This window comes from Pinus tabuliformis, chromosome X (assembly GCF_031772625.1).
Source record: "Pinus tabuliformis cultivar Carrire ecotype Pingquan chromosome X, CPIR1, whole genome shotgun sequence".
In the NCBI taxonomy this organism is placed as follows: domain Eukaryota; kingdom Viridiplantae; phylum Streptophyta; class Pinopsida; order Pinales; family Pinaceae; genus Pinus; species Pinus tabuliformis.
The window spans coordinates 997,817,398-997,961,576 of record NC_142308.1 but is presented as its reverse complement, the minus strand read 5'-3'; positions in this window follow the sequence as shown (position 1 = coordinate 997,961,576).

The window sequence follows — 144,179 nt, the reverse complement described above, 5'->3', positions numbered from 1 at the left end:
TATTAACTTTTATTACATGGAATTTTCACCAGGGTTGTTACATAGAAGCAAGATTGAATATTGAAAATAGAATACATCACAAGTGCATAGGAAATGACATGAAAATATCTCAATTCTTTTATTAAATGATAAAATGTAATAAGATTGTGAGAGACTTCAATCACTTCGACAAAGGTGAAGGTCCATTATTTATATTACTTAGGGTGGCTCCTTATTTTGACACGTCCTTTCATTTATTTATTTTTATTAAATAACATGTGTAAATAACTGTTTGCATTATGATACAAGTGTTTTCCTTGATTGCAACTCACACAGATGATAGATCATAGTGTCGCAGGTCGGTAGCAAAGAATTGACGATCATACTACAAAGAATGAAGAAAGAAAAGTATATACGGAGGTTCACTATATACCAAGTCACATACACACGCAGGTTCACTATATACCAAGTCGCGTATATACGCAGGTTCACTATATACCAAGTAATGTATACATGTAGGATCACTATATACAAAGGCGTGTATATCATTCACATGCACTTTCACGCAAGGAAAGGCACATACATGTCACAAAACTAAGTTTTGGGTTCGTGGTATTTAGTCTTTGGTATTTGGACCTATGGTTTTGGACCATGGTATCTCGTCCGAAGTGTTGAACCCAGGAATTGGGTCCATGGTATTGATTCTCTATGGTTTTGGACCATGGTATTGAGTATGGTCTAAGACTATAAAAGAAGAAGAAGATCATTAGGCAAAAGCGTTCAGAAAGTCTTGAATATCTCATGAAGTATGAGATCTAGTATGCAGGTTATGGATTCATAATGCTTTGCTAAGGAGGAATCTCAGAAGTTGATGGAGAACAGGATCTAAGGATAGATCGGGATCTAATGGCTTGGAATGAATCATCTCTATACGGTTTGATCATGTTTATTCTAGATCCATATACTGATGCATGTAATGTTCTGTAAATATTATGATCTGGGTATAACTCAAGTTTGGAATAGCTGCAAACCATGAATGAATATTTACAGATGTATATGCTGGTTGACTATGATAAAAGCACGTACATATGAAGGTTAGATACATCTAATTAGCGTATACAATATGAGCTATGATGTTTGAAGTTACAGGTGGTTCTGGTTGTTGATGAGTTCTGATGACTGTTTACTGGTGTCAATATTCTGCATATTTAGTTTGGTTGATTGTGTTTAGCTTCAATGTTGATGGATGAGATCTATAATGGATCAGGATCATAATGACTTATCTTTATGTGATCTGATGGACTAGATCTAGTTGCTAACATGCGTATTATCCTTGTATATGTAATGATCTGGGTTTGTCTGGAGTCAAGAAGTGCAGCGAAGTTATAAGTAAGTAATTAATGACATATGCACTGGTTAGCTTTGGTGAAGTTGCGTATACACACTGGTTTGACTCTTCCAAGTAGCGTATGTACTCTGATACATGATTTTTGATGATATAGTTAGATCTGAACATTGTTGTAGAGTTCTGTTTTCTTCTCTATGTTCTGGTGATTACAGTATGTTGACTGGGTTTCAGTGATTCAGTATTCGGTGATTCAGAGATTGATGATGCTAGTTTTGATTGATTGTGTACTTCAATGATATTGATGGGTCTAGTATGAAAATTGGATGAAACGTGGCCTTCAAATTTTGATGATGTGTTCCATGAGTATCCAGTCTGAAAATTTATGAAACGTGGTACCTAGAGGAGGAAAGAGAAGGTTGTAGCCTTCTACAGGTAGAAGCCTGTGTACTGGTATAAGACTGCACCAATACAGAAATATTGTAAAAATAAGTTTCTTATTAAAAGAATATAGAGACGACTTGTAGCAGGTGGTTTTCACCCACATTGGGTTTCCACCTTACATCATGGTGTTCATGTTTGCTTTTTTTTTTGTGATGATCTATTTTGTTTTACTGAACCTATTTACTATTCATATGGTTAATAAAATTCTGATGCACTAACTAAAGATCAACATTTAATGGATTAACTGAATCATAAGTTTACTGGATATACGCTGGTTGCATTAGACACAGTTGCGTGTACACGCAGGTTCCGTTAACTGAAGTATCGTATATGAATCTGAGTATGGAAATGAAAAAAGTGTTTGATTTGATCATACTGATTCACCCCCCCCCCCCCCCCCCACCCCTTCTCAGTATTATTTCCAACAATTGGTAGCAGAGCAGGTCCTTTGGTAGAAGATTCATCGCTCGAAGGAGATCCGTAGAACAATGGGAAGGAAGCTTAAGAAGAAAGCACCTAAGAAAAAGAAGACATCCCAGAAGAACTATGACAGTGGGAGAATCGATTGGGGAATATGTGGAAGAATCACTTCAGAATGAAGATGAGCAAGCAAAAGAACTATCAGGTATGAATCTTTTATCCTTTGGTGATACATTTCTCCATCCATTTGAAGATGATGAAAGTGATAGTGAAACAACTGAATTTTCTCTTATGAGTGAGAAAGAAAGATATCAAATAGAGGCAGAATTTAAAATGCTTACAGACAAAATTAGAGATCAACAAGATCTATTGCACAAAAGGGAATGTATATCCAAAGAAGAAGTTACCAAACTAAAAGCTCAACTAGAGGAAGGAAACAAGCTAAGGAAGCTATTCAAGGAAAAGGAAGATCAATGTCAAAAGTTGCAAGATGAAGTGACATCATTAAGAAGTGAAGTAAATGAAAGAAGCACAACAATCAAGAAACTCAAAGAAAGATCCAGTTACTATGAAAGTCTTGAAGCTACGAACCTCTTGCTAAAAGAAGATCTTGAAGAATCAAATAAGTAGAATAAAGAACTACTCCAAGGTCTTGAAAAACAAGAAAACGAAGTTCTTGAATTAAGACACCAGTTGGAAGAAGGAAGAAAAGCTAAAGAAAACATGAAGAAGCAGTATCGTGAAAAGGAAGAGCAACTTCAGGTTGATGTAAATATTCTAAAAGATAACTTAGAAGAAAAGTATAAGCTCTTACAATTTCAAGATAGCACTAAGATCTTGGATGATATCCTTAGTAGTCAAAGGTCTCCTGCTATCAAAATTGGTCTCGGTTTTCATGAATCTATTGAAGGTGAATCTAGTTCAAAAAATAAGACAAGGAACTCTAATGCACAATCTAAAGTACTCAACAAGGAGATGAGAGGTCAATCCCATCAACAACCAAGGAAAGAAATTCTTCAAATAAAATCTTTTACTCCTTCGATGAATAATGTTGAATGTTATGAATGTCATAATCTTTGACATGTTGCAGCCAAATGCAGAAGTAGAATGGTTCAAGACCATCACACAAAAAGATCATCACTTTCCATGTACTTTAAGGGATATTGTTTTTCTTGCAATATGTTTGGTCACAAAGTTGTTGATTGCTACAAAAAGAATATGAAACATGTAAGATGTTATGCATGTAACAAGCTTGGACATATAGCAAAGGAATGTAGGAGCAAAGTACAGGCACCATACCAAAAGCAGAAAACATCATCACACTTGAAGATATGGAAGAAGAAGGAAGTACTGTCAGAAAGATGTGGCACAGCACAATGTACAAACATAACAGACTCAGAGGAAGCTGAAAGTGTAAAACTTCAGTGTTCTCAATCTCATACGCAAGTTTCATAAAGAGAAGTTGCGTATATACGTGAGTTAGACAGTGCACAGTCGTGTATATGTCAGTTTGAGAAAAGCAGTGGGACAGGCTTAGGAAAAGGGTCTGATATGATTCAGTCCATTACTTGCTCTGTTTGATAATGGTTACAATCTGCTGATGATGTGTGGAAATGTCTTGATACTTGTAAGATGTTTAGAAGTGTTTTGATCCTAACTTGTTGATGATGATGCCTTGATACTTCTTGCTGATATATGCATGATCAGATCTGACAGTAAACAAGATGGCACAGGTTCAGGGGGAGCATATACTTTTAATAATACATTGTTGGCATTATGGTTAGTAGTCCTTGGTGATGATGCTTATATGGCTAAATGATACATCTTGCTATGATATGGTTATGAGTTTTCCATGATAAAATCTCATATGATTCTTGGGGTTACATAGTTGGTGTTCAGATCAGATTTGTGGTTGATTCTCTGATGATGCATATATGGTGCTTACATGGTGATCTTCATAAGGATAAGGAGAAGTACAAAGCTTGAATACACAATTTCATTAGTTGATGATGAGTCACTCATATGCTGTTGTCGCCATATAATATAGTTATGATGTAGGATTCATATAGTTCTTGGCATTCACGTGGGTGAGGATTGTTGTTGTTGATGATATCAAGAAGTCTTGACAAAAGATCTTGAGCTCAAGATACATAGTGCTATATACAATATGCTAGGTACATGGATGATTACTCAAAGTTACATTGTTGAAAACATGATGATGATGAGTTCTTACCCATATGATGACAGGTTGATACTTACATATGTTGATTGATACAGATGAGGGATGTCCCCGAGTGATGATACATGGATGATATATAAGATCATGTAGATCTTGATGTTGATGAGATGGCTATGGTGTCTTTCGAATATGATATAATGTGAATGATTTTATAATGCTCAATATCAAGAGGATGAATTGATATCTATATATCTTGTCACAGGTTGATGCTATCTACACTAATGGACATATACAGGTTGTTGGTCTAGATGCTATTGACAGATGCTTATGGAGCAGATCATACACTATGTATGATAGTTGTTGATGACTATCATGGTCTTATTTATGTGTTTGGTCTCTCTTATAAATGTCATGTATATCATTCAATGTAAAGGTCATATCAAGGCTCATGATGTAATAGTTTGTCCCTGTCTATTGTAGTCATTTGATGAATCCCTTTTGGTCATATGATGTAAATTGTACCCCCACTATGCATGGGAAGAATGATGTAATATTTCAGTCATGTATAAACAATTGGTATCTGGTATATCCCCACTTGGTTGGGTGGATGAGTCAATATTGGTATATCCCCACTTGGTTGGGAGATGGATGTATGTATAAGTCTTTGGTAATAGGAAGGTCATTTATGATGTATAGAGTCATGTTTTGTTTGTAGAACATCTTTTTGTAGACCTTGATTATAGTCAGGGGAAGCATGAACAACACACTTCAGCAGAGCAAATATTTCAGCATGTACTCAGAGGGAGCATGGACAGATTGGTACACCTTGGCATATACAAAGGGGGAGCTCAATCAGAGATTTCAACAGGTACTCAGGGGGACTATGGATAGTGGAATGTATATCAAGGAAGAGAATATCTTGGTTTGCCCTTTGCCCTTGATGTCAAAGGGGAAGAGTGACTTGGTATGGTTGTTGCCATCAAGTCCAAAGGGGAATATTGTTGGCATTATGATGAATGTGTTGTCCTTGATGGAAACCCCTTGTAGAAGAAAAACTCACTTATATATAACTAGATGAATCTACAGAAGAGATATAAGATGTGAAAGAATACATGGGATGCAGGACAACTCAAAGGAATCAGTTCAGATGTAATAAACAATGACAACTCATTAAGATAAAAATTCTCAGTATGGCAAGTTAGCTTTACCATCAAGTCCAAAGGGGGAGATTGTTGGCATTATGATACAAGTGTTGTCCTTGATGGCAACTCACACAGATGATAGATCATAGTACAATAGGTTAGTAGCAAATAATTGATGATCAGACTACAAAGAATGAAGAAAGAAAAGTATATACGCAGGTTCACTATATACCAAGTCGGATACACATGCAGGTTCACTATACACCAAGTCACGTATATACGCAGGTTCGCTATATACCAAGTAGTGTATACACGCAAGATCACTATATACAGAGGCACGTATATCGTACACACACACTTTCATGCAAGGAAAGGTGCTTACATGTCGAAAAACTAAGTTTTGGGTCTGTGGTATTTAGTCCTTGGTATTTGGAGCTATGGTTTTGGACCATGGTATCTCGTCTAAAGTGTTGAACCCAGGAATTGGGTCCATGGTATTGATTCTCTATGGTTTTGGATCATGGTATTGAGTAAGGCCTAAGACTATAAAAGGAGAAGAAGATCATTAGGCAAAGGGATTCAGAAAGTCTCGAATATATGATGAAGTATTCGATCTAGTATGCAGGTTATGGGTTCATAATGCTTTGCTAAGGAGGAATCTTAGCAGTTGATGGAGAACAATATCTAAGGATAGATTGGGATCTAATGGCTTGGAATGAATCACCTCTATACGGTTTGATCATGTTTATTCTAGATCGGTATACTGACGCATGTAATGTTCTATAAATATTATGATCTGGGTATAACTCAAGTTTGGAATAGTTGCAAATCATGAATGAATATTTACAGATGTATACGCTGGTTGACTATGATAAAAGCACGTACATATGCATGTTAGATACATCTAAGTAGCGTATAGCATAAGAGCTATGATGTTTGAAGTTACAGATGGTTCTAGTTGTTGATGACTTCTGATGACTGTTTACTAGTGTCAGCATTCTGCATATTCAGTTTGGTTGATTGTGTTTAGCTTCAGTTTTGATGGATGAGATCTATAATGGATTAGGATCATAATGACTTATCTTTATGTGATCTGATGGACTAGATCTAGTTGCTAAGATACATATTATCCTTGTATATGTAATGATCTGGGTTTGTCTGGAGTCAGGAAGTGCAACAAAGTTATAAGTAAGTAATTAATGACATATACACTAGTTCGCTTTGGTGAAGTTGCATATACACGTTGGTTCGGCTCTTCCAAGTAGCGTATGCACTCTGATGCATGATTTTTGATGATACAGTTAAATCTGAACATTATTGTAGAGTTGTGTTTTGCTCTGTGTTCTGGTCATTGCAGTTTTTTGACTGGGTTTCAGTGAATCAGTATTGGGTGATTCATAGATTGATGATGCTAGTGTTGATTGATTGTGTGCTTCAATGATATTTATGGGTCTAGTATGAAAATTGGATGAAATGTGGGCTTCAGATTTTGATGATGTGTTCCATGAGTATCCAGTCTAAAAATTTATGAAACGTGGTACTTGGAGGAAGAAAGCGAAGGTTGTAGCCTTCTGTAGGTCGGCACCTATGTACTAGTACATCAAATAGTACAAGAGGTAAGGGGGTGGTAGCTCCCTTCCAATAGTAGCTGTAAAATGAGTGAAGGTTGGAGCATTCAGTAGACCGGCACCTACATACTAGTAAAAGGATCGACTAGTACAAGAGCTAAGGGGGTTGCATCTCCCTTCTAGGAGAAGCTGGAGAATAAGAGAATGTTGTAGCCTTCTGTAGGTAGAAGCTTGTGTACTAGTATAAGACTACACCAGTACAGAAATATTGTAAAAATAAGTTTCTTATTAAAAGAAGATAGAGACGACTTGCAGCAAGTGGTTTTCGCCCACATTGGGTTTCCACCTTACATCATGGTGTTCATGTGTGCTTCTTGTGTGTGATGATCTGTTCTCCTTTACTGCACCTGTTTACTGTTCATATGGTTAATAAAATTCTAATGCACTAGCTAAAGATCAACATTTAATGGATTCATTGAATCATAAATTTACTGGATATATGCTAGTTGCATTAGACACATTGCGTGTACACACAAGTTCCCTTAACTGAAGTAGCGTATATGAATGTAAGTATGGAAATGAAAAATTGTTTGATTTGATAATATTGATTAACCCCCCCCCCCCCCCCCCCCCCCCTCTCTTAATATTATTTCCAACAATAACATGGTGAATGCCATAGGTGAATACTATGGGTAATTACAACGGTGAATATAATTGCTTGTTAAAATCATGGACTTGTAACCCATGACTAATAAAAATCAAAGATTAATCTTGTTGATTTGATGCAAAAGTTGGATAGCCCCAAATTTTCACTTGGATTAGTCCTTCCCGCATGGGAAACAATGGTCCCCATTGTCTCAAGTCCTTAATTTGATCAAGTGGGAAAACTTCTATTGAATTTGTCTCCTAGTGAGAGACTTGCCTTGATGAAGAAGTTTCATTGCTTTAACAACCGAATAGAGTTGTATGTTCTATTGGTGTGTATTTTTCGACAAGGTGTTCATGAATCTAGGCTTCTGTGATCCATAAATATAAATGTAAGTAGATCTTTCGGTATTAATCACATAAGATTTTTTTTGTTGACATGTTTCGAATCATCTAGTGTGGTTCATCCTCAAGACAAGATGCAAAGTCAGATCATGGCACCAGAATAAATAGCAATGAGGAGAGCTAATTTTTCGACCATTATAGTATAATGACTAGTTTGACTAGATAATAAAATAAATTAACTATGAATGTTAAAAAATATTAGATTATAAAATAATCCCTATAAAAATTAGAATGGACTACCTAATTACCTATCGACTTAAAAAAATGTAATTAAATACTAGCATAAACAATAAATGTTGGGACTAACTAAATATAAATCTTAGAATAATTAAATTCCTAGAAAAGACTAAGTAAATGAATAATTTAGCAAATTAATATGAAAGTTAAATTATTTAGATTGACTAAATTAATACCTAATAAATATTTAAAACAAACTTCTATTCACTAATAAAGAATGTCTAAAAATTTTACCTAAACAACAAAAAAGTTAATACCAACTAAAAATATTTAATTATGAGAAAAATTTTATATTTTTATTTAAATTTATGAATAACATCACAAACGCCCTCTTAGAAAAGGGTAAATAGATTAAAATTAAAATCTACTCTAATATTCACCTTAATATTGGAGAAAAAAAATCTACCCCTTAAAGTGAAAAAATATAATAATATTAACAATACAAATAAATAAAAATAAGAAAGGAGTTAAAGAAAGCCTAGGAAAATAAAAAGAAACTAAAACTAGGAGGAAAATGCCAGGACCCAACACCTACTAACCTTCCAACCATCATCATGATTCAAATTCCCACGCATCTTTTCAATTTCTATAGCTTCCCTGAACTTACGGTGATGAAAGTGATCAATTTTAGCATGGACTCGGGCATCCTCAATGCATATATGATGTTTAGTCGTGTCCTCCCATGTTTTGTGTTCTTTGGCTTTGGATGAACATGCAAAAAAGAATAAACATCATATATGCATTGAGGATGCCCAAATCCTTGATAAAATTGATCATTTCCATCACTGTAAGTTCATGGAAGCTATAGAAATTGAAAAGATGTCTAGGAATCTAAACTGTGCTGATGGTTGGAAAGTTAGTAGGTGTTGGTTCACAACGTTTTTTGCCTAGTTTTAGTTTCTTTTTATTTCTCTAGATTTTCTTTATCTTCTTTCTTATTTTTATTCCTATTTTTAGTTATTAGTATTGTTAATATTATTATATTTTTTCACTTTAATGGGTAGACCTTATTTCACCAATCTTAAGGTGAATATTAGAGTAGATTTTTATTTTTTAATCTATTTGCCTTTTTCTAGCAATGTGTTGTTATTCATAGATTGAAATAAATGTAGAAATTCCCACTGTGGATCAACAGACTATGCAATAGACTAAAGCAAAATATAAGATCTACTTCTACAACACTTTGTGGAAGCTTAATCGAATTAAGCAAGATTAAGAGAACACATATAACTGAGAATGAGAAATCAATCACACATAACACAAAAGAAAAAACTCAGGGAAAGCCTCAGCCTAAAACCCCAATATTTATATTATCATACAAGTGGAAATCTTATTCAAGTTACAAAAAGAATCAGCTCTCAAGCTATCCTGCTCTCTCTACCATCAAAGAATATAGCTCACAAACTAAATAGACAGTATATGTCCTCCTCAAGCACTCCAAGCCTCCTATTTCCTTGCGCAGTTTTTCTTGGGGTCTAGTGAAGCCACATGTGTGAATTGGCCTCATCACACTCACAAAATCTGAAGAAGTAACTGCGCAATCCTCAAGGAAAGAATTCCTTCTCCATGCAAGGGATATTCCCAATAGAATATTCTAGCAACTGATAGTACACTATCCCTCCATCTGATCTCAACTGGGTTTCTAACTGAACTGACATGCATGAGTTATTTATGAGAGAATATTCAGTTATCTGAAGTGCAATAGTTACATGCATGCATGCATTAAATAACTGAACTTACATTAATTCAACAAATTGTTTGAATTAATCTAACTGAACTTGACTCAGTTGACTGAACCAAATAATTTCAACTCAATATTACAACTCATCCTTATCTCTTTAACTGATGGATAAATTTCTCAAATAATGGAGAAACTGTTGCATGTCCCCACATAGACCTCATGTTTGATTTTCCTTAACTCATTAACTCATGGTGAATTAATTAATTATTTTACAAACAACTTCTAAGATCAAATTCAAATTTTACTTCTCTATTTTAGTTCAGGGACTAACTACAATAGGAAGGTATCCCGAAATTCTATTTATAGTAATGCTATTTTTTGGCATTTCTTGTTGCTATTTTCAACACTCCCTCTCAACAAGAAAGGGATTATCAATAACCCCAATCCTGTCTCTGTGGAACCCAAACTTGCATTTTGACAATGCCTTCGTCAAAATATCTGCATCTTGTTCCTCGGTCGAAACATACATCAACAACATGATCCTCTTGACCACACAGTCTCGAAGATGGTGCTACCGGATATCAATGTGCTTGGACCTGTCATGAAAAATTGGATTCTAGAAGAGTTTGATACAACTCTGATTATCGCAGTAGATCACTGTAGGTTCCATCCTCTAACCAACCAAACCCACTAGAATCTTCTACATCAAAATGGCCTCACATGCAACCTAACTAGTAGCCATGTATTCAGCCTCTGCTAAGCTAAGTGCAACTAATCTCTGTTTCTTGTTGTACCAGGAAACTGCAACTGAACCAAGTTTGAAGATTCCTCTAGAAGTGCTCTTCCAGTCTGATGGACTCCCTACCCATTCCGCATCTATGAAGCCTTGAAGCTTCACTCCGTCTATTCATCTATACCACATTCCGAACTGAGATGTGCCTCTTAGGTATCTCAGCACATGCTTGACTGCCTTCCAAAATAGCTTGGTAGGTTGAACCATAGCTTGACTCAGCTGGTTCACCGCAAAGCATAAATCAGGTTGTGTGTTCACGAGATACATAAGTGTAACCACCATCTGTTGATAAATAGTAGCAGCTACTACCTCACCTAAAGTAGCATCCTCCTTCCTCCAATTCCCAGCTAGAGGAGTCTGCATGGGCTTGCACTTCTCCATGTGAAAGCAGCTAAGTATCTCATTGGCATACTTGCCTTGAGGCACAAATACTTCACCATTTTTCTGCCACACCTCCATGCCTAAAAGTATTGCATAACGCACATGTCCTTCATCTCGAACTCTCTTGCAAGGTCCTCCTTACAAGACTATATCAGCCGATCATCACCTGTCAAAATCAGATCATCGACAGAAAGAACAATGATCAATGGTTTACCTTCTACCATGATGTGGTAAAGGTTTGCATCTGCTTCACTCTTGGTGAAGCCAAAACTGGTGAAATAGTTGTCAATCCTTGTGTACTAAGCACGGGGTGCTTGCTTCAGCCCATACAAAGCCCTCTTGAGTCTGCACACATGTGACTCACGATAAAAGGTCTCAAAACCTTCTGGCTGCTTAATGTACACCTCCTCCTCGATCTCCCCATTGAGGAATGTTGTATTCACGTCCATCTAGTGTATCTTCCACCCAATCTGAGCTGATAGTGCCAACATTGATCTAATCGATGAGTACCTTGCTACGGGAGAAAAAGTCTCATCATAGTCAATTCCCTCGACTTGTGAGAAACCTCGAGCAACAAACCATGCCTTATGTTTCTCAACACTTCCATTAGCTACCTGATTTACCTTGTAAAGCCATCTGGAACTCACCATTGACTTACCCCGAGGTCGTGGGACAACATCCCACACACTGTTTTGAATGATAGAGTTGTACTCCTCTACCATTACATCAACCCAGACTGGTTGCTGCACTTCCTCCTCGAATGAAGAAGGTTCGGTATCTACACACTCCCCAACCAGGTCCATGTACCCAGTGTACCACTCGAGTGACCTCCTCTATCTATGCTAAGAATATGGCTATCCCAAATTCTCCCAAGCATCCAACATAAGCCTGTCAGCTTCCCTTGAGTGTTTCTGCCCATCTCTGGAAGTCTTAGCATGAGTGGATGTATCCACTCCCAGATTCTCTACATGCAACTGCTCTGCTTCAATCTCAGGCTCCTTCTCATTAGGAACTGAAAGTTCCTCCTCTGCATGCAACTTGAGCTCTGTCTCAAGTGATAAGTGCATGGCATTCTTCTTGTCGCACTTTAGATCCCTGCATACCACTGTCCTCTGAGTGGAAGGCAGGTACACCCAATAGTTGTGGGGTGTATCCGTGTACCCCACAAGTATTCCCACCTTAGTTGTTGGGTCTAGCTTCTTCCTGGCATCTTTGGTCACATGACAGTAAACTGATGATCCAATGATTCAGAAGTGACTTACATTAATTCGTTGCCCGAAAAGGGCCTCCATAGGTGTCTTCATCCCTAGTATACGGTGCGAGCTTCTTTTCTACAAGTATATTGTTGTATTTCATGCCTCAACCCACAAATGCAGTGGTAGGCTTTGGTCATGCAGCTTCACTCAAGATGTTCCCATAATCGATCTGTTCTTCCTTTCGGCCAACCCATTCTGCTGTGGGTTATGGGGTACCTTCAAGTCCCGTTTAATTCCTTCTGAAGTGCAGAAGTATTTAAATTTTTGGGAGACATACTCTCAACCATTATCACTATGCAAAGCTTTTATTTTCTTTCCAGATTCTTTCTCTGCCAAGGCTTTAAACTCACAGAACCTCAAGAAGGTCTGATCCTTATTTTGTATAAAGTAGATCTAGCATCTACTAGAAAAATCATCAATAAAAATAACATAGTACCTTTGTTTAGCGATGGAGGCTATAGAGAATGGTCCATAAGCATCTGAGTGAACTCACTCCAAGATTGCTCCAGCTCTACTATCTCGATCCGGAAAGGAAGATTTTGCATACTTACCCAAGGTACAAAGTTTGCATGTATTCGTTTGCTCAAGTTTACCCTTGGGTAATCCAGTAGAAATCTGTTTCATGATCTTCAGGGCTCCATGGTGCAAGTGGCTTAGTCTTCTAGGCCATAGCTCACCAACATCTTGGTTCTGCACCATCTGAGCTTTGGAACTAAATGTAGCACAATCATCTACCTCCAACATATAAAGATTCTTTACTCGAATCCCAATTTGCTTTGTCTGTCCAGTACTGATATGCCTCAAGAATACCTTTCCTTTACTAAATACTACATCATAGCCTTTATCTTCTAGCATATCGACAAACACAAGATTCTTCTTCAGACCTGGTACATACTTTACATTAGTCAGGGTGAGGGGAGCTCCATGCTCCCTCTGAAACACAACTGTACCTTCACCTGAAACATGGTACTTTTCATCATCGCCCATCTCCATCCACATCTAGAGATCCTTCTCCTCCAAGGTACTGAAAAGATTCTTGTCACCTGACATGTGGAATGAAGCTCCACTGTCCAGGTACCACACACATCCCACCATGTATGCAATAAGTGAGAAATCCAGCTCAAACTGTGAGGTCAGTGCCTCACCATCAGATCCCTTCGAGGAACCCTTCTTGGGTTTCTTCTCTAGACAATTCGTAGCATAATGGCCCACTTCATGATAATGAAAGACCATACTTTCGATTTTTCAATCTTCTTCACACCATGGGAAGAACCAGATTTGGGATGGGATGCATTCCTTTTCCCTTTCCTCACCTTACTCGCTAAGGCTAGATTTTCCTCATCATCTTGCTTCGATGAGGATCCATCTCTGGTGCTTCTTCTTATTTCCTCCTACATCAGATTCGACCAAATTCATTCCCAATCTAGCAGATTTTCTCTTCCATTAACCGAGTCTTGGTAGCTATGCTAGCTCTTAAGAAGACCGAGGAGTGCAAGACTCACCATGTCATCATCAGCGGTCATAATCCCTACACTTCCAAGCTCAAACAATGTAAACTTTGAAACGAGAACTGATATTATTACCCGTTTCGTAGAGATAACAAAAGTGACCCGATTTTGAAAAGGGGTGATGCAGAATACACATGTTTTGTTTAGAGCATAGTTTTTGGCACTTTAATTTTTTTTATGTACATTACGTTTTAGAATGGTAGTGAATGGTAGTGATTTTCATGCTGATTTTAAAAAGTGGTTATTCTGCATCACACCCTTTTTTTAAAAGACCTATTTTTTGACTTTAAATTTTCTAATGTATGAAATGTAAATAATTATTTTGTAAATTTAATAATTTTGGAAGTGATCTTCTTCTTCATATTTTCTTGTTTTTATTTTTTTTTATTTTTTTTTTGTAGTGAGGTTTTTATTGATTTGCATATTTAAAGAAGAAGGTCGATATTTTTTATTTTTGATATTCTACATATTTATACATCGTTAATTAAATTTTCAATCCACATGAAATAATTTTCTCTAAAAAACAAAAATAAAAATATATATAAAAAAGACAAAAATAAAAGATAAAAAATGTTAAAAAAAATTATCTCATAAACCATAAAAGAATTTGGAAAAAAAAATAAATTAAAAAATATATATAAAAAATTAAGTAAGTAAAAATTGAGAAATTAAAAAAAAAACATTAGCAAAAACTAGGAAAAAAAAGAAAAAAAAAAATTAAAAACAAACTAGTTAAAAAAAAAATAACCAAAAAAATTAAAAAAACTAGTAAAATTAATATTAAAAAAAAAACAAAAAATGTTAAAAAAAATTTATCTCACAAACCACAAAAGAAATTGGAAAAAAAAAAAACAAAATTAAAAAATATATAGTTATATATAAAATTAAGTAAAAATAGAGAAATTAAAAAAAAAAAAACGTTAGAAAAAACTGGGAAAAAAAATAAAAACAAACTAATTTAAAAAAAAAAAAATAGAAAATTAAGGAAAAAAATTAAAAATAGGTAAAATTAATATTTAAAAAAAAACGAAAATAAATTTAAATTATAAAAAAAAAAACCAAAAAAATATGTATTTTATATTTAAAAAAAAAAAAGTGTAATTATTTTTTATTAAACATACATATTTTATTTACAAATAAAAAATTAAAAATTAAAATCTAATTTTTTTTTTCAACAAGCTTTTTTTTATTAAAAAAAATTATGATTTTTTTTAAACAATTTATTATTATTATTATTCTTTTTATTTAAAAATACAAATGATTAAACTTACATTTTATACTTTTAAAAAAAAATAAAAAAATTAAACCTACATTTTATACTTTTAAAAAAAAAAAAATTAAAATTAAAATTTACATTTACATTTTTTTTAACAAATTTTTATTATTAAAAAAAATTATTATAAAACCACAAACCAATTTAAAACAAACTTATTTTTTTTAATTTAAAATTAAAAAAATTATTATAAAAAAAAATTTAAAAGTTAATATTTGTTTGTTTGTTTATTTTTTTTAATTTAAAAAAAATAAAAAAATCAATGGCCATCTGCCGCCCGTGGTGGCGCGGCGGTGGGTGGAGTGCCCTGCATGCAGGCCACTCCGCCCACCGCCGCTCCACCACGGGCGGCCGGGGGGGCGGATGGTCGATTCTGAGAATTGACCGTCGATTCTGAGAATTGACCATCCGCCCCCCGGCCGCCCGTGGTGGCGCGACGGTGGGCGAAGGGCCTGTGGGCGAAGGGCCTGCATGTAGGCCACTCCGCCCACCGTCGTGCCACCACAGGCGGTCGGGGGGCGGAAGGTCAATTCCATCAACCACGGGCGGCCGGGGGGCGAAGTGGCCTGCAGCCCCCCGGCCGCCCGTGGTCGATGGAATCGACCATCCGCCCCCCGACCGCCCGTGGTGGCGCAGCGGTGGGTGGAGGGCCTGCCTGCAGGCCACTCCGCCCACCGCCGCGCCACCACGGGTGGCCGGGGGGCAGATGGCCACCGATTTTTTTTTTTTTTTAATTAAAAAAAAACAAACAAAAAAATATTAACTTTAAATTTTTTTTTATAATAATTTTTTTAATTTTAAATTAAAAAAAAAAAAAGTTAGTTTTAAATTGGTTTGTGATTTTATAATAATTTTTTTTAGAATAATTTTTTTTTAATAAAAAAAAAGTTGTTAAAAAAAAATGTAAATTTTAATTTTAATTTTTTATTTTTTTTAAAAGTATAAAATGTAGGTTTATTTTTTTTTATTTTTTTTTAAAGTACAAAATGTAAGTTTAATCATTTGTATTTTTAAATAAAAATAATAATAATAATAATAATTGTTTTAAAAAAAATCATAATTTTTTTTAATTAAAAAAAAGCTTGTTGAAAAAAAAATTAGATTTTAATTTTTTTTTTTTTATTTGTAAATAAAATATGTATGTTTAACAAAAAATAATTACACTTTTTTTTAATATAAAATACACATTTTTTTGGTTTTTTTTTTATAATTTAAATTTATTTTTGTTTTTTTTTTTAATATTAATTTTGCCTGTTTTTTAATTTTTTCGTTAATTTTCTATTTATTTTTTTTTAAACTAGTTTGTTTTTATTTTGGTTTTTTTTTTCCCAGTTTTTTTCTAGTGTTTTTTTTTAATTTATCTATTTTTACTTAATTTTATATATAAATATATATTTTTTAATTTTGTTTTTTTTTTTTTTCCAATTTCTTTTATGGTTTGTGAGATAATTTTTTTTTAACCTTTTTTGTTTTTTTATTTTTGTCTTTTGTATATATTTTTATATTTGTTTTTTAAATAATCAACATTTTAATCTTAATTTTAGTAGTTTTTAAATTTTTTTTGTTGATTTTTCTTTTTTTTTTTATCTAGTTTGTTTTTAATTTTTATTTTTAATATTTTTTTTCTTAATTTTTCTATTTTTACTTAATTTTTATTTTTTTTAATGTTTGTTCTTTTTTTATTTTCCATTTTTTTTTTCTTTTGCCAAATTTTTTTTTTATGGTTTAGAAGATAACCTTTTTTGTTCCCATTTTTTTTAAATATTTTTTTTACTATTTATTTGTTTAATGTTGTTGTTGTTTTTTTTTTTTTTTTTTTTTTTCTTATCATTAATTTTGTTTTCTATTTTTACATTTTTATGATTGATTTTCTTTTTTTTATATATTTGAATTTTTTTCATTTTTCATTTTTATTTAATGTTTTGTTTTTAGTATATATTTTAATTTATGTTTTGTATATTTTTGTAACTTTTTTTTAAGTGTTTTTTCATTGTTTTAATTTTAATTTTAATTTTTTTTAATGTTTTCATTATTTTTTTAAATTTAATGTTTTTCGGGGTCATGATAAAAAAAGTGTTCTCCCAACATTAACACTTTTCGTTTTGAGAGTGTTTTTTAGATAATTTTTGCGCAAAAATTGATTTTGACCACCATTTTTAAAACATGTTGAAAATTTACCCCAAAAAAAATGTGTTATTCCAGCATCAACACTTTTCGTTTTTAGCACTGTTTTTGATGTTTTTTCGGGGTTTTTTGGCCAGAGTTCCCGTTTTGAGTTTATAGTTCTCGTTTCAAAGTTTACATTGTTCTCAATCCTGCAGGTGGTGAGCTTGTTCAGATATGTAGAGATCATGTTGCCCTTTTCGCACTTGATCTTACGAATCTTGTCTTTCAGCACCAGCTTCCTCTGATCATTATTGTTCTGACATAGATCTTTCAATGCTTTCCACATTGAAAATGGTGTCTCCTTCCCATGGAGGCTCGAGACAATGTGGTCTCGAACTCCCTCCAGGAGGATTCTCCTTGCTCTAGCCTCACATTTCTTCCATTCCGCCAGTTGAGTAGCATTAGTCGGCTTGGGGACTTCTTGATAAATGAACTCCTTTAGACCATTATCCTCTAATACTGCCTCCAGGTGATCCTTCCAGGCTATATAATTCGAGTTGTCATCAAAGGCATACTCGAGTCTTAAACCATTGAACGCCATAAGTGAAATTGAGATGTGATAAGAACTCGATTTCTATATTCAAGAACCAAAAACTTCGAACTTCTCCTTCTTGTATATTGTTCTTCACCTTGATCACCTTTGCTCTGATACCATGTAGAAATTCCCACTGTAGATCAATAGATCATGCAATAGACTAAAGAAAAATACAAGATCTACTTCTAAACACTTTGTGGAAGCTTAATCGAATTAAGCAAGATCAAGAGAACACATATAATTGAAAATAAGAAATCAATCACACATAACACAGAAGAAATAACCCAGGGAAAACCTCAGCCTAAAACCCCAATCTCCGTATTATCATACAAGTGGAAATCTTGTTCAAGTTACAAAAAGAATCATCTCTCAAGCTATCCTGCTCTCTCTGCCATCAAACAATACAGCTCATAGACTGAATATATATAGTATATGTCCTCCTTAAGCCCTCCAAGCCTCCTATTTCCTTGTGCAGCCTTTCTTGGGGCCCAGTGAAGCCACATGTGTGAATTGGCCTCATCACAGTCACAAAACCTGAAGAAGTAACTGTGCAATCCTCAAGGAAAGAATTCCTTCTACATGCAAGGGATATTCACAATGGAATATTCTAGCAAATGATAGTACACTATCCCTCCATCTGATCTCAACTAGATCTCTGACTGAACTGACATGCATGAGTTATTTGTGAGAGAATAATCAGTTATCTGAAGTGCAACAGTTACATGCATGCATGCATTAAGTAACTGAACTTACATTAATTCAATAAACTGTTTAAATTAATATAACTGGACTTGACTCAGTTAACTGAGCAACTAATTTCAACTCAATATTACAACTCATCCTTATCTCTTTAACTAATAGATAAATTCCTCAATTAATGGAGAAATTGTTGCATGTCCCCACATAGACTTCATGTTTGATTTTCCTTAACTAATTAACTCATAGTGAATTAATTAATTATTTTACAAATAGCCACGAAGATCAAATTCAAATTTTACTTCTCTATTTTAGTTCAGGGACTAACTAAAATAGGAAGGTATCCTGAAATGCTATTTATAGTAATGCTAATTTTTGTATTTCTATTTTTAGCATTTCTTGTTGCTATTTTCAACAATAAAAATATAAAATTGTTCTCATAATTAAATATTTTTAGTTGGTCCTAACTTTTTTATTGTTTAGGTAACATTTTTAGACATTCTTTATTAGTCAATAGAAGTTTGTTTTAAATATTTATTAGGTATTAATTTAGTCAATCTAAATAATTTAACTTTCATATTTATTTGCTAAATTATTTATTTACTTAGTCTTTACTAGGGATTTAGTTATTCTAAGATTGAATTTTAGTTAGTCCCAATATTTATTGTTTATGTTAGTATTTAATTATATTTTAATAAGTAGTTAGTTAATTAGGTAGTCTATTTTATTTTTTTTAGGGATTATTTTATAATATAATATATTTTAACATTCATAGTTAAAAGAAATATTATATGGTCAAACTAGTCATTATACTATAATGGCTGGAAAATTTTCTCTCCTCATCGCTATTTATTCTAGTTCCATGATTTGACTTTGCATCTTGTCCTGATGATGAACCACACTAGATAGTTCGAAATTCCTCAACAAAAAGCTCTTATGTGATTAATATCGGTAGATGCTCTTACATTTATAAGGTGTTCATGATTTGATTCATTGTAACTTATTCAATGCAATCATGAATGATTTATGTCAGGGCTAATTTCTTGGCCACCTCTGAGGTATCCAACAAAGGTAGATAGTATGGTTGAAGAAACTCTACATTAAATATTAGGTGCAATCCAAGAAAAGAGAGAATACTCAATTCAAAGTAATTTTCACCTACAACCTTTTGGATTATGTGAGGCCCACATCAAGGTAACTTGAGCTTCTTGAGGATTCCTATGAGGTTATTTTTCTATAAATGAAACCATGTCTTATCACCAACCTCAAACTTGTGTGGAACCTAATATTGGACATGTCATTGCTTCTACTTGGTATTGGCTTTTTGTAGGATACCATGAACCTATTGTTGGAGGTGTTGAATATATTAAACAAATTTAGCTACTTGACATACTTTGATATGAGTGTGGGAGGACTCAGTCAATGAAGATGCAACAGAAAGAATGATATCAATGGGGGTTGTAGGTTGGAACTCAAGCACACCTGAAAATGGTTTTGGTGAATATAGTTATTGAGATATTTTTTATAGCCATATTAAACAAATGTCAAGGCTTTCATCCCATATATGTCAATGTTTGAACTACAGGTATAGAGGCACCCTTATAGGTGAGATGAATATGTCTATGTACCATTCTACAAGGTTATTTTCTTGCATATTTTATATAGAGAGAGATTATGTTGAAGCTATAGTGGTAACAATGACCTTTTATTGACCTTCTAACTGAATAATGAAGATGACAAACTTGATAGTGTGAAAGAATACTTTTTGCCATTTTTTTGCTCAGATTAATGAATATCCAATAGTTGGAACTACCTCTAATATTGTACATACTTGATCCTCAAACTAACAACGACACTACAGGGAAGAGACTCAAAAAAATCATAATGTTTCCATATATAAGATTGTCCTAAATGAACATCACAAACTCCAAATGGGGCAACATCACATAGTACCTCGTCTTTGAAGGGCTTGATGTCATAGGACAGGTGGCATTATTAGCTAACATGTGTTGGGCCGTGAATATGACCACTTCTTAAATACTTATTTTATCCATTTTTACTCTTCTTTATCATGTCATTTATTATAATTTATTATATAAATCCATTTTATATTGATTTATGCTCTTATGGATGAATATTATTTATTCTCCTTTATCTCTAATAAATCGATGATTATGCATGATTTTATCAATGATAGTTTTAAATTGGTTGTAACATTATTCACCATTTTTAGCCTCCAATATAATTTCCAGATTGAAGATTTGATTAACTCAGAAATTCACTGGAATAAGAAGTGATAGTTTTGTGGTTAAGATTCTGGGCAAATGAAGAAGAATCTGGAAAATCTGGAACATGTGTTTTGTCCAGAACGGACCAAATTAACTTTAGGAAAGAACGGTTTGCCCAAATTCATCTCGTATTGAGAGAAACGCAGGGTTCTTTGAGCATGATTTTCTTAGATTTGATGTGTGGCCATTTTCCAAATCTCCGCTACAAAGCCAAATTCACCTTGCTCTTGTTGAAAGATGATGGAAATATATTTCTTGTTGATCAATTGGTTAGACACAATCCAATTTTTTAATATAAATGATATTGTAATTATCTTTGTTGTAACTGCTCTCTGATCTCTCTCTATTTAAATGAAAACAGAGATCAGAGATGGGGATGGAGAATTGAGGATTCAAAATTGGAGATTCAAGAATGATGATGGATTATTCATGATTGGATAGGATAGAATAGGAGGAAAATGAGATTGTTGCATTACCATTGTAATTCTCAAAGCTTTTGCTGTTGTAATGATTTCACAATTTGATGATTAATATATGACTTGGGAGTTGTTGTTCATTCACCTTATATGAAGTAGCCCAGCAGCATCCAGTAGCGGCTAAGGGCCCAGCCTCTGGTGGATTAAGCTGCTGTTGTATTATATCTTTACAATTGCTACTGTGTGATGGTTTGATTTATTTCCTATTCCCTTGAATTGCATTACTTTACAATTTTATGTTTTTACAGCGTGTTGTTATAGTATTTTATGAAATTGTTTTATTGTACAAGTTGAGATTGAATCGCGTAGCTGTTCTTTTCCATCATAACAGAGATTATTATCCTTTTCAACTAATATTGTTATGCTGTTCATTTCAAATATAAAGCTTCGTTGTTCATTGTAGACTTTGATATTCATTACAGCTTGTTGGTTATTTGATTCCATTAATTAGAGTTTGTTGTTCAGATTTATTAAATATGATTTGTTGTATAATTCCTTTAATTACAGTTCGTTGCCTATTTACTTTGTTGTTCATTTCTGTTGATTAATTGCAAAGATTCTTCTTTTAAAGAGTTTTCATAATTTACTTTTAATAGCAGCTTTAGTTCAATTTCTATTTCCTTTTAATTGCTTTAAAGCAGGAATCTCAACTGTAGAGAACATTGGTTATTTCTTCCTTGTTCCCAAATTGAATGTCTTGTTCTAGTTTGATTTCAATTGCATCAATCTCTAGAGGAATGAGTTATTGCTACTGTATCCTCAATTGATGGTTGTTTGAGTGAATGATTTAGTTGTCGAGCATTTGAGTTTCTTGTTTTTCCGTTTATATTGTGTTTCCAGCTTTCATTTACTGCAAAACATTACTCTTGAGTAAATAGCCGCCTCAGACTAAGTACACTCTTGAAATAAAAAGTCATCCCTGGGTTGACAATTAATGTGAAGATAATTAGGAGTTAAAAGACACATTTTTATCGCTCAACATTTTGGCGCCGTTGCCGAGGAGAGTGTAGCCATTTTTAAAGAGTAGTGTGCATCTGATGAGTGCCTGTTAGGAAATAATTTGGTATTAAAAATGGAAGGTAAGAACCTGCGTATGGAGCATGTAGAAGCCCTACTCCCCTGCGCGCTTTCCAACAGAATTGTTAACGAACTTAGGGTAATTGTTTGAATTTTTGTGTGAATGACTAAAAAAATAGAAATTTTGAAGAACAAATCTCATGGTTTTTCTCAAGTGGTGATGTAAGCACCACCCATTCCACTAACCAATTAATAGAAACATTTGAAGAAGGAGCCTCAAAGAAACACATGAAGAACATCTTATATTATGGTAAGAAATGACCCACATTTCTACTTTTGAATTTCCTATCAAAGATCTAGGAGGAGTGACACAAATGCACATAATTCCCCCATCTTCTCTACCAAATTTTCATGGTTTAGAAAATGAAGATCCAGATACATTCTTATTTGAGTTTGAAACACTTTGTAGAGGATATGATTATTGTACTAATTATCACTGATTGAAAGTGTTTCCTCTTACTCTAAAAGGAGTAGCTCTCCGATGGTTCATGAGCCTAGGTGAGAACTACATCCAAACATGGGAGGACATGAAGAACATATTCTTGAAGAAGTACCAAGACTATTGCAAGTCCAATGAAGATATTTTCAATATGATACAAGGGGAAGATGAAAGCTTGGAGGACTATGTAGATTGATTTCAATACAACCTTCAAAAATCAAAGCATAAGCATTTGGAAAAAGAAATCTTAAAAACATTTCTTCTTAAAGGAATCAAAGATGAATTTTTAGAACTCTTAAATATGATAGGAAAAGGTGATGTTTTTCAGTTATCATATGATGATGTTTGTGAGTTGTGCATAAGGTATTCAAGGGGAATCTCCAAGGCTGGTAAGAATCCCAAAGATGTTTGTTCTTTGTTTTCCAAATCTGCTACAAGAATAGGAGACATAAGAGCTGAAATCAATGCTTTATTTGAAAATTTTAAAGTTGATTTTATTAGCTCTCTAAATGCAAAATTGGATGTTTTGTAGGTTCATAAAAATCAAGAATTTGATGAAGTGTTTTGCCCTCATGACCGAAAGGAGCATCCCATAGATAGTTGTTCTTCCTTATCTAGGATGGAAGTATCATATCAAAGAGATGAGGAAGCTGCAACAAAGTCAAAACCATGGAAATCATGGCCTACAGGTATGGTTCAAAACACTTCTTCTCCATTCTCTTACTTGCATAATCCATTATGGAATACTAATGTGTTAGGGCAGCCATGTCAATCTCAATATAACCACCATCAATCTTATCTACAAATTTGGCATGGTTCACCTTATGATTGCATGACTACTCTCCCTCATCTTGTAACACAAACATATTCTCCATATTCTTCACCAACTCTCCCACAACATCTTGTTTACCCATCAAAACCATCCACTCAAGCCAACCAACCACATCATCAAAATGCTCCATTCCATACACAATTTCCTGCTCAACTAATTCCACACTCTCACCACAATAAACCAGTACAACATTCTTACATTGTTGAACTGAAAAATTTACCCACCCTTCCCACCCATTCTATCTCACATGTGCCATTAGAGAAAGATTACAATGAGATTCAGAATGTTTCAATTTAAAAAATTGTAGAAGCTATGGAAGAAAATGAAGTTTCTTTTAGTTTGCATCAACAAGACAATTTAAAAGCTCAAGAACTTCATGGTATGATGGCTATGGGAAATCAAAAGAGTAACGGATACATTGAAGATTGGTTTCACTCCATCATTTTATTGCAACATCACTCTATGCTTCAACAATTTTTGATACCATTTTTTCAAGGGAAGTTGGCTTCTCATACCCTAATATTCATTAATATGCATTTTTCAAATTTGGTTATGTGTATACATGAAGCCTTATTTCGAAAATGGCTCCATTGAAAGTACTCATATACGTAGTCATATTCATTTTTCAAATCAAAATAGGTTAGTGTAGAAAACAAAATAAATAAGGAAATAAATAAATGCATTTTGTTTTTTTTTATGTAAAACTAGTTGTTTTTTGTTACAACACGCTATCGAAATCAACATCAGTGATAAATTTTTTTAATTCTTTTGTGTATGTAGATGAATTATAATGGAAATAATAGTTCTATAAACACTCATATTCACTTTTATCACAAATTTGAAAAAATGCTTGAATATCATATTTTCTTTTTGGCTTGCGGGCTTGATGAAATTTCTAGAAAAATAGTCGGGACAGTCATGTTTTGAGGGACCAAAAGGGAATATTTTTAAAACATATTCCTATACTAAGTATCCCTTGATTTCTACTTTCCAACCCAATTTGAATCACTCAATTTGGATCTGAAACGAAAAAGTTAGAACCAAAACATTGACAGTGTGTCTAGCGGGCAACTCAGAAACAGAGTTGGGACAGTCGGTTTTTGGAGACCTAAATGAATGAATTTTTAAAACTTGTTTCTATGGTAGATTATCCTATGAATATATTTTACAAGAAAATTGTAATCACTCATTTTCGATATTGTATGGGGAAGTTATGATCAAAATACTGACTGTCTATCGTAAATCAGCACTCTTAAAACTCTGTTTTTCCGACTGTTCCTTAGAGTATTTGACCTATCAATTATTTTTGTCTTCAAAACCTGTTTCTATTGGAGATAAAACTTTGAATTATCTCTCATATAGATTTGGAATCACTCAATTTGGACGAAAAACAAAGAAGTTGTGATTAAAGCACTACTGGTTAGTATGGTCGACCACTGCTCTCCCGCAGGTGACAAATAAATTTTTCTTTGTTATTTTCTCCGTGGATTTGTTCTACAAAGTAACTACTTGTTAGTTTTTTGCATAATTATTTGATTAGAGGAGCTTGTGCACCTCTCTTTCTCCATGATTTAATGTTTCATTGCAGGTAGATACTTATTTTTTGCAAGTCCTAGGAGAAAAACAAGGTCAATTTATGGACAAGCGATTCTTTAGAGAAATTTTAGTGAAACAAGGGCATTTCATTGAGTTCATTACCCAATAGATTCATAACAAGAAGAAATGAAGAATTGGTTTCTACTTGAAGATTCATGTATTGTCACTGCTGCCAAAACATTTTTCAAAGAGATCATTTTTTTTACATAATATCATAGCTGTTGTAACTTAATTTATTTATTTACATACAGTTTTTAAATAAAATGTTGTTTCTTTTCTGATCTCTTTTATATTTTGTGTTTCAGGTGTTGCTTCATTCAAACTGTAACACATCCTCAACATCAATACATTGAACAACTAATTCATTCTTTATGTGCTTGCATTTTATGCTTGTGCATTTTGCTATTCTTTTTCTGAAGGGACAACATTTGCGTGCACTTTTATTGTTTCTGTTGTTCCTTTTCCAAAGGGACAACATTTTCGTTTTGCCGTTCATTTTTCAAAAGAACAACACCTTTTGTGTCAACTATTCATTTCCCACGGTTCATTTTGTTGTTCCTTTTTCACGGTTCATTTTGTTGTTCCTTTTCCACGGTTCATTTTGTTGTTCCTTTTTCACGTTTTGCTATTTCTTCTCGAAATGGAACAACACTTCTGCACTTTCATGTTTTGCTGTTCCTTTTTAATGGAACAGTAATTTTGCACTTTCACGTTTTATTGCTCCTTTTCGAAATGGAACAACACTTCTACACTTTCATGTTTTGCTGTTCCTTTTCAAAATGGAACAACACTTCTGCACTTTCACATTTTGCTGTTCCTTTTCGAAATGGAACAAGACTTCTGCACTTTCATGTTTTGCTATTCCTTTTTGAAATGGAATAACACTTCTGCACTTTTACATTTTGTTGTTCCTTTTCGAAATGGAACAACACTTCTGCACTTTCACATTTTTGCTGTTCATTTTCAAAGGAACAACATTTTCGCATTTTTTGTTGTTCCTCTTAAGGAACAACACTTTTTCACATGCATTTTTTGTTGCTATTCCCTATAGGGAACAACACTTTTTCATGTGTATTTTTTCTTTTTGGTGTGCATTTCCTTTGCTGTTCCCTACATGGAACACTTTTTTTTAGTGCTTTTGATGTTCCTTCAACGAAACAACACTTTGGGAGTATTTTTTAGAGCAACTCTTCATTTCTCTTGTGAGATTATTCCTAGTTCATCTCAACCACATTTTACTGATTCTCTTTCATGGCATGAAGTACACTACTTTTATGAGGATAAGAATTATGGATTCTATTGAAGCGAGTTAACATCATTCACATTATGATCTTTAATAGGACAACTCCTTGATGATAGATTATTTTTAAAAGGGACACAATTATTTATATACTACTTTACTGCATTGTTTACTGTTGTACATGATATTGATTGATCATCTTAATACCATGCTGGTTCCACCCTTCCTGGTTATAATCTTCTCTTTCTGTAATAAATGAGATTATGGGTATTTTTTTTTCTATTGACATGTTCAACTTCTTCCGCCATCCCTGCTCTTAAGGAGTACTAAGCCTCCCTCTTTTTATCATAAAAATTTGTAATAACAACAAAATTTTGTTCGCAGGTGGAAGATAGGGGGTCTCATTACGAGCCAGCCTACCATGTTCATAAGGTTGTAACAAAGTGACATTCCCATTATGGCCACCACACCATGGTTATGATCCATTGGATAGCCAAATTATCCTTAGAACAGGAGATCTCATCACAAGCCGACCTGATCACTTTTGCTACATCCCAGTGAATGGCAGTGTGGTTATCTGGTTACCACGCCAGCACACTAATTTCTTCTATAGAACAACACTGGAACTTTCTATTTATAAATTGAGGATCCTAGCTCATATGGGTTAAAAAGCAACCCTGCCGAGGCTATGGATGCCTACTGGCAGTAGAGACTCTGCTTATTTTATTGAAGTTATATTTTATTGTCAATTATTACTATAATACCCTTTTCTTATTTTTTTTCTTTTTATCGGAGAAGTTATTTCCTTAATTTTTTTCTCTATTTTGAACCTTTATGCATGAGAAATTGTTTTATGATCAATCGCATCATTTTCCGCTAGAATACCATGAGTAAACCATCTTTTTGACATATTGTTGTTCTTTTTCGCACAACTTATCATCAATCCAAAGCATCCTATCTTTTATTCATAACTATCTTTACACACTCTTCTCTCATTATCACCATAACTCTTGTCATCCCATCCTTGATATGTGTACTCTGCTTCATTCACTGTCGTATTGTTCATTCCCTTGCCTTGCCATCAGCACAACACCTCTAATATGCTTTATGGTCATGGAATCCCTTTTCTAATTAGAGGGGGGAATGTATGCATTATGGGATAGCATGCAATATGATTACTGCACTCTGTCATAACTTATTGATTTGACAAATTTGCATCTATACAAAAGTTTTTCTGATTGAAATTTTTGCATGCATCATAATCTATTGCTATTCAAAACTAACACTATGGATTCAAGAACATTGTATGAAAAATAGTGATTTGCTTTCCGGAGAACAACAAGTATGGGGAGACACTATATTCGTAGCATGACCACACTATTGCAACTAAAGCGGCTCGAGAAACACGCGAACGTGAACAATTCTTCCGACATGATGTGCTTGCCTGGATTCTACCTTTTGCGTCACTTTCAACACCAACTCTATCTACATAAGCTTCAACAAATGCCAATCCATATATGTCATTCTAGAGGTAAAACTTGAGGTAAAATAGCATAGTTTTCTTATTTATTACGAATTTAGGAGAATTTAATGAAAATTCATTTTGAGCATTATTTATCATCCTTCATTCCACATCTTTACCACTTCCCTTTTTTCCAGCAGCATATTATCTTTCTTTTTTGGGGAGTGTTTCTTTCATTCATTTATTTCTTATGACCATGTCATTAATATTCTTTATCATCCATTGCTATTCTTATTCATTCTCAATACCTCCCTTATTCCATGTTGTTTTACACCAAGCATATCATTCAACAGATGGTAGCAACCACCTCAATATTTTTCTAGCATCGCATGAGGGCATGCTAATTTTTCAAAGAGGGGGAGGAATTGCTACGCATCATGGACGTTTTCTATTTTCTTTCTCATTTAAGGCATACAATTTTAGTGCAGAAATTGATTCCCATAATATTTTTAAAACTATGAACTCAATTCTTGTAATCTCTGGAAAACACATACGTATTATTAAAATACACAAACCCAGACAATTGCAATTTATATTAGTTCGTAATATTTCGGAAATCATGTACTCTCACCTATAGCCATTTTGTTTATATCTCATGATCCGTACATCTAAATGATCTGATTTTTGGACCATAGAAGCATTAATATAGTATAAATTTACTCGCAACATTTCAACAAAATCTGGTTTGTAGTTTTTGGGAAAATGGTTAATGAAGATTGCTGTCACTTATATCATATTTTGCTGCAGCTTTATTGTTATGCCTTCATCAAAATTGCTAAAATTGAATATCCATTAATTAAAGAAGAATTCATTTGTTCTCTCCATTTCATGAGCTAGGATGAACAAATTTTTTATTGCTCGGTTAACACATGGGTTTTGTCTTTGGGTTGCATGAGGACATGCAATATATTTGGTGTGGGGGTATGTTGGGCCGTGAATATGACCACTTTTTAAATACTTATTTTATCCATTTTTACTCTTCTTTATCATGTCATTTATTATAATTTATTATATAAATCCATTTTATAATGATTTATGCTCTTATGGATTAATATTATTTATTCTCCTTTATTTCTAATAAATCGATGATTATGCACAATTTTATCAATGATAGTTTTAATAAATTGTTTGTAACATTATTCACCATTTTTAGCCTCTAATACAATTTCCAGATTGAAGATTTGATTAACTCAGAAATTCGTTGGAACAAGAAGCGATAGTTTTGCGGTTGAGATTCTGGGCAAATGAAGAAGAATCTGGAAAATCTGGAACATGGGTTTTGTCTAGAACGGACCAAATCAACTTTGGTAAGGAACGGTTTGCCCAAATTTGGCTTGTATTGAGAGAAATGCAGGGTTCTTTGAGCACAATTTTCTTAGATTTGTTGTGTGGTTGTTTTCCAAACCTCCGTTGCAAAGACAAATTCGCCTTTCTCTTGTTTAAAGATGGATGGAAATATATTTCTTGTTGACCAGTTGGTTAGAAGCAATCCAATTTTGTAATATAAATAATGTTGTAATTATATCTATTGTAACTTCTCTCTGATCTCTCTCTATTTAAATGAAAACAGAGATCAGTGATGGGGATGGAGAATTGAGGATTCAAAATTGGAGATTCAAGAATGATGATGGATTATTCATGATGGGATAGGATAGAATAAGAGGAAAAGGAGATTGTCGCATTACCATTGTAATTCTCAAAGCTTTTGTTGTTGTAATGATTTCACAATTTGATGATTAATATATGATTTGGGAGTTGCTATTCATTCACCTTATATGAAGTAGCCCAACAGCATCCACTGGTGGCTAAGGGCCCAGCCTCTAGTGGATTAAGTTGTTGTTGTATTATATCTTTACAATTGATGTTGTGTGATGGTTTGATTTATTTCCTATTCCTTTGAATTGCATTACTTTACAGTTTCATGTTTTTACAGCGTGTTGTTATAGTATTTTATGAAATTGTTTTATTGTACAAGTTGAGATTGAATCGCGTGGCTGTTCTTTTCCATCATAACAGAGATTATTATCCTTTTCAACTAATTTTTTTATGTTGTTCATTTCAAATGTAAAGCTTCGTTGTTCATTGCAGACTTTGATATTCATTACAGATTGTTGGTTATTTGATTCCATTAATTAGAGTTTGTTGTTCAGATTTATTAAATATGATTCGTTGTTTAATTCCTTTAATTACAGTTTGTTGCCTATTTACTTTGTTGTTCATTTCCATTGATTAATTGAAAAGAGTTTGCTTTTAAAGAGTTTTCATAATTTACTTTTAATAGCAACTTTAGTTCAATTTCTATTTCCTTTTAATTTCTTTAAAGCGGGATTCTCAATTGTAGAGAACATTGGTTATTGTTTCCTCGTTCCCAGATTGATTGTCTTGTTCCAGTTTGATTTCAATTGCATCAATCTCTAGAGGAATGAGTTATTGCTACTGTATCCTCGATTGATGGTTGTTTGAGTGAATGATTTAGTTGCAGAGCGTTTGAGTTTCTTGTTGTTCTGATTATATTTTGTTTCTAGCTTTCATTTACTTTTGCATTTTAAGCACTATACTACAAAACATTACTCTTGAGTAAATAGCTGCCTCAGACTGAGTACACTCTTGAAATAAAAAGCCATCCCTGGGTTAACAATTAATGTGAAGATAATTAGGAGTTAAAAGACACCTTTTTATCGGTCGACAACATGGATGTCTGGTCCCTAGCTCAACCAACCAATGGTGTATAGTTGGCGATGTGGCATTGCTGGAAACTTGAATCTCTTAATGACCTTGGTAGAGATGAGGTTATTTTGACTCTCATTGTCAATAAAGAAATGCATTAGGATCCCTTTCACCCACATCTATGAATGAAAGAGGCACTCACCCTCCTTAGGTTCCTCTAACTCTTCTCTTTGGATATTTTCAATCACGATCGTAGCTTTAAGATCTACATCAATGATTTTTTTTCCTTTGCCCTATTCTGAATTAGAATACAAAATGGGATATATTTATTTTTCATTAAGCTCAACTAATAATGATTGTTTTTAAAAATATTCATCAATGTTGTGCTAGGGGATTTTGTGGAACATACACCACTTTCTATTATCCTTATTTCCCTTTGACTTGGTACATTTTCTTGAGTTTGGCTCTCCTTTCTCTACCCCTTGTTATACAGGTTTTATTTATAAGTGGCTCCCAGGGAGAAGATGTTCAAGAATCCATCTTTGTTTAGATGTACATGTGTAGGCCACTATAGTAATGCAAAACCAACTATACTCATAGCTTTTGATACCCATCTTTGAGTGCAAGGTATAGAAAATATCAATGTACTCTAGCACTATTATGTCTCGCTCTTGTCATAGAGTTGTCCATTTCAAGTATTGGTCATGATAGGAACCTACATGGTAGAACTCCTTGACGACATCAAAAAAAGTTTCCCAAGTGAGTCATGCCTTGAATATTGTATACTCATCTTAACTATGGTTCTCTGAATAACTTATCCAATAATCTTTGACATGGAAAAGGGATTTTATGAGTACATAGGTGATTTTTTCGTTTTCGAAAAAATTTTGGACAAAATATTCGTCCGCTAACAAATTTAACCATTTTTCCAAACCATCACCATCTATGTAGCCTTCAAATAAGGTGATATCAAAGTTAACTTATACTTGAAGCGTTTCATACCTCTAAAATTGGCACTTTTTGAAGGCTTTTTGGCTATTGTTGGAAGTCATCAAAGGATCTAAACAAAATAGTTCATCATCTCATTCCCATGTCGCGTGAGTGTTTGCTTGGGAAACACCTTGATAGGATCCTTTGTTCCATCATCTCTCTTTCTTTCCCATGGAAGGTTTCTTGGGTCTATGAGAATGATCATTCCCGAGTGAAACTACCTCAAGATCTAACTCAAATCACACATTTATAGAAAATAATGTAGAGAAAATAATATGGAAAAAAAAAAAAAAAACTTAATTCTTTTATTAAATGATTAAAAATAATAAAACTATATCAGGCAAAACTTAAATTATTTTTACAAATGTGAAGACCTATTATTTATTTATTTATTAAAAAAATTCCTTATTTTGAGTGAGTTCATTTATTTATTTTATTATTAATATGGTGGATGGATACCATGATGAATATCATGAATAAATATTATGGGTAAACACAATAGGAAAATATCATGATTTTCCAAAACCATAAACTATAGGCACATGGTTTGCCAAAACCATATACTTGTAACCTATGAATTAGTCCTCATCATGTGGTCCAATAGTTAAGTGGGGATTTGGTCTCACAAATCTCTTGGTTCAATCTCAGAAAAGACTATGTATACCTAACAACTGCTCCAAGCAAATAGTAAAAATAAAAAACTAACCATATTGATTCTATGAAAAAGATATATAACCCTCAATTTTCACTTGAATGATACAGTCAATCACTAGAATGATACAAACTTTTAAGCCAATGGTTTAAAAATGATGTAGTTAAAATGATGGAATCATGTATAAATAATAATAATTTTCTCATTGAGATTAAAAAAATCATTTATGTTTTAATACATTTTAATTATATAATTATACCAATCTACATTTTTTTATACCCACAAAGTAATTATATATTATAATGAATATGTTTGTTGTATAGTATTTAAATTCATTTTTCAAGTAAAATTAAATGTCAATTTTTTAATTAAATGAAATTTAATTATAAGTTATTTTGTTTACACATTAAATATTTTATAAAAATGTTATTCATAAGTTTACAATATTTGTAATTTTAAATTAAAATTTATAAATTTAAAATAATGATTATTTTAAAACAATATTTTACAAATAGGTTAAGTGTATATATATATTTTAACTATATATAATTGGTATTAAAATATTTTACATTAATATTGAAATATTTTATTTATAATTAATATATTAATATTTTTGTTATTTTTTCTGTTCTTTTTTTATTTTTTTACATATTGGGGAAATCTATCATAACTAAGTGGAGATAGTTATCACTAGATACTATGTGTAAATGCTACTCATCATTGTTATTCAAGGAAACCATACCACTTCTAATTATAGGTTGGTGGTTTTCCTTATGTCGAAGAAAGGCAAACTCTCATCATTGTTATTCAAGGAAAATCATACCACCTCTAATTATAGGTTGGCGGTTTTCCTTATGTCCAAGAAAGACGAACTCATAGTGAAGCTGAAGTATAGACGAACTCTTAGCGAAGACAAACTCTTAGCAAAGAAGTATTTTAATGTATACTCCAGCGTTTTATATAAATATATGTGAAATTAATATTGAAATGTATTAATTAATACAAAAATATTAGCAAAGAAAAAGTATTTTAATGTATACTCCAGCCTTTTATATAAATATATGTGAAATAAATATTGAAATGTACTAATTAATATAAATATTTAAATATTATAAAAAAAATGGATACAATATTGTAAACCTCTAGGGGTCTACAACCCATCCTCCTCTTCATAAACCATGTCACAACCGGGGGGGTTTGAACCTTGGATCTCTCAGTTTTCATAGATTTCACATTACTTTGATCACCAATAGAGCTTCCCTTCGAAACCCGGATACAATCATTTAACTAATTTAATTCAAAAAAATTAATTTATATTAAAAAATATCATTTGAAACAACACTTATTAAAAATGGAAATCATCCAACCCTCATTAAAATTGATGTTCATCCATCTAGCTCTCTCTATGTGTGTGTGTCTGTGTATGTGTGTGTGTGTTTGTGTGTTTGTGTGTGTGTTGGGTAAGGCTAGACTCATAAAAAATGGTCAGCAACACGACTTTATGGGGGTGTGCACTCATGATAAGTACTATATATGTTATGAGGCTATACTTGGCCTACTTCTTGTGCAATTTTAATTATTGTTAATCATGACTTATGCTTGGTGTTAGCCTCCTATTGCAATAGGTTTCATATTTCATGATTGACTGTTTTACATGCCAAATATGTCATCTTGTCATGCTGCAAGGTTCCATATTTCCAAGAAGTTCCATTTTGAAGAATCATACCATTTTTCAAGAGTTTTACAATAAAGGGAAGCCAAATAGCTTAATCTTGGCTTCCCTAGGTTTAAATTGCTTGTTTTAGAAGATAGAGAATGAATATATGTCCAAACAGTTCAAGCTTGGAAGATGAGTAACTAGGTAGAGAAATGAAGGAACCCAATTTCTTAATCTGGGCCCTTGGAAGAGATAAGGGTTGATTTTAGATAGGAGGGCAGTTAAAAGAAAAGAAGACAATCAGGGTCTGCAAGTCTAAGTGCACCCATACAAAAAGAAGAAAAAATGCTAGGTAAGTAGGCAGGGTAAGTAGTTTTGTGGTTGCAGAATCAAGCTATGTGATCCATTTCATGTTTTCAAGTGTTATATCTATTCAGATCACCATTATGAGGCAGTTATTTATTTGGAGGAGGTCAAGCGAGGCATGTCTAACTCCCCCTTCTTCTTATTTCCCCAAATCATTCACTAACCTCCCCAAAGAGGTCAAGATCTGCTTGATATCTCTTAAGTTTCATCATTTGTCATATCATTGGCCTAAGTAAAGGTTTGCTTTGCTTAGGAGTACTCTTATTCACTCTATAAGTCATTTTTCCCTTTTAAGTAGCCTAAGATCTCTAAACTTAGCACTTTCTTGTCATTTTCATATTAACTTCTAACATTATTATGTAAATCCCTATTTATTTCCCCTTCCCCTTAGTAAAAAGCACTAAATAGCTCCCTTATGTACATATTCCCATCCCCTGGCACTATAGCACTATAACATCAGTTTAGGGAAATGCAAAGCTCATTTGGGGCTCGGCATTGGCCTTTCGCGTCCTAACCCCCTGATTAACTTAACATTTGGTTAAGTTAACAACCTCTTTCTTCACCCCTTTACCCATAGAATTTCATCATTTTTACCCTCTCACACTCATCGTTTAAAGTTTAGTGTTAAAATGTTTGAATAAACATTAAAGACCACCAGCGCATAACCCACAAACCCAAAGTTCTTGAACCCCCCGCACACAAAACTGCCGCTAGCTCCGCACTCCATCAGCCCTCCGATCTTCCCTCCCAGATCCAATGGCCCAGGTGGATTTCAGAGCCGCCCCGACGTCCAACGCTTAGCCTCCGATAGGCTAGCGGTTTCCCCACCTTACAAAAGACGCATGTCTCCACATGATTGTATCGGAGCCCTTCTAACACATACCGCCCTCGTACAAAAGGCGGTCTGATGAAACCACAAACTGCCTTCTATCTCTCCGCCCCCTGACGTCAGTGCTACGTCACCTCTGCATCAACCCCCCACTGCTACGTGTCACTGCCACCACATCTGTCTCTGTCCCTACCCCACCAATGTGTCTTGTGACATGTCGTCACCCTGCAGTACTTCCACGTCACCCTACCGTACTGGGACCTGCCGCTGACGTCATCACCGAAAAGGTGTGAAAGGTGAAAATCACAGCAAAGAATGCCCGAAGCCAGAAATAGAGGTAGTTTTCGATGCGTGATTAGCGCTTAGCACTAATCGCACATCACTAAGAAAAATTGCTCAAAATGGAGGTCTTCTCATGGCTCGGCTACCTGCAAAACCCAAAAATTCGCGCGAGGCAACATGATTTCTTCATGTATGTTCATATTCAATCGGCCAGTGCCGATAGCATTCTAGAGGCCACAAAAAACATTTGCAGCAGTTATTTTTGCCTTGAAAGGGAAGAAAAGGGGTGACTTGATAGTTTCAAGAGTATGAGAGGAAAGATGAAGCCCAGATTCAATCAAAGAGTATCAGTGAAGCGGCAAACAGTATCAGATCGGCAATATCAAGGTAGGTGAACATTAAAGGCCTCCATCCAAGTCAAAGAAGCAGTAAAGGCCATTCAAAGCTTATCAGATCGGGATTAGTGCACATTGAAGCCACCTAAAAGTAGCAGAACTGCCTAAGAGGTACAGATAAAAGACAAGGCATAGTTATTGCAAAAACACTGCACCGAGCCACCAAGGACACCATATTAACTCATTTTGATGCAGCTACCTCCAGCACAGCTCAAATAAATATCTTCTTGCATTAATTCCAGGACTAGATTAGATTAAAGAACTCATTTCCCTCAGATCTGTTTTAGGTCTACTGTAATAGATATTTTTGGATATTTTCTCTATATAAACCACCCTAATCCATTGTTTAAAGGGTTGGTTGGTTGATAATCCTCATTTGAGACTTGCGTTGTATATTTTGAGAGCTCTGTAATCAAATACTACTAGAATTCTTTGGATGAAGGACTGTCTGTTGCGTTATTTAATGGATGAAGAATGACTGTGGAATTCCTGTGCTACTACATGGCTCAATAAGTGTTTTCTTACCTCTGTTTACACTTTACATATGTTTATGCACGATTGTGTTACCATCTAAATAGCAAGAAAGAAGAATAGCTTAGGTTTTGCTTGACTACACCCTATGCTCAGTTCTTGTTATTTCCATATGTTTTCTTCAGAAATGGTTATGAATATGCATATGTAAATGATCATGTTTACCCTGTTTCCTTCACATATGACTGTTATTTAGGAATTCTTGACTGCTCCTAGACAAACTTTCATTCACCTTCGCTATCTGTTAGCTAATGAAAGATTCTTAGTTTCCTTTCATCTCTGACCTTCATTCCATCTTTATTCCAGCCTGATATTGTTCTATGTGTATCTATCTTGCTTTGTATTCCTCTTGTGACCAAGAAAACGCAATAGCAAGCCCTAATCCATGACTCCATGCCCAATTGTTTGAATTTCCCACTCTATGCATCCCAACTCTGCTTGAAAACATCAACCTTCCCACCAAAATCAAAACAAAACCCATGTACACCATAACTAGCCTAAAATCAACCAAAAACAAAGTTAAATCATAAAGAGAGAGCCCTCTCTGACTACAGGTAGGCTAGGACCTGAAGCCCAAATATTGGTTTGTGGTTACCTCGGTCGTATCCCTTAAGGAGCCAAGGGACAACCTGAGTGATAACATCATTGGCGACTCCACTGGGGACTGAATGAATTGTTGCAATCGTTGTCTATTCCTTAAAGCTACAAATGAAGCCTGAACATCAGCCAGGAAGCCTTTGAAACTGTTCTTTCTTTGCATCTACAGGAGTAAATAAAAGCTGCTTCAGTCAATCTTCATGCTAGTTTTACGCTACAAATAGCTGTTCCAAAAATTTGATTACTTCCTTGCTAAATTCCAAAAATTTCTTAGAAAAATACCAAAAACAAATTTGGAAGTTGGCTCCAAAGAGGAAAGCTCGTTATACCAGGTCAAACCTTGACCCAGATCCTCCAGCTGTTTTTGACAATCCTAAATTAATCCCAAAGATCCTTAGGAAATAAGAGGAACAAGAACAGTTTGCTGATTCAAGCCCTGAAACAGTTCAACAAAACTATATTCCAACCCCTGTTAAACCTTCAGTTCATCCTCACACTGCTCCTTCTTCTCCTTCTTCCTCATCCACCTCTCAAAGCACATTCCCCACACCTCCATCCACTGCACAAATTTCCATTGTTGTCCCTGTTGTCCCAGCTATTCCATTCCTTCCTGTTGTCCCATTGATCCCTATCAATATGGAAAATAGATATGCCCCTTTACAGTTACCTGTAAATCTAGGGGCTATGCCTCAGGATTATCAAACCAAAATCACATTCTTTGAAGGTACTGGTTCTGGCACAACCCTGCAACACACCAAGAAAATGCAGGACTATTTTGAGAGTTATGAAATAGATGATGATAGTGTAAGAATGAAGATTTTTGTCCAAAGTTTAACATCAGATGCTCTTTACCAATCATTTCTTAATAGATGGGAGAAGAAGAAGGACCCTCTCCACATATTATCTGAGTATGACACTATCAAAAGAGGCCCTCAAGAAGCTGTCTTAGACTATTGTGCCAGGTTTAACAATGTTTACAACGCTATTCCACAAAACCTTAGACCTCCACCTGATCTTGCTTTATACAAATTCCCAGATGGATTTGATTCAGACATGGCTTATCAGTTAAGGGAAAGGGCCCCTCAAACCTTAGTAGACATGCAAAATGTAGCTGTTAGTGTGGAGGAAAATCTGATTGCCAAGCGAAATAGAGCAAGAGCTAAGAGAAAAACCACTTTTAAAGATGAACCTTCAGCCTTTGAGCAAAAATTGGACACAATCATCAAAGGCATGGACAGCTTTGAAAATAGGATGGGAACTATTGAAATAAAAGCCTCATGGGAAGGACAACAAAAAAATGCTACTAGAAACTGAAACTTTAGAAAAAATCAGAACCCAAACGGTGGAAGGGCAAGTCCTCACCATGATATAAGACCTCCTTTTCATGAAAACTATGTTGAAGCAACCACATCTAGTGAGCAGATAGAAGACACTCACATAAACTTGATGGGTTTGGAGAGTGAACAACAAGTATTTCTAACCCAAGAAGACCAAGATGACCATGATATAAATCAATTTCAGACCAAGTCTGGAGAGTCATTTGACTTCAAACAAGGCTATGACTCAGTTATCTACGAAGTCCATAAACAATACAAATTGAGAACAAGGACCATTGATGTGTCTAATCCCATCAAGCCAAAGGATGCCAAGCAGCCTAATAAAGTAAAGGACAAGGCCGCTATCACAGAACCTGCTGATAAAACAGACCCAAAATTAAAAGAAGTGACCATAGAGGATGTATCTGACATGCAGCCCTCTAATAACCATCATTTTGTATCCTTTCCCTCAAAAGACAATGTAAATAGCACTCCTCAAAGCCTTCCCAAAATAGAACAATCTCAAGAAATCACTGATAACCAAGGGAAGATCACTGAAGATACAATTGAAAAGGGAAAATCTGCCAGTCACAATACTAAAACACAATCAGAAAAACCTTTTGATTTAGAAGCAGAAATTGGTAAATTAAAGATATCTATTCCTCTCTCTGAGCTTGCCAAACATGATGTGTACAGACAACAAATCAAAAGATCACTGCAAATTCCAGAGAATAAGGATGATGCTAATGTCTTAGATAATCAACCTGAGTTACTTTTTGGTCTTGAAGTCAATGGTAAATCAGGACATGGAGTTGTTCTACCCTTTTATGTCAGTTTGCACATTCATGATAAAGTGTTGCACAATGCTATGTTTGATTCAGGTGCTTCACACAATCTAATGCCCAAAGCTGTAATGAAGAGGCTAAACCTTGATGTCACTAGACCCTACAAAGACTTATTCTCATTTGATTCTAGTCAGGTCAAGTGTTTAGGCTTAATCAAAGACCTTTGTGTGTCTTTGGTCCAATTTCCCAACAAAACGATCCTAATGGACGTGGTGGTTGTTGACATTCCACCAAAGTATGGCATGCTCTTATCAAGATCTTGGGGAGCAAAACTCCAAGGATCCCTCCAACTAGACCTCTCCTATGCCACTATTTCAGTCTTTGGGCAACCAAAGAGACTGTATAGAGAAGCACTGATGAAGTATGTGGTAAGTAGTGAGGAAAAACCCCAAAACTTTCCCATTTACTCAATCCATTCTGATATGGATTCCTTTATATTTTTCAATGATGATAGCTGCCCTCCCACTGATGAGAAGCCTTTGCCTTTAGAACAAGAAACATGCATCAATCAAGAGTCGGTTTCCCATACCCATGAAACTGTTAAAACAATTAGTGCAACCAACATACAAGAAGAACCACATGAAGCACAAAACCTAGGTCCACCCAATCCTAAAATAACTGAAACTCTTAATACTAACCACAAGCAAGAAATCACATGGTATTTAGAGTTTGATGGTTCTGTTAATAAGCTAGGAGTAGGGGCAGGAATATGGATTCATAATACACATAACATCCATGCAGAGGGTCATGCTTACATACTAAACTTCAAATGCACCAACAACATGGCAGAGTATGAGGCTCTCCTTTTAGGCCTTATAATGCTCAAAGCTCTAGGAGCTACAAAAGTGTCCATTCTAGGTGACTCCGATTTGATCATTCAACAGATGAAAGGTAACTTTGTTACTAATGACAATAGGCTAAGAGCTTATAGGTTTGCTTCCATAGAAATACTCAATTCCTTCACCGAATCCAAGCTTGCTAAGATTTCTAGAAACCATAACATGCATGCTCATAGTCTAGTTACTTTTGCTAGCACTCGCAAGCTGCCCTTTGAGCCCAATTACCACTTTACTACTGAGATAAAGCACAAGCCTGTTGTCCCTAACAATATCAAAGATTGGCAAGTGTTTGAGGATGATGCTAAAATCAACAATTTTCTTACCTTACAGCAAGAATTCTCAAGCTTAAACATTGATGAAGATGCCATGGATGACCCACAACAACAAATGAGACAAAATGAGAAAACTATAACAGCTGAAGCAGTAAATCAAATGCTGCACCCAACCATTTTTTATGAGAAAAACATGCAAGAGCTGAAGCAAATGCGTTTAGATGAAATAGCTGAAGCAGAGGCCGAAGTGATTGATTTAAAAGACAATTTTCTGCCTGCTGGCCTCACTCCATTAGAAGACATATTTGATTCAAACGATGTCCTGAAAAAGCCAAAGATGCAGCCCTTAAACGTTGCGGTGGAAGACTGTAATATTGGGACAGCAGAGAAGCCCAAAATGATTAAACTGTCCAAGTCTTTGCCTCCTGATCAAAAACCAAAATACGTTGATTTATTTAAAGAGTTTCAATACGTATTTTCCTGGAGTTATGAGGACCTTAAGTCCTATGAAACCTCTGTTATTCAACATACCATTCCCTTAAAGCCAAATCAAAAGCCCTTCAAACAAAAACTAAGGAGAATCAATCCTGCGCTTCTCCCTTTGATTGAGAAAGAAGTGAAAAGAATGTTTGAGGCTGGTATCATAGCACCCATTATATTTTCAGAATGGGTATCCAATCTGGTTCCCACAAGGAAGAAAACAGGGGAGATTAGACTTTGTGTAGATTTGAGAAACTTAAACCAAGTCTCCCTTAAAGATCACTACCCACTGCCAAAAATGGACCACATTCTACAAAGAGTAGTGGGGTCTTCAAGAATTTCTTTGCTAGATGGCTTTTCAGGTTTTAATCAAATACTTTTTCACCCGGATGACCAAGACAAGACAACCTCTACAACATCGTGGGGAACATTTAAGTATGTGAAGATGCCTTTTAGACTAAAGAATGCATGTTCTACCTTTCAAAAGGCCATGGACATTGCATTTGCCAAGGAAATCCATGATTTCCTAGTGGTCTACCTTGATGACCTTACTCCTTTCTCAAAATCTGATGAAGGGTACCTAAAACATTTGAGACAAGTGTTCCTAACCTATAGGAAATATGGCATTTCCTTAAATCCTAAGAAATCTCTCTTTGGCCTAGAAGAAGGCAAATTGCTAGGCCATATCATTTCAAAAGATGGAATTAGAATAGATCCAAAAAGAATCCAAGCCATTTTGCATATCCCTTATCCGAGAATCATCAAATAATTGCAAGCATTCCCAGGAAAGATCAATTTCCTAAGGAGATTTATCCCAAACTTGGCCGAGCTGATAAGAATGCTAAATAAAATGTTAAAGAAGGATTCCAAGGTAAAATGGACTCTAGAGGCCAAGAAAGCCTTAGAGGGCATAAAATCTACCTTAACCCAAGCCCCAGTCCTCACAAGTCCTCAATTTGATAAAGATTTCATCATTTTCTCATTTGCATCTGAACACACCATAGCTGCTGTCCTTTTGCAGAAAGATGATCAGGGAAATGAAAAACCAATTGCATTTTTCAGCCGAGCCCTAAGAGATGCACCCTTGAAGTACCAAATCATGGAGAAGCAAGCATATGCCCTTATTAAAGCAATCAAAGATTTTAGAATTTACCTTTTATATTCACGTGTGATTGCTTATGTGCCAAATGTTGTTGTAAAAGACATATTAACTCAGGAGGACATAGAAGGCAAAAGAGGCAAGTGGATTGCCAATATCCTTGAGTATGACATTGAGATAAAACCCACCAAGCTGATAAAGGGACAAGGTTTAGCCAAACTGATGTCTAAAACCAATTTTCAAGCCTTAGACATTAATCAACTGGACAATGAATAGGAGCTGGCAACTCCACAGATCAGTGAAGCTTTTTTGCAATCCCCATGGTATGCTGATATATCTTTTATATTGTTAAACCTGTGTGCTCCTCTAGGGTTGTCTAGAACCAAAAAGAGATTTTTAAAGATGAAAGCATCAAAGTTTTTTGTCTTAGATAGTGCCCTGTTTTGGAAAAATCATGAAGGAATATTGTTGAATTCTCTAACTATGAATGGAACTGGCGGTGACATGAAAGAATTTTATGCAGGGGACTGTGGAGGGCACTTATATTGGAATTCCACTATTGATAAGATACTAAGGGCTGGTTTCTATTGGCCCTCTTTGTTTGCTGATGTGAGAAAGTTCGTTGTTTCATGCCACAAATGCCAGATCTTTGAAGGCAAAAGAAACCTTTTGCCCTTGCCCCTTAAGCCCATTTCAACCGAGAAGTCTTTTCAACAATGGGGTCTTGACTTCATTGGAGAAATCCATCCATCCTCTTCTGGCCAGCATAAGTGGATCCTAACAGCTACATATTACTTTACCAAGTGGATTGAAGCCATCCCATGTAGGCAAGCCAATGACTCCACCATCATCCAATTCCTTGAAACCAACATTTTTTCCAGATTTGGCTGTCCTGAGAAGGTCATTATAGATAACGGTGCTACCTTCAAATCCAAGAAAACTATTAGTTTTTGCCACAAATTCCACATTACCTTAGGTAACTCCATAGCCTATTACCCTCAAGGTAATGGCTTGGCCGAATCATCCAACAAGAGTCTGATTAACATCATTAAGAAAGTCTTGGAGGAGAACAAGAAGAACTGGCACAAAAAGCTTGTAAATGCCCTATGGGTAGATAGATTGTCAACCAAGAGATCCATTGGGATGAGCCCATATGAGTTAGTCTATGGCATGGAGGCCAAGTTCCCCTCTTCTTTGGGAATCCATGTCATCAAATTGCTGCAAGAGATTCAGGCAGAGCCAAATGATATCCAAAGAAGAATAAACCAAACCATCCATTTGCAGCGAACAAGAGAGCAAGTGTACGACAGAGCTCAGATTTTACAAGAGAAGCTCAAGAAAATGTTTGACAAAAGAACCAAGGCTGAAGATTTCTACTTAGGCAATAAAGTCTTAAGATGGGATTCAAGAAGAGAGGACAAAGGAAAGCATGGCAAGTTTGATTTTCTGTGGAAAGGCCCCTTTATTATTTCTACTGTTCAAGGCAACAACACATATTTTCTTAAGAGTTTAGATGGCAGCACAGCTGAAGAAGGCCTTGTCAATGGCCGAATTCTAAAGCACTATCATGGTCCCTTTTGTTGAATGCAACATAGCTCTGTATACTACTTGTACATTAATATTTGTATTTTTAGGACTTTTTCTTATAGCAGGCCAATAAGAGGGAACAACGCAACAAATTTTGAAGGAAAGATCAAAGAAAGCTCTATTTCAGATCTCTATTTTTTAAATAAATCCAAAGAAGTGCTCAAGCAGATTTCAATATGTTTACAAGCACCCAAAAGGCAAGAAGCAGAGTTGTAATGTTTCTGCAATTTAGCTCAAAAGGATACTGCATATCAGCTTATAAGAATTCAGTCAAAGGCATTGAGAAGAAGGGGAATTTCAGTTTACAGCAATAATTGAAGATCAAGGCATTCTGACCTGTTGTTCTTGGCTTTTCATCCTGAAAAACCATCCCCAAGTGGAGCCACTGTTAGCCTCCTATTGCAATAGGTTTCATATTTCATGATTGATTGTTTTACATGCCAAATATGTCATCTTGTCATGCTGCAAGGTTCCATATTTCCAAGAAGTTCCATTTTGAAGAATCATACCATTTTTCAAGAGTTTTACAATTAAGGGAAGCCAAACAGCTTAATCTTGGCTTCCCTAGGTTTAAATTGCTTGTTTTAGAAGATACAGAATGAATATTTGTCCAAACAGTTCAAGCTTGGCAGATGAGTAGCTAGGTAGAGAAATGAAGGAGCCCAACTACTTAATCTAGGCCCTTGGAAGAGATAAGGGTTTATTTTAGATAGGAGGGCAGTTAAAAGAAAAGAAGACAATCAGGGTCTGAAAGTCTAAGTGCACCCATGAAAAAAGAAGAAAAAATGCTAGGTAAGTAGGTTGGGTAAGTAGTTTTGTGGTTGCAGAATCAAGCTATGTGATCCATTTCATGTTTTCAAGTGTTATATCTATTCAGATCACCATTATGAGGCAGTTATTTATTTGGAGGAGGTCAAGCGAGGCATGTCTAACTCCCCCTTCTTCTTATTTCCCCAAATCATTCACTAACCTCCCCAAAGAGGTTAAGATCTGCTTGATATCTCTTAAGTTTCATCATTTGTCATATCATTGGCCTAAGTAAAGGTTTGCTTTGCTTAGGAGTACTCTTATTCACTCTATAAGTCATTTTTTCCCTTTTAAGTAGCCTAAGATCTCTAAACTTAGCGCTTTCTTGTCATTTTCATATTAAATTCTAACATTATTATGTAAATCCCTATCTATTTCCCCTTCCCCTTACTAAAAAGCACAAAATAGCTCCCCTATGTACATATTCCCATCCCCTGACACTATAGCCCTATAACATTAGTTTGGGGAAATGCTAAGCTCATTTGGGGCTCGGCATTAGCCTTCTGCATCCTAACCTTGGGATTAACTTAACATTTGGTTAAGTTAATAACCTCTTTCCTCACCCATTTACCCATAACATTTCATCATTTTTACCCTCTCGTGCTCATCATTTAAAGTTTAGTGTTAAAATGTTTGAATAAACATTTAACACCACCAGTGCATAACCCACAAACCCAAAGTTCTTGAACCCCCCACACATAAATATTAATTTAATATTCAGGCGGGCCCCCACACAAACCTACCGCCAGCTCTGCACTCTGTCAACCCTCCGATCCGCCCTCCCAGATCCAACGGCCCAGGTGGATTTCGGAGCCACCCCGACGTCCGACGCTTAGCCTCTGATATGCTAGCGGTTTCCCCACCATACAAAAGACGCGTGTCTCCACACGATTGTACCGGAGCCCTTCTAACACATACCGCCCTCATACAGAATGCGGACCGATGAAACCACAAAGCGCCTTCTGTCTCTCCGCCCGCTGACGTCAGCACCACATCAGTGCTACGTCACCTCTACGTCAACCCCCCACTGCTATGTGTCACTGCCACCGCATCTATCTCCATCCCTACCCTGTCATTGTGTCCTGTGCCATGTCGTCACCCTACCGTACTACCACGTCACCCTGCCACATCATCCTGCCGTACCGGGACCCGCTGCTAACGTCATGCTAACATCATCACCGAAAAGGCGCGAAAGGTGAAAATCGCAGCAAAGAATGCTCGAAGCCTGAAATAGAGGAAGTTTTCGATGTGCGATTAGCGCTTAGCGCTAATCCCACATCGCTAAGAAAAATTGCTCAAAATGGAAGGCTTCTGATGGCTCAGCTACCTGTAAAACCCAAAAATTCGTGTGAGGCAACAGGATTTCTTCATGTATGTTCATATTCAATCGGCCAGCGCCGATAGCATTCTAGAGGCCACGAAAAACATTTGCAGTAGTTATTTTTGCCTTGAAAAGGCAAAAAATGGGCGACTTGATAGTATCAAGAGTATCAGAAGAAAGATGAAGCTCATATTCAATCAAAGAGTATCAATGAAGTGGCAAAGAGTATCAGATCGGCAATATCAAAGCAGGTGAACATTAAAGGCCTCCATCCAAGTCAAAGAAGCAGTAAAGGCCATTCAAAGCTTATCGGATCGGGATTAGTGCACATTAAAGCCACCTAAAAGCAGCAGAACCACCTAAGAGGTACAAATAAAAGACAAGGCACAGTTATTGCAGAAACACTGCACCGAGCCACCAAGGACACCATATTAACTCATTTTGATGCAGTTGCCTCCAGCACAGCTCAAATAAATATCTTCTTGCATTAATTCCAGCACAAGATTAGATTAAAGAACTCATTTCCCTTAGATCTGTTTTAGGTCTGTTGTAATAGATATTTTTGGATATTTTCTCTATATAAACAACCCTAATTCATTGTTTAAAGGGTTGGTTGGTTGATAATCCTCATTCGAGACTTGCGTTGTATATTTTGAGAGCTCTGTAATCAAAGACTGCTGGAATGCTTTGGATGAAGGATTTTCCGTTGTGTTATTTAATGGCTGAAGAATGACTGTGGAATTCCTGTGCTACTACATGGCTCAATAAGTGTTTTCTTACCTCTGTTTACAGTTTACATATGTTTATGCACCATTGTGTTACCATCTAAATAGCAAGAAAGAAGAATAGCTTAGGTTTTGCTTGACTGCACCCTATGCTCAGTTCTTGTTATTTCTATATGTTTTCTTCAGAAATGGTTATGAATATGCATACTTAAATGATCATGTTTACCCTGTTTCTCTCACATATGACTGTTATTTAGGAATTCTTGACTGCTCCTAGACAAACTTTCATTCACCTCCCCTCTCTGTTAGCTAATGAAAGATTCTTAGTTTCCTTTCATCTTTGACCTTCATTCCATCTTTATTCCAGCCTGTTATTGTTCTATGTGTAGCTATCCTACTCTGTATTCCTCTTGTGACCAAGAAAACGCAACAGCAAGCCCTAATCCATGACTCCATGCCCAATGGTTTGAACTTCCCACTCTATGCATCCCAACTCTGCTTGAAAACATCATCCTTCCCACCAAAATCAAAACAAAACCCATGTACACCATAACTAGCCTAAAATCAACCCAAAACAAAGTTAAATCATAAAGAGAGAGCCCTCCCTTACTGCAGGTAGGCTAGGACCTGCAGCCCAAAGATTGGTTTGTGTTTACCTCGGTCATATCCCTTAAGGAGCCAAGGGACAACCTGAGTGATAACACTTGGATTTCTAGAAGAATGGAAAATCATTATTTTAAAATTTAGGGTAGTTCAATAAGTAATCACTTGATCCAAGTGGATATTGATCACCACCCACCGATTCCACTTGGACCACCAACATTGTTTCCTTTTAGTTTCTTTAATTCTAGAACAAATTTCTATTTTTAATCGTTTTTCGGGACTTGACCTTCTGGATCCATTTTGAGGCCTTTAAACGATATTTTTTGGGAAAAAACAACAAGTCCAAAGCCCTATGCAGAAAATTTGTTTTCCTCAGATAGATCTTTCTAACAATGTATCAGGCACATCAAATGGAGATCATATGCACAAAATACAACCTCGAGAAGTTTGCGTTCCAAGTAATCCCAACGGTTTTGTCACTTCATCTCCTAGGGTTAGGTTTTTGCATGTTTATGGCTTTCCATTGTTTCTCAATAATTAAAAGGCCTCTGGACCTCATTATAACATAGTTCATAAGGAATGTATTTGTCGCATCTCTTCTCAGAGATAAGCTACCATTGCCTGAGATAGTTAGTTCTCTTATGCGTAAATAACTTTTAGTAGTTTCAATTTATTAATTGAAATTTTGCTTTGTTGTATCTTTGTATTTTGGTCTAAATCTATATTTTATTTCGTTCCTACATAATTCTGGATCAGTGGTATTGGAATGGTCTGCTCTTTCTCTATTTTTTGTGCATGTCCCAGTGAGGTCAGGGTATAAGGAGTTGGGACTTGAACTGGTTGAACTCTTGCAAGACCGACCTCGTCGATCACAACAGCCTCCCATGGTGAAAGAAAATAAAGATGAGGGAGTAGGACATCCTTTCAAATAATTACTCTAAGAAACACTCACTATTTTCAATCACACCCTCTTGGAATTATTTCCAAGATGTCAGCAACGAACAATATTATCCTATCAGAAGCAATGAAGATAAGTACATAAAGTGGACATCGCTATGGTAGGAAAGGGACCAAAATATCTTAGAGTTCACAAACATTTTCCATACCCTACGTACAAAGTTGAGTATCAAGGATTATGAGTGGCATATGATACTCAAGTACCATGGTTGTCTGCACAAATATATGCAAAAGGAATTGGAGTTCTTGGACATATCTTCATTGGTGCAGTGTATCGATATGTTGTGAGGTTCGAGCATAAGTTTAAACAGAAGAAATGGGAGTTTGAATCTATGAATCTGAAGCAGGGAAAAGGCACCTACAAACTGGAGAACAAAGGACAAAGCCAAGGTGGAGCGACCTAGGACAACCCATAGAAGCCACAAGAAAATAATAGCACCATAAGGATGAATAAGGACACCAGAAAGTGGTGTGAGATCCACAAGAGACCCACGCACAAAACAAATCAGTGTCACTCTAAGCAGTCACTAGTGGCTGAGTTAAAATCTTCAGAGTCAGATGCGTGTTTCGACTTTGAGCAAGAACTAATAAGGGGAACAATAAGGGGAAGTAGATTAATTATGCATAACCTAGTGCCACTGTTGCCACCACCAAGGTCAAAAATATTGAGATCGAATATTTGGAGGAGGGTGAGCATCTCTTTCACTCACAGATGTGGGTGAAGGGTTCGGTACTATAGTTCATTATCAACATCGGAAGTCAAAAGAACCTCATCTCAACTGAGGTTGTGAAGTGATTGAGCCTACTGAAAAAACCACACCTATAGTCATACACCATCAAATGGATCCACCAAGGGTGAGATGTTCACGTCAGCCAGCAATGTCACCTGCCCTACAACATTAATCCTTTCATAGATGAGCTGTTGTGTGATGTTTCTCCTCTTGAATTTTGTGATGTGTTATTAGGCCAACCATACTTGTGGAAGCGTCATGTTTTGTATGAGTTTAGGCCTCACATTGTTATTATTACTTTGGGCAGTAAGCTATAGAGGATACTAGAGGTAGCCTCGCCTACTATCATTTCTTTGATCTTTACTAAGCAATGCAGTAAGATCATTTCCTAGATTGAGAAATTTATTTTCTTTCTATTTCACTGTCAAAGTAAGGGGAAGATTATGACCACATCCATGGCCCCCAGGAATGGTTCTTACATGTAGTAGAAGCAGGTGGATAAGGTCATGGAAGAATATAGGGACATCTTTTCCTCACCCACAAGGGTACCTTTGCACTATCAGGTTAAGCATTCAATTGATTGAACTCTCAGAGCACCTCTACCCAATGGCTTGATATACCACCACTCTCTTCTAGAAAATGAAGAAATCAAGTGGCAGATCCAGGAGTTGCTACAAAAATGGCACATCCAACCAAGTTCCTCACCTTATGGGATCCCAATTGTACTCATATAGAATAAGGATGGCGCTTGGAGACTCTATATTGATTATTGGGCACTGGATAAAATCGTTGTCAGGAAAAAGTATCCAATCCCATGGATTGATTACCTTCTTGAATAGATCAAGGGGTTCAAGTATATCATCAATATTTATTTGAAGTTTCTCTATCACCAGGTTCCAATAAAACCCATAGATGTATGGAAGATTGCCTTCAAATCCAAGGAGGGATTTATTTAGTGCTTCATAATTCCCTTTGTGTTGACAAATGCCCCTAAAACTTTTATGAGGCTAATGGATGACATATTTTTCCCCTTCACAAACTTGTTCATGGTTTTATATTTGGACAACATCCTCATTTTCAAAAATATTTGGGAAGATCACTTGCAACATATTTGGTAGGTCCTTCAAACCCTTTAGCACCACAAACTATGTGCCAACTTGGAGAAATGCACCTTTGGCATGAACCAAGTCCAATATCTAGGTTACATCATTGATGACAAGGTGTGGATGTGGATCTAGATAAGATCCAAATTATTCAATATTGGCTAGCATTGGCCACTCTAAGAGAGCTTTACAGATTTTTAGGCCTTTCTACTTTCTATCAAAGGTTCGTGTTGGGATTCTTTCATATCACTTTTCCTTTGAGTCAAGTTACTAAGGGTAGAGTGAAATAAAAGTTTTTCTAGTCTGATTCCCAAGAGAGGGTGTTTCTTGAATTGAAGCATCTCCTTTGCTTTACATCAGTACTCACAATGCCAAACCTAAAACAACCATTTTAAATTGAGGCATATGCCTTTGACTATGTCATTGGTGCAGTTCTAACCCAACACGGGCATCTAGTGGCCTATCACAGTGAGGCAACCTCTGATAAAATTTAGAAATAACCCACCTACGATAAACATATGTATTCCATCATGTAATATTGCCAGTAATGGAAATATTAATCTCTAGGAAAGGAGACAATCATCCACACAGATCACAGACATCTTCAATTTATACAAAAACAAGGGAAGTTGTAGAATGTACTCCATTAGAAATGGTCTACATACCTACAATAATTTCATCTGAACATTAAGTACAAGAAGGCTAGCACCAATAATGTTGCGGGTTGCCTTATTCAACCATCAGTTGTGGTGCTGACCATTGTTCTCGACTCTTGTGGGTATGATACTTCTGGATGGGTGCAACTTTACAAAAATGATCTAGAATTTTCCACCACTTACCCGATGTTGATGGATGGAAAGTAAGTTCTATACTTCCATCTCCAGGATACACTATTATGCCACGTAGGAAGCCTTTTTGTTCCTTCAAGTGAGTGAGCCAAGATGATTTAGGAGTCACACTACAGTCGGGTCACATGACACTTTGGCATAGAGAAGACAGTGGTACTACTATATATGTATTTTATTGGCCAAATCTCCAACAAGATGTTTGAAAATTCATCAAGTCCTACACTTCCTTTGCCATCGCTAAGCCAACCATTAAGAAGTAAGGTTTATATACTCTTCTACCTACTCCTAGCCAGCCCTGGAAATCCATCTCCATGGACTATATGTTTAGACTTCCTTCTACCAGGCATGTCAATCACTGTGTATTTGTGGTTGTCAACATATTTTATAATATAACCATATTATCCTCCTGCAAGAAGAGTATCACAGCAGAAGCCACTACCAAAATATTTCTTGAATGAGTTTGGATACATTTTGGGATCCCACAAAACATTATATCATATTGGGACAGCAGGTTCCTAATCACATTTGGTCGAGCCTCTAGTCATTGTTGGATGCCACACTCACCAAGTTGACTGCATTCCAACCCCAAACTCATGGTCAAACAAAGGTCATCAATAGGGTGATAGTGCACATACTACGCATGTACAATTTTGAGCATCTGCGAACATGGGATGAAATTCTTAGTTGTGTGTAACATCATTATAACAGAGCTTGCCATAGCTCGACTACACATAACCCCTTTCAAGTGGACCTAAGATTTCACCATTACGTCTCATTGATGTTGCACTACCTGTTGTAACTACACAAGAAGAATTTGCACATGTTCAGTCCAAAGCTGTTAAAGACACTAGGTTTATTAAATGCATTCAGCACATACGCTAGAAGTTTCACAACATCTTAGATAAATCTAATGTCAAGTAAAAAAAACAACATGATCAACATCGTGTGTCATATAATTTTCAAGTTGGTGACAAAGTTTGGTTGCATTTGCAAAAATACTGCCTTGGAAAATCCCATCGGAAGCTTCAACCCCTCGAATACGGGCCTTACACCATCACCAAGGTTGTGGGAGGAAATTATTTCAAGCTTAGTGTACCCCCATTCCCTGCCTTGCACCTAGCATTCAATGTGGATCACCTTCAACCATGCTTTCCACCATTGTTGTACACATTAGACATTGTTGAGTAGCTAACACCAATAGAGCTCAACCCAAACTATATGGAATGGACCATAATTTATTGGACCATGGACACACATATCAAGAATACTCACCAATAGAGGATCCAACTACATCAGTTAATCAAATTTGGCCATCTCCTACATCAAGGCAAGTGGCTCACCAAGGAGTAAGTTTAGCAGAAGTTTCCCCATCTCATGGAGGCATTCGATGCAATGGAGACCATTGCTTCCTAAGGGGGAAGGATTGAACCATATGTATATTGGTGTCCACCCACATATTCCACTTGGACCCTCAACATTGTTTCCTTTCAGTTTCTTTAATTCTAGCACAACTTTCTATTTTTGATAGTTTTTCAATTTATGAATTTCTAGAATCATTCTGGTCCCCTAAACAACATTTTTTTAGAAAGCACACCAAGACCGTAACTCAACGAGCATGACCTTGCTAGGAAAAAAATTTGTCCTCAGATAGATACTTGTAATGAGGTATCATGCACGCCAAACAAAATCATATGCCTAAATTACAACTCCAAGAAGTTGGCATTCCAACTAATCCCAATGGGGCCCTCAAACTTTTGGTGTTTCATCTGCTAAGGTTATGTTTTTTTATGTTTAGGGTTTTCCATTGTTTCTTTATAATAAAAATGCCTCTGAACCTCATTGTAACACATTTCAAAAGGCATATAGTCATCACGTCTATTCTCAAAGATAAGCTACCGTCATCCAAGCTAGTTTGTTCTCTTATGTATATAAACAATTTTCAGCATTTGTTATTTATTAATTGAAATTATGTTTCTATGTATCTTTGTGTTCTGGTTTGAATATGTATTTCATTTCATTCCTGCATAAATATGAATCATCACCTCCTCTCCCAAAGCAGTATAGTCTAATTCTCTCCCTAAGCAGTATAGTTCGATTTGTAAGAGGAAAAAGTAAAATAATTTATTAGAATTGTCTATGCCTTAAAATTTTAATGCTCAATGAATTGGACTTCTGATAAAAATATTCTTGTATCAGTGAATTCTTTGGTTACAATTAAAAAATGTAATTGAAGACATGCTTAATGTGAAAATTATTAAATAGTGATTAAAAACATGTTTGATGTTACCTTTTAATAGAGGAGGAACATTTTTTATGTAACTTGTGTTTTTTTTCAATTTTTCTTAAACCTAAAAATAATTATAAATCTCCTTAATAATAAATAGTACAGTCTAAAATTTATTTCTTTTGACAACAACAAAACTTTCTTTGGAAACATGTGTTATTAGCAAATCATGGAGATGGGGTCATCATTGAATCGTAGGTATTATAGGTCTGAATAGACTTTGTTGGTGGAGGATCTATCTCCTGGTAGTCATAATCGATGATATCCAAGTCAAGTATTGATTGAACCCTACAGACTGTTGTCAGATTTGGTTTGATCCACCTAGTACTTCTGTAGAAGACAAAGGGTTGTTTTCACAGGTGATGATTCTGAACAATCCCGGGGCTAGATTTTGGATGTCTTAGTCATTTATTTTTCCTCTGCCATATCCCCATGAGGGAGCTTTGGTGGTCTTCGGCTTGATCCTATTAAGAAAATTTTGACTAGTTTTGAGGCTTTGGTTGATTACACACAGGGATGAGATTTGGCTTGGTCCTTACTTGAATGTGCATTGAATGAATATTTTTTTGTCATTTTTCTATTAGGTCCAACCCCTTTAGCTAATAATGTATCAATGTTCCCTTTATTTGAGACAAGGTTTCATCAAGAAAGGTGTACATACCATTTCTTGGAAGGAGGGTGGAGCACATCCTTGTAAAGGAAGTCTCCATTTCCAAACTAAGGGTTTTGATCTCTCAGGAATACATCCCTCATTTTTATTTGGGAGAAACTATGGTAGGAGAAATGGTATCCCTAGGTGCATCTTTGTCTCAAGATGGTGAGTATGTACCAAATCATGGTGGTCAAGATTTAACTGAATCTAGAATTAAAAACAAATTGAAGTGCTCAAAAATAAAAAAAGGTGATCTCAGAATGGTTCTTGGGGATGATGTTCCGCTCCATGAGGATATGAATAAGGAGGACCTAGATATTGTTGTTTGAGGTTGAGGTTGACGTCTCAACATAAAAACCCTTAAATATTGGGTGGCACGAGAATGAGGGAAGGATCTAGACCCCCTTCCATCAATCTCTACCCTCACTAGAGGATGGTTTTATTTTATCTTTAACTTGAGAGTGCATATTTCTCGATTTCTTGGAAATAATTTGGCCATTCACTCCACCTCAATTCTACTAAAGAGGTCGAATCCACTTTTGATGCAAAAAAGTAGGTTTTCGAGATAGCAACCATATGGGTTTGGTTTCCAATTTTACTGATGTAGTTTTGGTCCTTGGAAGCCTTTAAAGGTATAGGAAATGCTTCAAAGAAATTTTTGGAGGCTGATATATCCTTTGAAATGACTAGGGTAATGATAGTGGGTTGTATTTTACTGAACCTGGACACAAGGGATGGTCTTTAGGTGGAAATGGAAATTGGGCATTCTAGTTAACCCATTTTCAAATTCTCAATTATGAAAGGATTTAGGATATGTCACGAGTTAGGGAATATTTTAAATCAATGCCTCCTTCCATTCCATGGTTTTTCATAATGTGTAGTACCTTCTTCCACAAAAAAACAGGACACTCCATCAGGCAAAACATAATAATGAACCAGGTGGATCGCTGGATAGGCTACAAAAAGGAGATGAGAAGTTAATGGACCCTCATTAATCCCATCATTTGTATCTAGATAAAAAAACAAGTAAACAAAGGAGTTGGTTAAAAAGCAGGGTCAGGCTGCAACAAACCCTTCGACCTCAGATCCATTCCTTTTACAAATATGATTTCCTCATTTTTTGTTATTGATATGGGGGGGGGGGGGGGGGGGGGGGGGATCTTGTTGTGACACACTTCTTCATCCTAATTGAGTTCCAAAGTCTTGTCGCCCCCATGTCCCATTGGCCCCATGTATATATTCACCTATTGCTCCTTTCTCTTGAGTGATAGTATTTGCTTTGACAAGAGGACTTCCAGGGGCCTCCTCAAACTCTACCTCTCATTACCTTCTATGTCCCCATTCATCTCAGGCTCACAAGCCCCCACCTTCCAGAGGCCTAGTCTAGGTCCCTTGTCAATTAAATGGGAATGGTAGGGGTAGAAAATCATTTCTGACTAAAGGATAAGCTAGAGCTCATCTTGATGTGGCAATGAGGAAGAAACTTTCCATTGTTCGGGCACTTAGAGAAGTGAAGGCCCTGGGAGAAGTTTCCTCACGATCATTCCTATATTTCAACTATTAGGGTCTAGCTGACACTTCCAAAATGTTGGCCCTTCAAATTTTAGTTGTATCAAAACATCTTGATATTTTCATTTTAGAAGAGACTCTAGGGGATGGGGATTCTATGACCAAAGTCTTGGAATCATTGTCCAAAGGCTAGTGTTTTTACTTTGCATATGCATGAGATATGTCGGGTAGACTTTCCATTGGATGGAACCCTACATATATCAATCCACTTAATAAATGGGGTTTTAACTATGTTCTTGGTATGGATTTTTTCTTAGATGAGATTTTTTGGAGCTAAAGGTAATAAATGTCTATGGTCCCTACTCAGAAAAGATCATCTTTTGGGAATCTCTTTTCAGGAAACAACTTTTAGTATCAGAAAATTTGATCATTGGGGGGATCTGAATTTCTTGTTGGGTTCTACAAAATACTAGGGCCCACATACCAAACTAAACGCTCTTTCGTATTTTTTTAATCATATTCTCACGAACAATAAAATTGTTGATGTTGAAATGACTAAGATGATCCAAACATGGAGGAATAAACATGTTGGGGAGGCTAGAATATTAAGCGGTTGCATCACCTTCTTCTTTCTAAACATATAGTGTAAAGTATACCATCGATTCATTAGTGGGTTGGAAGTGGGGGTGAATTTGATCACTACACAATTTTTCTAGAAATTAAGGGGGTGGGGAGGAAACTTGCTAGTCCTTTCAATTTCAATGCACCTGATTGAAGGATGAGGATTTTATGGAACTAGGAAAATCCAATTGGACCTCCTTTCATCTTAGCATAGGGTCCTCTACATCTACATATTTTTCTACCAAATTATCTAATATCAAGAAGATTACAATCTAGTGGGCAACAAATAAGAGGCTCATGTATGATTAGGAAAGAAAGAGGTGGATGAGTAATTGTATGTTCATTGTGAATCTTGTAGAAATTAATGTGTAGATTCAATATTGCTCATGAAATTTACTAAATAACAAGACTTGAAGCTACTCTACTCATCCACAGAAGTTAATTCACCATCTAAAACAATAATCATAGACATGCAAAAGGAAACATCACACATGCATAGAGATTTATCTAGGGGAATGAAACTACTCAAAACCATATACTATATCTATTGCATTAATCAAATAATATGGATGAATACACTATGCTTTCTCAAGCTTGAGCACAACCTACACCTATATCTTTTATCCTATGTTTGACTAACTAAACCTGGCTAATACTTAGCCAATTTTGAAGCCCTCCAAGCTCCTATTTCCTTACCTTGTTTCTCTAGGAATTAGGCACCTATTAATTAGGAAATTCCCTCACCTTGATTGTGCAATTCTTCTAGGTCCTTCCTCTAATTGCATTCACCACCTATACAAATTGGAATATGCTACAACTGATATTACATTTCCTTGAAATCTCCATGTCAACTGGGTAACTCGAATTCTATGCATGCATGAGCTAATTTAGGATGGTTGGCTAGTTATCTGGATGATCACTGAGTGTGGTTGAAGTTTCACTTCCACAACTTGAACTTCTACTAGTTACTCCATTAGTTATAACTAGTTTAACCAAACATAAATCAGTTTAATTAAATAAAATTGCTGCAATTGAAATTAACTCAACCTAGTCTCCTAAAATTTAGGAACCCACTGCACACAACTAAACTTCAACTCATTAACTCGAATTGAAGATTGGTGTCATGTTCAGATTCTAAATCTTGGTCTCCTCCATATGACTCTGAGTTTCCTTAGGCTTGGCCATCCCAGAAGCCTCAAAGTCCTTTTGTATCATTTACTTTTCTTCCTTTCACTTCTTATTAACATGCATCTCGTGTCCTTGTTTTTTTCTATTTATGCATTTAGTATTAATGATTATTTATTGTTGTAGGATTGGGTTAAATGGTTGAAGTAAGTTTTTTTCAGGATCATATGCATCATTTTGTCCTTGGAATGGCTTTTGAAGCTCATAGTAATCATTGAGTTACTTGGATTAGTTTGTTTATTCCAAAATCTAGATTTTTGGAAGTCCTTTGTGGCAAATAAAAACAAAATTTTTGTTATTTTTTATAGCATGCTAATGAGCTTCAATCGAGTTGATTCCACTTACATTAGATCAAAAAAAAAATCTAGTTATTAACATAAATTACCTCATTGCATTTTCACTTTATTAGGTTAGGCATTTGATAAATTTACTAGCTCACTAGTTCTCAAATTTCTAGATTTTAAACTAGTAATTTTCTGTTGTTTTTTAGCATGGGTTAACAAAGGTGTTTTTGAGTGATTCCACTTGGAATGGAGACCTAAGAAATCCTAGTCATTAAAACAAAAATCCCATCCAATTTGGATTTGATTTTTCTTGGTAATTCGGTGGATTATAGTTCCCTGTAGTAAATATGTTGTTTCCTGTAGTACTCTTCGAGCATGTATATAGTTTCCAATATTATCTCAATAAGATTGGTTATGATCCCTTAGGGTTGAATCAATACCCCTAGGCTCTAAATAAATTATTAGGGAATACTAAAGACCACTTAGGACTTGCCTCTTTACCCATGCAAAACATTTCCCTGATTTGGACTAATGGACAAATTTATGGATTGGATAATACAATGATGATTTTCTTGATTGCCACATCCAATGAACTTTGTTAATGGATCTAAACTCTTTGAAATGTAACGGCTGAAATTTAATTCATGATATTTACTTTGTGCAAATAGAATAGATTTCTTTCCTTGTACTTTCTTTCTTGCAATAGGTTAATGTTTCCATTTCCTGCATTTCATTTTATGCAATTTGTTTAGGATTCGATTTCAATACATGCACTCCATTACATCATGACAACAAAGGAAGGACACATTGTATGTTGCACATATAGTGCTGATACATCTTAACTTTGTATGAACCTCAGGTTGATAATTAAATTCTGTAGCCTTGGGAGTTGCAACATTCTTGTTGCAATACCGAGGCTTATCAGTGGTGTACATGACAGTCTATATCTTGAACAAAGCTCAAATAAGGGTAAATGATACCAAAACTCCCTATGAACTATGGAAAGGTAGGCCAAGCATAATCAAATATTTTATAATTTTTGGAATAAAATGCTACATTATGATAAATGAAGATGATATAGGGAAATTTGATTCTACAGTTAATGAAGGAAATTTTAGAAGAAAAGGCTATAGATGTTACAACAAAAGGATTCAAATTTTTTTTGAATGCATTAATGCATTGATGTAAAAATAGATGAATTTCTTCCTTGAGCCTAGTCATATCCAATTATCTACAAAGGATATTGATCAAATGAAAATAAGGATGAAGATCATAATTACAATCAATGAGAAAAAGGTGAGCCATTGCACTCAAAAACATCACCCAAATATGTTCAAAAGAATCATCTAGATAACAAAAATCTGGGAGATAAGAAATCAAGAGTCAAATAATAAGGAATCTTTTCATTACATTAAACCAAGAAAACCTAGTTGTGATACCTTTAATGGAGCCTCAAAATTTTATATAGGATATTCAAGATGAACATTGGGTCAAATATATGAATGAAGAACTAGATCAAATTGAGAATAATGAGACATGGGAATATGTACCAAGACCAAAAGGAAAAAGTGTGATTGGAACCAAGTGGTTCTATAGAAATAAACTAAATGAGGATGAATAGGTAGTAAGGAAGAAGAAAAGACTCATATGTAACAGATATGCCCAAGTTGAAGGTGTGGAATTTGAAGAAACATTTACTCTTATAGATAGACTTGAAGAAATCTGGATGTTTTTAGATTTTTCATGTTTTAAAGAGTTGAAGGTATATCAAATGGTAAATCAACATTTTTTATGGATAAGTCCAAGAAGAAATTTATGTTTAGTACCTAGAAGGATTTCAACTATCAGAATACAAGGATCATGTGTGTAAACTAAAGAAAGCCTTGTATGGTTTGAAACAAACACCTAAGGCCTGGTGTTCTGGATTGGATAAGTATCATCAACGGTAAGGTTTCAAAAGAGGTACAACAAAAAACAATATTTACATCATGACTGAAAAAGATAACATGTTGATTATTGTTGTCTATGTGGATGACATTATGTTTGTAAGTGATGATGATTCTATGTGGAAAAGTTTTGAAACCAACATCCAAAAAGAATTTGAGATGTATATGTTGGGGGGATTTTCCTTCTTTCTTGACTTGAGGGTTAATCAATTAGAGAAAGGTATATTTGTCTCTCAGACCAACTACCGTAAGGAAGTATTAAAGAAGTTTGGTATGGAAAATTGTGCATCTATATACACTCCTACGGTAATAGGTTGCAAACTTTGTAAGGATTATGAGTCTCCATAAATATACCAGACAGCGCATAGGTCTATGATTGGAAACCCTATTTAATTAACATCATCATGTCCAAATCTTGTGCAAGCAGTAGGTTTGGTGGGTATATTTCAATCAAGTCCAAAGGGATCTCATGTGAATGCAGTTAAAATGATATTTAGATATTTACAAGGAATCATCGATTATGGTTTATGGAATCTAGGGGGCACATATCTTACACTCAAATCATATACAAATGTAGATTTATTTGGAAGTATTCATGATACAAATATCACTAATGGAGGAGATTTAATTCTAGGAAAATAGCTGGTATCCCGGTTTAGTAGAAACAAACATCAATTTCTCTTTCTGCTGGTGAAGAAAAATATATTGTAGTAGCCTCTTTTTGTACTGAATTGCTATGGATGAAGTATAATCTCAAGGACCTTCATGAGAATGGTGATCGACCTATTCCCATTATGTGTGATAATACCAATGTTATCAACATCTTAAAAAACTTTGTTATGCACTCTAAAATGAAGCACATTCCTATCAAGTACCATTTTCTTCGAGAACATGTTGTTGATCAAGTTTTCATGTTGGAATACATTCCAACAGAAAACAAATTGCAAATAAGTTTACTAAACCTTTACCAATAGAAATCTTTGAATGTCTTAGACATAAAATGGGGATAATTTCTTTGCCATAGGGAGGAATGGCTCACTAATCTCAATTGAGGAGTATGATATTGACAACGGTAGCTAATATGCAGATGACAAGAAATAAACACTAGTTAAGGAGGAGAAATACACAAAGGGAGTCATATTGTAACAAACATAAAAGGAATTATTTTTAGGGGGATATCCCATCCACAAGGGGAGCAAACATTGGATGAGTAATGAGAGACTAAGCAATCATATTCAATGAACAATACCTAGTAATCTTCTTTTCCATTGAAGTCAAATGGGGAGAGAAAATAGGAATTGAGTAGTAGAATGAGACAAGGAGCAAACATTGGACTAGTAGCTTGATAAGGGAGTTCATGCCACCAATGACTTTCAATGTATAGTGGTGTTTCCATCAATGAAAAATGGGAATATTTTCGATCAGTATGCTTTCATTGATGAAAATTGATGTCATTGATGTCAAAGGTTGTTTGAAGGCCTAAATATGTTTTTAGTTTACTAAAAAAAAATTGAGGTTATGTTTCTCAAAAGGGCATGCAAAGGTTATGGTTGGACAATCCTATCAAATACCTCTCCAATAGTATAGGCCACTTGGTATAACTCTAAATGGATAAGGATTTATCACAATTTAAAGTTTGGGAGGGTTCCAAGGCTCTAAGTTTCAACATGAGCTAATTTTCCTAGTGATTACGTTTGACCCATTTATTATTTTATTCATGGATTAGAGTTAATTCTTGACCCTGACTTTATAGCAATTTGCAAAATTTTGGTCAATTAGTCTTCCCACGGATTTGGGAATAGGATGGAAACATCATGAGTAGACAACGAAAATTCTTTGACAACTGACCGAAAAATTCACAGTGTAGCCCCATTTTATTTATGAAGTGCAAACACAAGAAATGGACTCAGGACATGATGATGTGGCAAGCCTATGATGTCACAACGATGATATATGGTAGATTAGGATTTGATTATGAGGTTGGTGATGTGGATAAGAGATGACGTAGTAGCAGTGAGAGGTGGTTAGGTGAATTGGTTAACCAATATTTGTTTAAGCTAACCTAATAAGGATTAGTCCTAATCCTTGATTGGTCCTAATCCCTAGCTAGACTAAGAAGTTGGGAAAATAGACTCACCGAGGGAGCCAAGGACCAAGATGATGTGGTGCTTTGATAGGCGGCAAACAAGTGGCAGTGATGTGGCCAAAGTGATGACATGGAAACTCATAAGTGTGACACATGGAAGGTGGCTATAGAATTTTTGGATAGTCACAGTGGCTTATTTTCAGGTAACATGTGGCACCACTCTAATCATGACATGTGGACAAATGATGACAAAATGGCATGAACAATAACATGGAGGTGAGATGGAAAAATTTCAGGATTTATGCCGAGAGCCTATTTTAGAAAGATTTGTTGTGTTAAATAAATTTAGGCATAAACTCACCCTAAGAGACATTTAGCCTTAATCCCTGCGATGCAACCTAAGATAGTTTGGGTGATTACCAGAATGTGTTAGAGACCTAGGGACATAATGGAAAAATGTCATTGGTAGAGGATAAGAATATCCACAACACCTTACATGAAGTTACGATGCACATCCCCTGATGATCCAGGTGGATGTTGGTGGCCACCCACCTTTCCCACTTGGACCCCCACAACTGTCTCTTTTAGTTTTTCAGTTTCCTTAATTATATCACAGTTTACAATTTTGGGCAGTTTTTTGAGTCCCGAACATTCGGAGGTGTTTTGAGGCCCTAAACGACATTTTTTGGGAAAAATAGGAGCAACTTACATTATATTCCAATGTTTCTCACTCAAAAGTTGTAGTCCTCACTGAGATGTTTCTAACGAGGTATTGTGTGAGTCAAATGGAGATCGTATTCCAAAGTTACGACCTCGGGAAGTTGATGTATCAATTTACCCAAATGGGGCCCATAGTTTGGTGCTTCATCTCCTAAGCTTAGTTTTTTGGATGTTTAGGGTTTTCCATTGTTTCCCAAAAATAAATAGGCCTTCAAGCCTCATTGTAACACAGTTCAGAGGCATGTATCTGCCACATCTCTTTTAAAAAATGAGCTACCATCGCTCGAGCTAGTTTATTTCCATTTCTGTGTGTAAGCATATTTTAGTATTTTACATTAATGAAATGAAGTATTATTTCTACTGCATCTCTGTATTTATGGTTATCTCTATAATCTGTTGTGTTCCTGTTTAAATCCGGATCAGTGTTATCAGTAGTATCAGAGTGGTCTACTCTTTCTCTGTTTTTCTTTGCATGTCCCCAACGAGGTTGGGATATAACGAGTTAGGGCTTGAACTGGTCGAACCCTTGCAAGACCAACCTCGCAAATCCCGATGACCTCCCATGGCAGATGAAAATAAAGATGAGGGGACAAGATATCCTATCAAAATTTTACTCAATGAAGCCCTTGAGCAACAAAGGAATGCAATGATGGAAAACTTTGCCCTGATCCTTCAACGGCTACCCAGGGGTGACACTTCTGCTTCCAACAACTACGCTGGAAACGCCACACACTTTAAGGTACAAGTTAACTTTGAAATCCCAATATTTATGGGTCAAATAGACTCAGATGCTGTAGATAAATGATTAAATCTGCTAGATGGTTGTTTTTCTGCTCATGATTTTTCCAATCGGGAAGAGATCACTTTTGCACTTCTCAAAACAGCCCCCCACATCAAGGACTAGTGGGAAACCTACTGTGAGCAGAAGGATGAAAGTATGACCTCACTATTTTTAGCTGCACCCACTTGGAATTAATTCCGAAATGCCATCAAGGAGTAGTACTACCTTGTCAAACTCTATGAGGATAAATACATAAAGTGGACGACACTATGGCAGGGAGCGCACCAAGATGTGCCAGAGTTCACAAATATTTTTCAAACCCTTCACACAAAGTTGGGTATCAAGGATTCTGAGTTGTATTTGGTACTCAAATACTACAGCTACCTACACAGGTACATCTAGGATGATATGGAGTTCGTGGACATCTTCTCACTCGGCACAACATATCGATATGCTGTCAAGATCGAGCAAAATTTTAAACAAAAGAAGCGAGACTTTGGATCTGGGAATCCGAAGAACAAAGGACACAGCCAGGGCGGGGTGACCTAAGACAACCTATCAAAGCCACAAGAAAAGAAAAACACCACGAAGTCAAAGAAGGACACACTAAAGTGGTGTGATTTCCATAAGTGCCCCACTCATAACACAAGTGAGTGTTAGAGCAAGTAGTTGTTGGTGACGGAGTTGAAGGCTTTAGAATCAGATGCATGTTCTGACCTTGAGTCAAAACCCAACAAGGCGAATGAAAAAAGGAAGAAAATCATTGATGCAGAGCCCAGCGACACAGTTTCCACCACCAAGGTCCAGAAAAATGAGCCCGAAGATCCAGAGGAGGGGTAGCGTCTTTTCCACTCACAAATGTGGGTGGAGGGTTCACTGTTGCAATTCATTGTTGATAGTGGGAGCCAAAAGAACCTCATTTTAGAAGAGGTTATGAAGCGTCTGGGCCTACCAACCGCACCACATCTACATCTGTATAGCATCGGGTGGCTTTACCAAGGGCGAGATCTCCGAGTCCGCCAACAGTGTCGCCTTCCCTACACCATCAAGCCCTTCACAGATGAGGTATTGTTTGATGTTGCACTGCTTGATGTTTGTGATGTATTATTAGGCCAACCATACTTGTGAAGGCAACATGTTGTGTATGAGTCAAGGCCTTGCTTTGTTATTATTTATTTATGTAATTCATTATACAGGATACAGAAGGTAGCCCCACCTACCGCCACCTCTTTGATCTCTACTAAGAAATGTAGTAAGATCATCCCCAAGACTAGGAAATTTATTTTTTGTCCGGTCTGCTCCCAAAGTAAGGGGAAGATCGGAACCACATCCATGAGCCCCGTGAAGGGTTCATCCATGTGGCAACAGCAGATGGATACGATCATGAAAGAAGTCAGGAACATCTTCTCCTCACCCACAGGGGTACGATTGCACTATCAGGTCAAAAATTCGTTCGATCTGACTCCAAGAGAACCTCTACCCAATGGTCCGATATATCACCACTCCATTCTGAAAAATCACAAGTACAAGTAGCAACATGATTAGCATTAGGTACCACACAAGTTTCAAGTGGGCAACAAAGTTTGGTTCAATCTGTAGAAAGAATGCCTTACAAGAGCACATCAGAAGCTTAGACCACTCCGACATGGTCCTTACACTAGTACCAAGGCTTTGGGAAGCAATTCTTTGAAGCACAACATTCCCCCATTCCTTCGCTTGCACTGAGTGTTGAATGTGGAGTGCCCTCTACCATGCTTCCCACGATTACTGGACGCATCAGAGATTGTGGAACAGCTCACCAGGGACAAAGTTTAGTGGAAGTTTCCTCATCTCATGGAGAAAATCAATGCAATGGGGACCATTGCTTCCTAATGGGGGAGGAATGATCCAGGTGCATGTTGGTGGCCACCCACCTATCCCACTTGGACCCCCACAACAGTTTAGTATTTTTGTCAGTTTTTCACGTCCTGAAATTTCGGAGTTGTTTTGAGGCCCTAAACGATGTTTTTTGTGAAAAATAGGAGAAACATTGGTTGTCGAAACATGTTTCTCACCTAAAAGTTGTATTCCCTAGATAGATGTTCCTAATGAGGTATTGTACACGTCAAATGGAGATCGTACGCAAAAGTTACGACCCTGGGAAGTTGATGTACCAATTTACCCAAACGGGGCCCATAGTTTGGCGCTTCATCTCTTAGGGTTAGGTTTTTGGATGTTTAGGGTTTTCCATTGTTTCTCAACAAAAAATAAACCTTCAAGCCTCATTGTAACATAGTTCAAAGGCATGTAGCCACCACATCTCTCCTCAGAGATAAGCTACCATCGCCCGAGCTAGCTTATTTCCATTTCTATTTGTAAGCATATTTCAATATTTTACATTAATGAAATGAAGTATTATTTCTATTGCATCTCTATATTTATGGTTATTTATGTAATCTATTGTGTTCTTGTTTAAATCTGGATCAATGGAATCAGTGGTATCAGAGCAGCCTGCTCTTTCTCTGTTTTTCTTTACATGTCCCCAACGAGGTCGGGATATAAAGAGTTAGGGTTTGAACTGGTTGAACCATTGCAAGAACAACCTCGTAAATCTTGATGGCCTCCAATGGAAAATGAAAATAAAGGTGAGGGGGTAGGAGATCCTATCAAAATCTTGCTCGAAGAAGGCCTTGAGCAATAAAGGAACACGATGATGGAAAACTTTGCCTAGATCCTTCAACGGCTACTTAGGGGCGACACAACTGCTTCCAAGAGCTACGCTGGAAATGAAACACCCTTTAACGTACAAGTTAACATTGAAATCCCCATATTCAAGCATAAGATAGATGCATATGCCATAGATAAATCGTTAAATCTACTAGATGGTTGTTTTTCTGTTCATGATTTTTCTAGCCTAGAAAAGATCACTTTTGTACCTCTCAAAGCAAGCCCCCACATCAAGGACCAGTGGGAAACCTACTATTAGTAGAAGGATGAAAGTACGGCCTCACTATTTTTAGCCACACCCACTTGGAATTCATTCCAGAATGCCAACAAGGAGCAGTACTACCTTGTCAAAAGCTATGAGGATAAATACATAAAGTGGACCATTATGTGGCAGGAAAGGGACCAAGATGTGCCAGAGTTCACAAATATTTTTCATACCCTTCACACAAAGTTGGGTATCAAGGATTCAGAGCTGCATTTGGTACTCGAATACCACGGTTGCCTACACAAGTACATCCAAGACGAGATGAAGTTCTTGGATATCTCCTCGCTCGGCACAACGAAAAAATACACTATCAAGATCGAGCAGAAGTTTAAACAAAAGAAGTGAGAGGTTGGATCTGTGAATCCGAAGAACAAAGGACAAAGCCAAGGCAAGGTTACCCAAGACAACCCGTCGAAGTCGCAAGAAAAAAACAACACCTTTAAGTCAAATATGGACACAGGAAAGTGTTGTGAGTTCCATAAGAACCCCACTCATAACACAAGTTAGTGTCAGACCAAGCAGTTGTTGGTGGCCAAGTTGAAGGCTTTAGAATCATATGCATGTTCCAACCTGTTGTGGCCAGCAAAAACCACCCTTCTTATTTAGTGTTATTATTAATACTAAATAAGTGGGGACCCTTAGTCGACAAATTTAAAAATCAATTAGTGCTTGAATTTCCTTTTTAAATAAAACTTACCTTCATAAACGTAGGAGAATACCCTTGAAAAGTCTAAAAAATCTTAAGTTTTATGATAAGGTTGAATAAAATCACTCCTTAAGAAATATCGAATCACAAAAAGGATAAGGATACCTCCTTACAAACACAATTCTTAGGTTGCGAGATCGCGATGCGAAAATTCATCGCATTGCATGCATCAAATATCACTTACATTGAAAAACCTCAAACTACCAATATGTGATGGCGCATATCGTAAATCGCATTTCGTAAAAAACACATTAACAGATTATTTTCATATGCTATGCTCCAGCGATGTTGTGATATTGGGATATTGCGATAGAACGATATTGTGATGTTGTGATGTTGTGATATGTGATATTGCGAAGCAAATTGCAAAATCGCTTCATCGCAATTCTTTCGGGCTTGTTTTTCAAAAAACGTAATTTCCATAAACCGAGACCCGGTTATGCACTTTAATTCTAATTAATGAGTTAGTTTCCAATCATTAATGAAATAGGATTTCGTGCTTATCGAAGAGCCATTTCACGTAAGGTGGTATATTTTATATGTCTTCAGCATTTAAAACTTTCCTGTCACCTTTTCCTTATCATGATTCTCACCTCATTTGTAAACTACAGGAACAAAGAATAGAGAATTATACAAAGCAGTATTCAGGATACTATGGGAAAAAAAGGCAAAGCTCTGAGTTCTGAAGATCAAGAAAAGATGCCCTTGTATACTGACACCACCTGTAAGAGAGATGTCAGTATTACTGCTTGGGAAGGCATTTATAGTCTACTTGAAGAAGAGAATCCCAAAACAATGGAGGTTACAGCTACTGCAGGCTCACACGGGTCTTCTGAGGTGTCTATTACAGAGCTAGCTTGCTCATTCTTACACCAAATAGCGGCGAGGCCCAAAATTCTTCCATACATGGACATGGTTAAATGTGTATTAGACAACACTAACATCACAAACAAACAATTTAAGACTCAGTGTCAGCAACTTATAGAATCATTATTTTCCCAAAATTTAAGCTTTATATCCGCTAATAAAAAGTGAGAAAGAGGAAAAAAATCGCACCAGGGAAGCCCGGATCAAGAAACAGAGGCAGTTAATTGTGCATCGCTGAGCAAAACCTCTTGAAAGGGAATACCTCTAATTTCTTAGTCACCTGTAAGCCCAGAAATTTGTAAGAAGGCAACGCTAGAGGTTAAAAAAAAAAAAAGGTAAAACTTGAATCCTAAAACCAGTGGTATATGTCAAAAATATCTTCAAAATGGTATCTATATATGCTTAGCAACTACAGACAGGCTGGAGACAGAAGGCTCAAGGAAAGGCAGAATCAATCAAAAGATTGACTAAGTTGAATTGGGATTCTTACTGGGCATATTTGGTAAAACCACATAGCCAGTGCATAACTCTCAAATGTATCATCAATTCTACCAAGAAGATGGCGCTAGCTCTTGCCGATGTCGTTTTCGCAGGACATTTAAAGTCGGAATTCAGTCAACTGACTCTTCTCAAACAAATGTTGAACGCTTGCGATTTCAAGGAACAAATACATAAATAGTTAGTTGTTAGTTTTAATTTTAGATTCAATGTTAGTATTAATTTTTCTTTATTTTTGTCTAAAATGAGGACGGTCATTTAAACCGTATCCTACATTTTTGTAATAAGTTATTTTTATATTTAATTAGTAGTATTTAAACCCTTCTCATGCATTTAGAGAAGGGTCCTAAAATTTGTCAAAAAATTGTCCTTAGAACATGCACTTTTGCACCCTCTGAGGAGGTTTTGATGAATGAATGGAACAAAATTTATTGATATCTGCATTTAATATCTACTACTGATGTTGCACTTCTGTACTCTTAGTGGATATTGGATTAAGAAGAGATAAATCATTATCGCTTGAAGCTCATGAGTAGAACTAGTTATAAATGGTACTTCTATCTCTTAACTATTTATGCCTTTGTGTTAAAGTGGTATTTATGTTCATTTGTTTATATATTGATGCGTGAATGCTTGAGTTATCATTTGGCACTTCTGTACGGTGATAGCTATTTATTTATGCTTAATGTATCAGTAGCTTATTATGCGATATGTTTTTCACAACAATTTGTCTAACTTTTTATACGAAGTGGTTTATCTCTATTGAATTCTTTTCTCATAATAGTTGAATGATCTTTATTACCAATTGTTATTTGAAATCATTTTAGATCGCATAACGGAAATATTACACCCCGAGTTAGTGTAGAATTAGATATTTATGTTTATTAGAATACAATTGCATGTTATTAGATTAGAGTTAAAGTAAAAGCATTTCTCTTAGGAACTTTTATAAAGGAAATATCAAATATCAACACACACACACATAAATTGGGAAACTGGTCCCATATCCCCAGTCGGACCCACTATACCAAACGGAAAAGGAGTTGCTAATGAAGGTCCGGACTGGCTGGGTATCCCCCTTGTTGTAGACCCAATTTTCAGGGCTTCAACATATTTGGCGCTAGAAGGAGGTCATGAACTGTGAATGGCAAGTAAGTCTAAATCTAAATACCATTCTGAGAATAAATTGCCCTCACCGTCTCCCCCCACTTCTCCATCACACTTAGAATCTTTAAATCTAGAGCCAGAAGTAGAAAGAACAATAGTCGTTGCTACAAACCCTAACATTTCATAACAGTCTACTACTGAACCTCCTGAAGTTGAATCTTTGATCCATAAACTTCAGCGATTTTCTATATCACCTCAGACATCTGATAAATCTCAAGGCAGTGTGACTTCACAATATAACCTTGCTCATCCTCTTGTCAAATTAAAGCGGAAAAAGTTTGGTGTTCAACCAACCGAGTTACCTCTGCCTACAAGAAAGAGAGCAAGGAAATCACCTAAAGGGTCCGATAGCGAGACTCTTTCATCATCATCATCGATCTCCACCGTGAAGTCAACCATCCACTCCTCCACTTCAGATTATTTTCCACCAGTCCACAGGAACTTCCACACCTTTTTCTCAATCTTCTGGAGTCGTAATATCCTCATCTTCTCAATCGCAGGGATCATCTTCTGCACTTTCCTCTGTTAGTAGTTCAGCGATGGCCCAATCTCTATGGAATAACCCAGAGATAGTATTAATGCCTATGCCCTTGAGTTAGATATCGACCCATCATAAAAAATGGTTGCCTAAGTTTAATCCTGAAGCAGGCATGCTAGCAGAAGAACATATAAATAACTTTATGTTATCCATAAATCTCAATGGAGTTACCAACAAAGATGTTGTTGTCTGACTTTTCCCTTATACTCTGCAAGGAGCAGCCAGATCATGGTATTTCTCATTACCATCTGGATCTATCACTAGTTGGTATCTTCCAAGAACAATTCCTGACTAAGTTCGGTGATGACAGGTCTACGGTGACACTGATCAACGACCTGTCTAACCTTAGGGCTGAGTCAAAGGAACCAATCAAAGATTTCAATTCATGTTTCAATATACTGTTAAATAAAATTCCTACTGCTTCCAAGCCTAGCGAAGAAGTGCGAAGTGAGTGGCACATCTCTGCTTTACCGTTAAACATAGAAATCTTCGTTCATAGGGCTAATAAAACAACTTTAGCCAACAATATGAAAGAAGAACTAGCAGTACAGAAACGTATCACAGCTCTAGAAAAGAAAAACGTGATAAAAGAACGAAAATCCAAGAAGGTTACTTTGAAGGAAGACCCCAAGAAAAAACAATCGAAAGATCCATTCGATTTAGAAGGATTACAAAAAGTTTTGAAAACCATGTCTAATGAAAAGGTTAACATTAAGAAACAAGTGGTAGAAACTTCTTCTAAAAAGCTGTACAAGCCTTATATAAGAAATCCTTCAACCAATGCAAAGCAGCCAAATGCTATCACAATTGCTGAATCAGAAGAAGAAGAAGAGGAAATTGCTACTGAAGAACATACCGATGAAGACGAAGTTGTAGAGGTATAAGGTATGTGGGAATTCATCCTCCCAGATGAAGAGGATCAAGAGGCATCCTCGGTTAGTACTTGAAGTATAAATCAACTTGATCCTCCTCAACCCACTCTTAAGCCAAAGAGCGAAAGCTCAATGACTAAGGATAAAGTCGCAGCTAAGAAAACGACACCTAAAGCGACTCAAACCAGCCCAGTCCAAATAGATTCATCAATTCCATCAAAAACGTTGATCGTTTCAGATGAAATGGAGTATAATATCATAGAAGACATGAAAAAGACTAGGGCTACATCACTTTTTATGGATTGAGCAAGTTAAAACACCAGCAAAAGGTACTTTTGAAAGAATTACATGTTGTACCAGTTGCACCTTTGCCCGCCGCTGTGATGTCTCAAGCTTCCCATGAAATGGGAAGACCTCCAACTAACGTGATTAATAAAGTTGATCCATATGACATCGCTTTAATTGGAGGAAGGTCGAGATCTCATACTCCCCCATTTCTTCTTACTTATGAAGTTTTCAATAAAAATTTGCATAATTACTTAGTAGATTCTGGAGCTTCATCTAATATTATACGAAAATCAATATGTGCAAAGTTGAATGTTCAACCGCAAAAATCTGTTGTACGCATAGTTAAGCTAGATTGATCGCAAGTTGAAGTGATTGGTGAATTAAATCAGGTTACCATAAGGCTGTCATCTAATCCAAAGGTATGTCAAGTAATCGACATTTTAGTTGCTGATATTCTGGAATTCTATGGCTTAATTCTTAGCAGAGATTGGTCAGAAAAACTTCATGGATACTTTGCAACTGACTGGTCGCACATGTGGCTCCCTTACAATGGTAAACCAAATCAGATAAAAGTTGAGCGAGAAAGACATAAAAAATTCATAGTAACGGAACTGGAAGGAGAGAATGAACCGGTAGCATACAACAATAACATCATTGGAAACTACTCAGTAGATTCTTTCTTAAGAAATTTTAATGCTCATACTTCACCTTACTTAGAACGTTTTGTTTTATCTCAAGTAGAAAATTTCTCTCAAACAGATAGTTCTAAATGTATTAATTTTACAGACAGTCCTGTAAATAAATATTTATTGTGGAAGTTATTTTTTGACGGTTCTATGTCTAATGAAGGAGCAGGAGCAGGATGCATGTTAATCAGTCTAGAGGGAAACAAAACTATGCTAACTTGTAGACTCGAATTCGATTGCACCAATAATATCACAGAATACGAGGCTTTAGTCCAAGGATTATACAAAGCAATCAGATTAGACATCAAATATCTTCAAGTTTTCAAAGATTCTGAAATTGTAATCAGATAGGTACACAATACTATACATTTTTTATCATGTCATTTAAAGAATTACCAATCTTTAGTTCAAGATCTAACTGAACGTTTTATAGCATTCAATATTTCATCAATTCCCAGACTCCAGAATGCTAGTGCAGACCTCCTAGCTAATGTAGCTTCAAGATCATTCCTTCAGAAGACTATAGCCCTGATCGATTTTCAATCGAATTATTCTTTAGACCTTCAATTCCTGATAATATTACCAATTGGAGGATTTTTAACAACGATCGTGATATTGTGAGCTTTCTCACATCTGAAGGATCTTACACCAATCAGATAATTGATGAGGACCAACATGACAGACAATTGCAATAAGATAGCACTAATAATGTTATGCCAAAATCAGTAATCAAGTTAGAATACCTTTATGATTTGAAAGATCGATTCAAAAGATCTACCAATTCAAAACTGCAAAGTTCAACTGTGAACTATGAATTAGTAAATCTAGGAACTGATGCCAAACCACAGAATATCAACCTAGGCCTTGCCATAGCTCCTAAAGAAAAATTAGTGTATATTCATCTCTTGAGACAATACAAAAGTGTCTTTGCTTGGAACTACGACGAACTTAAAACTTATGACACTTCTATCATCCAACATACTATCCCAATACTAAATGATGAAAAACCTGTCTAGCAAAAGCTAAGAAAGATCCATCCCAATCTAGAAAACCAGATGAAATCTGAACTCAATAAGTTATTGAAAGCCAAAATCATTTTTCCTGTTTGACATTCCAAATGGGTTTCCAATATGGTTCCCATTAGAAAGAAAAACAGAGACATTAGAATTTGCATTGACTTTCGAAACCTTAACAAAGCCTGTCAAAAGGATAATTTTCCTTTACCTCCCATGGAGCAAACACTGCAGGTAGTCGCAGGATCAGAATTAATGTCCTTCTTGGATGGATTCTCAGGATACAACCAAGTGTTGTTCCATCCTGATGATCAATTAAAAACCACATTTAGAACCAAATGGGGCACTTACGCATATCAAAATATGCGCTTTGGTCTGATCAACATTGGTGCCACATTTTAGCGAGCCATGGACATCGCATTCAAGGGATTAGTTAAAAAATCAGTGGTAATCTACTTGGATGATATAACTGTATATTCCAAGAAACGAAGTAATCATCTTAGAGATTTAAAACAAATCTTCCAACGTTGTCAAAGGTATGGCATTTCTCTTAACCCGAAAGAATCCTTTTTTGCATTAAGTGAAGGAAAACTTCTTGGATTCATAGTGTCAAAATGTGGAATTCATATTGATCCTGACAGAATCAAGGAGATTTCTGAAATACCCCTACCTCACAACAAGAAAGCTATGCAATCTTTCCTTGGCCAAATTATTTTTGTAAAGAGATTTGTTCCCGATTTTTCAAGAATCATGTCTCCTTTACAAGCAATGATTAAAAAGAACTCAAACTTCAAATGGGGCCAAGGTGAATATGAGGCATTCAATCTAATCAAACAAGCAATTGTTAACACTCCATCTTTAGCAACTCCAATTTTTTTCGATCCTTTTATTTTATATACATTTGCCTCTAATAAATCATATGCTACGATACTCACTCAAGAAAATCAAGACAAGGCAGAAGCTCCAATCGCTTTTTTTAGTTCAAATTTATAGGGTGCTGAGTTAAATTATTCAGATGTAGAGAAACAAGCTTATGTTGTTTTCAAAGCATTTAAATATTTCAGACCCTTTCTACTTAAAACCCATACAAAAATCATAGTACTGTTTCCAGCAGTAAGAAATCTCTTAGTACAGAAAGATGTGGGTGAGAAAGGAGCCAATTGGGTTACTGCCTTACAGGAATATGACATAGAAATCAAACCAACAAGTATTGTAACAGGTCAAGGCTTTTACGAAATGCTGGCTGGTGCATCACTTATATCCGAAACACCATCTACAAAGATAGAAATGTATGAGGTACGCCTAAATGATGTTGAATCATTATACGCTGATATCATATTTTATCTAAAGAATGGATATGCTCCTTCAAACCTCGATCATACCAAGAAAAGAGCTCTAAGGTTGAAGGATAAACAATATCAGCTCATGAATGATGTTTTTTTTAGAATAAACTATGATTCTATTCTCCTTAGATGTCTTGAGAAATCTGAAGCTGAAAAACTCTTGCAGGAACTCCACGATGGGCCAGCCGAGGGACACTATGTTGGAGATGCTACTACACATAAAATCTTATGTGCAGGCTATTACTGGCCCACATTATTCAAAGACTCATATAACTATGTAAGGAAATGTCAAGTTTGTCAAACCGCTGCTAGGAGACAAAAGAAACCATCATTGCCGTTGCAACCAATCAACATTGAGCAGCCTTTTGATCAATGGGGATTGGACATAATAGATGAGATTGTTCCTCACTCCTCTAAACAGCATAGATATATCCTTACAGCAAAAAATTACTTTACTAAATGGGTAGAAGTAGTTCCTCTCAAGACGGCTAAAGCCAAACACATCATCAAGTTCATAGATCAGTTCATAATCACTAGGTTTGGGTTTCCTTCTGCTTTAATGTTTGATAATGCATCATATTTTTCTAGTAATGCGATGACTGAATTTGCACTCAAAAGCAGTTTCAAGCTTAAATACTCTACCAATTATTACCCACAAGGGAATGGGTTAGTTGAATCTGTTATCACTCAGGTTGTCCTTAAGCTCCAGAAAAGGATATGGCCGAGGTAACCACAGACCAACTTTGGACTGCAGGTTCTAGTCAACCTGCAATCAGAGAGGGCTCTCTCTTTTAGATTTAGCTTTGTTGAAAAGGATTTTAGGCTAGGTTTTGAGTTCAGAGGGCTTTTGTTTTGTTTTTGGTGGGAAAATTAATGTCTTCAAAGAGAGAGGCAAGGCATAGGCTGGGAGTTTCAAACCATTGGGCGTGGAGTCGAGGAGGAGAACTACTGGTGCACTTCTTCGGTCACAAGAGAGGGAAAATGGAGCTAGATAGCTGCGCATGAAAAAGTATTTCAGGTTTAAGTGATGGAAAGAATGCTAAGGAATGAGAGGCAGTTAAGAATCTCTCAATCAACTTAACAGATGGGGGTAACAGAGCTCTACCTAGGGGCAGCAAAGAATTCCTAGATAATTGGCTAGCACAGGTGAATCGGGGTAAATATGAGCCCAGGGGAATTCACATTCATAACCAATTCATTCAGAGGAAAACATAAAGAAACAGCAGAAATTGAGCATAGAGTGTACTTAAACAAATTCTAAGCTATTCTTTCTTTCTGCTATCTAGATAGTGGTAAACAATAAACAGAGGTAAGATGCACTTATTTCTTCAGACTGCAGCACAAGAATTCCATCTTCATATCTCCAAAAAAATTCATTTACAACAGACAGTTTGCTCTCCAAGCTTTCAGCAACCTTTGATTATAGAAAAACCCAGGAATACAAGGCGAGTCTCTAGTGAAAATTCTCAATTTTCCAACCCTTGTAACAATGTAGAGGGCGGTATATATAGGGAAAAAACTCTCTACAACTGCTTTTATTACAACTTGACCTAAACAGGTCTGAAAGAAAGATGATTACTTGACCTAATCCTATCCAGAAATAAATGCAAAAAATATCTCAGGTTGTGCTCAGGGCTGCCTTATCAAAACTGAGTAAATGATGTAGTCCTTGGCGGCTTGGTGCAGTGTTTTCTACAATAAATGTGTATGGGTTTCTGCTCCTTTGCTGTCGGTCTGCATTTAAAGCTTTAACTGTGATTTGAGGGCAAGGATGTGCTTACGCCTCTTGATTTGACTTTCTGGGGGGCTCATCAATGTTCAGGTGCTTCGAGCACCTAAAAAAAATTGACTGATACTCTTTGGCTCTTCTTCTTCCTCTGATACTCTTTGACAATAAACTGGGCCGCTGTTTTCCTTTGCTGTGGGTCTAATCACAAATTAATGGCCGTTGTTCGGCCTCTGCTTCCTCTAGAACTGTCTCCTGCTCCTTCCAGCAAGCTTCGCGAAGAAAAATGGGTCAATCGGCACCTTTCGGGCTTCCTGGGGGCTGCAAAATGAAAAGATTCCCTAAAGATTCCCCATTTTGGCCTAAAAAATCCAGCGATGAGGCACAAATCGTTCATCAAAAACTGCCTCAAAAACTGATTTCGGGGCTCCGAAGTGTGATTTTTGCTCCTTCGCGCCAAAAAAGTGAGCATGACGCCAGCATGACATCAGCAATGGGACCTCGTACAATGGGTGACGTCAGTGATGATGTCAGCATGATGACGTGGCAGGATGACATCAGCATGATGACGTCATCACGTACGGATGGTGACGTGGTAGGTACGGCGGCTCTGATGATGTGGCAGGACACGTGGCAGGTGATTAGGCGGTACAGTGGCAGGAGGCCACGCAGTCAGATGACGTGTCATGTTGACTGGGCAGGGAGGTGACGCAGGTGGGTGATGTCACAAGGGAAATGGTGGTAAGCGGTTTTAGGCGCACCGCCTTAGCGCCTGGGTGGTTTTGGAGGGAGGGGCTCCGCCACACCCGAGAGCTTGACGTGTGGCGGGAGTACGACGGTAATACCGCCCATCTCTCGGATGCTAAGCTTCGGGTGGTTCGGGGATGGGAGGGCCCGTCAGCCGTAGATCTGCGGGGCGGATGATCCAACGGCTGGCGGCGATGGTGAGGCGTCGAGGGTATACGGGCGGGGAATATCCAAGGAATATTCCAATTTTAATATTTGCGCGTGGGGGTTTAGACTTAGGGAAAGGGGTTTTATGGGTTTAAAATGAGCGCGGTTAATGTATTTACAGTTGGGGCTTAGGGATAAGGGGTAAAACGTGGTTTTTTGCACACGGGTTTAACAATTTATGCCTGAAACTTAGGATAAGGGGGAAAAAGTGGGTTTTTTGAGGGATTTAGGGCTAGCGAAGAGGCTGTTAGCATGACCAGGTGTCATCTAACTCCTATTATGACTCGGATGGGCTAAAAACAGCCCCAGGTGGACCATTTTTTCCTGGACTTATAAAAATATGGTTATATTGCCAGGGGGGGGATATTTTACATAGGGGGATCTTTATATACAAATTGTTAGTAGGGGAAGGGGGAAAACTGATAGGGAGTTATATATTAGAGTTAGTAGTTAATATGGAGATGATAAGCAGGCGCCAAGGTCAGGGACCTTGGGCTAATTTTGGGGAAAAGAATTTTGAAAAGAAATAAAATCCTTGAGTGAAGCAGATCTTCACCAAGGCAATTTGATGCGGAGGATGATGGAACTAAGAGGAATCAAGCAGATCTTGATCTCTTTGGCGAAATTAGTAAGTGACCTAAGGAATTAGAAGAAGGGGGAGTTAGTGATGTCCACCTTTGAGCTCCTTTGAATGAAAACTGCCTGCACTGTGATCCAGAAAAATATACTTAGTAACACAAAATTTATCATAAGTCATCTTTCTGCAACCTCTCAGCTACCTACCCAGCCTACTCACCTAACATTTTTTCTTCTTCTTTTTTGGTTTGGATGCACTTAGACTTGCAGACCCAGATTTACAATTTTTCTTTTTAATGTTTCCTATCTAGCTCTACACTTATTTCTTCCAGGGCCCAGATTAAACAGTTGGGTCCTTTTGATTCTCTACCTATCTACAGATCTGCAAAGATTAAACTGTTTGGACAGACACATTTCTCTATATTCTAAAACAGGAAATTGAAACCTAGGAAGGCCAAGATTAGACTATTTGGAGCTTCCTTAAATGAAAACTCTTCAAAACTGGAACAACTCATCAAAATTGGAATCAGCAGTGGCATTTGGACTAGCACACTTCATGGCTTTCTTCTTTGGTCTCTTCTGGAAATATGGAACGTTGCAGCTTGCAAAGTATGACATATTTGGCATGTAAAAATGTCAATCATGAAAGATGAAACCCCGTTGCAACAGGAGGCTAATAGTGGCTCCACTTGGGGATGGCCTTCCCTTGTGGAAGGCCAAGAACAGCAGGTCAGACTGCCTTAGTGTTGAACTGCTTCTGTATTCTAAAAAACTTTCCTTTGCTTGGTACTTTATTGTATATACAACAACAGCGTTGAAGAGCTTAGGGCCTTCACTTTGGGCATCAACTGCTTCAAGCTACCATACAAACAGAAAACTAAAATCCTACCTACCTACCCTAATAAGCACTTGTTTGTTGGTTAGGTAAAATGAAACAACCAGTGCAACCACTTGAGCACTTGTAGAGAGAAGCAAACGGTTTGATTGATAGTTGGCGAAATCGAAAACAGTGTCTGGTCATGTGCTCCGATAATCAAAATTGTGACATATGAAGGCATTTTCTGAATGTCTTGGTCTTCATAGAGAAAAATTTTTGAAGATTTCGAGTTGAAAAGATCCTCGATGTAATCAGCTATAGGATCTATAAAATCATTATGTGGGAGAGTTTCTTCTAGGTTTTCTTTGCCTGATGCAATAGTTGTATCCTCAGTAACAACCTTTATAGCCAATACTTCATTGTTTCTCTTGAAAGGATGATCATCTTTAATCTATAAGTCAGAAGGTAATGCAATTTCCTTATGACTAGGAGGAGGAAGTTCTTGAAAAAAAAATTTAGGATCTTGAAAATCGTATGATTGGATTTGAGAATGCAAAAGCTCAATCTCATTTTCATGTTCTTCAACCACTAAGTCCAAAAAACACATTCTGATATGGGGCTGCTCTATTGTTTTGACTTTTAACAGCACAGATCTAACAAAATCTTCATCAAGCTCATATTCTGATAGTAACTTTCTGAATTCATTTATAGCTAGTTGAACCTCATCTTCCCCACACCCGGTCATTTTATCTGACTATTAATACTGTGGAATGGGATGACTTAGCTGCAACACTGCTCAAAACCCTAAAAAAATTTCTTTTAGTTTAGCTCCTTCAGTGGAGTCTTGATTATACAGATGGTGTGGAGTCGCCAGGTGGATGATCAACTTTGGAGTGCCTGGTCTCTGTCCACCATCAAGGATCAGAACTAGACTTGTAAAAAATGGTTATGAAGGTCTGGTTCTTCCCAGTGGAGGTTTCCAACTTTCTTTGTGAAATTATCTGAGGATGCTCCCCAGTGGAGTAGCCATTATGTTATCACTCAGGTTGTCCTTAAGCTCCGGAAAAGGATACGGCCGAGGTAACCATAGACCAACTTTGGACTGCAGGTTCTAGCCAACCTGCAATCAGAGAGGGCTCTCTCTTTTAGATTTAGCTTTGTTGAAAAGGATTTTATGCTAGGTTTTGAGTTCAGAGGGTTGTTGTTTTGTTTTTGGTGGGAAAATTAATGTCTTCAGATAGAGAGGCAAGGCATAGGCTGGGAGTTTCAAACCATTGGGCGTGGAGTCGAGGAGGAGAACTGTTGGTGCACTTCTTTGGTTAGAAGAGAGGGAAAATGGAGCTAGATAGTTGCGCATGAAACAGTATTTCAGGTTTAAGTGATGGAAAGAATGCTAAGTAATGAGAGGCAGTTAAGAATCTCTCAATCAACTTAACAAATGGGGGTAACAGAGCTTTACCTAGGGGCAGAAAAGAATCCCTAGATAATTGGCTAGCACAGGTGAATCGGGGTAAATATGAGCCCGGGGGAATTCACATTCATAACCAATTCATTCAGAGGAAAACATAAAGAAACAGAAGAAATTGAGCATAGAGTGTACTTAAACAAATTCTAAGCTATTCTTTCTTTTTGCTATCTAGATAGTGGTAAACAATAAACAGAGGTAAGATGCACTTATTGCTTCAGACTGCAGCACAAGAATTCCATCTTCATATCTCCAAAAACATTCATTTACAGCAGACAGTTTGCTCTCCAAGCTTTCAGCAATCTTTGATTATAGAAAAACCCAGGAAGCCCGAAGGGGGCTGCAAATCGCTCATCAAAAACTGCCTCAGAAACTGATTCTGGGGCTCCGAAGTGCGATTTTTGCTCCTTCGCGCCAAAAAAGTGATGATGATGTCAGCAATGGGACCTCATACGGTGGGTGACGTCAGTGATGACGTCATCATGATGACATGGCAGGATGACATCAGCATGATGATGTCATCACGTACAGATGGTGATGTGGCAGGTACGGTAGCTCTGATGATGTGGCAGGACATGTGGCAGGTGACTAGGCGGTACGGTTGCAGGAGGCCACGTAGGCGGATGACGTGTCATGTTTACTGGGCAGGGAGGTGACGCAGGCAGGTGACATCACAAGGGAAATGGCTGTAAGCGGTTTTGGACACACCGCCTTAGCGCCTAGGTGGTTTTGGAGGGAGGGGCTCCGCCACACCCGAGAGCTTCACGCGTGGAGGGAGTATGGCAGTAATACCGCCCATCTCCCGGACGCTAAGCTTCGGGCAGTTTGGGGATGGGAGGGCCCGTCAGCCGTAGATCTGCGGGGCGGATGATCCAACGGCTGGCGGCGATTGTGAGGCGGCGGGGGTATACGGGCGGGGAATATCCAAGGAATATTTCGTTTTTAGTATTTGTGCGCGGGGGTTTAGACTTAGGGAAAGGGGTTTTATGGGTTTAAAATGAGCGCGGTTAATGTATTTACAATTGGGGCTTAGGGATAAGGGGTAAAACATGGTTTTTTGCGCGCGGGTTTAGAAATTTATGCCCGAAACTTAAGATAAGGGGGCAAAACGTGGGTTTTTTTAGGGTTTTAGGGCTAGGGAAGAGGTTGTTAGCATGACCAGGTGTCATCTAACTCCTGTTACGACTCGGATGGGCTAAAAACAGCCCCAGGTGGACCATTTCTTCCTGGACTTATAAAAATATGGCTATATTGCCAGGGAGGGGATATTTTACATAGGGGGAATTTTATATACAAAGTGTTAGTAGGGGAAGGGGGAAAACTGATAGGGAGTTATATACTAGAGTTAGTAGTTAATATGGAGATGATAAGCAGGAGCCAAGGTCAGGGACCTTGGGCTAATTTTGGGGAAAAGAATTTTGAAAAGAAATAAAATCCTTGAGTGAAGCAGATCTTCACCAAGGCAATTTGATGTGGAGGATGATGGAACTAAGAGGAATCAAGCAGATCTTGACCTCTTTGGGGAAATTAGTAAGTGACTTAAGGAATTAGAAGAAGGGGGAGTTAGTGATGTCCACCTTTGAGCTCCTTTGAATGAAAACTGCCTACACTGTGATCCGAAAAAATATATACGTAGTAGCACAAAATTGATCATAAGTCATCTTTCTGCAACCTCTCAGCTACCTACCCTGCCTACTCACCTAACATTTTTTCTTCTTCTTTTTGGTTTGGGTGCACTTAGACTTGTAGACCCAGATTTACAATTTTTCTTTTTAATGTTTCCTATCTAGCTCTACACTTATTTCTGCCAGGGCCCAGATTAAACAGTTGGGTCCTTTTGATTCTCTACCTATCTACAGATCTGCCAAGATTAAACTGTTTGGACAGACACATTTCTCTATATTCTAAAACAGGAAATTGAAACCTAGGAAGGCCAAGATTAGACTGTTTGGAGCTTCCTTAAATGAAAACTCTTCAAAACTGGAACAACTCATCAAAATTGGAATCAGCAGTGGCATTTGGACTAGCACACTTCATGGCTTTCTTATTTGGTCTCTTCTGAAAATATGGAACACTGCAGCTTGCAAAGTATGACATATTTGGCATGTAAAAATGTCAATCATGAAAGATGAAACCCTGTTGCAACAGGAGGCTAATAGTGGCTCCACTTGGGGATGGCCTTCCCTTGTGGAAGGCCAAGAACAGCAGGTCAGACTGCCTTACTGTTGAACTGCTTCTGTATTCTAAAAAACTTTCCTTTGCTGGGTACTTTATTGTATATACAACAACAGGATTGAAGAGCTTAGGGCCTTCACTTCGGGCATCAACTCCTTCAAGATACCATACAAACAGAAAACTGAAATCCTACCTACCTACCCTAATCAGCACTTGTTTGCTAGTTAGGTAAAATGAAACAACCAGTGCAACCACTTGAGCACTTGTAGAGAGAAGCAAACAGTTTGACTGATAGTTGGCGAAATCGAAAACAGTGTCTGGTCATGTGCTCCCATAATCAAAATTGTGACAAATGAAGGTATTTTCTGAATGTCTTGGTCTTCATAGAGAAATTTTTTTGAAGATTTCGAGTTGAAAAGATCCTTGATGTAATCAGCTATAGGATCTATAAAAGCATTATGTGGGAGAGTTTCTTCTAGGTTTTCTTTGCCTCATGGAATAGCTACATCCTCAGTAACAACCTTTACAGCAAATACTTCATTCTTTCTCTTGAAAGGATGATCATCTTTAATCTGTAAGTCAGAAGGTAATACAATTTCCTTATGAATAGGAGGAGGAAGTTCTTGAAAAAAAAATTCAGGATCTTGAAAATCGTATGATTGGATTTGAGAATGCAAAAGTTCAATCTCATTTTCATGTTCTTCAACCACTAGGTCCAAAAAACAAATTATGATATGGGGCTGCTCTATTGTTTTGACTTTTAACAGCACAGATCTAACAAAATCTTCATCAAGCTCATATTCTGATAGTAACTTTCTGAATTCATTTATAGCTTGTTGACCCTCATCTTCCCCACACCCGGTCATTTTATCTGACTATTAATACTGTGGAATGGGATGACTTGGCTGCAACACTGCTCAAAACCCTGAAAATTTTTCTTTTAGTTTCGCTCCTTCAGTGGAGTCTTGATTATACAGATGGTGTGGAGTCGCCAGGTGGATGATCAACTTTGGAGTGCCTGATCTCTGTCCACCATCAAGGATTAGAACTAGACCTGTAAAAAATGGTTATGAAGGCCTGGTTCTTCCCAGTGGAGCTTTCCAACTTTCTTTGTGAAATTATCTGAGGATACTCCCCAGTGGAGTCGCCATTATGTTATCATTCAGGTTGTCCTTAAGCTTCGGAAAAGGATACGGCCGAGGTAACCACAAACCAACTTTGGACTGCAGGTTCTAGCCAACCTGCAATCAGAGAGGGCTCTCTCTTTTAGATTTAGCTTTGTTGAAAAGGATTTTAGGCTAGGTTTTGAGTTCAGAGGGTTTTTGTTTTGTTTTTGGTGGGAAAATTAATGTCTTCAGACGGAGAGGCAAGGCATAGGCTGGGAGTTTCAAACCATTGGGTGTGGAGTCGAGGAGGAGAACTGTTGGTGCACTTCTTCAGTCACAAGAGAGGGAAAATGGAGCTAGATAGCTGCGCATGAAATAGTATTTCAGGTTTAAGTGATGGAAAGAATGCTAAGTAATGAGAGGCAGTTAAGAATCTCTCAATCAACTTAACAGATGGGGGTAGCAGAGCTTTACCTAGGGGCAGAAAAGAATCCCTTGATAATTGGCTAGCACAGGTGAATCGTGGTAAATATGAGCCCGGGGGAATTCACATTCATAACCAGTTCATTCAGAGGAAAACATAAAGAAACAGCAGAAATTGAGCATAGAGTGTACTTAAACAAATTCTAAGCTATTCTTTCTTTCTGCTATCCAGATAGTGGTAAACGATAAACAGAGGTAAGATACACTTATTGCTTCAGACTGTAGCACAATAATTCCATCTTCATATCTCCAAAAAAATTCATTTCCAACAGACAGTTTGCTCTCCAAGCTTTCAGCAATCTTTGATTATAGAAAAACCCAGGAAGCCCGAAGGGGGCTGCAAATCGCTCGTCAAAAACTGCCTCAGAAACTGATTCCGGGGCTCCGAAGTGCGATTTTTGCTCCTTCGCGCCAAAAAAATGATGATGACGTCAGCATGGTGTCAGCGATGGGACCTCATATGGCGGGTGATGTCAGTGATGACGTCAGCATTATGATGTGGCAGGATGACGTCAGCATGATGATGTCATCATGTACAGATGGTGATGTGGCAGGTACGGCGGCCCTGATGATGTGGCAAGACACGTGGAAGGTGACTAGGCGGTACTGTGGCAGGAGGCCATGCAGGCGGATGACGTGTCATGTTGACTCGGCAGGGAGGTGACGCAGGCAAGTGACGTCACAAGGGAAATGCCTGTAAGCGGTTTTGGACGCACCGCCTTAGCGCCTGGGTGGTTTTGGAGGGAGGGGCTCCGCCACACCCGAGAGCTTGACGCGTGGCGGGAGTATGGCAGTAATACCGCCCATCTCCCAGATGCTAAGCTTCGGGCAATTCGGGTATGGGAGGGTCCGTCAGCCATAGATCTGCGGGGTAGATGATCCAACAGCTGGCGGCAATGGTGAGGTGGCGGGGGTATACGGGCGGGGAATATCCAAGGAATATTCTGAATTTTATATTTGCGCGCGGGGGTTTAGACTTAGGCAAAGGGGTTTTATGGGTTTAAAATTAGCGTGGTTAATGTATTTACAGTTGGGGCTTAGGGATAAGGGGTAAAACATGGTTTTTTGCATGTGGGTTTAACAATTTATGCCCGAAACTTAGGATAAGGGGGCAAAAAGTGGGTTTTTTGAGGGTTTTAGGGCTAGGAAAGAGGCTGTGAGCATGACTAGGTGTCATCTAACTCCTGTTATGACACGGATGGGCTAAAAAAAGCCCCAGGTGGACCTTTTCTTCCCGAACTTATAAAAATATGGCTATATTGCCAGGGAGGGGATATTTTACATAGGGGGATTTTTATATACAAAGTGTTAGTAGGGGAAGGGGGAAAACTGATAGGGAGTTATATACTAGAGTTAGTAGTTAATATGGAGATGATAAGCAGGCGCCAAGGTCAGGGACCTTGGGCTAATGTTGGGGAAAATAATTTTGAAAAGAAATAAAATCCTTGAGTGAAGCAGATCTTCACCAAGGCAATCTGATGCGGAGGATGATGGAACTAAGAGGAATCAAGCAGATCTTGACCTCTTTGGGGAAATTAGTAAGTGACTTAAGGAATTAGAAGAAGGGGGAGTTAGTGATGTCCACATTTGAGTTCCTTTGAATGAAAACTTCCTGCACTGTGATCCGGAAAAATATATACTTAGTAACACAAAATTGATCATAAGTCATCTTTCTGCAACCTCTCAGCTACCTACCCAGCCTACTCACCTAACATTTTTTCTTCTTCTTTTTTGGTTTGGGTGCACTTAGACTTGCAGACCCAGATTTACAATTTTTCTTTTCAATGTTTCCTATCTAGCTCTACACTTATTTCAACCAGGGCCGAGATTAAACAGTTGGGTCCTTTTGATTCTCTACCTATCTACAAATCTGCCAAGTTTAAACTGTTTGGACAGACACATTTCTCTATATTCTAAAACAGGAAATTGAAACCTAGGAAGGCCAAGATTAGACTGTTTGGACCTTCCTTAAATGAAAACTCTTCAAAACTGGAACAACTCATCAAAATTGGAATCAGCAGTGGCATTTGGACTAGCACACTTCATGTCTTTCTTCTTTGGTCTCTTCTGGAAATATGGAACACTGCAACTTGCAAAGTATGGCATATTTGGCATGTAAAAATGTCAATCATGAAAGATGAAACCCTGTTGCAACAGGAGGCTAATAGTGGCTCCACTTGGGGATGGCCTTCCCTTGTGGGAGGCCAAGAACAGCAGGTCAGACTGCCTTAGATTTGAACTGCTTCTGTATTCTAAAAAACTTTCCTTTGCTGGGTACTTTATTGTATATACAACAACAGGGTTGAAGAGCTTAGGGCCTTCACTTCGGGCATCAATTGCTTCAAGCTACCATACAAATAAAAAACTGAAATCCTACCTACCTACCCTAATCAGCACTTGTTTGCTGGTTAGGTAAAATGAAACAACCAGTGCAACCACTTGAGTACTTGTAGAAAGAAGCAAACGGTTTTACTGATAGTTGGCGAAATCGGAAAGAGTGTATGGTCATGTGCTCCCATAATCAAAATTGTGACATATGAAGGTATTTGATGAATGTCTTGGTCTTCATAGGGAAAAATTTTTGAAGATTTTGAGTTGAAAAGATCCTCGATGTAATCAGCTATAGAATCTATAAAAGCATTATGTGGGAGAGTTTCTTCTAGACTTTCTTTGCCTGATGGAACAGTTGCATCCTCAGTAACAACCTTTATAGCCAATACTTCATTCTTTCTCTTGAAATGATGATCATCTTTAATCTGTAAGTCAGAAGGTAATACAATTTCCTTATGACTAGGAGGAGGAAGTTCTTGAAAAAAATTTAGGATCTTGAAAATCGTATGATTGGATTTGAGAATGCAAAAGTTCAATCTCATTTTCATGTTCTTCAACCACTAGGTCCAAAAAACACATTCTGATATTGGGCTACTCTATTGTTTTGACTTTTAACAGCACAGATCTAACAAAATCTTCATCAAGCTCAGATTCTGATAGTAACTTTCTGAATTCATTTATAGCTTGTTCACCCTCATCTTCCCCATGCCCGGTCATTTTATCTGACTATTAATACTGTTGAATGGGATGACTTGGCTGCAACACTGCTCAAAACCCTGAAAACTTTTCTTTTAGTTTCACTCCTTCAGTGGAGCCTTGATTATACAGATGGTGTGGAGTCGCCAGGTGGATGATCGACTTTGGAGTGCCTGATCTCTGTCCACCATCAAAGATGAGAACTAGACTTGTAAAAAATGGTTATGAAGGTATGGTTCTTCCCAGTGGAGCTTTCCAACTTTCTTTGTGAAATTATCTGAGGATGCTTCTCAGTGGAGTCGCCATTATGTTATCACTCACGTTGTCCTTAAGCTCCGGAAAAGGATACGACCGAGGTAACCACATACCAACTTTGGACTGCAGGTTCTAGCCAACCTGCAATCAGAGAGGGCTCTCTCTTTTAGATTTAGCTTTCTCGAAAATGATTTTAGGCTAGGTTTTGAGTTCAGAGGGTTTTTTTTTTGTTTTTGGTGGGAAAATTAATGTCTTCAGACATAGAGGCAAGGCATAGGCTGGGCGTTTCAAACCATTGGGCGTGGAGTTGAGGAGGAGAACTGCTGGTGCACTTCTTTGGTCACAAGAGAGGGAAAATGGAGCTAGATAGTTGTGCATGAAACAATATTTCAGGTTTAAGTGATGGATAGAATTCTAAGTAATGAGAGGCAGTTAAGAATCTCTCAATCAGCTTAACAGATGGGTGTAATAGAGCTCTACCTAGGGGCAGCAAAGAATCCCTAGATAATTTTGGCTAGCACAGGTGAATCGGGGTAAATATGAGCCCGGGGGAATTCACATTCATAACCAATTCATTCAGAGGAAAACATAAAGAAACAACAGAAATTGAGCATAGAGTGTACTTAAACAAATTCTAATCTATTCTTTCTTTCTGCTATCTAGATAGTGGTAAAAAATAAACAAAGGTAAGATGCACTTATTGCTTCATACTACAGCACAAGAATTCCATCTTCACATCTCCAAAAACATTCATTTACAACAGACAATTTTCTCTCCAAGATTTCAGCAATCTTTGATTATAGAAAAACCCAGGAATACAAGGCGAGTCTCTAGTGAAAATTCTCAATTTTCCAACCCTTGTAACAATGTAGAGGGTGGTATATATAGGGAAAAAACTCTCTACAACTGATTTTATTACAACTTGACCTAAATAGGTCTGAAAGAAAGATGATTACTTGACATAATCCTATCCATAAATAAATGCAAAAAATATCTCGGTCTGCGCTCAGGGCTGCCTTATCAAAACTGAGTAAATGATGTAGTCCTTGGCGGCTTGGTGCATTGTTTTTTGCAATAAGTGTGTATGGGTTTCTGCTCCTTTGCTGTCGGTCTACATTTAAAGCTTCAACTGTGATTTGAGGGCAAGGATGGGCTTACACCTCTTGATTTGACTTTTTGTGGGGCTCATCAATGTTCAGGTGCTTCGAGCCCCTAAAAAATCTTGATTGATACTCTTTGGCTCTTCTTCTTCCTCTGATACTGTTTGAAAATAAATTGGGCCGCTGTTTTCCTTTGCTGTGGGTCTAATCACAAATTAATGGCCGCTATTCGGCCTCTGCTTCCTCTAGAACTGTCTTCTGCTCCTTCCGGCAAGCTTTGCGAAGAAAAATGGGTCATTCGGCGCCTTTCGGGCTTCCTAGGGGCTGCAAAATGAAAATATTCCCTAAAGATTCCCCATTTCAGCCTAAAAAATCTAGTGATGAGCGATTTGTGCTAGGCGCAAATCACTCATCAAAAGCTCCCTCAGAAACTGATTTCGGGGCTCCAAAGTGCGATTTTTGCTCCTTCGCGCCAAAAAAGTGATGATGACGTCAGCGATGGGATCTCGTACGACGGGTGACGTCAGATATGATGTCAGCATGATGACGTGGCAGCATGAGGTCAGCATGATGACATCATCACATACGGATGGTGACATGGCAGGTACGGCGGCTCTGATGATGTGGCAGGTGACTAAGCGGTACAGTGGCAGGAGGCCACGCAGGCAGATGATGTGTCATGTTGAATGGGCAGGGAGGTCACGCAGGCGGGTGACATCACAAGGGAAATGGCGGTAAGCGGTTTTGGGTGCACCGTCTTAGCGTCTGGGTGGTTTTGGAGGGAGGGGCTCCGCCACACCCGAGAGCTTGACGCGTGGCGGGAGTACGACAGTAATACCGCCCATCTCCCGGATGCTAAGCTTCAGGCAGTTCGGGGATGGGAGGGCCCGTCAGCCATAGATCTGCGGGGCGGATGATCCAACGGCTGGTGGCGATGGTGAGGCGGCGGGGGAATACGGGCGGGGAATATCCAAGGAATATTTCGATTTTAATATTTGTGCGCGGGGGTTTAGACTTAGGGAAAGGGGTTTTATGGGTTTAAAATGAGCGCGGTTAATGTATTTACAGTTGGGTCTTAGGGATAAGGGGTAAAACATGGTTTTTTGCGCGCAGGTTTAACAATTTATGCCTGAAACTTAGCAAAAGGGGGAAAAAAGTGGGTTTTTTGAGGGTTTTAGGGCTAGGGAAGAGGCTGTTAGCATGACCAGGTGTCATCTAACTCCTATTATGACTCGGATGGGCTAAAAACAGCCCCAGGTGGACCATTTTTTCCCGGACTTATAAAAATATGGCTATATTGCCAGGGAGGGGATATTTTACATAGGGGGATTTTTATATACAAAGTGTTAGTAGGGGAAGGGGGAAAACTGATAGGGAGTTATATACTAGAGTTAGTAGTTAATATGGAGATGATAAGTAGGCACCAAGGTCAGGGACCTTGGGCTAATTTTGGGGAAAATAATTTTGAAAAGAAATAAAATCCTTGAGTGAAGCAGATCTTCACCAAGGAACTCTGATGCGGAGGATGATGGAACTAAGAGGAATCAAGCAGATCTTGACCTCTTTGGGGAAATTAGTAAGTGACTTAAGGAATTAGAAGAAGGGGGAGTTACTGATGTCCACATTTGAGTTCCTTTGAATGAAAACTGCCTGCACTGTGATCCGGAAAAATATATACTTAGTAACACAAAATTGATCATAAGTCATCTTTCTGCAACCTCACAGCTACCTACCCAGCCTACTCACCTAACATTTTTTCTTCTTCCTTTTTGGTTTGGGTGCACTTAGACTTGCAGACCCAGATTTACAATTTTTCTTTTTAATGTTTCCTATCTAGCTCTACACTCATTTCTGCCAGGGCCCAGATTAAACAGTTGGGTCCTTTTGATTCTCTACCTATCTACAGATCTGCCAAGATTAAACTGTTTGGACAAACACATTTCTCTATATTCTAAAACAGGAAATTGAAACCTAGGAAGGCCAAGATTAGACTGTTTGGACCTTCCTTAAATGAAAACTCTTCAAAACTGGAACAACTCATCAAAATTGGAATCAACAGTGGCATTTGGACTAGCACACTTCATGGCTTTCTTCTTTCGTCTCTTCTGGAAATATGGAACACTGCAGCTTGCAAAGTATGACATATTTGGCATGTAAAAATGTCAATCATGAAAGATGAAACCCTGTTGCAACAGGAGTCTAACGGTATCTACAAATAAAAACTTAATCAGAATCATTAAGCGAACCATTGATCAAAATCACACAAATTGGCACAAGTCCTTAATATATACTTTATGGGTAGATCGAATAACATAGAAAGCCTCCATTGGCACTTCTCCCTTTAATTTAGTTTATGGGAAAGAAGTGTTTCTTCCAACTCATTTAGCAATTCCCTCTTTGGCCTTAGTTCAATATATTGATGAAGCACCAACTTCTTCCTTACAACTAAGGCAACTAGAAATAATTAAGTTAGAAGAGAAACAAGAACAGGCCAAAATAACGCATGCTCATCACCAAGCATTATTAAAAGCTTCTTTCGATTCAAACATAATATCTAGAAAGGACTTTCAGATGGGAGATCTAGTTCTAAAATGGGACAAGGCTCATGAGGAAAAAGGAAAACATATGAAATTTCAAAGAATGTGGCTTGGCCCTTTTCAAATTGCAGAAGTCATAGGTCCATCTACTTTTATGTTACAGGGTTTAACAGGAAAAAGATAATCTTTACCTGTTAATGGACAGATCCTCAAAAAATCATTCTTCTATCTTGTAGATTCGTTTTTTTTTTTTTTTTTAATTTTTATTTTCATAATAAAACCAGTTGTAAATGGTTACATTTGGAATTCACAAAAAGGACACAAATTCTCTTTTAGATTTTGTTTTTTCACTTGTATAAATAGAATTATTTTAGAAAATTGATCATTATCACTGAAAGATATAGTCAAAGGCTCTAGGCCTATAAATGATACTAGTTTCAACCTTGTAATTTTTTATGAAAAGCGACCTTTAGTGGGAAGTTGTTTTATTTCAGTCCAATGAAAGGTATCAATAACAAAACAGAGATTCTCTGTAGAAAATCTCTTTCCAAAAACTCTACCATTATCATCCAGAGCTATCGTAAGGAAACAATGACTTCCTCCCCACCTAGGAAATTACATCGTTCAAGGAATAATCCAATGATACACTTTAACTTAAAGAGTAAGAGGTCTCATCACAAGCCGACTTATCATGATCATAGATATTATAGCTTGCTGACTTTGCCAATACTGCATACCACAACAGGGCAATGACTCAAAGATTGTTGCAATCAAAAGACAAGGGGTCTCATCACGAGCCAGCTTGTTCAGCAAAGTTATAAATCAAGTGAATGGCACTGTCATAAATTGGCTACCAAACCAATACATTGTTCTTTAAGGGTAAAAGGAAAAATCAAAGCAATAAGTGTGAATATGGATTTCTCTTTGAAAATTGTATATTTCTATAAGTGGGATCCTGATCATTGCTGGGTAACAGGTAACCCTGTCAAGGCTATAAACGCCTGTTGGCAGCAGAGGCTCTACCTATGATAAATGAGCATATTTAAAACCAATTTACAGAGAAGGCTTTATTTTTATCTTTATAAACCAAGTAGTGACTAATGTAGATACAAGGACTAGCTTGAGGGAGTAAATAATCAAAATTAAAAATAGAAGAAACATAATATCATTGATAGGTAAAATCATAGTGTGCTTTGTCTTTCTATAATAAAGTTTGATTTTCTGGAAAATTTTCTGTTTTGGAAGTTTAGAAAATTCAAAAGAAAAGCAGAGATAACTGGTTCTTCCAAGTGAATCGCCAATTGTTGTGGCCAACAATAACCCCCCTTCTTATTTAGTGTTATTACTAATACTAAATAAGTGGGGACCCTTAGTCAAAAAATTTAAAAATCAATTAGTGCTTGAATTTCCTTTTTCAATAAAACTTACCTTCATAAACTTAGGAGAATACCCTTGAAAAATCTAAAAAACCTTAAGTTTTATGATAAGGTAGAATAAAATCACTCCTTAAGAAATATCGCATTGCAAAAAGGATAATGGATACCTCCTTACAAACACAATTCTAAGGCTGTGAGATTGCGATGTGAAACTTCATCACATCGCATGCATCAAATATCACTTATGCTGAAAAAGCTCAAATTGCCAATATGCGATGGTGCATATTGCAAATCGCATTTCGCGGAAAAAACATTAACGGATGATTGTCATATGTTATGCTCCAGTGATGTTGCGATATTGCGATAGAGCGATATTACAATGTTGCGATCTGCGATATTGCGAAGCAAACCGCAAAATCACTTCATCGCAAATCTTTCGGGCTCGTTGTTCAAAAAAATTATTTTCCATAAACCAAGACCTGGTTACGCACTTTAATGCTAATTAATGAGTTAGTTTCCAATCATTAATGAAATAGGGTTTCGTGCTTATCGAAGAGCCATTTCACGTAAGGTGGTATATTTTATATGTATACGACATTTAAATCTTTCCTGTCACCTTTTCCTTATCATGATTCTCACCTCATTTGTAAACTACAAGAACAAAGAACAGAGAACTATACAAAGTAGTATTTAGGATACTATGGGAAAGAAAGGCAAAGCTCCAAGTTTTGAAGATCAAGAAATGACTCCCTTGTATACAGACACCACCTGTAATAGAGACGTTGGTATTACTGCTTGGAAAGGCATGTATAGTATACTTGAGGAAGAGAATCCCAAAATAATGGAGGTTACAGCTACTGCAGGTTCACACAGATCTTCTGCGGCATCTATTACAGAGCTAGCTTGCTCATTCTTACACCGAATAGCGGTGAGACCCAAAATTCTTCCATACACGGACATGGTTAAATGGGTATTAGACAGTGCTGACATCACAAATAGACAATTTAAGACTCAGTGTCAACAACTTACGAAATCATTATTTTCACAAAATTTAAGCTTTATATCTGATAACAAAAAGCGCGCAAGAGGCAAAAAATCACACTAGGGAAGCCCAGATCAAGAAACGTAGGCAGTTAATTGTGCATCGATGAGCAAAACCTCTTGAAAGGGAAAACCTCTAATTGTTCAGTCACCTGTAAGCCCAAAAATTTGTAAGAAGGCAGCACTAGAGGTAAAGAAAAAAAAAAAAGGGTAAAACCTGAATCCTAAAACCAGTGGTATTTGTCAGAAATATCTTCCAAATGGTATGTATATATGCTCAACAACTGCAGACAGGCTAGAGATAGAAGGCTCAAGAAAAGGCAGAATCAATAAAAAGATTGACTAAGTTGAATTGGGATTCTTACTGGGCATATCTGGTAAAACCACACAGCCAGTGCATAACTCTCAAATGTATCATCAATTCTGCCGAGAAGATGGTGCCAGCTCTTGCTGATTCCATTTTCACAGGATAGTTAAAGTCAGAAGTCGGCCAGCCGACTCTTCTCAAACAAATGTTGAACGCTTGTGATTTCAAGGAACAGATACAAAAATAGTTAGTTTTTAGTTTTAATTTTAGATTCAATGTTAGTATTAATTTTGCTTTATTTTTGCCTGAAATGAGGACGGTCATTTAAACCATATCCTACATTTTTGTAATAAGTTATTTTTAGATTTAATTAGTAGTATTTAAACCCTTCTCATGCATTTAGAGAAGGGTCCTGAAATTTGTCAAAAACTTTTCCTCATAACATGTACTTTTGCACCCTCCGAGGAGGTTTTGATGAATGAATGGAACAAGATTTATTGATATCTGCATTTAATATCTACTACTGAGGTTGCACTTCTGTACTCTTAGTGGATGTTGGATTAAGAAGAGATAAATCATTATTTCTTGAAGCTCATGAGTAGAACTAGTTATAAATGGTACTTCTATCTCTTAACTATTTCTGCCTTTGTGTTAAAGTGGTATTTATGTTCAGTTGTTTATATATTGATGCATGAATGCTTGAGTTATCATTTGTAGCTTTTGTATAGTGATAGCTATTTATTTATGCTTAATGTATGAGTAGTTTATTGTGCGATATGTTTTTCACAACTGTTTCGTCTAACTTTTTATACGAAGTGGTTTATATCTATTGAATTATTTTCTCATAACAGTTGAATGATATTTATTACCAATTGTTATTTGAAATCATTTTAGATCACATAAAAAAAAGATTACACCCCGGGTTAGTGTAGAATTAGATATTTTTGTTTATTAGAATACAATTGCATGTTATTAGATTAGAGTTAAAGTAAAAGAATTTCACTTAGGAACTTTTAGAAAGGAAATATCAAATCTCAACACACATACACATACATTGGGAAACTGGTCCCATATCCCCTGTCGGACCCACTATACCGAACAGAAAAGGAGCTGCTAACCAAGGTCCGGCCCGAGTGGGTATCCCCCTTTTTGTAGACCCAATTTTCGGGGCTTCAACACAACCCTAAGTTACAACCTGACAAGGGGAATTACAAAGGGAAGAAAATCATTGATGTGGAGCCTAGCACCACTGTTTCGATCACCAAGGTCCAGAAGAATGAGCCTGAAGATCTAGAGGAGGGGAACATCTTTTTCACTCATAGATGTGGGTGAAGGGATCGCCACTGAAATTCATTGTTGATAGTGGGAGCCAAAAGAACCTCATTTTAGTAGAGGTCGTGAAGCGGCTGGGCCTACCGAACACACCCCACCCGCAGTCGTATAGCATCGAGTGGCGTCATCAAGGGCGAGATCTTCGAGTCCTCCAGCAATGCCGCATTCCCTACAACATCAAGCCCTTAACAGATGAGGTATTGTGTGATGTGTGCCACTTGATGTTTGTGATGTATTATTAGGCCACCATGCTTGTGGAGGTGACATGCTTTGTATGAGTCAAGGCCTCACTCTATTATTATTTCTTTGTGTAATTCATTATACAGGATGTCGAAGGTAGCCCCACCTATCGCCACCTGTTTGATCTCTGCTAAGAAATGCAGTAACACCATCTCTAAGACTAGGAAATTTATTTTCTATCTGGTCTATTCCCAAAGTAACGGTAAGATTGTCACCACATCCATGACCCCCATGAAGCATTCCTCCATGTAGCAGCAGTAATATATGGATATGGTCATGAAAGAATACAAGAACATATTCTCCTCGCCCATAAGCGTACTATTGCGCTATCAGGTCAAACATTCATTCGATCTAACTCACAAAGAACCTCTACCCAATGGGCCGATATCTCACCACTCCATTCTAAAACTTCACAAGAAAAAGTAGCGACATGATCAGCATTAGGTATCACAGAAGTTTCAAGTGGGTGACAAATTCTAGTTGCATCTACAAAAAGAATGCCTTACAAGAGCCAATCAGAAGCTTAGACCACTTTGACATGGTCTTTACACCAGTACCAATGTTGTTGGAAACAATGATTTGGAGCACATCATTCCCCCATTCCTTCTCTTGCACTAAGCGTTCAATGTGGACCGCCAACTACCGTGCCTCCCACCATTACTGGACACATCAAAGATTGTAGAACAACTCACCAGGGACCAAGTTCAGTGGAAGTTTCCTCATCACATGGAGGAACTCAATGCAATGGGGACCATTGCTTCTTAAGGGGGGAGGAATGATCCAGGTGGATTTTGGTGCCCAACCACTTATCCCACTTGAACACTCACAACTATCTCTTTCATTCTTTCAGTTTCCTTAATTATAGCACAATTTACTATTTTTCGCAGTTTTTCGGGTCCTGAACTTTCGGAGCCATTTTGAGGCCCTAAACGTCGTTTTTTGGGAAAATCAACAGCAACATGGGTTGGGGTCCGATATTGCTCATTGAAAAGTTGTAGTCCCCAGATATATTTTTCTAACGTGGTATTTTGCGCGTCAAACAAAGAAAATCGTATGCCAAAGTTACGACCCCGGGAAGTTGATGTACCAATTTACCCAAACGAGGACCATAGTTTGGCGCTTCATCACCTAGGGTTAGGTTTTCAGATGTTTAGGATTCTCCATTGTTTCTCAACAATAAATGTGCCTCCAAGCCTCATTGTAACATAGTTCAGAGGCATGTAGCTGGCACATCCCTCCTCAGAGATAAGCTACCATCACCCGAGCTAGTTTATTTCTATTTATGTTTGTAATCATATTTTAGTATTTTACATTAATGAAATGAACTATTATTTCTTCTGCATCTCTCTATTTATGGTTATCTTTGTAATCTATTGTGTTCCTATTTAAATCTGGATCAGTGGGATTAGTGGTATCAGAGTCATCTGCTCTTTCTCTGTTTTTATTTGCATGTCCCCAACGAGGTCGGGATATAAGGAGTTAGGGCTTGAACTGATCGAACCCTTGGAAGACCAAGCTTGCAAATCCCGATGGCCTCCCATGGAGGGTGAAAAGAAAGATGAGGGGGTATGAGATCCTATCAAAATCTTGCTCAAAAAATACCTTGAGCGACAAAGGAACTTGATGATAGAAAACTTTTCCCAGATCCTTAAGCGCTACCCAAGGGTGACACATCTACTTCCAACAGCTAAGCTGGAAACACCACACCCTTTAAGGTACAAGTTAACTTTGAAAACCCCATATTAGAGGGTCATATAGACGAAGATGCCATAGATAGATGGTTAAATCTGCTAGATGGTTTTCTCTCCATTCATGATTTTTCTAGCCTGGAAAATATCATTTTTGCACTTCTCAAAGCAGCCCCTCATGTCAAGGATTGGTGGGAAACCTACTGTGAGTGGAAGGATAAAAGTATGGACTCACTGTTTTCATTCACACCCACTTGGAATTCATTCCAGAAAGCCATCAAGGAGCAGTACTACCTTGTTAAACGCTATGAGGATAAATACATAAAGTGGACCACACTATGGTAGGGAATGCACCAAGATGTGCCAGAGTTCACAAATATTTTTCAAACCCTTCACACAAAGTTAGGTATCAAGGATTTTGAGCTGTATTTGTTACGCAAATACTACGTCTACCTACATAGGTACATCCAGGATGAGATGGATTTCATGGACATCTCCTCACTCGACACAATGTACCGATACGCTGGCAAGATTGAGCAAAAGTTTAAACAAAAGAAGCGAGACTTTGGATCTGGGAATCTAAAGAACAAAGGACACAGCTAAGGTGGGGTGACCCAAGACAACCCATCAAAGCCGCAAGAAAAGAAAAACACCACGAAGTCAAAGAAGGACATAGGAAGGTGGTGTGAGTTCCATAAGAGCCCCACTCATAACACAAGTGAGTGTCAGACGAAGCAATTGTTAGTGGCCGAGTTGAAGGCTTCAGAATTAGATGCATGTTCTGAACCTAAGTTAGAAAATGACAAGGGAAATGACAAAGGGAAGAAAATAATTGATGTGGAGCCCAATGCCACTGTTGCCACTGCCAAGGTCCAGAATAATGAGCCCGAAGATCCATAGGAGGGGGAGCATCTTTTCCACTCACATATGTGGGTGAAGGGTTCATTGTTGCAATTCATTGTTGAGTGTGGGAGCGAAAAGAACCTCATTTCAGTAGAGGTCGTGAATCGGCTAGGCCTACCAACCACACTAGACTCGTAGCTGTACATCATCGGGTGGCTTCACCAAGGGCGAGATCTCCGAGTCTTCCAGTAGTGTCGCCTACCCTACAGCATCAAGCCCTTCACAGATGAGGTATTGTGTGATGTTGCACCGCTTGATGTTTGTGATGTATTATTAGTCCAGCCATACTTGTGGAGGTGACATGTTATGTATGAGTCAAGTTCTCACTCTGTTATTACTTCTTTATGTAATTCATTATATAGGATACTGGAGGTAGCCCCACCTACCGCCACAACTTTTATATCTACTAATAAATGTAGTAAGATCATCTCCTAGACTAGAAAATTTATGTCTGGTCCACTCCAAAAGTAAGCGGAAGATTGTTGCCACCTCCATGACCCCCATGAAGGGTTCCTCCACATAGCAGCAACAGCAGATGGATATGTTCATGAAAGAAGACAAGAACATCTTCCCCTCACCCACAGGGGTACCATTGCACTATCAGGTCAAACATTTGTTCGATTTGACTCCCAGGTCCCCCTTACCTAATAGGCTGATATATCACTGCTCCATTCTGAAAAATGACAAGTACAAGAAGCAACATGATCAGCATCAGGTACCACACAAGTTTCAAGTGGGCGACAAAGTCTAGTTGCATATGTAGAAAGAATGCCTTACAAGATCCCATCAGAAACCACTCCGACGTGATACTTACACCAGTACCAAGGCTGTGGGAAACAATGCTTTAGAGAAAATAACTCCCCCAATACTTCACTTACACCAAGTGCTCAATGTGGACCGCCCTCTACCATACTTCCCACCATTACTCAACACATTAGAGATTGCAGAACAGCTCACCAGGGACCAAGTTCAGCAAACGTTCCTCATCTCATGGAGGAACTCAACTAAATGGGGACCAATGTTTCCTAAGGGGGGAGGAATGATCCAGGTGGATGTTGGTGGACACCTACTTATCCCACTTGGACCCCCAACAACTGTCTCTTTCAGTTTTTCAGCGTCCTTAATTATATCACAATTTACTTTCTTTGGCAGTTTTTCGGGTCTTGAACTTCCATACCCATTTTAAGGCCCTAAACGAAGTTTTTTGGGAAAATCAGGAGAAACATGGTTGATGGACTAATATTTGTTACTCAAAAGTTGTTTTCCTCAGATAGATGTTTCTAACGATGTATTATGCGTGTCAAACGGAGATCGTATGCCAAAGTTACGACCCTGGGAAGTTGATGTACCAATTTACCCAAATGGGGCCCATAGTTTGGCACTTCATCTCCTAGGGTTAGGTTTTTGGATGTGTAAGTTTTTCCATTGTTTCTCAACAACAAATAGGTCTTCAAGCGTCATTATAACATAGTACAGAGGCATGTATCCGCCACATGTCTCCTTAGAGATAAGCTACCATCGTCCGAGCTAGTTTATTTCCATTTTTGTTTGTAAGCATATTTCAGTATTTTACATTAATGAAATGAAGTCTTATTTCTGTTGCATCTATGTATTTATGGTTATCTCTGTGATCTGTTGCATTCCTACTTAAATCTAGATCAGTGGTATCAGAGTGGTCCTCTCTTTCTCTGTTTTTCTTTGCATGTCCCCAACGAGGTCGGGATATTGTTGGGTGTGGAACCTGATTATCTTCTATATTCAAAGGTTTCAGCCGGAAGTATACCCCAGGAAGATTGTACACCCCTTCATGGGAGAGGGGTACGGGGGGAACTTGTCCCCCCCCCCCCCCCCCCACGGGGGTCCAGGGGGGCTAATCCCCCCCGGCTAGGGGGTCTGGGGGCCAACGGTCCCCCATCCGGGGTTCAAGGGCAATGTTGTTGAAGCTAAAAATAGATGCAAAATTGCCTTGTAAAAGTATTGCAATTTCTAGTCAATCTGGGCCGTTCATTAGGCGGATGATCTAACGGTAGAAGTTATGTTTAATTTAGGGGTTTTCACCCTAGAAGGAAACCCCCTCACTATATATGATGGAATTGTATTGCATTGATTGATATCTGTATTCTGAGTGAGGAAGAGAGAGGAGATTTAGAGTGAAGAGGGAGTTACAACAGATATGTTGTAGGTTGTATCTCTTCAGTTTGCTAGATAATATAATAAAAGAAGGACTGGATGTTTCTCCATGGACGTAACCCAAACTGGGTGAACCATGTATATTTGTGTCTCTGTTGTTTTATGTGTTTTCTGTGTTTATATTTCTGCAATATTTTATGTGTTCCATTATTCTATAATATATACTTTTCTAACAACTGGTATTAGAACCGAATGTCTATTTGGCTGATAAACTCGTAGGAGAGAAGGGTTCCTGGTTCGAGTGGGAGAAATGGCGAAGATGGTAGGTTTAGGGTCAAAAAATTCAACGGCCAAAACTTCCAACTGTGGAAGATGCAGATGGAAGATTATCTGTATCAGAGAGATCTATACCTACCATTGAGCAGAAAGACAGAGAAGTTGATGAGTATGACATACACAGAATGGAATATTCTCAACAGAAAGGCACTTGGAACAATACGGCTATGCCTAGCGGCGTCAGTAGCATTTAACATTTCAAAGGAAACGAAAATAGAGGGTTTAATGTTGACATTGGCCAAACTATATGAAAAACCATCAGCCTCAAATAAGGTATTTCTTATGATGCGTTTATTTAATATGAAGATGTCAGAAGGTGGATTTGTTGCTGATCATTTAAATGATTTTAATACAGTTACAAGTCAGTTAAGTTTTGTAGGGGAAATTTTAATGATGAAGTTAGGGCTCTCTTATTTCTATGCTCATTGCCAAAAAGCTGGAATGGTTTAGTTATGGCCATTAGTAACTCTATCTTTGGATCTAGTACTTTAAAGTTTGATGATGTTGTCAGTGCAATCCTTAGTGAGGAAATGTGACGGAAAAGCTCTGGTGAGACATGAGGTAATGTTTTGACTGCAGAGACTAGGGGAAGAAAAATGGAAAGAGGAAAGAGCCTAGGATATCACAGTCAGTCAAGAAAAAGTAGATCCAAGTCCAGATTGGGGATAGTGTGCTAGAAATGCAGGAAGAAAAGAAACCTGAAGAAAGAATGCAAGTCTCGGAAGGGAAAAGAAGGAGACGCGTAACAAGAAACTAAGCATGAAGTGAATGTAACAAGTGATGTGTTGCAAGATGCTTTGATTCTTTCATTAGAAAATATTATTGATGCATGGATGGTAGATTTAGGGGCCTCATTCTATGCCACACCTGATAGGAAATATTTTCATGATTATTTTCAAGGAGATTTTGGACAGGTTCGATTGGGTGATGATAAACCCTACAAAATTGTTGTAATGGGTACAATTTTCATAAAACAACAAAATGGAAATCAGTGGCTATTGAAGGAGGTGAGGCATGTTCCAGACCTAAAAAAAATTATGATTTCAACAAGGCAGTTGGGAGGTGAAGGTTGTGTAATTACTTTCACAAATAAAACCTAGAAGGTCACTAAAGGATCCCTGGTAATAGTGAAAGGAGGGAAGATTGGTACATTGTATTTATGCAATGGCATTTCTAATTCTGTTAATCCTTTAACCTCTACAGGAGAAGATACAACATTGTGGCATCATAGGCTCAAGCACATGAGTGAGAAGGGGATGCAAATTCTTCACTCAAGAAATTTGTTCCCGGGTTTGAAGCATGTTGATTTAAAATTCTGTGAGAATTGTGTTTATGGAAAACAGAAGAGAGTCAGATTCCTTAGAGTTGGGAAAGAAAAGAAGAGCAAAAAATTAGAGCTTGTGCATACAGATGTATGGGGACCTGCTCAGGTATCATCTCTTGGTGGCTCTTGTTATTATGTTACTTTTATTGATGATGCAACCAGAAAAACCTGGATTTATTGTATTTGAAATAAATCTGATGTATTTGATACTTTCAAGAAATGGAAAGCTTTAGTTGGAAAAGATTGAAGTGTCTCAGATCAGACAATGGAGGTGAATATTGCAGCAAAGAGTTTGATAAGTACTATTCAGAGAATGGAATTCGTAGAGAGAAGATAGTTCCAGGGACACCACAAGAAAATGGTGTGTCAGAAAGGATGAACAGGACAATCATGGAGCTTGCATGGAGGATTGCCTTTACAATTTTGGGTAGATGCTATAGATACTTCTGTTTATCTAATAAATAGAGGGCATTCAAGTTCCTTGGATGGTGGTCTTCCAAAGGAGGCATGGACAAGTAAAAAGGTAAACTACTCTTTTTTAAAGACTTTTGGTTGTGAATCCTTTGTCCACATTAATAAAGAAAATAGAACAAAGCTTGAGGCAAAATCAAAGAAATGTACCTTTATTGGATATGGTGTTAATGATTTTGGTTACTGCTTTTATGATTATGAAAAACACAAAATCATTAGGAGCAGAGGTGTAATATTCAATGAAAAGGCTTTGTATAAGGATCAACTACAAGAAAAGAAACAGGAGAAAGAGAACAGAGAATACACAGTGCTTGACGATATCACACGAAAAATGATGGCACTTGAAAATCATAATGATCAATAGCCAGAACAATAACCACAACAGTAGCAAGAACTTCAAACACCTGAAAGTGGTGTTAGAAGATCTACCAGGATATGTAGACCCCCTGAATGATACCCCCCTTCATTATAATATGTATTGCTGACTGATTCTGGTGAACCAGAATGTTATGAAGAAGCAGTGCAGGTAGAAACCAGGAAGAAGTGGGAGCAAGCCATGAAAGAAGAGATGGACCCCTCAGCACATAACCAGACTTGGGACTTAGTTAGGTTGCCTGCAGGTAAAACAGAATTATAGAATAAATGGGTTCACAAGTTGAAGGAAGAAGATGGAGGTAGAAAAAGGTACAAAGCTAGACTTGTGGTGAAGGGGTTTTCACAGAAGAAAGGTATTGGTTTTGATGAAATATTTTCTCCTGTTGCTAAAATGACTTCAATCAGAACTATTTTAAGTCTAGTACTAGTTGAAGATTTGCATTTTGAGTAGTTAGATGTAAAGACAACCTTTCTCCATGGGGATTTGGAGGAAGATATATATATGCAGTAGCCATAAGGATATGAAGTAAAAGAGAAGGAGAAACTAGTGTGCAAGTTGAAGAAGAGCTTGTATGGCTTAAAACAGGCTCTAAGGCAATGGTATCTAAAATTTGACAAGTTTATGTCTGAACAAGGTTATACTAGATGTCACTCTGATCTTTGTGTTTATCTGAAAAAGCAAAATTATGGTAGCTATATTATATTGTTATTGTATGTAGATGACATGCTTGTTGCAGGTTCTAACATGCAAGAAATAAATGTGCTCAAAAGAAAATTGGCAAAGTCACTTGCAACGAAGGATTTGGGTGTTGCAAAACAACTCCTTGGTATGATAATAACTAGAGATAGGAAGAATCGCAAATTAACATTGTCTCAAAGTGAGTACATAGAAAAGGTGTTGAAAAGGTTTAATATGCAAAATGAAAAACCAGTTAGTATACCTTTGGCTAGCTATTTCAAATTAAGTAAGGAGATGTGCCCAAAGACCCAAGAAAACATGGATTATATGTCTAAAGTTCCATATGCATTAGTATTTGGAAGCTTAATGTATGCAATGGTTTTCACAAGGCCTGATATTGCACATGCAGTGGGAGTTGTAAGCAAGTACATGAACAATCCAGGAAAGGAACATTGGATGGCGGTGAAATGGATTCTTAGGTATTTGAGAGGTACCACAAATCAAGCATTATGATTTTGTGGTTCAAAAATTGCTCTACAGGGATATGTTGATGCAAATATGGTAGGTGGCAGGGATAATAGGAGGAGAACTATAGCATATGTGTTTATTGTAGGTGGAACAACTGTTAATTGGGTCTCAAAACTGCAAAGTATTGTTGCACTCTCAACAACAAAAGTAGAGTATGTTGCTTCTATAGAGGCTAGTAAGGAAATGATTTGGTTACAAAGGTTTATGGATGAATTGGGTAAGAAGCAGGAGTTGGTAGGTTATACAATGACAGCCAAAGTGCCATACATCTTGCAAAGAACTCTGCATTTCATTCCAAGACTAAGCATATATAGCTCAAGTACCATTTCATATGGTTAGCATTGGAAGATGGACAGTTGAAGCTGGAAAAGATACACACTAGCCAGAATCCTGCAGATATGTTAACAAAAGTTGTAACCAGGGAGAAACAAAGAATCTACTTAGTTTCAATTGGTCTTCAAGTATGATGAAGAAGATGAGAAATTGTTAGGTCCAAAGTGGATTCATTGTCTAGCAAACGAAGCAGTCCTGGAGTTTCTATAATCATTCTCCAAGTGGGAGATCGTTGGGTGTGGAGCCTGATTATCTTATGTATTCAAAGGTTTCATCCTGATGTATACTCCAGGAAGATTGTATACCCCTCCATGTGAGGGGGTGCGGGGGGTACTTTTCCCCCCCGCGGGGGTTTGGGGGGGTCCGAGGGCCAGCAATCCCCCGTCGAGGGTTCGGCGGCAGTGCCGCCGAAGCTAAAAACAGATGTAAAATTTCCTTGTAAAAGTATTGTAATTTCTAGTCAATCTGGGCCGCTCATTAGGCATATGATCTGATGGTAGTAATGTTTAATTTAGGGTTTTTCAACCTATAAGGCAACCCCCTCGCTATATATCAAGGAATTGTATCGCATCAATTGAGATCTGTATTCTGAGTGAAGAAGAGAGAGGAGATTGAGAGCAAAGAGGGAGTTACAGCGGATATGCTGTAGGTTGTATCTCTTCAGTTTGCTGGATAATATAATAAAAGAAGGACTGGCTATTTCTCTGTGGACGTAGCCCAAACTGGGTGAACCACGTATATATGTGACTTTCTTGTTTTATGCATTTTCTGTGTTTATATTTCTGCATATTTTTATGTGTTCCATTTCTCTGTAATATATAATTTTCTAATAAATATAAGGAGTTAGGGCTTGAACTGGTTGAACCCTTGCAAGACCAGCCTCACAAATCCTGACGGCCTCCCATGGCAGATGAAAAGAAAGACGAGGAGGCAGGAGACCTATCAAAATCTTGCTCAAAGAATCCCTTGAGTGAAAAAAGAACATGATGCCATAAAACTTTGCCCAGATCCTTCAACGGCTACCCAGGGGTGACACATCTGCTTCCAACAACTATGCTGGAAATGCCACACCCTTTAAGGTACAAGTTAACTTTGAAATCCCCATATTTGAGGGTCAGATAGATCTAGATGATGCAGATAAATGGTTAAATCTTCTAGATGGTTATTTCTTTATTCATGATTTCTCCAACTAGGAAGAGATCACTTTTGCACTTCTCAAAGTAGCCCCCCACGTCAAGGACTGGTGGGAAACCTACTGCAATGGGAAGGATGAAAGTACAGCCTCATTGTTTTCAGCAACACCCACATGGAATTCATTCTAGAATTCCGTTAAGCAGCAGTACTACCTTGTCAAAAGCTATGAGGATAAATACGTAAAGTGGACCATGTTGCGGCAGGGAAGGGACCAAAACGTGCCGGAGTTTACAAATATTTTTCATACCTTGTGGCTACCTGCATAGGTACATCCATGGGGATATGGAGTTCCTGGACATCTCCTTGCTCGGCACAGTGTACCGATACGCTGTCAAGATCAAGCAGAAGTTTAAACAAAAGAAGCGAGACTTTGGATCTGTAAATCCGAAGAACAAAGGACAAAGACAAGGCAGGGTGACCCAAGACAACCCGTCAAAGCCGCAAGAAAAGAAAAACACCACGAAGTCACAGAAGGACACAGGAAAGTGGTTTGATTTCCATAAGAGCCCCACTCATAACACAAGTGAGTGTCAAACCAAGCAGTTGTTGGTGGCTGAATTGAAGGCTTCAAAATCATATGCATGTTTTGACCCTGTGTCAGAGCCTGACAAGGGGAATGACAAAGGGATGCAAGTCATTGATGCAGAACCCAGTGCCATTGTTGCCACTGTCAAGGTCCAAAAGAATGAGCCCAAATATCGAGAGGAAGGGGAGCGTCTTTTCCACTCACACATGCGGGTGAAGGGTTCACCGCTACAATTCATTTTTGAGAGTGGGAGCCAAAATAACCTCACTTTAGTGGAGGTCGTGAAATGACTGGGCCTATCGACCACACCACACCTACTGTTGTACAACATAGGGTGGCTTCACCAAGGGCAAGATCTCCGAGTCCACCAATAGTGTAGCCTTCCCTACAACATCAAGCCCTTCACAGATGAGTTATTGTGCGATGCTGCATAGCTTGATGTTTGTGATGTATTATCAGGCTAGCCATACTTGTGGAGGAAACATGCTATGTATGAGTCAAGGGCTCACTCTGTTATTATTTCTTTGTGTAATTCATTATACAAGATACTGGAGGTAGCCCCACCTACCACCACCTCTTTAATCTCTGTTAAGAAATGCTGTAAGATCATCTCCCAAACTAGGAAATTTATTTTATGTTTGGTCCGCTTCCAAAGTAAGGGGAAGATCGTCACAACATCCATGACCCCCATGAATGGTTCCTCCACACAATAGCAGAAGCAGGTGGATATGATCATGAAAGAATATAGGAACATCCTCTCCTCACCCTTAGGGGTATCATTGCACTATCAGGTCAAACATTCGTTTGATCTGACTCTGAGAGCACCTCTACCCAATGGGCCGATATATAATTACTCCATTCTGAAAAATTATAAGTATAAGCAGCGACATGATCAGCATCAAGTACCACAAGTTTCAAGTGGGCAACAAAATCTGATTGCATCTGCAGAAAGAATGCCTTACAAGAGCCCATCAGAAGCTTTGACCACGCCGACATGGTTGTGAAACCAGTACCAAGGCTATGGGAAATAATGCTTTGGAACACAAGATTCCCCCATTCCTTCACTTGCACTGAGTGTTCGATTTGGACTTCCCTCTACCATGCTTCCCACCATTACTAGACACATCAAAGATTTCAATACAGCTCACCAGGGACCAATTTCAACAGAAGTATCCTCATCTCATGGAGGAACTCAAGGCAATGGGTACCATTGTTTCCTAAGGGGGGAGGAATGATCCAAGTGGATTTTTGTGGCCACCCACCTATCCCACTTGGACCCCCACAACTTTCTCTTTTATTTTTTCAATTTCCTTAATTATAGAACAATTTACTATTTTTTGCACTTTTTTGGGTCCTGAACTTTCGGAGTCATTTTGAGGCCCTAAAGGATATTTTTTGGAAAAACTAGGAGAAACATGGTTGTTTACCAATCTTGCTCACTTAAAAGTTGTATTCCTCGGATAGATGCTTCTAATGAGGTATTGTGCGCATCAAACATAGATCGTATGTCAAAGTTACGACCCCTGGAAGTTGATGTACCAATTCACCCAAACAGGGCCCATAGTTTGGCGCTTCATCTCCTAGGGTTAAGTTTTTGTATGTTTAAGGTTTTACATTGTTTTTCAATAATAAATAGGCCTTCAAGCCTCATTGTAACACTGTTCAGAGGCTTGGAGCCACCACATCTCTCCTTAGAGATAAGCTACCATCACCCAAGCTAGCTTATTTCCATTTTTGTTTGTAAGCATATTTTAGTATTTTACATTAATGAAATGAAGTATTATTTATGCTACATCTCTGTATTTATGGTTGTCTCTGTAGTCTATTGCAATCCTGTTTAAATTTGGATCAGTGGGATCAGTGGTATCAAAGCGGTCCTCTCTTTCTCTATTTTTCTTTGCATGTCCCCAATGAGGTCAGGATATAAGGAGTTAGGGCTTGAACTGGTCATACCCTTGCAAGACCAGCCTCACAAATCCCGATGGTCTCCCTTGGAAAATTAAAAGAAATATGAGGGGACAGGAGATCCTATCAAAATGTTGCTCGAAGAAGCCCTTGAGTGACAAAGGAATGCGATGATGGAAAACTTTGCCTAGATCCTTCAATGGCTACCCAAGGGCGACACATCTGCTTCCAACAGCTATGCTAGCAACGCCACACTCTTAAAGGTACAAGTTAACTTTGAAATCCCCATATTCAAGGGTCAGATAGACACAGATTCCATAGATAAATGGTTAAATCTACTAGATGGTTATTTTTCTATTCGTGATTTTTCCATCTGAGAAAACCACTTTTGCACTTCTCAAAGAAGCCCCACACGTCAAGGACTGGTGGGAAACCTAGTTCGAGAAGAAGGATGAAAGTATGACCTCACTTTTTTCAGCCACACCCACTTGGAATTCATTCCAGAATTCCATCAAGGAGCAGTACTACCTTGTCAAAAGCTATGAGGATAAATATATAAAGTGGACCACGTGTGGTAGTGAAGGGACCAAGATCTACCAGAGTTCACAAATATTTTTCATACCCTTCACACAAAGTTAGGTATCAAGGATTCTAGGTTGCATTTGGTACTCAAATACTATTGTTGCCTACATAGGTACATCTAGGATGAAATGGATTTCCTGGACATCTCCTCTCTTTGCACAGTGTACCGATACATTGTCAAGATCGAGTAGAAGTTTAAAGAAAATAAGAGAGACTTTCGATCTACAAATCCAAAGAACAAAGGATAAAGCCAAGGTGGGGTGACCCTAGACAACGCATCAAATCCGCAAGAAAAGAACAGCACCATGAAGTCAAAGAAGGACATAGGAAAGTGGTGTGAGTTCCAAAAGAGCCCCACTCATAACACAAGTGTCGGATGAAGAATTTTTTGGTGGCCAAGTTGAAGCCTTCAGAATCAGATGCATGTTTCAGATCTGAGTCAGAACCTGACAATGGGAATGACAAAGGGAAGAAAATCATTAATGAAAATCCCATCACCATTGTTTCCACTGCTAAGGTCCAAAAGAATGAGCCCGAAGATTGAGAGGAGGGGAAGCATATTTTCCACTCACAGATGTGGGTGAAGGGTTTGCCACTGCAATTCATTATTGGAAATGCGAACCAAAAGAACCTCATTTCAACAGAGGTCATGAATTGGCTAGGCCTAATGACCACACCATACCCGCAGCCATACAACGTTGGGTGGCTTCACCAAGGGTGATATCTCTGAGTTCGCCAGCAGCGTTGCCTTCCCTACAGCATCAAGCCCTTCATAGATGAGGTATTGTGTGACATTGCACCGCTTGATGTTTGTGATGTATTATTAGGCCAGCCATACTTGTGGAGGAGACATGTTGTGTACAAGTCAAGGCCTGTCTATGTTATTATTTCTTCGTGTAATTCATTATACAGGATACCAGAGGTAGCCCCACCTACCACCACCTCTTTGATCTCTACTAAGAAATGTATTAAGGTCATCTCCCATATTAGGAAATTTATTTTCTGTCTGGTCCACTCCCAAAGTAAGGGGAAGATTGTTAACACATCCATGACCCCCACGAAGGTTTCCTCCACGCAACAGTAACAAAAAATGTATACTGTCATGGAAGAAGATAGGAACATATTTTCCTCACCCACAGGGGTACTGTTGCACTATCAGTTCAAACATTTGTTCGATCTGACTCCTAGAGCACCTCTACCCAACGAGCCGATATATCACCACTCCATTCTGAAAAATGACAAGTGCAAGCAGCGGCATGATCATCTTCAAGTACCACACAAGTTTCAAGTGGGCGACAAAGTTTGGTTGCATCTTCCGAAAGAACACCTTACAAGAGCCCATCAGAAGCTTAGACCACTTTGACATGGTCCTTACACCAGTACAAAGGTTGTGGGAAACAATGCTTTGGCGCACAGCATTCCCCCATTCCTTTTCTTGCACTAAGTGTTCAATGTGGACCGCCTTCTACCATGCTTCCCACCATTACTCAACACATCAGAGAATAGCTCACCAAGGACCAAGTTTAGTAGAAGTTTCCTCATCTCATGGAGGAAATCAATGCAATAGGGACCATTGCTTCCTAAGGGGGGAGGAATGATCCAGGTGGATGTTGGTGGCCACCCACCTATCCCACTTAGACCCCCACAACTGTCTCTTTTAGTTTTTCATTTTCCTTAATTATAGCATAGTTTATTATTTTTGGCAGTTTTTCGGGTCCTGAACTTTCAGAGCTGTTTCAAGGCTCTAAACGACATTTTCTGGAAAATTCAGGAGCAACATGGGCGTTGGTCTAATTTTTCCCACTCAAAATTTGTAATCATCGGATATATGTTTCTAACGAGGTATTGTGCGTGTCAAACGAAGATCGTATGCCAAAGTTACGACCACGGGAAGTTGATGTACCAATCTATCCAAACGGGGCCCATAGTTTGGCGCTTCATCTCCTAGGGTTAGGTTTTTGGATGTTTAGGGTTGTCCATTATTTCTCAACAATAAATAGGCCTTCAAGCCTCATTGTAACATAGTTGAGAGGCATGTAGCCACCACATCTCTCTTCAGAGATAAACTACCATTGACCGAGCTATTTTATTTCCATTTCTGTTTATAATCATATTTCAGTGTTTTACATTAACGAAATGAAGTATTATTTATGTTGCATCTCTGTATTTATGGTTATCTCTGTAATATGTTGTGTTCTTGTTTAAATTCGGATCACTTGATTTTTTTGTGAGGATGGCCCATGGATTAAAATGAAAAACCCTAAAGGGCATTGACATTGGTCAAATTTTGGTGTTTATGTAATATTTCCCATAGTTTTTGGTCAACTTCATTATGTATTATGAATCAAACTCTAAAATTAGGTTGGCCCCAAGTTGTATTATGTTTTGATGCATATGTATAAATATGTGGTGTTGAATGGCACTCAGATGATAAATTGATTCAAGTGCGATGAGTTTTGAGTAGTCTCACACAACAACAAAATGACATCTTAAGTGAGGAGTAAAATACGTATTAGCAAATAAAAAAGAATTCACAGGGGTGAGAATACAATTCTATTATATATTTTTTTACACGTTCTAGATTGCAAAGAAGAATTTATTTATTTTCTATTGGGCTGAGGTTATTTGTTTGGACAGTTTACTTGAAAGAAAGGGCCTGTGTCTATTTTAAAGAGTTGAATTTATTATATTGAACAAAGGTGTGTCCAAGCTTGTTCGAATTCCCTGTGGAAGGCCAAGTAGTTTGGTAAGTAGGATTTGAAGAGTAAATTGAAGTTTGTCGATCTAGTGTGAAAATAAAACGAAATGGAGGGCCACTGTGATATTCTGAGGTCGATGCCTCAATTAGGTTGATGCCTACAACAAGTTGGTGCTTACATATTTCTAAGGTTTGTACCTCAATCAAGTTGTAGGCTAAAGAAAATTTTGTTCTTGCATGTTTTAGGAGATCAATGTCTCCTTTTGTTTGGAACTAATAAACGATTGTAACAAAAAATTAAAGAAGAAAATAATATGAATTGTGGTTTTCACCTACAATGGTTTCCATGTCTATCTAGTGTCCTTATTTATTGATGTGATGATTGATTTTGATGATACATGCTTTTCGTTATGATGAATTGTTAAGTTTGGTTAATTTGGAAATTTCAGTAATTAAACCTCCCACCCGCCACCCACCCATAATTCTAACAAAACATAGTAAAATAAATTAGAAAATTTAGTTTGAGAAACTTCATCTAGGATTAGTTTTTTTTGGTATTTTATTATTTATTCCTAAGAAATATGATAAAAGCCAATGTATTTTTGACATTGCATATTTTTGTTAGATATTCTACAAATTTCCTAAATGCGAACTATGTCAGATATTCCCTGCCTAGATTTTGTATCAATGGTCAGACCCTAAGTAGTGTCAATTCCTTATGGAGAGGCTTGGGGATTAAACCCCCTTCTCTTTATTCCTTTATTTCTTTATATTTTTACCTAGGAATACCAAGAAAGAATCCCAAGAATACATTGGGGAACCTAAGGAAGTTGTAACTACCAACGTTGTTGTAAGCAATGAGATGTTTAGTGGGAAAGGAGTGTTGATGATGTGGTGGGCCAAGAGGGCACATGTACATTTGGGAATCATGCTTTAATTTTTCATGTCCATTATAGTGCAAACATGATGCTTTCAAGTCCATGCTTCTAGTGTCTCCAGTGTTCATGGTTTGATTCTTGCATTGTACCCTTGAATTTTTTAAGTGCTGCAAAGTTGAAGGTATACAAGTTTGAGAAGGGGATTGGGGTTGGAATTTTATACAATATTGTTTAGTAAGGTGAATAAAAAAATTAAAGCTCATTAGTGACATTAATAATTTATAGGTAAAAAATATAGAATTATAGATTTTATTTTTGAGCACTTAAGTTATTCGTCATAAATTTTAGTGACTAATTTATAGGAAGAGGAGGGTTAAATTTGAAGGAAGGTTTAACATCCTTTAATGATTAATTGAATATACATATAATCAATAAATGGGCCATGTGGAATCTCCTCTCTCTCACAAATCCAAGAATTTGTTCTGGTTATGATGAAGAGTCTGCCAAAGAGGACTACTTACTTATCTCCTTCTGTTCTCAAGTTTTTTCCATTAATTGTTTCCAAGAAGCTTGAGAAAAATCCCTTGGATATTGATGAAAATTCTCTTTTACTTATATATCGATGACAATTCTCTTTTTATTTTCTATCCATATTTCTCATCGAAGGATATTGACAATTGTGCCAATAGTTTGAACCTGACACTAATTGAACTATATTTAATTAGTCCCTTGAGGCTCCATTCCCATAGTAGTTTGTTAATGTTTCTATAGGGCTCCAACTTGGAAATTTTCAAGATCAAGAACATATGGACATAGATAAGATGATGAATCTCCTAAGAAAATACATTTCTGTCATTTACTGTATCACACTAAGCATGGGATGTTTTTCCCTAAAATTTGTGACTTCCTCAAGAATGCAAATCCTACTATATTTAATCCAAGGAAGTTCAAATATTTCTAAAATTCAATACATTTGTTATTAAAACTATATAGGCATTTTTTAACTTAAACTTACATATACAACAACAACAAAAATAACATTCACTCATCTTCATAAAATATGAAAAGAAAATTATTGTAATCACAAATGTTCACTTACATACAAGATAAATTTGAAATTCCAAAATTGAACAAAATTTAGTAAACGCACTTGTAATGTGAGTTGTCTGATCTTAATGTGAATCTAACAATCTACACATTCCCTTGATTTGACAAACCTAAAACTTTAGCAAAATGCAAGAACTGATGATCGAGGGTTGATCCAACAACACACACAAGGGATGCATGAAAATAATGAACCCACTCATGGATTAAAGCACTTCACAACCATACTATGTGAGAAGCAAGATTAAATATTGAAAATAGAGTACATCACAAGTGCATAGGAAATAATGTAAAGGAAATAATATGAAAATATCTTAATTCTTTCATTAAATGATAAAATGTAATAAGATTGTGAAAGACTTCAATCACTTCGACAAAGGTGAAGCTCCATTATTTATATTATTTAGGGTGGCTCATTATTTTGACTTGTCCTTTCATTTATTTATTTTATTATTAAATAACATGGTGAATGCCAGCCCGAAGGGATAGCTCAACTGGTCGAGTTCCCATTGCTAAGCACCTTCCCAATTAGGAGGTCACAGGGTTAAGTATCCTTGACACCCTTAGGGTTAGGCCCAACCACATAAGTCAGTGGGTAGATCCCTTTGGGTGGATCTGCCTAGATTATTACTTGTGGATGTAGCGACCACTCAGTGACTGTGAAGCACAGTTCAAAAAATAACACGGTGAATGCCATAGGTGAATACTATGGGTAATTACAATGGTGAATATCATGGTTTGTTAAAAACATGGGCTTGTAACCCATGAATAGTAAAAATCAAATATTAATCCTGTTGATTTGATGCAAAAGGTGGATAGCCACAAATCTCCAGTTGGATTAGTCCTTCCCCCATGGGAAACAATGGTCCCCATTGCCTCAAGTCCTTAATTTTGTTAAGTGGTAAAAATTCTATTGAATTTGGCTCCTAGTGAGCCACTTGCCTTGATGAAGAAGTTGTGTTGCCTTAACATCCCAGTAGAATTGTATGTTCTATTGGTGTGTATCTTTTGACAAGGTGTCCATCATTTGATCCATTGTAACCTATTCAATGCAATCATGATTGATTTACGTGGGGGATAATTTCTTGGCCACCTCTGAGGTATCCAACAGAGATGGAAAGTATGGTTGTAGCAATTCAACATTAAATATTAGGTGAAATCCAAGAAAATAGAGAATACTCAATTAAAAATAGTTTTCACCTACAACCTTTTGGATTATGTGAGGCCCATATCAAAGTAACTTGACCTTCTTGTGGATTCCTGTGAGGTTAATTTTCTATGAATGAAACCATGTCTTATCACCAACCTCAAATTTGTGTGGAACCTAATATTGGTCATGTCATTACTTGTACTTGGTATTGTCTTTTTATAGGATATAATGAACCTATTGTTGGAGGTGTTGGATCTATTAAACAAATTTAGCTACTTGACATACTTTGATATGAGTGTGGGAGCACTCTGCTAATGACGATGCAATAGAAAGACTGATATCAATGGGGGTTGTAGGTTGGAACTAAAGCACACCTGAAAATTTTTTTGGCCAATATAGTGATTGAGAGCTCTGTTATAGCCTTGTCAAACATATGCCAAGGCTTTCATCCCATATATGTGGATGATTGAACTAGAGGTGTAGAGCCACCCTTATAGGTGAGATGAATATGCCTATGTACCCTTCTACAAGCTTATTTTCTTGCATATGTTATATAGAGAGATCTTATGTTGAAGATATGGTGGTTACATTGACCTTTTATTCAGGGCCTTCTAACTGAATAAAGAAGAGGGAAAACTTCACAGTATGAGAGACTGCTTTTTGGCATTGTTTTGCTCCGATTAATGAATATCCAATAGTTGGAACTACCTCTGGTATCCTTAGAGTTGATCCTCAAAGAAACAATGGAACTACAGGGAAGAGACTCAATAAAAGCATAATGTTTCCATATATAAGATTGTCCTAAATGAATATCAAAAACTCCAAGTGGGGCAACATCACATGGTGCCTTGTCTTTGAAGGGCTTGATGTCATAAGACAAGTGGCATTGTTAGCTAACATGGATGTCTAGTCCCCAGCTCAACCAACCAATGGTGTATAGGTAGCAATGTGGCATTGTTGGCAACTTCAAAATCTTAATGACCTAGGTAGAGATGTGGTTTTTTCTACTCCCATTGTCAACAATGAAATGTATCAGGTTTTGTTTCACCCCCATCTATGAATGAAAGAGGCACTCGCCCTCCTTAGGCTCCTCTAACTCTTCTGGTTGGATCTTTCCAATCACAATGGTAACTTTAGGATCTACATCAATGATTTGCTTTCTTTTATCCTATTCTGAATCAAAATCCAAAATGGGATAATTTTCTTTTTCATTAAGCTCAAGTAATAATGATTGTTTTTAACAAGATTCATTGGTGTTGTGCTAGGGGATTTTGTGGAACATACACCACTTTCTATTGTCCTTATTTTCCTGTGACTCAGTACATTTTCTTAAGGTTGGCTCTACTTTCTCTATCAACATAGTTACCAATCAAACGAGAAAATTACATAGTACCCGTTTTTTTGAGGTAGCAAAAAATCACTCGATTTTGAAAAATGGTGATTCAAATACACCTTTTCTTTTGGAGCATATTTTTGCCACTTTAAATTTTTTTATGTATCATGTATGAACAATTTTTTTAAATGTTAGTGATTATCATGCTAATTTTGAAAAGTGTTGATACAACATCCCCACATTTTTTTACAGGGTTTATTTTTTACACTTTAAATTTTTTTATGTACCAAGTGTGAACATTTTCTTTTGTTAGTGAGTTTCATCTTGATTTTGAAAAGTGTTGATGAGCATCAACCCTTTTTGTTCAAAAAGCTTAATTTTTATACTTTAAATTTTCTAATGAATTAAGTGCGGATAATTTTTTTAAATATTGGTGATTTTCATGTTAGTAATAAAACATAAAAATAAAAGTAAAAAAACATCACAAAAAAAATCAAATACAAAAAATATATTAAAAAAAAAAAAAAACTGATAAAGATGTAAAAATAAAACATAAATCATGACAGAAATAAAAATAATAAAAACATGTGAATAATAAAGCATAAAAATATATTAAAAAAACATAACAAAAATATAAAACATAAAAATAAAAATAAAAACCATGACAAAAAAATCAATTACAAATATATATATATATATATATATATATATATATATAACTAACCTATAAAAAAAATAAAAATGAAAAATCAACGAAAAAAAACAAAAAATAAATAAATATCAAAAAATAAATAAATAAATGAAATTTTTCAAAAAATACATATAATTTAAAGAAAAACAAATTGAAACACGAAAAAATTCTAAAAACATTTTTTTAAGTTAAAAAAAAAACAAATGAAAAATAAAAACCTCATTAGAAGGACAAGAAAAAATAACAAACAAACATACAAACTTAAAATAATTACCAAAACAAGTTAAAATAAATAAATAAAATAAGAAAAAAATAAAATTAAAATTAAAAATTATTTAAATTAAATCATTTAAATAAACAAAATAAAATAAAAATTTAAGAATTTTTTTTTTAAATTAAAATTATAAAAATAAAAAGAATAACATAAAATAAAAACAAAATTTAAATTATAAAAATTTAAAAACAAATTAAAAAAAGAAGAAGAGAAAATAGAATTCAAAACAATTAAAAAACAAAATTAAAAAAAAGAAGAAGAAGAAAACAATTAAACAAAAAATTAAAAAGATAAAACAATTAGAAAATAAAAAATAAAAATAAAAACAATAAAAAAATCAACGCTCCCCTCACTCACCCCGCTCCCCTTCCTACCCGGGCCTCTAGCCAGCGGCCAAGTGGTCGCAAGCCGATTTCTAGAATCGGCCCGTGGCCTCTTGGCCACTTGTTGGCGGCCCAGGTGAGGAGGGGAAGGGGGGAGGCGTGGGCGGAGGGAGGGGGATGGCCAAGTGTGGGGAGGGGAGGGGGAGAGGGTTGTCGGGTGGAAGGGGAGAGGGGAGGGGGTTGTCGGGTGGTAGGGGAGAGGAGAGGGGTCGGGGGGCACCATGGGTGGAGAGGAGAGGGTTAGTTTTTTTTTAATTGTATATTTTTTATTTTTCTTTTAATCGTTTTGTTTTAATTATTTTTATTTGTTATTTTTTTATTTGTTTTTTATTTATTTTTTATTTTATTTTTAATATTTTAATTTTAATTTAAGAGGATTTTTTTTAATTTATTCTTTTTTTAATTTAAATATTTTAATTTTACTTTTTTATAATTGAAATTTTATAATATAATTATTTTCAATTTATTTATTTTTTTAAATATTTTTTTTTAATTTAATTTTTTTTTTTTTAAATTGTTTTGATTTTATTTTTTTTTTGCCCACGGGGCATTGGATTGATGGTGAATGGGTGCACTGTTAAGGCACTACTTGTGATAGGTCACTGGTTCAAATCCCCTGTCGATGCTTATCTACCAAAGAAAAAAAAGATTTTTTTTCGTTTCTTTTTTTGGTAATTATTTAACATTTTTTTAAATGATGTTTTTAGTTTTTATTATTTATTTATTTTTCTTTTTTACAGGTTAAATTTGATATTTTTATTTTTTTTTTACATTTTAATGGTTTTTTTTCATTTTTTATGTATTTTATGAAATTTAATTTATTTTTTGTCATGAATCATCGCCTTGCCTCCCTGGCCAGTTGGGCCTCAGGGTGATCAAGCAATTTTTTTTATTTTTTTATTTTTTTAATGTTGTATTTTATTTTTGTAATTTTATTTTTATTTTTATTTTTTTATTTGGTTCTTATTTATTTTACTCATTTTTTTTATTTCTTTTTTCTCTTTTCGTTTTTTTAAATTTTACATGTGATTGGTTAATTTTTTTTACATTTTATAGTTGTTTTCATGTCGTTAATATATATTTTTTATATTTGATTTTTTTTTGTCATGTTTTTTTTATGTTTTATTACTTGTTATTATTTTTTTTCAATATTTTAATTTTTTCATTTCTATATATCTTTTATATTTGATTTTTTTGTCTTGTTTTTATGTTTTATTACTTGCTATATATATATATATAATATTTTTTGTAGGGTCCCTTTTGATGCTTGTCTAGCAAGTCAATCCCATTATGTGCAATTTGATAGTTTATTTTAAATTTTTCGTTACAATACGTTGAGCTCACCTACACTGCGTACCAATTTGATAGCTGATTTTTAATTGTTTTTTGCAATGTATCAAGTTGTCTTAGGTTAAGATTACAAAATCGTTATACATTTAGAATTTTAAAAAAATTACACTTGGTATAATAACTCTTTCGTTCAGGTGTCCATTTTTAAAGTTCTTTTAGTCATAAAATTTTTCCATAATGTCATGCTTGAAATATTTTGAAAATTTAAGATTGTTTTGTAGTCATAATCTTTGGTTTTAATTCCATCGTTGAAAAATTATCAAGATTTTAATGTTTTTCCAAGTCATGATATTTTATCTTTAATAATATGTTTGAAAACAGTTATAAACATTTTTTCTTAGCACCTAGCTTGAAAATTGTTAGAATTTTAAGGTTTTTGAAAGAAGTGATATTTTAAATTTAATGTCATGCTTAAAAATCATTGGAATTTTAAGGCTTTTCAAAGACTTGATATTTTATCCTTAATGTCATGCTTGAAAATCATTGGAAATTTAAAGTTTTTCAGAGTCACACTATTTTGTTTTTAACATCATTATTAAAAAATGTTGAAAATGTACCCTGAAAAAAAGACGTTATTCTGGCATCAACACTTTTTGATTTCAAAGTGTTTTTTGCACCAAACAAAATGGATTTAATTGTACTATTATTTTTAAAAAATATTGAAAATTTAATCTAAAAAAAAAAAATGGTGATGCTGAATCAACTCTTTTTATTTTTGGGTTGTTTTTTCAAGCTTTTTGGGGATTTTTGGGCTCCATTAAACACATACATGGCAAAGGAAATATGAAAGATAAACATTATATTATTTTTCTCATTCACAATGATACTTATTTATAATATATAGAAGTGACCCTTAGTTTCATATTCCAAGTGGTCCCTTGGACTCCCTTTGGTTGTTCAGCTTCCACAACAAACTTTAGAGGATTAGGTGTCCAACATTCCCCCCTTTAATCCAAAGGGTTATGTATGAGTCCAAGAAGAGAGCTATAATACAAAATTTGAAAAAATGCATGGCAACACTAGGTTGAATGTGCTCTCTAAAATGTTGGTATCCAGGGAGGTGGTTTAAGGATGACCACCAACACTGGAATGCTTAGTGCAGTTCCCAGAACTCTTACAAGTCTGGCAAGAAGCTAAGGTCTTTGGCTAGAGGAAGTGCTCCAGATGTTTTGAAGAGGGAAACCTTCAACCATGAAAGGGAGGTCTCACCCCCCATAAAAAGGAGAACCTCAACCTAAAAATGGAGGTCTCAACCTATGATGGTTTAAGGATTACCACCAACTCTGGAATGCTTAATGCAATTTCTGGAACTCTTCCAAAAATAACAAGAAGCTGAAGTCTTTTGCTAAAGGAAGTGTCGCCAATTATTTGAAGAGGCATCACCAACCAAAGGCATGCTCAAGGGCATCTTTTTCTCTAGCTACAACTCTGAATCTGGTATGGCAGGTTGTGGCTCAGGCTCACTTGATGTGGCTTTGAAGCTTGTAGACGACCATCATTTCCCCCCCTGTCAGATGCAAGGTGAGATGATCGAGAAAACTTAACTACAAGACTGTTCAATACTTTACAACAAGTTCATACATATGAATGAAATATCTTCTTGGTTGTTGATGCCCATTGCCAAGAAGCGACCCATCTAAGATGAATCTTTGTTCTTGCAAAATGTTTGTTTTTTAAGCATTTGTTTGAAGAATGACTGGTTTTATGATAGTGCTTACATGGATGAAGATGAAAACAATGATCTTTCATATGACCAACTCAGTCACAGTGTTGGAATTTAACAACTTTTGGCTACGAATATGGAGGAGCATACTCTAGAACAGGTGAAGGTTAACTGTCATGAAGGAATCCAACACTTTGAAATTGAATGGGCTTGGAATAATCAAGAATATGAAAGGAAAATTACTTGTCATATCCAAGACCAATTTTGTGCTTTTTATGGACAAGATCTTCCCAAGGTCTGATGATCGACTTGGGAAGTGCAGGCTGAATTTCTACATTTGCATGTACTTTTGTTGCTTCATTGGGTACTAGATCTGATTCAACCTCAATCTTACTAATTTCATCACTTGCTGTCTATTGATAGGTGTTTGTTTTAACCTTGAACAAAGGATTTTTTTAGTAGAAAACAATTTAGAATGACAAATCTGTTGAAGCTCATCTTGCTGGAGCTAAGATTCTAGTTGCAAAAAATCAATTTTTTCCTCCGCATTATGTAGGTAGGTTTGAATGTCGTAGAGACTGTCATTGCTAATGTTTACTTTCCCATCAATAGTGGAAAGTATTAATGTGTTCAGTAGCTCTAATATATCATCAAATTTGGTCATTGTGTTAGCAAAAATAAACTCCTCTCAATGATCTCTTCTTTAAACCGACGGGTTCAAAATTTTACACCATTATATATACAACCTTTATGGAATTCAATATATACAAAGACCATGCTCATGGTCTTCACTGAATTTTCAACAAAGATCCAACGATATCTTCAGTATTCAATTAGACCAACCAAAGCACACACTTCACACAAATGCACGGTAGTAATGACCCAGTTGCAGGAGCTCCGCACTAGTTAAAGGATCATTCCACATGTTCAACACAAGTATTAACACACATAAATGAATGTACCATACAGTGCTACTGGATGGAGGAAGATTAATAGGAAGAGAACTCACTTTTGATCCTTACAGCACCCGTGGGAAATTACCATTACAAATATGGAGGAGGAAATAGGTTCTTTGCATTATCAACTAAGTCAGGAACGCAATGAACAATGTCTTCTAGAGTAGAGGTTCAAACAGTTACCATTGTTGTCACTGCCAGTGGCATTTTCCTCCTCGAGCAAGTTAAAGGACCGAGCATTTTCATCTCTATAGTATCTTCAAGTAGAGGATCACCTGGGACACTCATTACTTGGTCGAGAATCCTCCTTGGTTTTCTCGTCAAGTGACAATATTTTTTATTGCAACCCTTACCCAATCATGATTCCTGTCTCAAGTCTATGAGCTCAAAATGAGATTTATCTGCTGGAGAGAAGACAAGAACTTCAAGGAGAGAAAGAAGTTTTCAGAATAACTCAACACATAAATTATCAGTGCAGCATGCTAAACAAGAACTATATAGTGAAAGGAAATTTACGAAAGATCTCTGGCAAAACCCAAATCAACTTTCTCAAGAAATGGTGCAATGAATGGAAGATATTTTCATCCATTTTGCAGACCCTATAACGGTCAAGTTCTCCCTACTGCAAGAACCCATTCTCCCATATCTCCTTTAGGTCATATTACTACTTCACTATCATCATTTTTTGAGTCATCAACTTTCTTCTCATTTGCAAGATGTCCGTTGGTGGATTTCCAAGTCATGGAGGAAGTCTTGGGGAGAGAAAGCACTTTTGAATTGTTAAACCTGGAGGCAGAAACCGAACTGCAACATGACCAGTGTTCAATCTATGATGAGACCGATGGCAGGTGGAGCGTATTACGCAGCGTAGTGTATTACCCAATATATTGGAGCATGTGAAGAGGGGAGTCAAATGGTTTAGGAGGAACTTTGCAGAGCAGGATACGATGGGAGCCATAATGTTTGATAGAAAGTGATTGATGCTTGAACGATCAAGCATGTACATTCGATTCTCAAATTAGAGATCCAAGAAACATTCAGAGATACAATGGACAGATCAATTGACGAGAATAACAATATTCTTTAGCTTCTGGGCTTCAGGTGGAGGAACCTTGGGCATAGTCACAGTCAAAACCCCTTCTTCACAAAGCACAGAAATCGCATCCAAATTAGCGTTCTAGGGAAGAACAAATTTTCTAAGATACTTGGCAGGATTTCTCTCCATGTGAATGTATTTGGTATCCTCGTCATTTTCCCCATGCTCTCGCTTCCCCCTAATGGTTAGCACATTCTCATCCTCAATCTAAACCTGGATGTCGATGTATTGGGTGTTATGCCTGTAGGAAATCGGTTGGTATGGGTGGCAACGTACCAGTTAAAAGAGCATTCAGAGAATAGCATATTGGATCTAACAGGCCGACTGTGCATAGGAAGCCACCAATCAACCAATGCCACTAATTATTAAAGATACCATTCAATAAAACTAATGCATATGAAAGAGAATACAGTAGAGAAATCTGACAGGCGTTACACTACAGAAAACTAATTTGAGACCTGGGCTCTGAGCGGTGCAGATAGATTTTGGAATATTTTAGAAAAAACCCAGGACTAACAGACACACAAGATATATTTTGGAATCTTTTAGACAACACCTAGGTCTGACAGACACACAGATAAAGGCCATAAGAAAAGAATGGATCAAATAAGAGTAGGGCAGGATATTTGCCTCCTCTAATACCATTTTAAACACATACATTGCGAAGGCAATATGAAAGATAAACATTAGATTATTTTTCTTATTCACAATTATAAATATTTATAATACATAGGAGTGACCCTTGGTTTCATTGATCCGAATGGATCCTAGAAACCCCTCTAAGTCTTCAAGTATTTAAAATTGTTGCAAAAGAAGAATTTTGGAAGAAGTTGAATAACACAATCGAGAGGCAAAAACATAGAGAAAACATTGAAAAACAAGTTTATCGGTGGTCAAAGCAACTTTGAATTGGAGCCGTCAGATCTGGCCGATCATCAGTCCAGATCCGATCAGAAAATCACAATCGGTGGTGGAAAAGGGAGGCTATCGGCGGCAACCACATGATAGTTGCGATCGGGATCAGGGCGGGTCAATGAGGACTGTCGATCAAGTGCGCAGATCGATGGCCCATGTTAACACGTGATATCGCAATGGGAAAATAAAATGGAATGCTTGCAAATGGCCCGAGGGTATGTGCGATGTGGGATTGCGATCAATCACATAGCAACATCGCATCGGAGTATTATATTGAAGCAGGGCTAATATACATAACTCGAAATAGCGAGACCCAATCAAATTATAAACGATAGTCAATATATTTTGAGATCCGAAAAACAAGATTTCCTTTGTAAATTTCATTTTCGTAAATAGATGAAAAACAAAAGAAAATGCGTTGGTGTGATGAAACCGGACCTGAAAGGGCTTCTTAATGTTGTTATATATGATTTCAAGTCCGATAAAGCCATTCTTCGAGGATTTTCAATGTTTAATGTATTTTTTTAATACAAAGGAAATCAGCGGGATTTCGAGAGGAACATAGGTGGTAAGTGGTCTAGGCCAGGCTTTTCCTGAGCCCATATGCTGGCTGTCATGTGTCCAGGCTAAGGAGAGAGAAAACCACTCTTTTCGGGTGGTTAACCCCGTACGAAAAGGCCGCTTAAAATGAACCACAGCCGTTGGATCTGGATCTCCCAGATCAACGATGGAGATGTGATGGTGATATAAAGGCAGACCAGATAGGGATATATTGCGAAATTATAAAAATTTGAAGTCCGGTGAGCACTTTTTTGGCATATTTTCGTAGTTTTGCAGTGTTTCTCTATGTAAATGGAAAATGACCAATTCTAGGATTTCAAAGGCCCGATGACCCATTCCATTAAAGAACAGGTGGCCACCATCCCTTAAAGCTTTTAACAATGATTTCTAATGCTCAAAGGGGGATTTGAGTGGACAGGGGTTAGGAAGCCAGAGAACCCGAGAAGAGGAAATGAACAGGCAGTGCCAATTGGCTTTAAATCCATAGATTGACAGAAAATAGGTAGGCAATGCTGAGATAGAGCAAAGATAGAGACAGAGAGTGATAGAGGGAGTCTGTGTACTCAGAGAGGCTTGAGGGGTTCAAGCAAAACTCTTACTATTGTAATTGTTGTGTGTTGAGACTCAAATTGAGCTCATACTTTTGTAAAACTCTATTTTTTTGAGGACAAAATAGAGAGGTCACCACTGAAGGCTTGACCAAGAGACGTAGCCCAGGAATGTTGCGTGAACTCCTTATTAAACTGTTGTGTTTATGTGTGTTGTTTATTATGTTCTTTAACTGCTTCATTGTCTATGTATTTCACAATCTTATCGATCGATTGCACAAAGTAATGTAGGCAAATCCATGCACATAAGCCTGCAATACCTTAATAATTGTTTAAGATCTCATCTTCAGAACAAGTGGTATCAGAGCTTTAGGTTGCTAAGATTACACAAGCTTGTGTTGGATTGTTGAATGCTAACTAGGTCAAAGCTCAAATCAGGAGGAGGAGAACTGGTTGAAGGTAACCTAGAAATAGGAAGAATCTATCCTAGGAGGAAAATGGCAGAAGAAACTCCCTTGGAATCAGACTCCCAATTCATGGACAGTTTCATGACCATGAGAGCCATGGTAGAAGAGATGTATTGAGAATTTAAGAAAGGTTGAAGTGAAGATACTTCAACCTCTAAACAAGAAAAACGAACAGAGGAACCTCTTCTAGATGGCCATTCAGAAGGCAAAGGGAAAGGAAAAGATCCTCCTCTATCAGCACCTCCTTCTAGCCCTTTGATTAAGTTATATGTAAAATTTGATTTTCCAATATATGATGGAGAATTAAATGCAGAAAAGCTATATAACTAAATTAGACATATTTATGTATATTACAGGGTATAAAACATCTATTTAGAAAGGAGAAAGATTAAGCTAGCCAGCCTTCGCCTTGGAGGAACTGCCCTAGTGTGGTGGGAAGGTAGGACACAAGCTGATTTGAAGAAGCATGGTAAAATTATTTCTACCTGGAGTGAATTTGTTTTTGCCATTAAAAAACAATTCTATCCACTAGCTTATATGCAACAATCAATGATCAGTTGGCAAACTCTTCACCAGTTGAAGGGGCAAAGTGTACAAAGCTATACCCAGGAATTTAGAGAAAGAGCTTTAATTCTAGGCATTTCTCTAGAATCACCTAAAAATTTGTTGAAGTTTATAGGTGGTCTGCATAGTTATTTGAGGCACACCATTCTCATGTTTAACCCTACTAGCATAGATGAGGTATCAGTTCAAGCTACCCATCTAGAGGCTAGAGGCAGGAATGTGAACCCAAAGATTGGGGGATCATCAAAACCCATTGCAAGCAAGAATAAGGAAAAGAGGAAGCATAAATGGAAAGAGAGGAAGACAAGCATTGTACAAAAAGACAAACCTTCATGCACTCATTGCAAGAAGGGTGGACACGATGATGAACATTGTTGGTCTTTGCATCCAGAGCTGAAACCCAAGAAGTTTGACGGCAAGAAGAAGAAGACTGCTGCAGCTATTCAAAAAAAATTTGGGTTAGACTCAAGTGATGAAACAATAGTCACAGCTATAGGTATAAAATGTAAAAATTCTAAAGCATCTACTAGTAATTCTGCACAATCTATTGATAATGAAGAAAATGAGAGGAAAAGACATGAGCTTTTTCATATTAGTGTTATTTCCAAGCATCAAAAGATTGATACTTTATTTGATATTGGTTCACAAGTAAACTTGATTTTTGAAGCAATTGTAAAGAAGTTGGGCCTACTAACCACACCTCACAAGAAACCATATCCATTAGGTTGGGTATGTGATAAATCAAAGCTACAAGTGACTAGACAATGTAAACTTAGGTTTGCATTTTGGTCAACATTTGTAGATGAGGTTGAGTTAGATATAGTTCCCTTGGATACATATTGTAAGAGCTCATCAGCTCAAAAATAACTACACTCTCATTAACTCAGGGCAGATGAAAAGAATTGTAAATTCATGCAAGCAATTTTTAATAATGGCTGTAAAGGAAAAGACCCCTGATAAAACCAATGTATTTGAGAGTTGTGATGCTAAATAGAAAGATGATTTAGAAAAAGTTGTTTCAAAATATGATATATTATTTCAAGAACCTAAAGGTCTGCCACCCAAAAGGGAAATTGTACATGATATTCATTTACAACAAGATGATCCATTACCGAACATCGGCCTGTACAAGTTATTCACTTTAGAGAATGCAGAGATCAAGAAGTAGGTACAGGAGCTGCTTGAAAAAGGGTTCATAAGAATAAGCACATCCCCATGTGGATCTCTAATCGTGTTGGTGAGAAAGAAATATGGTTCGTGGAGGATGTGCATTGATTACAGATCACTTAATAAAATAACGATAAAGAATCATTATCTTCTTCCTCGCATAGATGATCTATTAGATCAGCTGAAAGAAGATGTTTACTTTTCCAAGCTAGACTTGCGTAGTGGCTACCATTAGGTCAGAGTAGCAGAACAAGATGCATGGAAGACTTCTTTCAAAACAAAGCAAGGGCTATATGAATGGCTAGTTATGCCTTTTGGCTTAACTAATGCTCATGCCACTTTCATGAGAGTAATGAATGATGTACTCAGGCGTTTTATTGATGATTTTGTAATTGTATGTTTAGATGGCATTCTTGTCTTCAGTAAAACATGGGAATAACATTTGAAGCACATAAAGCAGACTCTAGATGTTTTGAAAAAGGAAAATCTGTATGTTAAGTTATCAAAATGTGAATTTTTGCAAAACATCTTTAAATTATTTGGGTCATATTGTAGGGGGTGGTGAATTGAAGATAGATCCCTCTAAAGTCGAAGTCATTGTGAACTGGCCTAAACCCAAATCTGCTACAGAAGTTAGAAGCTTCTTAGGAGCAGCACAATATTGGAAAAAGTTTATTGCTAACTTTTCCATGATTGCAGCTCCCTTACATGCTTTGACAGGATTGAACAAGGTGTTTCAGTGGGGAGGCAAACAGCAGAAAGCCTTCGAAACCTTGAAAGAAAAATTTAGTACAACACTAGTGCTAGCATTGCCAGATCTTCAAAGACCATTTGAGATTGAAATAGATGCCAATGAATATGCCATGGGAGGAGTGTTAATGCAGCACCGTAAACCCATATGTTATCATTATGAGATATTTAATTTTGCAGTAGTTAATTATCCCACATATGATAAAGAATTGTATGCATTAGTATAGAGTGTGAAAAAGTGGAAACATTACCTATTGGGAAAAGAAACAATCATACATACTGATCATCAACCACTTCAATATTTTCACTCACAAACTAAACTACAGAAATCAAGACACTATAGGTAGATGTGTTTTCTAGACCAATCATAAATGCATCTACTATACTTAAGCATAACTTAGTATTGCATGAAAGCTACATTGAACAGTATGCTCAAGATGTAGATTTTAAAGATGTATATGCAACTTTAAGTCATGGAAAGCAAGTAGAAGAATTGGATTATCATGTTAAGGAACAACTCTTATATCATTTGGGAAATTTATGCATTCCTCAAACTGAAAGAGTTAACATAATTCAAGACTTCTCTAATATCAGGTCATTTTGGTGTAAGTAAAACAGTTGCACAGCTGCAAAGATTCTGTTATTGGCCAAGAATGCATGAAACCGTTTCTAGATATATTAAAGGGTGTACCATGTGTGCTAAAAGAAAGCCCAACAATAGAAAACTAGGCTTGTACACTCCACTACCAGTTCCTTCTCATCCTTGGGAAAGTGTTTCCATGGACTTTGTTGGGCGATTGCCAAAATATAGAAAATGTCATGATTATTTATATGTTATTATGGATAGGTTCAACAAACTGTGTATTTTAATACCTTGCAACAAGCAGATTATAGCTGAACAAACAACAGAGTTGTTCTTTCAGCATGTATGGGTTCATTTTGGATTACCCACTTCCATTGTATCTGATCAAGATTCCCGATTTCTTGGGAAGTTTTGGTCAAGTCTGTGTGAACTAATGGACACCAGACTAAGGAAGAGCATAGAATTTCATCCACAAACAGATGGCCAAACAAAGGTAGTCAACAGGATAGCGATCTAGTTGCTCAGGGGTTATTGCAGCGAGCATCCCAAGCTTTGGGATGAACATTTATGTTATGTCCAACATGCTTACAACTGTGCTAAACATTCTTCTACACAAAGATCTCCTTTTGAGACTTGTTTGGTTTTACACCAAGGTCTCCCTTAGATTTTGTCTTTAGTAAAGACATAGTAGTTGATGGACACAGTGATGTGGACAAAGCAACCAAGTTCATTGAACAGATCTAAGAAATTCACTAGGCAGTGCAGGAACAGCTGGAGAGAAGCCAGGCCAAGTACAAGGCAAGGCATGATAAACATCAAATTGAGCATAGCTTCCAAGTTGGTGATCAAGTCTAGCTGTACATTAGCAAAGATAGAATGCAAGGTGAAGGAAAGAAGTTGAAGCTAATAAGGTATGGGCCTTTCAAGATACTTGAGAAAATTGGTGAGAATTCTTTTCACCTTGATTTGCCAGCTTACATGCACATCTATTCAGTAGTTAATGTAGAGAACTTGAGACTGTTTGAACCTTCATTGATTGAAGATCCCGAAGAGAAAAGTTAGTTGCCTTCTATTGATGATATGTTGCCTAAATATCTCAATGAGTTGCAGGTAGATACAGTTTTGGACAGGAAGGTGAGAACTACACACATTGGGGATGTTAAGTACCTGAGAATTGGACTCAAAGGTTCAAAACCAAGCAGTGCAAGATGGATAGAAATTGGGCAAGTGAGGAAGCTTTATCCTCACTTGATTAATACTTAAAAACAAAGTTTTTGTGGCCCAAAAGCCTTTTCAGTGGGAGGGCTTGATCCAAATTGATCCTAGAAAACCCTCTAAGTCTTCAAGTATTTAAAACTATTGCAAAAGAAGAATTTTGGGAAAAAGTCAAATAACACTATCAAGAGGCAAAAAAATAGAGAAAACATTAAAAAAAAACCTTATCGGCGGTCAAAGCAACTTTGAATTGGAGCCATTAGATCTGGCCAATCAACAGTCCAGATCTGATCAGCGAATCACAATTGGCGGTGGCAAAGGGAGGATATTGGCGGAAACCACATGACAGTTGCGATCATGATCAGCATAGGTCAGCAAGGATCGTCGATCAAGTGCACAGATCGATGACCCATGTTAACGTGCGATTGATAATCAGCAAATACAATGGAACGCTTGCAAATGGCCCAGGGGTATGTGCAGTGTGCGATTGCAATCAATCACATCACAACATCGCATCGGAGTATTACAACGAAGTAGGGCCGATATACACATCTCACGATAGCCGAACTCAATCAAATTATAAACGATAATCAATATATTTTGAGATCTGGAAAACAGGGTTTTCCTTTGTAAATCGCATTTTTGTAAATAGACGAAAAACAACAGAAAATGTGTCAATGCAATGTAACTGGACCTGAAAGGGTTTCTTAATGTTGTTATATATGATTTCAAGTTTGATAAAGCCATTCTTCAGGGTTTTTCAATGTTTAAAGTATTTTTTTAATACAAAGGAAACCAGCGGAATTTTGGGACGAACATAGGTGGTAAGTGGTTTGGGTCAGGCTCTGCCTGATCCCGTAAACTGGCCGCCACATGTCTAGGCTAAGGAGAGAGAAAACCACTCTTTTTGGGTGGTTAACCCCCATGCAAAAGGGCAACCCAAAATGAACCACAACCATTGGATCTGGATCTCCCAGATCAACGGTGGAGATGCGATGGCGATATAAAGGCGGACCCGATAGGGATATAGTGTAGAATTATGAAAATTTGAAGTTCGGTGAATAGTGTTTTGGCTGATTTTCACAATTTTTCATCGTTTCTATGTGTAAATGGAAAATGACCAATTTTGTGGTTTCAAAGGCCCGATGACCCATTCCATTACAGAACAGGTGGCCACCATCCCTGAAAGTGTTTAGCAATGATTGCTAATGCTCAGAGGGGGATCTGAGCGGACAGAGGTCGGGAAGCCAGAGAGCCCGAGAAGAGGAAACGAACAGGCAACACCGATTGGCTTTAAAGCCACAGATTAACAAAAAACAGACAGGTAGTGCTGAGATAGAGTAAAGACAAAGACAGAGAATGATAGAGGGAGTTTGCGTACTCAAAGAGGCTTGAGGGGTTCAAGCAAAACTCTTGCTATTGTAACTGTTGTGTGTTGAGACTCAAATTGAGCTCATACTTTTGTAAAACTCTGTTTTTTTGAGGACACAATAGAGAGGTCACCACTAAAGGCTGGACTAGGAGACGTAGCCTAGGAGTGTTGGGTGAGCTCCTTATTAAATTGTTATGTTTATGTGTGTTTTTTATTATGTTCTTTAACTACTTCATTGTCTATGTATTTCACAATCTTATCGATCCATTGCACAAAGTAATGTAGGCAAATCCATGCACATGAGTTTGTAATATGTTAATAATTTTTTAAGATCTCATCTTCAGATAATTCATATTCCAAGTGGTCCCTTGGACTCCCTTTGGTTGTTCAACTTCCACACCAACCCTTAGATGATTAGGTGTCCAACAAGCTCAAGTACTTCTTTTGAGGTAATAGTTCATGTTTGATTGGTAACTATGTTTATCCCTTTTTATATGAGTTGTATTGATAAATGGCTCCCAATGAGAAGATGTTCAAGAAATCCATCTATGTTTGGATGTACAAGTGTAGGCCACTATAGTACTTCTGCTTCAAAACCAAGTGTACTCGAAGTTTTTGATACCCAACTTTGAGTGCAAGGTATAGAAAATATCGGTGTGCTCTAGCCCTATTTAGTCTCTCTCTTGTCATAGAGTTGTACATTTCAAGTATTGGTCATCATAGTACCCCACATGGTAGAACTCCTTGAGGACATCAACAAAAGCTTCCCAAGTGGGTCCTACCTTGAATATTGCAGACTCATCTTAACTATGGTTCTCCGAATAACTTATCCAACAATCTTTGACATGGAAAAGTGATTTTATGAGCAGATGCGTGATTTTTTCATTATCGAAAGTTTTTTGCACAAAATATTGATCCTCTAACAAATTTAACCATTTTTCCAAACCATCTTCATCTATTCAGCCTTCAAATAAGGGGATATCAAAGTTAACTTATACATGAAGTGACCCAGAATGGATTTTGTAAGTCAAGTCAGGACTTTACCATATGTTGACGACTAAGATGGTTCTAGATGGCAAAGTTGTTCTCGACTTGTGTAGAGTTGGATTATCTCAACTGACTGTGAAACTAGTGCCAGGACGAAGGGTTCGACACATTGATTCAGGTGATTTATCTAAATTTCCATTTGGTCTCCTGGTGTAGGATAAAGCATCTATCGAAGTTGAGGTATCGTAGAGGGCCTTGCTGGCCATGTGGCTTGTTGCAGTTCAATAAAGCACAAACTTCATCTCCAAGTTCATGCAAAAGAATTATGGTAAGAAATAAATGTTGATTAATGGTTTTGACACATTTTATATTTGGTGCAATTTAAGGGTCAAATTATGTTATGATTTCAAAACATTACAATGTGGTGCACATGTTACCTAAAATGCTAACTTATGGTTTTAATGCTATGATGTATTACAAAATAGGTGCATGTCACTATGGTATAAACACTAAGGTGCTAAAACTTAAGATGACATTCACGATAGGTTGTATTTCAATTAGGGCGCATATATTAAACTTGGTGGAAAATAGTATGTGTTACATTTTAATATGGCGCATGTAAGAAAAAAAACACTATATGCTAAATTTTTCAAATAGTGTTATTACGATGCATTCAAAATGTGTTGATGGAATTATTAAAGGTTATATGTAATATTGCATTATCAAAATTCTAGTGCAATCCACATCATGGTCAGCGAATATGTCGGAGTTCACATGGCGCAAGTGGCAACGAATCCATTGGAGGATGGCACAGTGGCATGACAATGCACGGGTTATGTGACAGGTCCAACATAGTGGAGTTAGTATGCCACAGGAAGTGGCTACGTCAGAAACTATGGCGGAGTCAATTTTCAAAGGCGCAAATGTATATGGCATATTGTTATCAATGCATTCTGATGCATTACAAAGATACAAGCCACGGTGGAAATTCGAATATGTTGCAGATCTGGTTAGCGTCGGGGATTGCAAGCAACTCAGGCCACAATAGGGTAGTTACCATGCCACAGAGGTATAGCCAAAGGCACGAGATCCAAGTCATCTACCAAAGGTACGTAGCACGAGTTAGAGCTTGATGGAGACAAGATGGCTATGTCAACCCATTCAGCGGATTCAAGAGATTGCATGGCAGCCCATTCGGTGAAGCCAACTATGTGAAGGGTATGTGACGAGAGATGGCTACATCAACACAAATAGTGCGTAGATCAATATGATTTCCATACATTGGATGCAATTTGAAAGCCATCGAGAAGCCACTTTTTAGGCTTGTAACGCATTCTCGATAACACATTGGATCCATCGGTGTGAAGGAGGCAGTCCTGTGATGTGGAAAGTTAGGAGGCAATCCAATTATATGGTGGTATAGGCATATGCCACGAGTTTTGGTACGTCGTCACCATCGAAGTCTTGCTGTCAGTCCAACCAAATTCCATCACCAATATACTTGGAAAACTGAAACCTAAAAATGTGTTATGACATATATTATATGGTTTGTAAACATAGAAATGCACCAAGACCACATACATTGCACTACAAATTAAGTTTTGGCCAATTAAGAACTATAGGAGATAGTTTGCTCTATATTGATAATTATGATAAAAAAATTTGAAACTAAATTCATAATGTATCAAGCACCGAGATTTGTAATTGGACCACAAATTGATAATTATGATAAAAAAATTTGAAACTAAATTCATAATGTATCAAGCACCGAGATTTGTAATTGGACCACAAATAATGTGTTAGAAAAAAATTCCAAATTTATTTTGGGATTTTAGTATAAAAGGAGGTGGAAGTCCATCCTTTATACAAGCAATCGGAAGAAGGAAGAGTTTATTTAAAGACATGCTTTCGAGGTCTTGGAAAGGAGAAGAAGCAGTGTGGCAGTTTGGAGCTCATCAAGTCTTTTTCTATTGTAGAAACCTTTCAAGAAGGAGGTTGTGCTTTATTTTTTAGGCGACAGAAGCTTCAAGGTCAGAGTTTCGACATTTTTCTGTAAATGCTCTTTGGAGCGTTTCCTAGCCATCCTTGGGCCAATTTAGGAACGGAGATAGGCACTGGAAAGTTATTACAAATGGCTTTCTTTCTACAAGTGTCTAGCAATGCGTGCAAGCACAAATCAGCTGGTAAATCCACATGTAAAGAAACTCTAGAAGCTCTTTTAATAGGACGGTCACCCATTTCGAAGCGGACCCAGAGACTAGTCTAGGAGGGATGAACTTTGTCAACAAATTGTTATTGAGTTTCTGTCTTCTAATTTTCTTCTTATGCATAATTTAATTCTGATTTTTTAAAGCATTAAGGAAACTTAATTTTCCTCTTGCATTTCTCATTCATGGTTCAATCTCCGTTTAGAAGAAAATCACCCATCAATTTAATCTTACACTTTTAGAGTGGACGATCTAATTTCTGCATTTCAGATCATTTTTGGTATAAGAGGCAGTTGGATCTTTTTGGTGCAAGAATGGAAAAGAGTTCCAGGCAGCTCAAACAAGAGAATAGATGGTGAAATCTCTAGAGAAAGACAAGCAAAGACTCCAGAAAGAGATTGAATTTTTTTGACACCTAATCATAGGGATTGGGTGAACAACTATAAATAGTGTAAATAAATAATAGATAAAATGGAGAGTCATCGAGAGATGAAACTCAACAGTCACTCCCTCATATATATAATAATGAACAACCTAAATGAACAATATAATCTCATTCTGACATGGTATCAGAGCGAGTTCTAATTTTAGCTTTCCTCCCTTTGTAACTCCCTCATGTTCTACCTATTTTTCTAGAATTGTCACCTTCTTTGCATCCTGTGTACACCTGTGCTGGTGATTTCTCTATCTTATCCCTGCAAGATTCAGTGCATTATTGAATTCACTAATCTAAACGTAGTGGGAGTGTTAAAGGGTCGATTTGCTGCATTAAGGCATTTCTTTGCCTACTGTGAAGACTGGAGCTAGTTGCTGCATGGAATGGTCATGTGATGCCAGGAAGTGTTGCAACTGTGTGATGGAAGGGTCGCACAACTGGAAGTGTGGTGTTATGGATAACACTATGGCTGCAACTGCATTTGAGTGTATTATTCCCTGAAGCGTGGTGCTAAACGCTCTGAGTTTGGTAGAAGACCAAATGACCCTACATTATATCAATATTTGGAGACTGCTAGTATGAATTATTTTATATGCATTGAATGATTGTGTTGTTGGTCTGATATCAAAACGCTGCATACACTCATGAAAACGCTGCATAAGCTAAACAATACAACATTTTTCTCTATATTTTACGATCTAAAATGTGGTCTGATATTTCAGTATGAATATTTTTAAAGTCTGCATATAAATCCATACCATATATAAATTCCTTTTTTTTACCGTGAAACCACTGTGATATACACCCTTCCGACTTCGGGTCATACAGTCACACAATTACACTATCACAGTGGATTGTTGAATGGTCATTCCCATTTCCTGTCGAACTCAACCATTTATGCGAAAGGAGCTATCATCCTTGCCAAATTCTATCTCATTTGTACCTATTCCTCAACTCCACTCCCATAGCTCCAGTTGTCATAGCGTCGAAGACTGTTGGGGTATTTTTTAAAATGGTTGCAAATTCACTGCTACAGTTCCATAAACAAAAGTTCGAGGTATGGTGAATGTATATGGTGTGAAGCACATTCAACTCGTTTGAAAATGGTGGTAGTATTAAAGTTCATTGAGATTTTTGAATGGTGATAATAGAATGAGAATTTTGGATGGTATTTTTTTCGGATATATATTATATGGTTTATATGCTGAAACCATCATATAATATATTTGTGAGTGGAGGAATATATGCTACATTAAAATTATTAATATAGCGAATTATTTTCCACCTAAACAGAAGATATCCAAAAAGGTTGTGTTTGTTTTGGAAATCAAAAGCAGATATTTTTTTTTTGAGAATGCATTCACTATTATCTATTGTTGGAGTAGTTCTCTCTCAAAAAGAGAACTATCCAGAATGGTCAAGGAAAATTAAACACACTCTCATTTTTAATGAGATGTGGAAAGGAGTATGTGTTGGAGACAGAGACAAAGAACTTGAGCAGCCTACCTCAGACAAGGAATTCACCATTTGGGAAAATAAGAACAACAAGGCTTATGCATTAATTTCAGCATGGTAAATGAAGAGGTGAGTTGCCATATTTCTCCATTTTCAAATGCTTTTGAAGCCTTACAAAAATTGAAGGAACTCTATGACTCACACTCTGCACTTGAATTTTTTCAAGTCGTGATTAAATTGTTCAGCCTTGAATTACAAAATGATGATCCTCTTGCTCTTACATCAAAAGTAAAATCTATTATGCATGATATCAAAGTCACTAATGTTGAACTGGACATTCCTCTGATAGCTTTTCTCAAGGCACTCTATCCCACTTACTCAAATTATCTTGAGTCATTGCAAGCAAATGGAAACCTCAAAGATATTTCCTTTGACTCCCTTGTGAAAAAATTTGTTGAAAGAGAGAAAGATTTTGGGAAGAATACATCTCCTAAGTCTTCTGAAGAGGCTGTGTGTCTTGCATATAGAGAGAAGAATCTCGTTCAATATTCTTCCAGAGGAAGAAGAAATTTCAGAGGTAGGGGGGGAGACACTCTCAAGGAGAAAAGTTAGATTTACATTGTATACATTGCAAAAGAGATGGATCACACGATGCATCCACATGCAAGTTGCCTTGGGATAGAATTGAGCAAGAAAGAAACCAACCCAAAGGTAAAACTAATGACAAAGAGAAAGGTAAAGCACCTAAATCCGCTCACTATGTTGTGGCACACTATAATATTGGAGTAAATGAAAACTTATTTAATGCTTCACTTGCTTCTTGGAAAAATGATTGGTTGCTAGATTCAGGAGAAACTTGCCACATTACTTTTAGAAGAGATTTTTTTTTGAAGAATTTACTGACAATTTTGATGGAGCAGTATACTTTGCAGACAAATCAATACTCAAGCCATCAAGGCTTGGCACAATCAAGCTTAAATTGCCTGGTCTTCCATATTTTCTTCTACATCATGTTTTATGTCTCCCATAGATGAGGAGAAAATTGCTATCCTTGGTCCACATCCACCAACAAGGACACTCCATTCACATGTTTGATGGCAAGGTTGAGGTGAGAAAATCATCAGACCACTCACTTGTCATGACAGGGATAGAAGAAGAAAGGCTTCTCAAGCTGCAGGGTACCTCTGCTAGTGCACAAAATTTCTCATACAATTCTCATTATGATGAAGGTACATTTCCATCAAGTTTATTATGGCATGTTAGATTACTTGAAATATGACAACCTCTGCTTGTTGAAGAAAAATGGTGTTACCGGTTTGCCTACAATTCCTAGGAAACTTAAGCAATGTGATGCTTGCGTTCTAGGAAAGCATAGAAAACAGTGTTTTCATGATTCACATTCCGGAGCACATAGAAAACTTGAACTCATTCATTCAGATTTATGTGGTTCAATGCCTGTTCCTTCTACAAATGGAAATAAATATATGATGATATTTATTGATGACTTCACCAGAATGTGTTGGGTTTATTTATTGAAGAACAAATCTGATGATTTTCAAACATTCAAGAACTTTCATACATGGATTGAAAATGATGCACAATCTCATATTGGCTCTATTCGCACTGATAATGGAAAAGAGTACACTTCAAATGAATTTGAAAATTATCTTCGCCAACATGGGATCAAACATCAAACAACTATGCCTTATAATCCCCAACAGAATGGAGTAGCTGAAAGAATGAATAGGACAATCTTAAATATGGTGCACTCCGTGATGTTTTTCAAAAATGTAAAATTGATGTTTTGGGTTGACGCACTTCTATGTGTTGTATATGTAAAGAATAGATGTCCATCTAATGCTATTAGAAACAAGACTCCTTATGAAATGTGGTATGGACACATTCCTTTGGTAAAGCATCTCAGGGTCTTTGGTTCCACATGTTATGCCTTGATACCAAAGGTACATAGAAACACACTTGGTGTAAGAGGTCATAAATGTATCTTCCTGGGTTATTCAAACACCTCCAAAACATATTGTCTCCATGATGAAGCCAATAAAAAGTTTGTTGTATCTAAAGATGTAATATTTCTTGAATCATCCAAAACTAATAATGTTGTTGAGAAGCAACTTGATCGCTTGAATAGATTTGCAAATGTGAAATCATTTCAAGAATTTGATAATCAGATTCCACATATTGAAGGGGGGTTTCCTATACTAGATCAATCTGTGGAATCTTCTTCTGAAGCACTCTCTCCCCCGCATGAAACTCCAACAACAGATGATACTTTGAGTGATATTATTGACAGAATTGGGAGACTCAATCTTGATTCAGTCTCAACTCAATCAACTGAGCAGCCCGGACCATCTCAGAAATGTCCCCCAAAGTGGCTAACAAAGACACTTGAAAGTGTTCATCCTGATGAGGTTGGAAAGATAGGAACTAGAAATTCAACCCAGAAAAATGGAGGTGATGTAGATGACTTTGATTCACCTATTAATATGGATGTTTCTTATGATTGTGAATTGAATTTGCCTACATATTTTGAACCAACTTCCTTTAAATAAGTTGCTTCTCATGATGAGTGGAAAGAATCAATACAAAAGGAGTATGATTCCTTGATAAAGAATGACACTTGGAAGCTGGTTGATCCTCCATTGGGAACCAAAGCAAGTGGCTGCAAGTGGGTCTACAAGAACAAGTATAAAGATGATGGCTCACTTGACAAGCACAAATTCAGGCTTGTGGAAAAAGGTTTTGCACAGAAGGAAGGGGTCGATTATGGGGAGACCTTTCCCCCATAGTAAAATGGGCTACCATCCGGATCTTTGCCATAGCAGTGCAAAATGGTTGGAAAGTCCATCAAATGGATGTAAAAACTACTTTCTTGAATGGAGATCTAAAAGAGAATGTTTGTATGTCCTAGACTAAAGGATTTGTTGTGAAAGGACATGAACATAAAGTATGCAAACTTGTGAAATCTTGGTATGGCCTCAAACAAGTACCACGAGCCTCGTACGAAAAACTAAGTAAGCATCTCCTAAAACTCAATTTCAAACATTATGATCTTGATGATGCAACTTTGTTTGTCAATAAAGTTGGAAAAATAGTTGTATATCTTGTGGTATATGTAGATGATCTTTTGATGACAGGGAACAATGAGAGCTACATTGCATCCATAAAGAAGGAATTGAGGAAAGGTTTTGAAATGACTGATTTGGGCCATGTTCATTACTATCTTGGTATTGAAGTAACTCAACAACCAAAGTCCATATTCGTTTCTCAAAAGAAGTACATTGGAGATTTGTTGAACAGGTTTGGCATGGCTTAATGTAATCCTCTGACTACTCCAACGAAGCAAAACATAAAGCTCAAATCCATTGAAGGAAAAGAATTTGAGGATGCAACAAAGTATAGACAGCTTGTAGGAAGTCTCAACTACCTGACTACTACCAGACCAGACATTTTTTTTGCTATTGGAATCCTCTCCAGGTTTATGCAAAAGCCTTGTGAGGGACATTGGTCCACTACAAAAAGAGTTCTAAAGTACTTGAAGGGAACTCAAGACTTTGGACTCAAGTATACACAGGTGGGCGACTTCAACTTGATTGGATACTATGATTCTGATTTCGATGGAGACAAAGAAACTAGGGTATCTACTTCTGGTTATGCTATGACTCTTGGATTAGGAGTTGACTCCTAGAGATCACACAAATAATTAGTTCCAACAGATTCCACAATAGAGGCAGAATATGTGGTAGTAGCTGAGGCAACAAAAGAAATTGTGTGGCTCAAGAAAATTCTGGAAGATTTGCAGGTAAAACAAGTACATTTGACTCCACTCATGATTGAAAATAACTCAGCAATAAAGTTGGCCAAGAACCAAAAGTTCCATGATCGAACGAAGCACATCAAAACCAAATACCATCTGATTCGACATCATGTTGAGGCCAAAAAAATCCATCTTCGCCATTGTTCCACTAATGAGCAGATTGTAGACATCTTCACCAAAGTTCTTGGAAGAGAAAAGCTTGAAAGGTTTAGAACGATGCTTGGACTCACCAACATCCCTTCAGATTAAGGGGGGAATGTTGACACATAATCATAGGGATTGGGTGAACAACTGTAATTAGTTTAAATAAATAATAAAGAAAATGGAGAGACATCAGGAGATGAAACTCAACAGTCACTCCCTCAAGTATATAATAATGAACAACCTAAATGAATAATAGAATCTCATTTGAGGAGTTACCTCCTGGCCTGATAAAGTTTTGCAAAAGAGTCGAAGGATAAACCATCCTTCAGTTCACAGCTCATCTACTGAAGGGAAAAATGAAGCATCTTCTCTTCATTTGGATGATGAAGACAGTTCATCGTTATCCACGACTCCAAAAGCTTAGTCAGTAGAGGAAGCTATCGTAATTTTTTCCTCACCTTTTAAAGAAACTTCTTATGCACCAACCTCACCGAGAAAAGACTTGGAGAAGAATGATTCTTCCAACAATCAGGAGATTGGAGAATTTAAAAATCATACTAAAAGAATGGGTATGAAGCTAATGCAGAAGATAGGTTACCAGGAAGGACAAGGTCTCACAAACTGTGGAGAATGAATTTTTTGACATTGCAAGTTGAAAGGGAATTCGGCAAACAGATGTCCAATGCTATTCCAAGAGACAACATCAACATCAACAGAGTAAGAGACATCAAAAACAATTGGAGTCGAGGAACGTTAGTCTCCAGATTTGAACTAGGCAGATTATATGCCATATGTATAAACTATGATTTTGTAAATTGTTGAAAGTAGGCCTAATCAAAGTTTGTAACTAGACTCTAGATGGTTTTTACAATAAGTCATGTTTGTAATCAAGTTCATGTTTGTGGAGATCCAGAAGTTCTTTCTGTGGGGAGGTGTGATCCAAAATGGATTTTGTAAGTCAAGTCAGAACTTTACCATATGTTGATGACTAATATGGTCCTAGATGGAAAAGTTGTTCTCAATGTGTAGTTTGACTATCTCAATTGACTGCAAAACTAGTGCTAGGACAAAGAGTTCGATGCACTGATTCCAGTGATGTCTCCAAATTTCTGTTTGGTCTCCCGGTGTTGGAGAAATCATCTATCGAAGTTGAGGTATCGTAGAGGGCCTTGTTGCCCATGTGACTGGCCTTGTTGCCCATGTGACTTGTTGCAGTTGAATAAAGCACAAAATTCATCTCCAGGTTCCTGCAAAAGAATGATGATAAGAAATAGATGTTGATTAATGGTTTTGACACATTTTATATTTGGCACAAGTTAAGGATCAAATTATGTTAATGATTTCAAAACATTACAATGTGGTGCACATGTTACCTAAGATGCTAACCTATGGTTCTAATACTATGATGTATTACAAAATGGGTGCATGTCACTATGGTATAAACCTTGAGGTGCTAAAACCTAAGATGACATTCATGATAGGTTGTATTTCAATTAGGGCGCATATATTAACCTTGGTTGATAATAATATGTGTTACATTTTAATATGGCACACTTAAAAAAAACCACTATATGCTAAAGTTTTCAAATGGTGTTGTTACAACGCATTCAAAATGTATCGATGGCATTATTAAAGGTTATATGTAATATTGCATTATCAAAATTTTTGTGCAATCCACGTCATGGTCAGTGAATATGTCCAATTCCTCATGGCACAAGTGGCAATGAAGCCATTGGAGGATGGCACAGTGGCACAACAGTGCACGAGTTATGTGACAGGTCCAGCGTAGCAGAATTAGTATGCCACAAGACGTGGCTACGTTAGCAAATATGGTGGAGTCCATTTTCAAAGGTGAAAATGCATGGCATATTTTTATCAATGCATTACGAAGATACAATCCATGGTGACAATTCGAATATGTTGCAGATCTGGTCAGTGTCGAGGATTGCGAATAGCTCAGACCATAGTAGGGCCATGCCACGAAAGTATAGCCAAAGGCACGGGATCCAGCTCAACTGTCGGAGGTACATAGCGCGAGTGAGAGATCGACAGAGCCAAGGTGGCTATATCAACCCAGCCCATTCGGTGAAGCCAATTATGCGAAGGGTATGCCACGAGAGATGGCTACGTCAGCACAAACAGTGTGGAGATTAATATGACTGCCGGACATTGGACGCAGTTTGCAAGCCATTGGGAAGCCACTTTGCAGGTTTGTAATGTATGCCCAGTCAACACATCGGATCCATTGGTGCAAAGGAGGAAGCCTTGTGATGCGGCAAGGTAGGAGGTAATCCAACAATACAGTGGTATAGGCATATGCCACGAGTTTTGGTAAGTCGTCACTGTCAGAGTCCTGTCGTCGATCCAACCAAATTGCACCAACAATATACATTGAAAACTAAAACCTAAATACGCGTTATGACATTTATTATATGGTTTGTAAACATAGAAATGCACCGACACTGCATAAATTGCACTGCAAATTAAGTTTTGGCCAATTAAAAACTATAGGAGATAGTTTGTGCTACATTGATAATTATGATAAAGTTTGTTGAAAATAAATTCATCATGTATCAAGCATCGAGATTTGTAATTGAACCACAAAGAATTTGTTAAAACAATATTCCAAATTTAGTTTTGGATTTTAGTATAAAGGGAGGTGGAAGTCCATCCTTATACAATCAATCGGAAGAAAGTAGAGCCCCTTTAAAGACAGGGTTTCGAGGTCTTAGAAAGGAGAAGACGAAGAGTGACAGTCTGGAGTCGATCAAGTCTTTTTTTATTGTAGAAGTCTTTCAAGAAGGAGATTTCGCTTCGGTTTTCAAGCGACAGAAGCTTGCTTAAGGGTCAAAGTTTTGAGATTTTCCTGCAGATACTCCTTGGAGTTTTTCTTGGCCATCCTTGGGTCAATTCAGGAATGGAGATGGACATTGGAAAGCTATTACAAACAACTTTCTTTCTACAAGTGTCCAGCAGTGAGCATAGATCAGTTGGTAAATCCACATGTAAGAAATTCTTGAAGGGTCGCTCATTTTGAAGCAGACTCGAAGACTTAGTCCAAGAGGGACGAACTCCGTTATTGAGTTTGTTTCTTTTAATTTGTTGCTTATGCGTCATTTAATTATGATGTTTTGAAGCATTAAGGCAACTTCTTGGTTCAATTTAATCTTGCACTTTTAGAGTGGATGATCTAATTTCCGCATTTCAGATCATGAAGGGTGTTGCACCTCTAAAATTCGCACTTGTTGAAGGTTCTTCGGGTGTTGTTGGAAGTCGTCGATAGATCTACACAAGATAGTTCATCATAGCATTCCCATGCACCATCAGTGTTTGCTTGAGCAACAACTTGATAGGATCCTTTGTTCTATCATCTCTCTCTTTTTTTCCCATGGAAGGTTGCTTCGGTTGGTGAGAATGATCATTCCCGAGTGAAACTACTTGAAGATCTAACTCAAATCACACATTTATAGAAAATAATGTAGAAAAAAAAACTTATTTCTTTTATCAAATAATTAAAAATAATAAAACTATATCATGGAAGACTTAAATGATTTTTACAAATGTGAAGACCTATTATTTATTTATTTATTTAAAATTTTCCTTATTTTGAGTGAGGTTCTTTCATTAATTTATTTTATAATTAAATATGATGGATGGATACTATGATAATAGAATCAGAATCAGAATAACATTTATGAATAGTATAATAAAGACAGTTATGTCGGGTAAGGGAGGCGTCAGATTCAAATAATTCAAAACGCAGCCGAACAAATCAACCAAACTTTACTGAGAAGAACCTTATGGCCCGTCTCCTGTTCTGGCTTCCACCTTACTATCAACGAACACTGAGGTTGGTTGATGTGAAGCTTCCACCTCACCGAGACTGGAACTTCCACGTCACTATCAATGAACACTGCACGGATAAACGATAGTCAGATCCTTCTGTTTTTATGGTGTTATTGATAATGTATATATTTATTTCTGTATAATGTATATATTTGATAAATTGTATTCAGATTGTTTGGTTTTGGGGCACTAATATTTAGAGTGTTATTGATTTATTAATGTGTCAAGTTATATGTGTTTATAGCTGGATAATGTACTTGTTTATATTAATAATGTGTAGGATTTTATATATATATATAAAATGTATTTATGTGATAAATTGTACTCAGATGGTTTGGTTTTTGGGTAACCAATATGTACTTATTTATATTAATAGGATTATATATATATATATATATATAAATAAGGTATTTATTTGATAAATTGTACCCAGATTGTTTGGGTTAAATGTTATTGATTATTAATGTGTCAGATTATATATGCTCACAGTTGTATAATGTACTTCTTTATATTTATATTGATAATGTGTGGGGTTGTATATATTTATTTCTGTATAATGTATTTATTTGATAAACTGTATTCAGATTGTTTGGTTTTGGGCAACCAACATTTACAGTGTTATTGATTTATTAATGTGTCAGGGTATATATGCTCATCCCTAGATAATGTATTCACTTAAATTCAACCCATTTTATTAATGTGCAATAATATATTTATTTGATAAACTGTACTCAGATTGTTTGGTTTTTGGGCAACTAATATTTACAGTGTTATTGATTTATTAATGTGTCAGTGTATATATGCTCATCACTAGATAATGTACTAGCTTAAATTCAACCCATTTTATTAATGTGCAAGGGCTATATGTGTTTACTGTTGCATAATGTACTTGCTTAAATTCAACTATTGACATATACAACCCCATATTGACATATAAAACCCCATATATTAATAAGTCAATAAATATTAGTTACCTTGTTTTCACATAAATATGACTTAGATCTCATTGATACACTATCAGGCAATTTTTATTTATGATAATTTTGCCCTCACATTAATAACTCAATAACACAGCAAATATTCCTCGCCTTATTTTCACATAAATTTAACTTAAATCTGGTTGGTACACGGTCCGAAGTAAGAGTTTTATTTAAGAAATTTTCGGGAAATTTAATCAATTTTAAATTATCAATTTAAAACCCAAAAAGAAATCTCAGTTCAAATTTAGATTACAGTAAACACAAGATTCGAGTGAAGAACAGTCGATACTAACGACGAACAGTGTAAGACGTTCACAGTCCACGATCATTACTAACTGCCACTAACGAAATTGGAATCAAAGGTATTTTTTTTGGGTCAGAAGTACAGATCTGAACATTCTGAGCAGATTCAGTATGATAGGTTCATCAAAAGAAAATACTATTTAATTTAACATTAGGGAGAGATGTCGATTGAAATTGATAATGTGATGGCTGGTTGGTTATGTGTGCTGAGTTTCAATGTCGGTGAGCGCTGAACTTATGTCTAATGCAGATTCTCTTAGATTTTCGGACAATAGGAATTTGCAATTCACATGTCATGCAATTGCTTAGATATGACAATTCCATGATTTATTTAATTTGAAATTTATTATATAAAATACTATTTCATTTTTTCTAGGGTTAGTAGTTCATATAAACCAGATTAATATAATTGGTTTATAAGATTTAATTTTTATTAAAATTTTGATTTAAATTTCATGAAAAAGGTTAAGAGGGTGGAAGTGAAGTATAAAGAATAATAATTGCCTTATTGACATTAAAATATTAAAAAAATTAATTGATATTTTAATAATTTTTAATTATACGATTATACCAATCTACACATGGTTTATACTCTCAAAGAAGTTATATATTATAATGACATTAAAAAGATTTAAAAAATTAATTGATATTTTAATAACTTTTAATTATATGATTATACTAATCTACACATTGTTTATATTTAAAGAAATTATATATTATAATGGATATGTTTATTGTATAATATTTAAATTCATTTTTCAATGGTTGAATTGAGGCTTCTTTGATCCATATCAAGTTTATGAGAGATTTTTCAACATAAATCACATGATATTTCATTTGTTGAGTGGTTTGTTAAATTCAATGTTAAAGAATTATAGGATATTTAGTTTTCCTAACACTGAAATTTACTTTTTTAATTAAATGAAATATTAATTATAAAAATATTATTCATAAATTTACAACATTTGTAATTTAAATTTAAATTTATAAATTTAAAATAATGATTATTTTAAAACAATATTATATATATATATATATATATATATATATATAATTGGTATTAAAATATTTTATACTAGTATTGAAATATTTTATTTATAATTAATATGTTAATATTTTTGTTATTTTCTCTTTTATTTTC